The sequence below is a fragment of the Vanessa atalanta genome, chromosome 11, assembly GCF_905147765.1.
Source record: "Vanessa atalanta chromosome 11, ilVanAtal1.2, whole genome shotgun sequence".
Lineage (NCBI taxonomy): Eukaryota > Metazoa > Arthropoda > Insecta > Lepidoptera > Nymphalidae > Vanessa > Vanessa atalanta.
This window is the reverse complement of record NC_061881.1, coordinates 1,442,367-1,564,640: the sequence shown is the minus strand read 5'-3', so window position 1 is coordinate 1,564,640 and position 122,274 is coordinate 1,442,367. Positions and strand designations below refer to the sequence as shown.

At 32.7% G+C, this 122,274-nt stretch overlaps 14 protein-coding genes across 23 annotated transcripts; 7 read left to right on the top strand and 7 right to left on the bottom strand.

Moving 5' to 3' along the window:
• Positions 1–595: 595 nt before the first annotated feature.
• On the top strand, positions 596–7,391 carry LOC125067418 (xylulose kinase). Its single transcript, XM_047676019.1, has 10 exons — positions 596–774; positions 1,133–1,215; positions 1,468–1,615; positions 2,549–2,725; positions 3,219–3,452; positions 3,528–3,684; positions 3,771–4,028; positions 5,903–6,171; positions 6,257–6,341; positions 6,537–7,391. Exons 1-10 carry the CDS (start codon positions 718–720, stop codon positions 6,650–6,652), a joined length of 1,584 nt encoding a protein of 527 aa, XP_047531975.1. The 5' UTR covers positions 596–717; the 3' UTR covers positions 6,653–7,391.
• A 1,333-nt stretch (positions 7,392–8,724) lies between these two features.
• LOC125067350 (splicing factor 3A subunit 1) lies at positions 8,725–14,003 on the bottom strand. Its single transcript, XM_047675897.1, has 7 exons — positions 13,733–14,003; positions 12,548–12,712; positions 11,050–12,155; positions 10,766–10,957; positions 10,237–10,644; positions 9,487–9,642; positions 8,725–8,920 (listed from the first exon to the last, which is right to left on the bottom strand). The coding sequence occupies exons 1-7, from the start codon at positions 13,848–13,850 to the stop codon at positions 8,819–8,821; spliced, it is 2,247 nt and encodes a 748-aa protein (XP_047531853.1). The 5' UTR covers positions 13,851–14,003; the 3' UTR covers positions 8,725–8,818.
• A 1,174-nt stretch (positions 14,004–15,177) lies between these two features.
• On the bottom strand, positions 15,178–26,002 carry LOC125067171 (lipid storage droplets surface-binding protein 1). Of its 8 annotated transcripts, none has more exons than XM_047675589.1 (10): positions 25,872–26,002; positions 20,899–21,014; positions 20,427–20,639; positions 19,968–20,148; positions 19,554–19,616; positions 18,264–18,451; positions 17,901–18,082; positions 17,395–17,461; positions 16,980–17,078; positions 15,178–16,152 (listed from the first exon to the last, which is right to left on the bottom strand). In XM_047675589.1, coding segments are annotated over exons 1-10 (1,218 nt in total). In that variant the 5' UTR covers positions 25,873–26,002; the 3' UTR covers positions 15,178–16,044. The 8 variants fall into 8 exon arrangements, with proteins under 8 accessions (XP_047531545.1, XP_047531546.1, XP_047531547.1 ...); XM_047675590.1 differs by having other exon boundaries at positions 18,264–18,439; XM_047675591.1 differs by having other exon boundaries at positions 20,454–20,639.
• Positions 26,003–30,770: 4,768 nt separating this feature from the next.
• LOC125067249 (cadherin-23-like) lies at positions 30,771–56,662 on the top strand. Of its 2 annotated transcripts, XM_047675727.1 has the most exons (37): positions 30,771–30,878; positions 31,350–31,431; positions 33,641–33,712; positions 33,953–34,102; positions 34,406–34,514; positions 35,012–35,159; positions 35,381–35,617; positions 36,278–36,473; positions 36,626–36,921; positions 37,883–38,056; positions 38,267–38,460; positions 38,672–38,789; positions 39,059–39,160; positions 39,267–39,445; positions 39,538–39,716; positions 39,970–40,144; positions 40,346–40,547; positions 40,984–41,125; positions 41,456–41,647; positions 41,962–42,083; positions 42,337–42,573; positions 42,854–42,979; positions 43,186–43,306; positions 43,582–43,679; positions 44,013–44,145; positions 44,819–44,923; positions 45,654–45,823; positions 45,982–46,080; positions 46,609–46,801; positions 46,945–47,054; positions 47,283–47,440; positions 47,789–47,998; positions 48,203–48,367; positions 48,756–48,784; positions 53,293–53,643; positions 54,119–54,358; positions 54,588–56,662. In XM_047675727.1, exons 2-37 carry the CDS (start codon positions 31,365–31,367, stop codon positions 56,609–56,611), a joined length of 7,623 nt encoding a protein of 2,540 aa, XP_047531683.1. In that variant the 5' UTR covers positions 30,771–30,878; positions 31,350–31,364; the 3' UTR covers positions 56,612–56,662. The 2 variants fall into 2 exon arrangements, with proteins under 2 accessions (XP_047531683.1, XP_047531684.1); XM_047675728.1 differs by lacking the exons at positions 53,293–53,643; positions 54,119–54,358; positions 54,588–56,662 and adding an exon at positions 49,124–49,356 and having other exon boundaries at positions 48,756–48,867.
• Positions 51,634–52,155, bottom strand: LOC125067250 (transmembrane protein 258). Its single transcript, XM_047675729.1, has 2 exons — positions 52,045–52,155; positions 51,634–51,965 (listed from the first exon to the last, which is right to left on the bottom strand). Exons 1-2 carry the CDS (start codon positions 52,048–52,050, stop codon positions 51,726–51,728), a joined length of 246 nt encoding a protein of 81 aa, XP_047531685.1. The 5' UTR covers positions 52,051–52,155; the 3' UTR covers positions 51,634–51,725.
• Positions 56,663–58,024: 1,362 nt separating the features above from the next.
• LOC125067337 lies at positions 58,025–59,383 on the bottom strand. The gene is made up of 2 exons (XM_047675879.1): positions 58,992–59,383; positions 58,025–58,403 (listed from the first exon to the last, which is right to left on the bottom strand). The coding sequence occupies exons 1-2, from the start codon at positions 59,218–59,220 to the stop codon at positions 58,048–58,050; spliced, it is 585 nt and encodes a 194-aa protein (XP_047531835.1). The 5' UTR covers positions 59,221–59,383; the 3' UTR covers positions 58,025–58,047.
• Positions 59,384–60,545: 1,162 nt separating this feature from the next.
• Positions 60,546–68,817, bottom strand: LOC125067448 (zinc finger protein 81-like). 2 transcript variants are annotated; one of them, XM_047676065.1, is made up of 7 exons: positions 68,399–68,817; positions 67,757–67,881; positions 66,635–66,767; positions 66,123–66,287; positions 65,829–65,987; positions 64,703–65,396; positions 60,546–64,093 (listed from the first exon to the last, which is right to left on the bottom strand). In XM_047676065.1, coding segments are annotated over exons 1-7 (1,596 nt in total). In that variant the 5' UTR covers positions 68,718–68,817; the 3' UTR covers positions 60,546–64,092. The 2 variants fall into 2 exon arrangements, with proteins under 2 accessions (XP_047532021.1, XP_047532023.1); XM_047676067.1 differs by lacking the exon at positions 60,546–64,093 and having other exon boundaries at positions 64,702–65,396.
• Positions 68,818–69,380: 563 nt separating this feature from the next.
• Positions 69,381–76,863, top strand: LOC125067283 (elongin-B). Its single transcript, XM_047675782.1, has 5 exons — positions 69,381–69,496; positions 69,607–69,700; positions 71,099–71,243; positions 73,334–73,436; positions 74,114–76,863. The coding sequence occupies exons 1-5, from the start codon at positions 69,494–69,496 to the stop codon at positions 74,126–74,128; spliced, it is 360 nt and encodes a 119-aa protein (XP_047531738.1). The 5' UTR covers positions 69,381–69,493; the 3' UTR covers positions 74,129–76,863.
• A 1,018-nt stretch (positions 76,864–77,881) lies between these two features.
• On the top strand, positions 77,882–84,562 carry LOC125067228 (protein Peter pan). Its single transcript, XM_047675697.1, has 11 exons — positions 77,882–78,199; positions 79,182–79,334; positions 79,803–79,973; positions 80,288–80,410; positions 80,833–80,894; positions 81,327–81,375; positions 81,812–81,916; positions 82,290–82,390; positions 82,912–83,040; positions 83,328–83,437; positions 84,122–84,562. The coding sequence occupies exons 1-11, from the start codon at positions 78,014–78,016 to the stop codon at positions 84,499–84,501; spliced, it is 1,569 nt and encodes a 522-aa protein (XP_047531653.1). The 5' UTR covers positions 77,882–78,013; the 3' UTR covers positions 84,502–84,562.
• Positions 84,563–84,872: 310 nt separating this feature from the next.
• Positions 84,873–91,725, bottom strand: LOC125067475 (DNA replication licensing factor Mcm3). The gene is made up of 14 exons (XM_047676124.1): positions 91,550–91,725; positions 91,191–91,468; positions 90,946–91,120; positions 90,447–90,685; positions 89,819–90,058; positions 88,910–89,074; positions 88,528–88,726; positions 87,802–87,950; positions 87,355–87,445; positions 87,057–87,272; positions 86,619–86,759; positions 86,079–86,189; positions 85,759–85,898; positions 84,873–85,552 (listed from the first exon to the last, which is right to left on the bottom strand). The coding sequence occupies exons 1-14, from the start codon at positions 91,619–91,621 to the stop codon at positions 85,351–85,353; spliced, it is 2,418 nt and encodes an 805-aa protein (XP_047532080.1). The 5' UTR covers positions 91,622–91,725; the 3' UTR covers positions 84,873–85,350.
• A 407-nt stretch (positions 91,726–92,132) lies between these two features.
• On the top strand, positions 92,133–93,907 carry LOC125067479 (esterase CG5412). Its single transcript, XM_047676127.1, has 4 exons — positions 92,133–92,528; positions 92,863–93,060; positions 93,262–93,402; positions 93,689–93,907. The coding sequence occupies exons 1-4, from the start codon at positions 92,309–92,311 to the stop codon at positions 93,859–93,861; spliced, it is 732 nt and encodes a 243-aa protein (XP_047532083.1). The 5' UTR covers positions 92,133–92,308; the 3' UTR covers positions 93,862–93,907.
• Positions 93,908–94,224: 317 nt separating this feature from the next.
• Positions 94,225–98,656, top strand: LOC125067476 (tRNA (guanine(10)-N2)-methyltransferase homolog). Its single transcript, XM_047676125.1, has 9 exons — positions 94,225–94,452; positions 94,521–94,907; positions 95,009–95,143; positions 95,326–95,515; positions 95,630–95,703; positions 96,262–96,400; positions 97,001–97,199; positions 97,752–97,922; positions 98,524–98,656. Exons 1-9 carry the CDS (start codon positions 94,372–94,374, stop codon positions 98,639–98,641), a joined length of 1,494 nt encoding a protein of 497 aa, XP_047532081.1. The 5' UTR covers positions 94,225–94,371; the 3' UTR covers positions 98,642–98,656.
• A 1,456-nt stretch (positions 98,657–100,112) lies between these two features.
• LOC125067477 (ER membrane protein complex subunit 2-A-like) lies at positions 100,113–103,055 on the bottom strand. The gene is made up of 7 exons (XM_047676126.1): positions 102,887–103,055; positions 102,692–102,805; positions 102,205–102,355; positions 101,930–102,073; positions 101,208–101,364; positions 100,813–100,908; positions 100,113–100,719 (listed from the first exon to the last, which is right to left on the bottom strand). Exons 1-7 carry the CDS (start codon positions 102,921–102,923, stop codon positions 100,543–100,545), a joined length of 876 nt encoding a protein of 291 aa, XP_047532082.1. The 5' UTR covers positions 102,924–103,055; the 3' UTR covers positions 100,113–100,542.
• A 532-nt stretch (positions 103,056–103,587) lies between these two features.
• Positions 103,588–114,351, top strand: LOC125067474. The gene is made up of 8 exons (XM_047676123.1): positions 103,588–103,770; positions 103,968–107,008; positions 107,441–107,547; positions 107,737–107,942; positions 108,335–108,626; positions 109,641–109,778; positions 110,424–110,688; positions 111,038–114,351. The coding sequence occupies exons 2-8, from the start codon at positions 104,183–104,185 to the stop codon at positions 111,542–111,544; spliced, it is 4,341 nt and encodes a 1,446-aa protein (XP_047532079.1). The 5' UTR covers positions 103,588–103,770; positions 103,968–104,182; the 3' UTR covers positions 111,545–114,351.
• Positions 114,352–122,274: the final 7,923 nt, after the last annotated feature.

Sequence of the window (122,274 nt, the reverse complement as noted above, 5' to 3'; positions counted from 1 at the left end):
ATTTTTTTATTGCAAATTACTAAATGTTACATCATTGTATGCTTTTTTCTCGAAAAATTACTTAATCTATACTATTAAATTTGATTAAACATAATAAGTAGGTAGGTACTCATAAACACTTCAATAACACAGGTATCATTGTAGCGCGCACCGTGCGAAATAACGGCGCTTCAGAGCCACCTAATAAGAACGTGATGCCGTTATTTACTATCCATGCACTGGTTATATCCAAAATTGTTTTTGCTTGAAACAAAAACTAAACTCTATGTTTTCCTTTATGAAATTATTAGTCAATAATTGTAAGTACGTTATTATTTCATTTTAACAAGGACCATATTTTTAGAATGCCTTTGGTAATTATTGAAACAACTAAAAATTTAAATATAAATTCATCAAAGCATATGTTGCGTCAGTAGTTAGTACTAACTACTACCATATGCTACAACGTTATCAAATTATAAGAATGATATAACGATGACCTTGATATCCCTTATCAGACGCAATATAATAAACGAATTATATCTATAATGATGATTATATATATGTAAGAATCTTAATAAGTAATAAACTTAAAACACGAAGAGATATCATGAAATAACGCTATCGTTAATTTAATAAATGAGATTTAGTCACGATATACGCGAAGTTGGTCCGGCAGTTTCTGAACGAATTCGAAACCGTAACATTCTGTAAAACACACTGTCAAAATAAAGAAAAATGATTGAAGAAACGCGAAAAAAAACTTTTTTGGGTTTTGATTTTAGTACTCAAAGGGTGAGACGAAATTCGATACAGTCTTATAGAAATACTCATTTTCAAAGACAATTTTTCGCAAAAGTGTATAGTTTGATAGTGCATTGCTTTTAATTTAATATCAAAATATTGTTCCCGAACTTTCAAAATACAAACTATTTTATGAATAAATATTTTCTCTATATTATTAACAGTAGTAGTATTAGTAGCTTACTTTGATTAATCTTGAAAATTGTTAAAATACCATTAGATTAAAACTTTTGAATATGACTAATCTTTTACAAGTAATACTTAATTTATGCAGATGATAGGTGGACGATGACTGTAATTTTATTTTTTTCTTATCAAAAAAATTAAGTGACTTAATCGTTTTTTTTAGTTGAAAGCTCTCGTAATTGGTGAAGACTATGTTATACATCAGGAGGCTGATGTTGAATTCGATGTTGATCTTCCGGAGTTCAGGTATTAGTTTTTAAAGTACCTCTTAAGTTCTTTTATTGTAAATATTTATGTTTTAAATTATTCTTAATTATCTGATTTGCACACTTAAAATTCTTAGTCTACCCAATGGGCCATAGCATGATATTTATAGCCTATAACTTTCTGCAAGATTTGGACTATCAAATGTGAAAGAAAATGTACTAATCAGCTTTACCAAATGAGTTTAGATAAGTAAGTTTGAGTGTTTGAAAATAAAATTAATTCCTGTTCCAGAACTGCTGGAGGTGTTGTTCGGGGAGAGAGGGGTGAGGTGACAGCCCCTACGCTGCTTTGGGTGAAAGCATTGGATATGGTAATGGACCGCCTAGTTGTTGCTGGAGTTGACTTTTCTACAATTGAAGCATTATCTGGAGCTGCACAGGTTAATATAATTCAATATTTTTATTTTTTAGACAAATTTAATATGGTTATTAATGACTTTATGGCAGTCTCATCTAAATTAATATACTCTAAAAAAGGCATATTGTTTCAATTTTGTAATAGTCATTTCCTATATAAATGAGTTATTAATTTCTCCTAATTGGATTATAACAATCATCTATGTATTGTTTCAAAAATGTATTTAGCGAAACTGTGCAATAATCATATAAAAATATTAAGCGAGTGGTGTAGGGTTTTTTTTTTAGAACCAACAACTGACAATAAGTTTAAAACAAAACACATAATATAAAAAACACATAATGGTAATTGTATTCACAGATGCATATTCTGAAAAATTAATAAGTAAATAAAATGCTTATAAGTTTTATCATACAAAAAATTGTATTGGTGGGCCAAAGAGTTAATATAAAATATAATAATACAAACAAATAGTTTTTGTGCACACATAATTTATTTTATAGCTTTGTCTGTTTATAGGTTTTTTTTTTTAATTATTATAGTCTTTACTATAGACATGCTGGTCATGCGTATGTTATATCAAATCACCTATAATTTTAAATATATTATTTAATGTGCCTGCATTATATTGCTAGGCAACATCACAATCTGAATTTTTGGGTTGTATAGTAAAATATTATATTGGTATGGCTCTGCAAAAATATTGGTAGTGTTATTATATACTGAAAACAATAATAAAAATTATATGTATATATAAAATAAAAAAGCTACAGAAAAATTTTGTATTCATTGTTAATTAAGATACTAGCAACCAGCAACCTAATTAGTTCTAAAAACTTTCACAATAAATTAACTTTTGTTGAGTATCAAATGTATCGTCCCTGCCAATGATACGAAATTTACCAATTTTATCATTTAAAATCATAAAAAGTTCAGTATTTATTTATTGTTTCAGCAACATGGCTCAGTATGGTGGGCGAAAGGTTCCGAAGCCAAACTGGCAGCTTTATCAGGCGAGCAGTTTTTGCACACACAACTTGCCTCATGTTTTGTGGCAGATTCACCAGTCTGGATGGATTCCAGTACTACTGCTGACTGTCGCGCATTGGAAGAAGCTCTTGGAGGACCTGAGGTGATACTTTTTTTATTTAAAATTATGACAGAGGAAGACCAATAGAATTTAATTTGATTGGATTTCAAAAGTTAAAGTTGCATTATTTACTATTTTAAAACAGATAAGAAACAGTTGGTAATTTTTTTTTTTTAATTTATATTGAATTGACAGTGATGGAATTTCTACCACTGAACTATTATCTTAATTTATTTATTATAGTTTGTTTATTAACAGATTTGTTTAATAGCCTTTAGTTTATCTTAGAAAGCATCACAATCTAAGTTATAGGATTTAGAATTGATGGAAATATGGTATTAATTTGCAAAATAAATTTTAGTTTGCATTAGGTATTGTAGTGTCCAGTCCACCGGCCTATAAGCATAAGAGATATAAAAGAAGCATAAGAATAGAAGACTTCTCTGTAATATCTCTTTCTGTATCACACATTCACATTTATCGAAAGTCAACCAAAAAACTAATTTATATATTTTAGGGTGTTTTTTTTGTCCAGGAATTAGCTAAAATCACAGGATCCAGAGCGTACGAGCGGTTCACCGGTGTCCAAATACGGAAGATGTATCGCACTCGTCCCCGAGTGTACTACGCAACTGACCGAATCTCTCTAGTGTCTTCCTTCGCTTGTTCTCTATTTGTTGGGAGGATAGCACCGATTGACTTCTCTGATGGATCTGGAATGAATCTCCTTGACATTCATAGCAAGGAGTGGTGCGTGCTAGCCTTGAAGGTGATTTAATATTTTTTAGGTGACATTTATACTCGGATATATTCAAAACATATAACGAATTTTTGGTGATTACAGGCGTGCGGAGACGAGACTTTAGCTAGCAAGTTAGGTGACCCAGTGCCGACTGCCTCAGTAGTTGGTACAATATCACCATACTATGTGCAGCGGTATGGCTTTAAATCTGACTGCAAAGTGGTTGCTTTCACTGGAGATAACTGTTCAGCACTAGCAGGTATGGTTGGCTGAAAGATGAATTGCAAAGTTGATAATATATATTGTCTGGAGACAGAAATATAATTATATTGTTTTGTTTTACAGGATTACGTCTCGAATCTGGCTGGGTAGGGCTCAGCCTAGGGACCAGCGATACCTTGCTCCTGGGTCTGCAGTCTCCAGCAGCCCCGCTGGAAGGGCACGTGCTCGTTGGTCCCACGAGCGCTCCCTACATGGCACTGCTCTGCTTCTCCAATGGGTCGCTTACACGCCAGAACCACAGGGACAGGCTCGTGGGACCCAGCTGGGAGGCATTTAATGAATTGCTCCGAGCAACGGTTCGAGGAAATATGGGTTATATGGGTAAGTATCTCTTAACTGTAAAATTAAATAGAATTTAAACGAGTCTATTTCAATCAAAGAAGGAGTAAAGATAAACAAACCTTAGATTTACATATTCCAGCGAGCTCTGTTATGTCAAACACTTAATAAAGTTGGTGATTAATATGTAATTATTTATAATAATATTTCACTGAACGATGTACTTAATTCATACATTTTGTAAAGGCATAATTTACTATGTTTCAAATTGAGTATTATATTATTTGCCATTCACTATATGTACCTTCTATTCCAACCATAAGAAAAGCCAAATAAATAATATTTGATAGCAAATTAACGCAATATCATTGGTCGAGGGCTTGATTAACCTTATTCGTTTTGATTGTCGACGAAACTGTTATCAGAATTTTTGAAGTAAAATTAAAGTGGATATATGTAGTTCAGTGGAATAATGTAGTATTATAAATAAAGATATATCATCGAATTTGCTCCATATATAGCAGTATTTTTTATAGTTAGTTAGTTTGGTCCAATTCCTAACTTGTAGTAAAGTTTTAACACTTTTAAAAACTAGAAACAGAAGCGATTCCAGTACTGTGCGCATAATTAGATATAATATTCAAAAAACATATCTTAAGTTAACTTCGCGTCCATTTTGGTACGAATTCTATTTTTCATAGCGAGCAGTTCGGTTTTACGAGAGATCTCTCGACAACTGATGCGAGAATAGCACTTCTCAAACATATTTACGATACGCTTTTGGAGTAATCTGTGATTAGAACTTCTTTTTTATAAGCTCAAATACTACGATTTGATCTCATATCAAGAGCTTTACCTTTAATACCTTCATGCCTCATACTTAAGTCAAAGAGTCCATTAATGGAATAAAGTCTCCTGGATCTACGTTAAAAATGGGTGTTTCACAAGGTTCTATTTAGGGTTCTTTTCTATTTCTAGTATATATAAATGATCTTATTTTCTATGTTTAAGATATTTGTGATATAAACTGACGATACTTCACTAATTGTTGTCAGGAAAAAAAAGGACTATTATGACCTAGTGAACAGTGCATTATCACTGATACACTATTGGTTTACAGCAAATAATTTAGTTTTGAATGCTCAAAGAACAAAATGTGTAGTTTTGACCATTCCAAATGTTAGAAAGCAAAATTATACTATATCATTGAACGGTGTCGGTCTTGATGTAGCCGATACTACGGTGATTTGAGGAATAGCATTAGATTCCAGACTCCTGTGAAGACCACATTAATCGTCCCTTACAGGAAGATTCAGCTCCGCAGCATACGCGATTCGAAAAGTTAGACAACTAACTGATATTAATACCGCTCGTTTAGTATATTTTAGATATTTTCATAGTATTATGTCATGTGGCATATTACTTTGGGGTAACACTACAGATATTGAATATGTTTTTAATTTAATTTTACATAAGAGAGCAGTCCGCTCTATTTATTATCTTGGAGCTACAGACTCCCTTCGGATTGTTTTTAACAAAGTAGGAATACTCACTGTTGCGTCACAATATATTTACAACAATATTGTGTATATTTACAGTAACATTAATCACTTTGATAGAATCAGTGATAATAATTGTATGTGCACGGGACGATAAGTTTCAATGATCTCCGTAGAGTGTGTACTTCCAACTGGAAATCGGAAGTGTGTACTCTCCTGTGACTCCGGGCTGCTACTGATTTTTTTCTGTCGAAATAATAACTTTTTATCGGCCCGACCTAGGGCTCGAACTCGAGCCTCGGGGCCTGCGGCCTCATATCTAGCCACCGAAATCATAGACCAACGAGGCAGTCAATATACATCTATATATAGATGAATATAGTATCGATCGCCTCGTTCCACGATGTGCGTCGATAGGTATCTACTACGACACGGCGGAGATAGTGCCGCGGCGCGCGGCGGGGCGCTGGCTGGCGGAGGGCGCGCGGGCGGTGGCGCGCGCGGCGCCGCAGTTCGAGGCGCGCGCGCTGCTGGAGGGGCAGGCCGTGGCGCGCCGCGCGCACGCCGAGCTCATGGGCCTCCGCCTCGGCGCCTCCGCGCGTGTCGTGGCCACCGGCGGCGCCTCCGTCAACGCCGCGCTGCTGCAGATCTTCGCGGACGTCTTCGACATGCCCGTCTACGTGCAGGTGCGCGTATCTTGCTGTCGAGACTGAGTCTGATAATTGTCCCTTGTTTCCGAACTAAAGAGTTGTGATTCTGTCTCGTCCTCAGGACCAGCACTCCAACGCCGCTCTCCTGGGGGCGGCGATTCGAGCGGCGGAAGTTTGGAGCGCAGAAGCAGGGATCAAACTGACTGGTAATATATTGTGAAATTATAATTGCCGTATTGGCTATGTCCGTAAGGATGTAAGAGTTAATTATTTAATTGATTTTTTTATAACTTACAAATTTTTTTTAGTGCCCCATTCCATTTATGAATACTAAAAATGTACGAAAATTTGTCGATGATTACGTATTAGGATTAATGAATTGTTACTTTAATTTTGAGCAGGGTCAGAACTAACGATGTCTCCTGTAGCGACTCCCTACCCCGACGCGGAGAGGATCTACGCGCCGCTGATCGACAGATACAGGAAAATGATCGAGGACATTCCGAAATTATCCTAACAAGCTATTCACACAATAAGAAAATCACCATCACATTATCGTACTTTTTTAAAATAATTAATATTTTTTAAATATTTATTTTTGCAGGTGGCAATACTATGCTATTTAATTTATACACTTAATTTTTATATTATAAAATAACTCCTACACGCATTCCACAAGCGCTAAGGCATAATAAATGTTAACTTTTAACCAATAAGTAATCTCAGAAAAAAAAGTAACTGAAGGAACCGTAAGTGTTCACATTATATTATTATTATTGACACGAGTGATTGCGGGATAGTTAATAATAATCATATAATATATATTCCAAAGGCAGAAGTAATGATAAATTAATATATTTGACCTTGAGTTAATAAGACGAAGTTATTATCATAACTTTAGAAGTAAATTTATCTTCCTACAACTGACTCCCACTATTAATGGAAGCATGGATTCCAGGTATTGAAATAAAGTTGCATTGTAAGTAAAGATATATTAAACAAGAACTGTTTGTAGTTCATTAAAGCAGAGATTACCAAATATCATGGAATATGTTAATCTAAGGTTTCTTTATCTTAACTCCCGTCATTGGAATATAGTTTAGATAGTATCTAATATAATTTTTTGATACAGAACATTATACTCATTTTTTGAAGTTATTTATTTATATGTTAAGTAGAATTATAATTAAATCAAAGATCAATTACAAACTAAGCACACTATTTTTTTATAACTTTTTTTAATTGTATTTCACATTCCATTTTGTTTTATGTATTTGTTATTTTATTATTGTTTAATATTATATTTTTTTTATTAACTGACTTTAAACGTTTTAATTTGCACACTTTTATTATATTACAAAATAAGTAAAGTCATTATTTATCTAACATTAAAGTAAAACTGATGTAATGTACGTGAACCTATTGCTATGACTTTGATGAGTGTGACATTGACTTTGAGAAAGAATCTTGTAAATTATTAAACAAATAATATGTTATTTACAGTGTTCCACGATATATAAACAATTGTCGTAGGTCGGTAAGCAATATTTTAAATATAAATGTTTTATAACCTCTGACATTTGTTGGGATGTATCCAAAGTGAGACGACTAAGAGCAACGTCAGCTAAAATTAACATTATATTTATGAAGTTTATTTCATTAAAAACTAATTAATTTAACGCGGAGGAGCTCGCCTACGTGAGTGAATAGATCTATAACTCATGTATGGAATATGAATGACGCAATACATTGTGATATTTATTATTTTAATTCCTATCTCATTTGATTTATATGAAATAAAATATTTACGATTTGTTACATTAATATAAATATTTTGGATTTATTCATGTTGAAAAAAATAAAACCGTCCAATATAGGTTATCTTTAATGTTACAACTTTCTTGTAAAGAAAAAATATTCTAGGGTTGTTTAAACACAGCGCTGCTGCTATGGTCAACTATGTATCTTAAATGAAAATTTTAAATAAAATACAAATGTAAGAATTTTGGCACGGGTGTCACTGCTGGCGCCGCAGAATCACGACTTATAATACGTGTTGCATATAAATGCAACAATATAACAGTACCAACAATAAAATAGACAGTAACAGTGTGTGTAAGGACACACAGCGCTGTTTTATTGTTATTGTGTAAGCAGCCTAAGGTATACAGATTCAAATAAATTTGAAGGTTTTTAAATATTTACACATATCAATAACATGTAGTCAGTGCTGTCACAGCTTTTAACATTCCTAATAATCTGATCTTATTCGTTTGTATAGAATTATATTTATATTGGACAATCTAATAAGCTTTGTTATTCATTTACACGGTTTTAATAAAAGTTGCTTAAAATGTTTGTGTTATTATTTTAATCATTATTTAATTATTTAGTCTCGTCTAGTTGTAGGATGTGTCTGTGCTAATAACTCGTTTTCTATTATGTGGTCACACCCGTTAAGGAGATGATTTTTTAATCATTACAATTAGTGCTCATAATGAGTTACCCTTTGCAAAATTTCTTATTTTTAGACAGTTTAGGAGCTACATACATTTTTGATTTCTTTATTTCAAATCAAACAAAAATAAGTTCCAATTCAATGTTTATTTTCATTCTACAAAACAATGTGAACTCATTTTGAAATTGAAATATATATATGTATGTATGGTAATCATCCGAAGCATTACTTCTTCCTTCCACCGCGCTCCTTCACTTGCAGCTGTATCATCGCGCCGGGCGGCACGTTGTAGTATGCCAAAGTGTTCGTATCTTTGAAGAATAAGCCCTGTGAATGAGTACAAATTATTATAACTGTTCATTAATTGATTAAAAATAAATAATATTTTTTAATAAGCAAGAGGATATATAATACAGATTTATTTCATATATTAATTCGAAATACGACGAATGGGTCTTTAACCAAATTTTACATAAGACATTTACACCTCTCGTTATCGATAGATTTTAAGTGCTTTCTGGGGCATGTTGTTAGTGAGAATTAGTAAACAGAAAAGTAAATGACTTTTAATAGCCCAATCAAGGATTCTAACCCAGGACTTTCCGATCGAAGCCCAACCTTTTATTTATTTATATAATTTAATTAGCTTCATAAGAGTTTAAGATCTAAGATGACCTGAGGGTTTAATATTATTCAACGAGATCTTCAATACGAAATATTGTTGATTAAGTTTAAGGTACCTGTCAAAAAGGTTTAACTAGAAGGACCAGCGCTGATATGATAGTATGAAGTCTAAGATTATAAAAAAATATTAAACGGTACTGTTCGCAATTACTACAACAGTGTTGCAAGCAAGTAGCAATTGCTGGCAATACCAGTTTGTGATGTGTCACCTCGTAGTGCAGCTTCTGCTTGGCGGTGGGCATGTTGGTGGAGCGCTGCAGGATGTTCTTGAGCTCGGCGACAGTGGAGGACAGCGGCACCGACACCTGCAGCGTGCGCCCGTCCAGCCGCCACTCGCTGCGCTCCGGCGCCGACGGGAGTATCACCTGCGAGATACATTTCAAATATTAACATCCAATTACAAATTAAAGAGAAATTTCAAGACTTCAAATTTTCTACCGTGTTGTTCTAACGGTACAGTAAAAAGTGACATTAACCTGGAAAGTCCTGTGACATAATTTTCAAACACTAATATAAGATACAATACAATTAAACTAAATTAAGAATTAAATATATAATAAGTAAATTAAAACTGTAAGCAGGCCCATGTACAGGCTAGAAAAATAACATTTATATTGGTAATATATGACTGGGTTATATTTTTATTCGCATACCTAAAAGTTCCTATTCAAGACAAAATAAAAATCACATCCTATACTTTATCCTTATGATGCTATATACCAATGTTTTATACAATTGCGACAATTCATAAATAATATTATCAGATCAACATATTATTTTGTTGTAACTGAGGAGACGAAATTTTAAAATTAAGATTTTAATGAACAAATTTGCCCAAGAAATCTTTCTCGGTTTCTAAGCTATTTCTTTGCTAGATGTTGTATTCAGTTTGTTTGTTTAAAGATATTTTGTGATACTTGGGATGTGTGGTTATTGTTATAAATGATATGAAACTATACCTGCAAAGGAGCCGCACCAGGATGCGCTGCGAGCCAGGCCTGTTCAGATTCCAGGGCGTCTTCTGTCCTCGCCCGCTTAGCAGCCGGTTCGTCTTCTTCTGGCGGAGCACCCGGCACTGGTACCCCGGCCACACCTCCCGGTACTCCTGGTACTGGATAACCATAAGGTGCACCTACTGGAGTGGGGATAAGAGGTGGGCGGGGTGCTAAGGGCGGTATCACCATTAACGGTGGGATCGACTGAAGAAGTACAGGTGCAGGGGCGGGTGCTGGAGCTGGTGCAGGAGCAGAAACTCGCGGTGGTGCCGGCGGGGGCGGTGGCCGCGGAGCCGCGACTCCTCGGGCAGATGGAGGTACTGGTTTGGGTCCAATCTTCTCTTTCTCCTCATCAGGAAGTAAGCCCTTGACCTGAAAGTTTTATTATTGTATATAAAATATATGTAATATGTAAATATTTACATCATATGTTAACTTTTTTTTTAAACAATTAATTAAGAATTAAAAATTATTCTAAGCGTGCTAGAATTACCTTATGTATCTGCTGTATCTGGTCCTCTAGCGTGATGTGTGCGCGCGCAGCTCTTGTGGCAGCCTCCACACTAGAGGTGTGTCCGTCCCAAGTGACGCGCTCATCGCGACGCTTCTCTTCCTCACCTATCTTCTTACCGATAGCGGTTTCCTCGTCACCTACACCGAAGATATCGGTACGACGTTCTGCTAACTGAAATGATATTAAATTTTATTTTCACTTATTCCCAAAATTATTTAATAAAAGGCCAAAATTATAGAGATCACGTATAATGTATCACAGACCTGTTTGAGCGAAGCTTCTATAGCTGCGCCAGGAGCAAGAGCCTCGTCACGATCTGAGCGTTCAGCTGCAGCACGATCTCGCTGTTCCAGCCAGCGCGGATCTAGCAGTCCTATTCTTACGTGATCGGCCACCTTGTTAGCTGGAATCTTTTCTCCTGTAATTGGAGATACTAGCCATTCTTCGCTAGCTGGAGCCGGCTGAGGCCGGGCGCGTTTTGGATCATATTTCTTGACCACTACGCGATCAGGACGTGGAGGCAATGGAGCCTCCTCTCCGCCTCGACCAGACTCTAGAGGACCATCATCATCAGATGAAGAACTTTCTTCCTCCATATCTTGCACCCTATTATCATCAGGACGCTGCTGGTGTTGAGTTCTATCTTCCATTTCCGCGAGATCTTCATCCGACTCTGATTCCGATTCAGATTCCAATTGCATCTCCGTATCATCCTCATCATTGCCATGAGTGATATCTTCTCCACGCTCTTGGGCTAGTACTCGAGCACCAACTTCTAGTGGTGTTGTTGGTGGAGGAAAATCACCAGGTTCTCCTGCAGGATAATCAACTGTTTCTACAACAACAAAATCATGCCAATCAATTGAGGCATAAGCTAATCTTTCTTTCTCAATTCTCGCCTCATCTGCAGCTTTGCGCCTAGCTTGATGAGAGTGCCACGCAGCTCTACTGCGCACTTGTTCCAAGACTCCACTTCGTACCTCGGCACTCAGCTTCGAAACTAATTCTTTAGGAGGTAACAGAACTTTCGTATATTGTTCTAAAAGTCTTGTAAAGTATTGGAAAAGCGAATGTTGTGGACGCAGAAAATCAAACTGATGGTTTCTTTCTTCCTTCTTCATGAGGTCTGTCAAAAATTGACGACCATTTCTAGCTACAAACTGAGCTGTTAGTTTTACAATATCAAGTTCTAATGCTGAAATGGAAGGTGGATCTGCAATAAACTCAAAATCTGGTGGAGGATCACGTGGTGGTGCTGGTTCAGATGGTGCTGCAGCTTTAAGAAGTTCCTGTTGTCTAGCTGCAGTAGCTGGTGCAAGACCTGGGCGTTGCACTGGGGGCCCGATCGGGATAGGGGCTGTATCAGTACCTGATAAAATTTTACATATAAGAACGTTGTAACATTTCGTTTGTTTAAAAAAAAAAATCATGTAAAAGAACTATTTTAAATAGTTTTTTCAAATTTATTTTTTTTCAAGCTCAGAAATTCTATTAAACATTTCTGATGTTATGGCACTTTGTGACATTGTTAAATATCATCAATATCAAATAGCAGATAAATAATATGAACCCATTTCTTGCATTTTTTTAAATAGTGATGATATAAGAAATATTATATATATAATGTTGTTTTATAATTAAATTAATCTCTCAATATAAGCATTTTTTTAGGATACATCTTTGACAATTCTAATTAATATAAAGTCTAATCTTCATTAATATTATAACATTAAAAACTATTAGAAATATTTCGTAACTTACTTCTCCCTTCTCTTATTTCCTTCACCTTATGTTGGTAGTAAGCATGGTAAGGATCCCCAGAATTGAGAAAGTTAAATTTTGGATTCCCAAGTTCATTCTGTCTAATACGAGCCTCAAACTCTGGTCCATTACGAGCAACAAAGCTTGCAGTCTTGTCAACAATATCTTTATAATTTTGTTAAGGAAATAACTGATCATGAAATATTAATGATAAGTATTTGTCTTCCTGAAAAACGTTTAACAAAAAGCATTATAAGGTGACTGTATAATAATTTTTTACATTTACATATTACATTAGCAGCCCGTAAATGTCCCACTGCTGGGATAAAGGCCTCCTCTCCCTTTGAGGAGAACGTTTGAAGCATATTCCACCACGCTGCTCCAATGCGGGTTGGCGGAATACACATGTGGCAGAATTTCGTTGAAATTAGACACATGCAGGTTTCCTCACGATGTTTTCCTTCACTGCCGAGCACGAGATAAATTATAAACTCAAATTAAGCACATGAAATTTCAGTAGTGCCTGCCTGGACTTGAACCCGAAAGCATCGGTTAAGATGCACGCGTTCTAACCACTGGGCCATCTCGGCTCATATATCAGTATAATAATTATTAAAAAAAAACTTTTAAGATAAATTTTCAAAAAGACCAATCAAGCAACTTTTGCATACTGCTTGATGATATAAAAAATAGCATTCATTGCAACATTACTTAAGACCTGTATAATTAAACATAATATTTTTAAACCATATTGTTTATTTAATATATTTGAATCAATGTGATTAAATCATCCTCTTATCTCGGACAAATGGGCCACCTGATGGTAAGTGGTCACTGCTACCCATAGACATGGGTGCTGTAAGAAATATTAACCATTCCTTACATGACCAATGTACCCACCAACCTTGTACGCTAAGATGTTAAGGTATTTGTGCCTGTAGTTACACAATACTAAGCCTTTCTGTTTCGTGGAAGAATATCTAATTTGTAAGTAGTACCTACTCAGACAAGTTTGCACAAAGCTTTAGCACCAAGGAAAACATCACACTACTGTAACACTATAAACTACTAAAAATGTATATTCCTTTACAAATACCTGAAGCATTTGACAACAATAAGAGGTTATGATTGTACAAACTAATCATCATTGAATTAAACAGTATTTTTTATCTTTTAAAAGGATACTCCTGACTTCGGGTGGTGGATAAATAATTCCAATAACAGGAGCAGGAGGTGCCTGCGGTTCTTCTGGTGGTGTCTCGAGCGCCAGCCCCGGAGGGGCCATTACATCGATCGAAGGCATTCTTGCCTTACGCGTAAATTATTACACTGTTAACACTAATTGTAATACATCTATACCGCTTAACCAAAATCAAACACAAATTAAATTACCAAATCTGCATAATTATGATACAAATTATGAAGCCTATGGACTTAGACTAGGCAGTAAGCAAAGCAGTTGAAAACAAGTAAGATGTCAAAATTGTCATTGTCTATAGTATACAGATTAAAAATAAAGCCTATACATAAGAAATACAGATAATGTAAATGAAAATAGAAATCTTTTGTTGACATTTTTTATTAAGCATTTATTAATAAACACCGCAAACGACATTAAAAAACATAATATTCTTACTAATCATAAGTACGTAACGATATTATCTAATATTTCACCTTCATCTATTCGAAGTCGAGTAATTATAACAATATGCCATTTAAACGTAAAGACTTGAAAATATGCAATTGTACAGAAGAGTCTATGGAGTATGATCCGAAATTGATTTTGATATATCGATCCAATTTTAACTTTCAGTAAACTTTTGTTTAATTTATATTAGTCAGTAGTTTAGTCAAAATTAAATATGTAAGTATTGTGTCAAGAAAAAAAAAACCTTTCATTAAATTAGGCTTTTTTATTTTGTTTGTACTCTTTAATCTTATTAATATTATAAATACGAAATATTGAACTTAATTATTAATCCCAAGAATGGCTTAACGGATCTAAAGGAAATTTGACCCACAGATTATAGTCTGGAATAGCGTGCAGGAATTCTTTTATACTTAAAACTGCCTCTTTCTCCAAAAAAGTGGTCCTAGCCTCCGGTGGAAACTAGTACCGTCTAGTTTGCTATGCTCTAAAATTTACTATTACAATAAAATGTCAGAGTAATACATCATTAAATCTTATTGTTTTGTTTTATTGTGTAGTTTCGCTGCTTTTATGGATTAATTTATCTGTTACTCTATTTTTTGTGTTTTAACAATGAAAGTTTTATTTTAAACTCATGTTTTTTTTAATGAAAATATAAACAAGAAATTGGTATAATATATTTTTTTATTACACATCATACAATTAATATAAAAAAAATGAATATTGTTCCATAAATTCTTCTCCAGTGAAGGAATTATTAAGCCAATGCAGTTCAAAATTTGAAATGTATTTTAGGGTAGCTTCAAAGAGAAACATGAATATGATGACGAAGGCATAACTAATAATCCATAAGAAAAACGCTATTACCATCAACCAAAGAGCCGTCGGAATTCGCCATCCTTCTTCCGTTTTAATTTGATCGTTTTCCACGTCAATTATATTATTTTTGCCCTAGAATAATATTCAACTAACACCAATGTGTTTAAATTTTTTTCTTTATTTAATGTATCAGATATACAAAGTCTTACCTACATAATAAGCTCGATTGGAGGCTTCCTTTAGTAGTTGAGCAGGATTCGTCATTTTTTTTACCAAATGTAAATTTTAATAAAATAAACTCAAACTAAATGTACAATTATGTATTTTTTGGTAAATATTTTTACATTTTGACATGTGTCTGTTTTAAATGTAACAAAAAGGTTAACAATGCTCGCATAAGTTTTTTGCGAAAATAAATTGATTGCGAGTAAATTACTTAAAACACATTTGGTGTAGTAAAAAAAAATACATTTCGCTGATAACGACATACAACAATATTATTATCACATTAAAATATATATCCGGACTGTAAGAAAAAAATGTTAATAGTTTAAGCTATTGTTTCTACGTATAAAAAAGCTAAGACTATTTTTTATACATCCCGTAAAAAAATTACATCGTTATAGGCGGTTGCAATCTTAAATAACATTGCAATAATAATATGCATAACAAAACACTAAATATAATTTTCAGTCTCAGTATGTTCTAGTCATGTTTAGTGCTTTTTTCAAAGTAATAAAACTAATTGGATATAAAGCTACAAATAAGAAATTATACTTCCAAATCCGATGAGTATCGGATGTCGGAGGGTACAATTGAGATAAAAACTTCGCAACCGGCATCCCAAGATAAACATTTTTTTTTTAATTATAATAAAACACCCGAAAGTTTATATTCTTAGAAATATAATGTATAAATTAAACTTGTATAGATTTTTAATATACATTTCACAAGCATAAAGTATGAAAACTATTTTATAAAAAAAATCGAGTGGAGATTACTGAGAGATACTTTTTTTTAATATTGTTTAATTGACTCCATTGATTGTTGCCAAGTCGTCTCGATGTTCATACACAGAGCGTGGCGCTATCTTTTCACGCTCCTCATTTCCTGCTACAAACATGGCGAGCTGTTCCTGTAAAGCGAAAATATAATGTAAAAATTAATTCCTATGTCTCTTGGTCACGCCATAACTTGAGAACGAATTTACCGATTACAATTATCTTTTTTTCAAATTTTGTAATACTTTGTCGTATTAGCAGTTTAGTTTGGTTTTCTTTGTTATTATTTTTCCTTTTTTATTATTTAATCCAGTTCGAATTCCAGCTAAGACAGGACAAAATTTGTCAGGTCAGCTATTTAATAATGTATTACCAATTATATACCAATTTTTTATATTATTAACAATACAATCTTTAAAAAATGAAATAATAATATAAGACAAGTAATCAAGGTAAAGAATAAATATTATATATGATGACAGATTATAGCTGCGCCAGCTATTCTCCAGGGGACCAGCACTGAACTGCTGATCAAGACATAGCTATCCCCTCTATTTCCTAACCTCTGATTCCTTTACCTGATCAGAAAGAGTTCAAGCAGAGAAATCTTGTTTCCTACTTAGAATTTTTCGATAGAAAAACGTAACGATGCTAATTGTCCGACCTGCAACTTTATGAGCAAGCCAATAAACCAACGACGGTGTCATAAATAGTTGTATGTTGGTAGCTACGTACATATTTTAAAATCTATCAATGTCTACATATTTCTTTAATACCCGGTGTCTGTTATTTTGTGGGTCGTTATACGATACTAAACAAACTTCGGGCTGCGGCAGTTCAAAATCACTAATCATCAGCTGATTGGTAGTAAGGCTATTTTCCAAATAGAGCGAGTCCACTCCGGCTTATAAACATAAAAATGGTTACTGTGTCGATACATACTAAAGTTTTGGTTACTTACGAGATAGGTTTTAGATGTGGATTGCAGCTGTTGCAGCAGTTCGTGCAGTCTGCTACGTAGTCCCCGCACTTCGGTAATTGCTGTTTCCACCGGCAACATCTACCGAAAATATTTAATTTAATATTTATGTTTGCGTTTTGGTAAGAATATAATTTTTTATTAGGATATATACGTATGGGTTTACAATATTTATCTAGAAATATTAAGACTAAGAAGAGTGTACAATTTATCTAAAAGTTCACTACTGTACAACGGGTAAAATTCATACAAAGTTCCTTCCATATTCCCTCTTTGAAGTTGGTATTTTCAAAAATCCTTTCTTAGTGAGCTATAGAATATATTATCGATATAAGACATACTAATCAAAACTTCAAAAAAGTAAAAAAAATATATGTTCTTTTATTTTGGTACCTACCTTAAGAAGTGCATCTGTCACTACCGACATGTGGCTGGTGACGAGTGATAACCCCTGGCGAATGTTGCTGCAAACATTATTACGAGAGTTAATATTTTTCTATTATTTAATAAATGTACAAAAAATATAGCCTTCGTTTGAGCTCTGATGCTCCACTATAAGTTAAAAACTAACTAAATCTTTGTCAGATTGCAATAAGCTTAATAGCAAATTATTTTATTCCATTTATATAGTGTATAATTTTTGTATTAGAGTTTCTACAAGTATCTTGAATTTTAAAGTAAATGAAAATAATTAATGTGTTGTTGCTGGTATAATTATTTCCTGACAAGTTTATGGTCGAATTGACCATAAAAGAATGATGTTATTTTGAAGTGGCTAAGAATTTATTGCAACAATATTTTTTCAGAACTGACTGCAAAAATATTTTTAGTCCAAACTCGTCTAAAAACCGAAAGTGATTGTGTCAACTGAAACAACAAATTGCAAGACTTGGGTGAACTTACTTCGGTAGGTCAGAGTGAGTGTAGTTGATAAGATGCACAATCTTCCTGGCGGTTTCGCGGGACAGCAACACTAAAAGTTGTTCGAGTGTATCGGGTCGGGCCTGGTTCTCTGGCTCAGATTTACTTAGAGACGAGTACAACTCCTTGGCTTTGTGCCAAGCAAGTACTGGATCCGTGGCAACCTAAAAAGCAAGTATTTTAAATTATAATATGAGAGAAGATCATTAACATTTATAAGGAGGAATTAAAAACTACCGTGCAAAGATGCGTTCTACTTCATGATTTATATAAAGTTATGATACCGATGTTACATCTAATATCACGCAAATGCAATACGAGGATGTCAAATACAAACGCCCTTACCAGTTCAGCCACATAGACGAGCACGTGTATCTGTTCTTTGATAGCCTTGGCCTCAGCAAGAGCTTGCCTCGTGAGCCGCCTCTGCAGCTTGCGCTTGAGTCGCGCGCCGTGTTGCACGGCCTGCGCTGCGCGCGCACGTCCCGTGTCCGCGTTATCCGCCGCCTCCGCACTCGTCACTATGATCGCCACTACGTAAGCAAGGGAAGCCAGCCGTTAGCCCGCCCATCACCAATATAAGACAGCGGGCAAACGGTATAATGCAGCACTAATCTTTGCGATTTACAGATAGCATTACATTTCTGACCATACATTTAAATATAAATATTTTCAGTGTAAATCAAATAGGTAATTACACATACATTTATCATAGTGCATAACTATTTTAGTTTTGCACCACGATGAATGTAAGTATGTCTATGTGAGTGAACTAAACAAATTATTTTGACTGATTGTTACCGAAGAAATACACAAAAAGTGAGTTATGATACATGAGTTATGCCAATATTTCGTGTTATAATGTTGCAAAATAACGGAATAATAGTTGGGCTATTACGGTTAGAACATAGCCACCATTGCTATCAAAACGAAGTTTAATGGTCACATATATAAAACCTAATATGATCTCCATATATTATTTATTTCTAAACGATACTAATTCTAAACAATAAATCCTAAGGGTTTTCATAATAACCTTTGGTTACTCTTATCATACGCTACAGACCCGGCCCGGCTTCGCACGTTTGCAATATATTAATAAAGAAAATATTATAATATTAATATAATTCATACCGTATAGCACTAAGGAATAATGTATCTAACTACCAGCGAATTTATTTTGGAATATTATTATTAGTTCCGGAGATTACCCCTACATACAAACAAACAAATTACCTCTTGAAAACATTCGTATAGATTCGTAATTTACTTGTTGAATGTAGGTTTAAAGTCTAACTATTCACGTTATTTTGACATGTCAAGCCATAGATAACCTTAGTTTATCGGAATGCATTAATGTCTTAATTGTCGAAACATATTTCCTTACAATAATGTAAAGCAAAAAATCAAATGTTTATTGGTTTGTCTTAGACTTATATTAGTAACAATTATCAGTCTTCCGACGGCGAGACTGAGTCACGTTCATTAGTTATCACCAATTTGACTTATTACAATTGCTATTGCGAGATTTAATTATAATTAGTTTGTCTGTTGATGATTGTGGTTTATTTATCATGTTGATATTACACAATATTTGAATATGTTTAACATGTATGCAAGGGCAAAGCATCTAACCTAAATATTTACGCATGGAGCTAATTTTGTTTTGTGTGTAGACGGAGACACGATTTCCCATCCCTGGAAATAAGTGCAGGAAACGTATATTTACAAAACTTATTTGCATGGACTGGACGAACGAATGGTCCGGAAATTGGCTATAATAAAGAATTAAAATAAAATAAATAATCAATTACATTCGATATAAATAAACCTCAACCTTAATATCCATATCATTATTTAAATAAATGAGAATAAAGATAACATATTGATTGATGTCTAAAAGCAATGCTAACGTTTAATTTTTATAAAGAACATTTGGTAAATTAATTAGTTTTTCGAATAAAATGCCACTCTTATTAAGTACTTCCTAGAAATATTATTCTAGATGTCTGGATATCCTAAGGTTTTAATAATTTAAAATAATCATACCATCAGCGGCATCTTGATAGTCTGGTGGTAAATATTTATCCACGTATTTGTCAGCGGTGGTGAGAGCACGATCCAAGGCATTAGCGGTAACTGCCGTCATACGAGAATCCAATACAGCTGTTCCCAATTGCTTTACTGAATCAGCTCTACGTATAACATATTGGCGGGTTTCTGTGTACATCTAAAAATAAATAGAATATGACCAGTGCATAATTTTTAAAGTAAAATTCGATAACTAAACATGAGAGTTTACCAGAATTGTTAGTTTCGTAAAGTCAAGCAGAAACGATTATTTATAAGCAATTTTTAAATTTATTTCAAAAGAAAAATTGCAAATTAATATATATTCAATGAGAGCAAAACTTGGATGCTTTAGGTGGGTTGGTAATATTAAGAATTTTGATCAAATGAAAAGCAAAAACAATGATATTTAAGGAGAAAAGTGCTTTAAGTCTTTACATTCATCTTCAATAGTGGTTCACTCACTGCTTGAGGTGGTAAATGTATTGAAGGTACCCTCTTCTCAACGACGTCTAGCGACATGCACAGGAATCTGTCGAATTGGTGTATCGGCGTCTCCAGAAGTTGTACAGCGGGTAATGCCAATTGAACTCCAGTAGCTAGTGACTTCTCTCCAAGGGTTAAATACCAACGTATTAATGGATTTGATTCCTGAAAATAATGCTGATGTTATTGCTAGATGAATAATAATCTCTTAAATCTTATAATACTTAATTTGTTTTGTTGGCAAAGACTGGAAGACAACATAAATTTTAGACAAATAGTTATGTATATCGATGATGTTGAATATTGGTAAAGGTTGTAGTAATTATGTCGAGTAATTCTATTTGTGTAGGGACGGGGAGGCTTTTTGGTTTTAATAGAGTTAGAATTGCAATCGAATGTTACGATAAGTTATTTAATGTCTTACCCTAATCCTAGAGTAAATTTTTTCAGTGACTTCAATACCGGACTCCACGATGGGAATGTTTGCTACCCTCTGAAGCGCCTCCAGTCGCGGTAAAACAGGCCTCTGGACACTCGTCACTATTTTAATAAATTTTCATATTATCAATTATTGGATTATTAGTTGAAATAAATTTTATACAATGCAAACAATATAATATATCGTTTTCATTGAATCAAAAAGAGAAAGAAGAGATAAATTAAGCAAGGTGGTCAATTAGAACACGTCATAAACACGAATCTCTATCGAAGAATGCAATTTCAACCGGGCAAGAACCACGGAATTCATGTCCTCAATTTTTTTTTTTAAATATAGTAATCCATAGTGAAGGAAATCATCGTGAGCTTAGACTTGCTAGTGCCGAAAAAAAATCAACCATATTTGGATCCACAAAACCGCATTAGAGCAGCGTGATATTATAAGACCTAAATCTCCTCGAGAGAAGACGAAGCTTTAGCGTCGTTATTTTTTACTGTTATATATTAATATATTAGATCCTTAGATATGAAATTAGCGTTTTGTCGTACTGACCACTTTGAACTGAAATATCTCCTCTTTGGTTAAGAATTCCAAATTCAAATTTATAAATTCATTTAGCTAGTACATTTGAGTTTTGAAAACAGTCATTCATTTATTTTTTCCTCATAATTTTTTTCTTTGGCGTCGCTTATTACTGCACAATGGAAAACATGAAATATCGATATATTTACGAGTATGAGTTCTACCGTGGCACTGTTTTTTATGGAATAGATGGATTGGTTAATTGATCAAATAATGAAAGAACGACAAAAAATGGCATTTCACACCTGCAATATTATTTGGCTAAATGTATTATTATTATTAATTATTTATCAACCAAAACATATGCATTAAATTTACTCGACAATGATTCTATTTTATTATCTTCTAGGGAGAACTGACAATAATTATGTATTGGCTATGTGTAGATAATTTTGTAGTTTTACTCGTATTAACACAAAACGTAATTGACGATGGCCTGAACGATTTCAGACAGCACGGGACTTTACGCACTCCTAACTTCCAGACTCCGGCTATAGAGATTTCTCGAATGAAAAACCTGTTATCGGCCCGACATGGGGTTTAAATCCCAGACCACGGGATCTCGGGCCTTATATCTAGCCACTATACTAACGATAGAACCATAAATCAACATTAATCCGACTAACCTTTTGGTTGTTGACTTTTTTTAACAGCTTGTAAATACGCTTCAGCTTTTTCCGCAATAGATCCCTTCGCTCTTTTATTGACGCCAACTGAGTAACTGCCAAAATTTTCGTTTAATGTTCCGCCAATTGCCATTTTGATATTTATTAACACTCCGAATATTTTCTATTAAGTGCTCACGTTTGCTTTCCGTGGATATCGTGAACGAATGATATTGCATTTTGATCTTGTATACTTTTATTTATAAAACGCCAAAGGTTATCTCTTTTAAAAATAATATTTGTTAACGAATACCATTAAATAAATCGCTATTTACAAATAAGCTATACGCATTATCACAAATGTAGGTACTTTAAAAATTAAAATAATCCCACAGTGTTTTTTTTTTAGGACGGGAGATTAAATGACTTAGTAAACCACTTATTCTGCTAATAAAGATCACCACTTAGTATTGTTGAGTTGCCGCTTGAAGTGTGAATGATCCAGTGTAATTACTAGCCCAAGAGACTTACAGGTACCCAAGCTTTGTGGTGCATTGGTGATGTAAGAATTCCTAACTGATCTCCTCCCCCGTCAAACAATGTCTATAATTAATGTGCTTTTCACAAGGCGGCCCATATGCCAGTTTGACGAATTTTAATAAATAAAAAAGAAACAATTGCAAATAGGTATTGGCTAAAGTGGTATGGCCTTCTATTCTGCCAGCAGGTCACAGATTATGTCACTAATGTCGAAGGGAATGATTTACTTGTTACTGATTTATTACTTATTTATAATATAAATCAATAATATCAAAAGAAGTTCATTTTTAATTGCCGTTCGTAAGCTTTTGTTAAACATATAAATAAGATTGTGTTTTTATATTTTATTTACCTACTTATTTGTAATAAACATGTCAATACTTGGTTAGTATATTCAAGACAAGTTAATAGATTCGAGGCGGATATAAGAATATATAGTCTACGAAGCATAATTGAGAGGCTACCACTGGTTTGCAAAATATGAGGATCACAAGGCTATGAATACAGGGTATGAAAATGATAAATACTCGTGATTGAATTACAATGATTGATTATTATAGGAATGATTCAATAAGAAAAACCTATCGTTTATAAGTATAGCAACCTAGTTCCAATGAAGTTTATTTAAGGACTATGGTCTACTCCTTGGTCTAGTGGCTAGATATAAGATTGTGCATCTTGGGGTCATGGGTTCAAAAACCCACGTTGGACCGATAAATATTCATTGAGTATAATATCTTATCTGTCCAAAATTCTCAGTAACATCCCGGAGCTTGAAAGTTGGAAGTGTGTACACTCTATTGGTCCTGTACCCGAAGTCTATCCGTTCGTGACGGATTTACCGTTCCTCGAATTATGAGCGTAAGGTAATAAAGACTTCACTTGTGTTTGCACACACACTTCTGCAGTATAATACGTATTGCGTTTCATGCTGGTTTCCCCTGAAGATGTTCTCAGTGGCCGAAATCGGTCAGAATAACGACATCACCATGCCCAATTTATTAATAAACTTAATAACTATCTATGTGTACATTCCCAATAAATAAACTCTTTAAACTTTAGTGAATAGAATTACATTGATGTTCTGTATTTGATCCTTGACTTTATGACGTAGGATGTTTTCTACTTGCTACGTTATACGTCATCATATCGTAAGGTAAGTATTCATACGAAATAAGAGGCTTAGATCCACAATGGCTTGGCTCAGTAGATGTATCACGTGAATCTCAACCGCAGAAGTAGTTTTCTAGTTTATAATTTTTGTTAGTAATTATGGCCAAGTTGTATTACAGCAATGCAGTGTATCACGCTCCAAACCTTCTTAATAGGACTTTGCTCGGCGGTTGAATAAGAACATGTCAATTTGATTGGTGTCACGAAGACAAAAAGAAAAATTGAAAATAATAACTAACATGCAATGACGTATTTAAATTGGCTTTTGTTTATCATTTCACAGACAGTTATATAACAATATGACAAGATCGTGTAGTGCGGGTCCAAGTTTAACGGAACATACCGCAACCTATTTATAAACAAGGAGAACCCTCGACCCGGAACTATCGTATCGGACTTTTATCACAGGGCTGTTTGTTGTGTGTTATTCATTACAAAAATGCAAATAATTTAACACTGCGTGTCTAAAATTTTAAGCATTTCAGATGTTTAATGAACTAAAATAATATCAAGTCCATCAACGAAAAGTCAAAATGAAAAACAAAGCCAAGACCTCCACTCCTATCTTAAAGAAGGCTTATAGCTTATTGGACCATGCTTTGGAACACCAATACGTGTTGTGGTTGCATCGAATTTTGCAGCATATGCTGGATACATGCGTGTTTTTAATGAGGTTTGAACACGAGATTAATTATAACAAAAACAGAGGTGCTTGGATACATTCACGTGTTCTAAGCGCTGGGCTATGTTGGCTTAAAATTATGTAAATAAAAAATAAAAAATGTATCATAGGAAAATGTCATTTAATTGTACAGTGTGCTGCATTATACTAATTATACCCTCGATACAAGCCCTGAAGTCAGATGAAAAGCCTAGATCGATTTGAACTTAGGACTTAACTAAACTTTTGCTATACCTATATGAACAATTCTAGATTAAATCTTGTAAAAAGAGGACCGACAGATATCCCTATATACCTGTTAGTAAGGGTCGCCTAGAGTAATTCTCAGTTTAAGAAGTTCAAATGATTCCTTTTACTGTTAATGCGGTACCAGCAACAAAATGAGAAGTTATCTGTCTATTTTTACTCAGAGTCAGCACCTTTTAACCCAGAATATAGCAATACAAGGTATTTATGTTCGTCAGTATTATAAGTGAGGTACCTACTCAGACTCTATAAATCCCTTTTACCAGTAGCCTTTCATTCAATAAATACCGTACGTTATAGTGTTAGACAGGATCGTTGATGAACGATGAACGATGGAAATGTAAAGGTGAGCAAACTTGATAGTAGGCTTTGTGCTAGCCCGTCTGAGTAGACATGACCCTCTCATCATATACCCCCATGCAACAATACAAAGGACTATTGAGTCCGGTTTAATGGACGCATGAGCCAGTGTAATTCACATCTCAGTAGGAACTAAGATGTGATGCCCCTAGTGCCTGTAGGTTTGTGGCACATTGGCGATGTATGGAATCAATAAATTATCTCACGGCACCAATGTCTATAAGCAGTGGTGACCGCTTATCATTAGATAGCGCATTTGTTAGTCTAACTAAGGCTAACAAATAAAAATGTTATATAAATTTTATGTTATAAAACAATGCTGCTACTAAAAACAAACCACAAAATCTATGAAGGTGCCCAGTCAAAGCTAACGGTGTCTAAGGGAACTCGACGAAAAGTCGAATGAGTAACCATCCTTACAAAATATACCGGTGATTTTTAGTGAGAAAATAAAAAATAAATAAAAAGAGCTGACTACATGTAAGCCACAGTTAGTTCAAAAACTTAGAAAAATTAATAAAACAGTATTAATGAAACGACAACTTCCAATGACTTTGACCAAATATATATTTTGTTGAAAATTTTATTTTATTAGTAATAAAAATAATGGAAAAGTGTACAATAATTGCCATGTTATTTAATACAAAATCTCATAAAAAAAACCTGTACATTCTTGAACCATTCACAATGCACTATAAAATATTTATTGTTCTCATTAGAATGTAATTTATAATATGTTTAATTATTAAAATAATTAAAGGTTAACTTACTTTTAATTATTGGCGCAGAGATTTATTTCTAACGTTCACCCGATACACGCGGTGTTTTGGACTGCAAAGAATATATAACCACTATGTAGGACTAAGTGATAGTAGTCACGATCGTCACAAAGTCGTTGAGCGAACGCAAGCTGAAAGTGACTATATGATATATACTTAGGAATAAAACGGACTTCAAACCAATATTATTATGTTTTTCGTTTTCACACGTTAAAGAATGCATTCTACGTGAATGCATTCTTTAACTTTGTTTATACCAATTAGTTAAAACTTTTTCAGTGGTTGGCACTTGAGTACCTAGTTGCTTCTGACGTTTTTAATTCACTCCTAAAAGTTTTTAAGTTTGGGAACGTCTCTTTACAAATTTTATTTTATCTGCTATTTAATATTTTGTTACTGTAGGATTTGTGAAACTTATAAAGACTTTCAACATCAGATTCAGTTTTTTCTAAAAATGTACTAGAAAGGAATATAATCGAATAAGAAAAATTCATAATAATAATCATATTTCCGACAAAGATCGTTGCTTACAATTTCGACTAGCAGCAATTCCAAATATTTCGGTTTATTTCAATACTACAGAACCTGTTTGGATGAACCTGTTTGGATGAACCTGTTTGGTTGACAGACGTACCTGATTAACGTATCTTATCAAACTTCAGGCTGCTTTTCATACTATTGAAGTGATAACTTTTTATGGAAGGGTAAACCGCTTCGTTACGTAACGCATAACGGCGCCAGTCTGTCTGGCTTCCGTTTCTCTTAGACATATGGCTGCGATAGGCACGCTCCTCCTCTCCCACTCTAACCTACAGCGCTAGCCATATTTCAGACAGACTTTTTTTTATTTTATTTTTTATATTCATAATTAATATGTAGAAACGAAGCGTTCTCATGAGTGAGCGAAAGGATTGAGTAATTGGAAGGCAAAAGATGGTGAAAAGACGAGTAAAAAGATTAAAAATAAAAAGTGTTTCTAGAATAGTCTATTTTATATGTATTCGCCATCATAGAATATTATGGTTAATTCCTTAGTTAATTGTTACAATACGAGATAAATTGAAAATAAAAATACTTTATTTAGTACTGTCGAAAAATAATAAGCAACAGAACATAATCATAAATGTCTACAGTCTATAAATAAATAAAATAAGTCCTGATCATGCTTGTGTCAGTGGACTGCAAATGTCGTAAACCCTCGGCAAAGTCCGGTCGGGGGAAAGAATTGAGTGATAACTGTTGATAACGCATTTGTTTATACAATATGTTTTGATGAATAGAAATTTATCGAGAACAATCTTATTACGCTCAAACTATTATATAAAATAAACTTACAAAATGAGAGTAATTTCACTAGAAATACATATTTATTAAATATATTATTATAATTATGATAGTTAGCACCTTATATATAAAGAGTATTTATAATACAATATATATGTATAAATACGTAAAATGAAAACAGTTTAGTACCTTTTATTCCGGTGTTTGTCAACCAACTGTTTTTGTTTATTAGCTTTTGGTATTGCAAATAAAATAAAACGACTTGGAAACATAAGAGATACAAAGAAAATGGATATTCATATATCATACATTTGTCATTTTAGCATTAGCAGCCCGTAAATGTCCCACTGCTGGCATAAAGGCCTCCTCTCCCTTTTGAGGAGAAGGTTTGGAGCATATTCCACCACGCTGCTCCAATGCGGGTTGGCGGAATACACATGTGGCAGAATTTCGTTGAAATTAGACACATGCAAGTTTCCTCACGATGTTTTCCTTCACCGCCGAGCACGAGATGAATTATTAACACAAATTAAGCACATGAAATTTCAGTGGTGCCTGCCTAGATTTGAACCCAAAATCATCGGTTAAGATGCACGCGTTCTAACCACTGGGCAAAAAAAAAAAAAACTAGAAAAACCATTTGTAGTTTTTTTACTATAATTCTATCTCTATATAATATTAGAAATAGCCTTATGTCATATTGTGGTGTGAATTCTAAGTGAAACATCATAAAAAATACGACAAAAACCTTGTATTATGCACAATGTAACAACCTGTAAATTACTCAATGCAAGACTAAGGGATAAGGTCCATAGGGAAAGCCTATTTGAGGAGATTTTCGTCCGAAATATGCAGGCTTCATCACGACTTTTTCCTTCGCCGCCGAGATCAAATTAATTTAAACTAAAAATGAACCGAAATTGCCCAGAGTGGATTTTTTTTTGTTTACGCAGTGTGTACCTTCAGCCTAGGTACCTGAAACCGGGTTATGTGAGAGATCCTATGGGCAAAAAAATGTTTACATATGAGGGCGCACAGTATTATAATAAATTGCCGTCTACTTTAAAATCTGTAAACTCATTTAATGTATTCAAAACTCGGAATATATTATACACAACTACCCACTTAAAAATTGAATACATTAAACGAGTAAAACAACTCGTTATTGTAATAATTTCTTAAGAACGACATTTAATATTACTTGAATTTGTTGTTTCCATGTAAGTGACTTTGTGTCTTTTTTGGAAATAAAGATCTCTCTAAACTTATCCTACCCAATAAAACCACTGCGATGGCCATCCTCGTCACGAATCGGAGAGGCTACGGGATCGTGTCGTTATAACGCTTTCGCGGCCCCTCCCCTGCTGTGCTCCGCTTGTGGCTTACCGGAGCTCTCCTTAGGGGGAGTGTTTAGAACCGAATCTAACCAAACCGTAGATTTTAGCTTCAAACCTGGTCTCTCTAAATTGTTATGTAAATAATTTATGGTTTTTTTTTAAATAGATACGACGAAGAACACTGTGATCGTAAAAGGTTGGTGAGCATATAAATTCAATAAAACATTTGTTTCAACTCAATAAAATAGTTCTTTTAATATAACAATGGTATATAAAAATGTCAATTTAACAGCTAATTCGTACCATCGCACCTATTGAGTTATGTTTATTTATAAATAACTTATCAGATACTATACAAATACTACGAATTACGGTTAAAACCAATAGTACTGTCACGACTATTTTTGTTATTTGCGATAGGAAAGCAATACAAAGGTCACAGACACATTAGGGCTGCTGGACACATAAGTCAATCATAACACTGATAATTCAAATTAAATAATGAGCAATAGATGTTACTCGACCTTTGTACCGAACTACAGCAATGTAAAGAATGCAGAATATTTTAAAGCTGTTTGAATGAATACAAAACGGTTGCTTAGGAAATGATAATAGTTTAATAGTACATTTGTTAAAGAAAACCTAAATTGTTCAGTTGATTGAACAAATGGATGATATTTGAGATCATAGGTTCATATCAGACAGATACCAATAACACTACGTTTGATTAATGTGTGTTTGGAAAAACATCGTGAGGAAATCAATTCGAAACCCTGTCACACGTTATTCCACTAACCCACAATGGGCGATCATTGACTTTGGTGCTGCTAGAAATATTCACCATTCCTTACATCACCAATTAGCCTAGCCTTAAGTTTGTTATTGTTGTTCACTTGTTCAAACACGCTTCAAGCCGCGACACAACAATTCCAAGTATTGTTGTTTGGCGGTAGAATATATGATAAGTGGGTATAGCCAGTGGTGACTACTTACCATTGGATGGCTCATTTGTCAGTCCGGCTACTTATCTTATAAAAAATAAACTTTACGGACAATACACCGTATTATGTTATCAGGACTGATTAAATTTTTCCAATATTTTGATTAGATATGTCCAGTTTATTAGGAAGTGTATAAATGATTAAATGTATAATACCCAGCTTTCAACCACTGTCCATATGCGCAGGAGTAGAGACTGCGATCCCGGCACCTTGGGATTTGGAAACTTTACTGGACAAAGAAGACGATTATGTTCTCCTGACTGTTTTAATTGCCGGTTTCCGCATAAACTGTATATGAGGAATATCCCTATAATATCGAATTTTTGAATTTATAAATTAAAAAAAAAAATAATATACTCCAAGCCAACTAGAACTCCAAACCTTCTGAAAAGGAAAAAGAAGAGGAGGCATTTGCCCAAAAGTAGAACTTTGTATTACTTTACTTTTTACTTATAATTATTATATATAATTCTGTAAGGTTTTACAGCATTTCACAAAAAGACAAGATGAAAATTACAATTAATAAATGACAATCATTAGAGTTAAACCAACTGCTTCTATTATAAAATAGTGTAAATATAAAGTTTACACTATTTTATAATTCCTTTATGTATATTTTTTAATTTTACAAATTAATGTAAGTGTAAGTACTTATTATATATTTATATTATATATATTTATTGTTATCTGTGTATTGTGTAATATTATATTATTTATGTATTATATTATGACTTAAATTACTGTACCCTTCCCATATATGTAAATATTATGATCCTCTGCCCAAAGGTTGCCTGGAAGAGATCGCTGCTGAGCGATAAGGCCGCCTGTTGCACCTCATGCAACTTTGTGTAGCAATAATGTAATTTTTAGTTTTAAGTTTGGGTGCAATAAAGGATAAATAAATAAATAAATAAATAAGTGTATTCTGTAATAATTATACGTATTTTTGATTTTACATATATTTTTTAATAATAATTTGCGATTTTTGCAGCTCAATAGTAATTACCTAAACCATTCAAGATTAACGGGAAGTCCAGCGGCATTCCGATAAATCTTTGAATATTATCATACCATACATAACAATAAACTTCGAAACAATAAGCCATAATTATGGGGAGGGCAAGATAAACTCGGACATAGCGCTTGTATATGATACGTATTTGTGATTATTTTGCGACTCGATTTAATCAATATTGTAATGAGTTATTATCAATGATTATCTTATCATTGTGTTGGTCACGATTCATACCAGAAAAGAAATACCACAATCAATTTAGCTGTGTTACGAAATTATTTACTAAAATCGAGAGTGAATTGTAAAAACTGTTAAGTGCCATTTTGTTGCATACAATTATAATTCAAAGGACTATTTCGAGGTAATTTCAGTATAATTATCTAAATGTCATATATAATTACTATATATATCACAAGATATTTATTTGAAATGAAGGTTACCCTAGCATTAATTTTGAATACCATCAAGTGTCTATAATATTTTCAGTGTAAAATCAAGATATTTTATTTTCTAGAGTATTCTTTTCTGTTTTAGAGTCAAGAGAAGTGCTTTACAATACCTATGATATTATTTTATACTCTACAGTTTCACGTTTCGAGTCACTCTTAAAACCACGACAAATGCAACTCTCTTAAAACGCATCGCGAAAGTAACGTAAATTTAAAACGAAATACCTCACAATCTTAAATATCTTTATCGACAGATATATGAATACATATATTTGTTTTGCAAATTTAATAATTAATTTAATCTACAGAAATAATTGGAATGAAAATGGACTGTTACCTTTTTTATTTTTGAAATACTCTGTAATGATTTTTTTCATTTTAAGGAAATGTCATGAGAGATGGGGGAATTACTGTCACACTTTATTATCTTACTTCTCTTTGGACTACCATTAGTTAAAACAGCAGGTAAGTTTTGATGCAAAATTATTGCTAATTACATATAAAATTAATATATTTATTTAAATATAAATAACAAATCAACCTCGAGCGACACTGATAAATTAATTTAAAATATATTGATAAAAATAGAAACGATAACTGATAATCTGTATTTCACAATAATAAATAAAATTTATAAATAATTTATTTTACAATAATAAATAAAAAGCCATAAGAATATTAATAATAACATTGAAAACTCAAATGTGCAAAGACTGTTGCTTCTAGTAACCCGTGAAGGTCAAGTAATTAGTTTCATTATAATTTTTTGATATGTGGTTTCGGATGTTAAAATAATAACAAATTAAAATTTTCAACCCTCCGGGGTGAACGCTAGGGGGTTGAGAGGGTCGTCACGGTAGCATGCGCAAGCGATACCGTGGTGCCCGCCGAAAGACGGAGAGGGTACCGCTGGTTTTTTAATGGGTAAGCCCGGCGTACCTGGGCGCACTCGGCGTCCAGGGCTCCGGGGAGTCCCCCCCCCCCACTTTCCATCACGTGGGGAAAGCGCGTAACACGTTTTTCCAGCAAGAAAAAAAAAAGAAAAAGAGGGGGTTGAGAGGGTGAAAAGCGTTTTTGCTTATAACTTTGTGAAAAAAATTGTTAGATTGTTGAAAATTGGACATAAGGTGTAAATAATATTTAATTATAACTTACCTTGTATTAAAATTTCAACTTTTTTTGTTTAGTGCAAAAAAAGTTATTAACAAAAAAGAATGCTTTGAACAGTGGTAAAAACTTGTTTAAACGGGTTGAAATGTTTATAGAAAGTTGTTAATTAGTAATTAATTGAAGTGTCACCCTAAATGTTACTTGTTTTATTGTTTTTTCATTAACAAATTCAAATTTAACAATAATAAATGTGAAAAAAAGGGGAGAGTAGGGCAAAATGATAGATAACTTAGAAAAATTGTCTTTAACATTCGTATTACAGGTACGATTCATACACACGCACATTCTCATTACACACATTCTAATAATCCTAAGGTAATTTTACAAGTAGAAATGAGGTACAAAATAAAAAAGGTACAAAAATCATTTTTGTTACAATACACACGGTATTAAAAAATAATTCACCCTTAATTTATCATATTATTTTGTATAATGATATATAAACAAATATAATACAATCAGTATCAAGCCAAGCGACCTATCCACCCGTATTCCACTAATACGTACAGCTATTCATTAAATTATTGTTCGATTTGTAAAAAATACATACATATATACTTATCATACTTATATAGATTTTCAGTCACGGGATAATTTAATTTGGACATAATTATCCTCATGAGTTTCGAGATTTTTCAAGAAATGCATTAAATTTTGTAATATACTTTAAAAAATGTAGCAGAGTTTAAAAAGACGTATGTAGATTAACATATTTTCAACATTAAAAAGAACCATAAAATTATAACAAAATTGAATGATAAAGTTTTATCATCTGGTACGTTTACATTTAGAAAACTCACATCACATCTTGTATGAAGCAGTACCTACAGCTAAAAAAAACGATTCACAAGGTGGGTCTCATTTTCTGTTACGAATTATTAAAAACATTGGAATCGTTAAAAGGGTGATACGACTGATTTTAAGAAATGCATATTAACATAAATCTAATTAAACTTAACCTATTTATAACGTAAACATTCGTTTTCATAATATTGGTAAGACATAAATTACAACTAAGTATATAAAGAAAGGCGAAGATGATAAAGAAAATTATCTTTAAAAAAATAATATATTGCTTTATTAAATTAACACAATAATCATTAATTTTATGGATAGCATAATATTACAATTGAAGCTAACGTAATCTTATATATGTACCCGTGCTCTGTTTATTATTTAAATTAGTCCTTAGACTAGTAGTTAAGTAATACGGCTGCAGATGCTGCTGGTTCTAAATCCAGGTTTCAGGTTCAGGTTAAAATACATTTGTTTAATTTTTCTTTTAATTATATCAAGATAGTCAGTGGCTCGAAAAACACGTAAGTAAGCTATGGTTAGGCTGGTTATGCGTCTGAGCGGTTTCTCGGGCGTGTCGGATTGGTTGTTCGAATTATGACAGCGACAGAATACAGAGACATCGTGACCGAAATTCGTAATAACATGTAAAAAAAAAATGCTCTTTGACACTTTGCTTGCAATATAAACATATATTTCATTGTTTCAGATCGATGTGCATATATGACAAATATTCCAAGAGAACCAAAGCCGGACAATTTGCCTGATATTGATTTTGAAGGTAGGTAACTAAAGTATGACATCTACATTTAGCTGGGATAATTTAGGAGGGCATGGTTAATTTTATTTTAATATTAGTTATATAAAGCTGGTAATTATAATCGAATATTTTTTAATTAATCTTTATAAAGATTTCTTCTTGTTACTTAAGTAAATTGATAAAAAATCAACATTAACTAATTTGCAGTATTATTCTATACATTATAATTGAGTACATTATATTTTGTGATAACAATACCAGGTCAGCCATGGAGCGAACGACCATTTATTCCGGCACCAGAGAGAGACGACGTCTGCATGAGTGAATACTTTCCGGAGAGCAGCACTCAGATTATTTACATGGACGAGGAAATCATAGGAGACGTTGCTATCGCAAAACTTAACTATTACGGTAAATTTAATTATAGTTAAAGTATACGAAGAAACAAGTTTTTAGCAATATACTTACACAACCTTAAAATCCGAAGGTTATAAACAATCTAACTATAGCTTTCTTTGCTAGGTCTTTCACCAGTTTTTAACCATAATAAATAATAAAAATTACGAAAGTTACAGTATAGTCATTACGACTGTTCGGGGCTCCAAAACTCGTCCTATTTTTCTCCTTTCATAGTTTTGTGCGAATTATCATCCCTCCCGCGCTGGTAAGCTTAACTTGAAACCACACTAACGATGAACTAACTTTTATTTTAAGGAACCGCAATTCCTGTCATCAATCGTCCTCTTTTGGCTGGGTCATTCAATATGCTGGGCCCGATACTTCGGAGAGAAAATAATGAGTGGTTACTTTACATTACTGAAAGGTAAATTAGATTATACAACCTAGGTTTAATACGCGCGTGAATGGAACGCGACTTTTTGGAACTGAGACACTACTTGGTAGCGGTAGCATCAACAAAGTCGCATAGATTTACGATATTAAGATTATTTTAGCCATTTAATTTGTAACGAGTGGAAAGACAAAGGTAATATTTAAAAAAAAAAGATCTTACTATATACTTCTGGCAATGGAATAAAAAAGTATACAAACACTCTAACACACATTACTTCATAGACATTATCCGCTAAAACCATCCCTTATGACTTCCAGAATTGACAGAATTCCATTCCATTCTCGAAGCGCGTGGATTACTACATTTTCATTTTCATTTAATTTATCAATAGGCTCTCTTTTAATTGAGAAGAAAAATAACAAAGTAAAACTGATTTCCTAATATTTTAGCTGTATAACCATCTGTGATTGCTCCATCAAAGCCAACTGCGATTATTATAAATATAATTGCACTTAATACTATTTCAGACAGGACTATGAAACACCGGATATGCAAGTTTATATGTTTCGCATTCAGATCGAAGGAGAAACCGTGGTTGGAACTATATCTTTACAGATTGTAAACATCGACGACAACCCACCAATTATTCACATATTGGATTCCTGTGTAATACCAGTGAGTATAAAATCCCTACCTTCTAAATGCTGCTCAAGAAACCTGCCTGATTTATTTCTGTTCCATATTCGATTATTTTTTATTTTTATGATATCACACTAAAAAAATGATTATTAGAATATATATAGTCTTGTCGAAAGTATTTTAGGATTCCAATATTAATCATTGATTTAGAATGCTACAATTATAAAATGACTTCTTAATTAACTTTTCTTTTATAGGAACTCGGAGAGCCACGCTTAACTGACTGTATTTACGAGGTCACGGATGAAGATGGTGAGATCAGCACCAGTGCCATGACATTTAAAATAGATAGCGATAGAAATGACGACCAGATCTTCTACATCCGCGGTGAAACAATACCGAACCAATTTAAACGGATGACTATGACCCTGGGTCTCAATCAGCCTCTTGATTTTGAAACCAATGCACTACATATATTTAGGGTTACGGCTTTTGTAAGTTGGAATCATAAAACATTTTGAGCAATGAAATTATATCATCATCATTATCGGCCCGTATCAACCCACTGCTGTTCATAAGCCTCTCGCTATGGCACGTCACTGAGCTCGATTTTCAGCTCTCCTCCTCCAATCCCTCTCCACTGACTTACGAATACGAATATAAAATTATATTTATATTCGTTATAATAATTATATTATTGTTATGGAGGTTTTGAATCATAAATTTGGCTTTGGTTCGTAAGTAATAATAAAATGTAATAAATCACATCAAAAATTAGTCAGCTGAAACCGAAAGGGTTATAAATACTCTGTGAAATTCTCCAGGCATAAGAGGTCACTTTCATAGAGAGGTCTATCATCGTGCTGTCAAGGTGGTGTGTGTATACGAAACCGTAGTCACCCGCTACACCAGATACCGCTGATTGTTTTCAAGTTTATTATGACAGTAAGGAGTGAGGGAAGATATAATGCATTTTCTTAAAAGTATAATATAAGTAAAACATGTGTTTGCATCATGTTAAACATAACATACTCTATGAAACCCAGATATTTTCAAATTTAGCTTATCGTTGTTTTATGCTCCAACAAAACTTTTATTCAGCGTGTCCTTAACAGGAAGGCATACAGCGGAATTCTTATTAAAAATTTTTCTAGGACTCTTTACCTAACAACCACACAGTCACGGTCATGATAAGAGTTGAAAATGTCGAGCATCGGCCACCACGCTGGCTGGAGATTTTTGCTGTGCAGCAGTTGAACGAGAAGACAGCTGAAAACTTCACAGTGAGAGCCATTGATGGAGACACCGGGATAGACAAGCCAATATACTATCGACTTGAAGCTGATAAGGGTAAGCAAAATATTTCAACCTCATATTGATAAGCGTCTTAATTGTCATAATTCTCAGACTCATAATTCACAAAATATACTCATAGATGAATATAATTTTAATTAGGATACGCATCTTAACAGCGTTATTAAAATTAAACCCTATTTTTGTAGATGATGAAAAGTACTTTGACATTAAAACTATAGAAGGTGGCAGAGATGGTGGTATATTCCAAGTGTTTCCAATTGACAGAGACACTTTAGAACGAGAACTGTTCAGGCTTTCATTGGTTGCTTATAAATATGACAACGAATCATTTGCGACTGTAAATAATGTTGTCATAATTATTGATGATGTTAACGACCAATATCCTGAGCCTTTATATAAAAATTACACTGTCAACATTGATGAAGAAACCCCTCAGACACTGTACTTCGATCAAGAGTTTGGATTCCATGATAGAGATTTGGTAAGATTTATCAATATCAATAATACTGGTAATCAATATCAATAATACTATAGGTACTGATCGCATTTAGCATAGATATATGTTTAATATTATTAAAAGAAAAGAAAATAATAATAATTAATAGCAGAATACTTTAATGAATTTCTGGTTTGCTAATATTATTACAAAAACATAACATATGATACCAGGGCCGGATGGCTACTGTATGGCTTTTTGGGCTTCGGCCCAGGGCCTCGTGGATTTAAGGCCCCCCCAGCTAAGTCAAGTCAAAGTCAAAAATAGTCGATAATGCCAAATAATTCATCATTTTATTAAATTAATCAGATCGTATGGTTTGCAGCCCTGCAAATCCTGCAATTAATCAAACCCATTCAATTAATTTAATTCAAGTCTACGTCCAGGTATGTCTTAAGTGGGGACCCTAAGTAGTAATAGGCCCCAGGGCCTCCTAAACTCACGGTCCGGCCCTGAATGATACATCTGAACGTATTTCGCGCTGCCCTCCGCCAAAAAGTGAATAAATCAAAAAGACATCTAACAGCTTGACGTATGACGTTCGACAGTCACAATAATTCTCCTTATATATTATGATATTAGTAAGCGGACGGGCAAATGGGCCAACCGATGGTAAGTGGTCACCACCGCCTATAGATGTTGGCGACGTAAGAAATGTTTATCGCAATTATATTACAGTCGCCAACCTTGGAAAATAAGATTTTATATCTTATGTCCCTTGTAATAACATAAGCTCATTTACCCTTCAAACCGGAATACAACAATACAAAGTATAGAGCTATTCACTCATAAAGACGCCTCTACGTTAAATTATTATAAGTGTAGATTAGTACGAGTGACACTCATGCATACAAGATGTGCGTGAGTGAGTACATCTATATCACTGAATTGTTGTTTGAAGTTTAACCGGGGCAAAAAAATTATCAATACTATATTTTTCTATCAGGGTCAAAATGCACAGTATAAAGTACATCTTGAAAGCGTATATCCCCCGGGAGCAGCCGCAGCGTTCTTTATTCAGCCTGAAGTTGGTTATCAGCGGCAGACCTTTATTATGGGCACATCTAACCACAGTATGCTTGACTACGAGGTCCCGGAGTTTCAACATATCCAAATAAAGGTTAACTGATTATTCTTCAATCACAACTACGTATATTTTATGTGATAGATATATATTAGTTTATAACTGATCATTAGCTCCGCACATACCTTAATTGTAAATTATTGTTTTCTGAGGTCATATTTATGTGATTAGATATAAATACTTTATTTATTATTATATATCATCATCAATGATAATATTGTTGACTATTTATATTTTATTTTATAGGTGGTTGCTACGGATATGGATAAGCCAGAATTCGTTGGTGTCGCTACCGTTTTTATAAACTTAGTCAATTGGAATGATGAATTGCCTATATTTGAAAATAGTATCCAAACTGTGAAATTTAAAGAGACTGAAGGTGAAGGGTTCTTTGTTGCTGGCGTGCAAGCGCATGACAGAGATATAGGGGACAAAGTGGTGTAAGTAGAAGACTGGTCACCATTCAATGTGACCAATAATTTCATAAGTAAATATATTTTTTAACAATAAAATAAAGTCGATGTAAGTATGTCGTACGAGTAAACTTAATATATCATATTCAAGTTACTTGCTTTACTACGCTGACTTAAGTTAAATTATATAATTGTAATTAAAAGCAAAATAAATCTAATCCTATAACGACATTTTCAGGCACAGTATAATGGGAACAGCGCAAAACATTTTAAGGATAAACGAAGACACTGGAGACATTTATGTAGCTACTGACGAAGCATTTGATTATCACAGACAGAATGAACTGCTTGTTCAGGTGTTTTAAAAATATCGTTTGTAAACAAACGTTTAAACACATTATAACTCGATTACTAAATAAAAAACACTTTTTCTAACTCATAAATCGCTCTTACAAAGGAACCGCTAGCAATAAATATTAAAAAAAAAAACACTGACAATCATGCAATAGCGATTTATTTCAAAATAGCGGTAATTTAATGTAATGCTATTAAAGCTGCTACAAGTTGTTTAGATCAAACAAACATAATATAACAATATATATATATAACACTAGTAAATATTTAGGTACGCGCTGAAGACACATTGGGCGAACCTTTCAATATTGCCACATCACAACTCGTGATTCAGCTTGAAGACGTTAACAACACTCCGCCCACCCTACGTCTCGTTAGTATTCACTTATAATATTTCCAATTTATATATATTAATATGAAAAAGAAACTGCTTAAAATTATTTGTCATTTTTGTTTATCATAATTATGTATAACCGTAGCCTAGAGGTACCCCACAAGTGGAAGAAAATGTTCCGCAAGGTTTCCCAATAACTCAGGAGTCGCAGAACATTACAGCCACGGATCCTGATACCACAGCTGACTTGCGCTTTGAAATAATTTGGGATACCTCATATGCAACAAAGCAAGGCCGAGAAACAGATAGTTCTCACTTCTATGGGTAAGACTTATTTACTTCTTTACTTTTCCGGAAATTTACAGCTACATGCACATAAGTAAATAATTTTAACCTGAAATAATCAAAATTTTTAGCTGTGTCGAAATCGAAACAGTATATCCGAACCCAGACGAACGTGGTGTTGCTGTGGGGAGATTGTATGTGAAAGAGATCCGTCCTAACGTTACCATCGACTACGAGGAGTTTGAAGTGCTGTACCTTAGTGTTCGGGTCGTGGACAATAAAACAGAAATCGGACAAAACTACGACGAGTGTATGTATCACACAATCAAAGTCAAAGTCAAAAATCTTTATTCAATATGGATGTGTTACACTTACTTATTGAGAGTCAAAAATAAATGGAACACTTGATAAAATCAGTATTCAAAACATACACAAAGTAATATACAGAGTAAATACTATTATATTTTTGTTACTTTATTGCTTAGTAAAATTGTTGGCCTATGCTAATAATTATAAAAAATGCTCAATGTATCATCATCCGCTGACTACTCTCTTGCCTGCAGTAACGTACACGATCACAATAGTGGATATGAACGACAACGCCCCCCAGTGGGTAAGCGGCTCCCTGACCCAAGAACTGAGAGTGCGAGAGAACTCCGCGACTAACACCATTATCGGTACCGTGCAAGCCACTGATATTGATGGTCCGCTTTATAACCAAGTTCGGTACACTATACGGTGAGTTTTAAACACAATATACTAACCGACAAAAAACTTGCTTTATGTCAACTGTTATTTGCCAACTCAATTATTTTATAAACTAAATCTAGATCAAAAACCTTAATCGAATAAGGCGATTGTGATAAGCGAATTTATCAAAAATACTAAATTATTATCTCACAAATAATCTTTTATTCTTTTCTTTAATAATCTCTTCAGTCCTAAAGAAGGTACACCAGATAAACTTGTGAAGATTGACTTCCGCTCGGGTCAGATAGAAGTAGACTTGGATGGAGCTATCGATGCTGATACTCCACCTCGATACAATCTTTATTATACTGTGATTGCAAGTGACAAGTGCTCTGAGGAAGATGAAAAAGACTGTCCACCAGACTTAGCATACTGGGAAACTGAAGGAGATGTGAGTATGTTTCCTAAATTCTTGAAATTCATTGTTTTGATTTTGTTATTTCTTTATCAATAGTAAAAAATGAGCCAAATGATAATATCGATCATCCCCACTTACAATGGTTTTAATCATATACTATACGTATATATTATACACGTATATTGCCAATGCATTGTCAAATATGCGCTTAGTTATTCCCATATCTGTGATTACTGGACTTGTTATTAATCTGAGACTTACATGTTCTATAAATACTACATGTATCGTAATAACACGTACAAAATACATCATTAAAATGATTTGGTCCGGCATATGGAGTCGTGTCTTAGTGATTTTATGACGCTTAATCTATATTTTTAATGAAAGTTTTAAAAGTACTTACAAACAAAACAAGTATAGACTAGTTAATGTTTTGGATATATAATAAATACATCATTACAAATTGCAGATAACAATTCAAATAATTGACACAAATAATAAAAATCCTATGGCAAGAACTGACAGGTTCAATACGACTGTGTACTTGTACGAGAACGCGAAGTCTGGCGACGAAGTAGTCGTTATAAAGTCTGAAGACCTTGACAGAGATGGTAATAAATTTTATTTGTAGGATCAATTCGTTTCGAAATCACAATTATTTACATTTATTTTTTAACTAGAAGTAGGGTATTAGTAAGAAACAAATTTAATACTATTCGATAACAGATAAACCATCGTGTTATCCTTAATTATATTTACACAATTAAATGTAAAAACTAAAAACATCTTATGTAATAATTGTATTTATTCGATATTGATTTCCTTTTCAATATCATTTTCCTACATTTCGCAATCGTTTGTTGTAGGAGATTTTAAGGAGAAGTATCAGATGCTATAATTTCAACCCAACATTAAAAAATCTATTGTTAAATCTGCAACAGAAATGTACAACACGGTGAGCTACCAGATCAACTATGCGGTGAACCAACGCCTGCGCGACTTTTTCGCCGTCGATTTAGATTCGGGACGCGTGTATGTGGACCTCACGACGGACGAGAACCTCGATCGCGATGGTGACGAGCCCACGCACAGGATCTTCCTTACGCTAATCGATAACTTTTATTCGAAAGGAGGTTTGTTTGATAATCTTAATTTATCTTTAATCATATATTAATCCAGTGACCACATTCGCGTGGATGTTCAACATATTTCTTAGGTTAATAAAATATTTATTAGCTACTTTTTCGAGTTATAATCAAACATAAGCATTTTTAATTTTACTCATAACGCTATAATTTAATTGAAAAACTTACTATTTCTCTTGAGTTAATACAGCTAATTATATTTCTCTTATATAGTAGAAAAAATAAGATTCAATAATTCATCTAGCGGACAGAAAGAAAACTTTCAGCCCAGATTAAAACATTAATATAAGTTACAACTACAGATGGCAACCGAAATCAGAACACCACGGAAATTGAGGTGGTATTGCTGGACATAAACGATAACGCACCAGAGCTGCCATCAAGAGAACAACTGTTCTGGTCTATCTCAGAGAACTTTAAAAAGGTAGGCAGTGATCAAAGGTGGTTTTTTGTAAGATTCTGGTAAATGGTTATTATCAAAATAAGTAAAAGCCAAACAAAACAATAATTTTTAATGTATTTAGTTCTAATTCATTGTAAAAGGTTAAATTATTTCTTTTGTTAATGACACATCTTTTGCTAGCATTTTATGAATTATTGACTTCGGCAAGAAATTAAAAAACAATATTATTTATTACAAAATGATGGCTTAATAGATTGTCTTATTACTTTAACAGGGTGAAAAACTATCTCCATATATTCATGCACGAGATCACGACGAACCGAATACTAATAACTCTCGCGTCGGCTACCAGATCAGAGACCTTGAGATCACCAATAGGGACATCATCATTCCAGACCTCTTCGAAATTGTTCACATCTTTCAGTCCGGAAATTTTTATAATGTTTCTGCAGAATTGGAGGCTACCATGGACTTAAGAGGATACTGGGGAACCTATGATATTGAAATTCGAGTGAGTGTATTAATTTAGTGTTTCATTTTTTTTTAATATATCTTTCGCGATGTATAAACTTCATTCTAGGTTTAAACGCGATCATAACTTTTTTTTATTTTGCCAGTCATCAAACAGCAGATGAAAAATAGTCTACTTATTTGTTAAAAAATGATGTTATGAAACTAGTCTAATTCAGACCTTATGCTAGTTAATTAAAAGGATCATAATCGAAAAACGATATCCACAAAAAAAACTTTACATCTGTATAAGTACTACAATAACTGATAATGCTTAATAGGCTTTTGACCACGGAGACCCGCCGCTACATTCAGAAGAAAAGTACGAATTGATCGTCCGACCCTACAACTTCCATTCACCCGTGTTCGTGTTTCCAAAGGATGGTACCAGCGTTCGGCTAGCAAGGGTGGGTAGGTTTTGTTTTATACAGTGTGAATTATTAACCTTAAACTTGAATTATATAAAGGATATCAAACATAGACAAATTATTTTAAGAGACGGTGTAACAATTGTTGAAGCCGATTTTTAATTGCTAAAGTACAAACTCTAACATTTAATCAGCCATTCTAGTATTATTTGTACTTACAAAACCTTTGTGATTGATGCTAATAGGAACGTGCAGTGAGCAATGGCTTATTAGTGCTGGTGACTGGAGAGTTCCTGGACCGTATTCAAGCTACGGATGAGGATGGTCTTCATGCTGGCAGACTTAGCTTCGAGATCACTGGAGATGGTGAGGCTACAGGCTATTCAAAACAAACTTTTCCCGGTATAAAAGTCCTTAAAAAAATCTAATGATATTTTGACAAAATGCACAAACATTATTTATCTTAACGAAAAGTTAAATTATGATGAGTTTTATATTCCTTACTTAAGATTGTCCTTCCCCAGACATAAAACTGTCTCCGTACCAAATTTTATCACAATCCAACAGACTTACATTCGCATTTATAATATTAGTTAGGTTTAAAAATAAAAATAGGTAACTAAACGGTTTAATCTTATCAGACGCAGCTTCACAGTACTTTCAAATTGTAAGCGACGGTGAGAACCAAGGCACGCTTATTTTAAGAGAACTCTTCACCGAAAGCGTCAGAGAGTTTCAGGTAATTAATCAATTATATTGTTCCAATCTTTTCATTAAGTTTAAGGATTTGTTTTATTATTTAACAAAGATGAACTATGAGACAGAGATAAGATTTTAAGGTGGGTCGCTCCATAAAACTTTTTTTTCTCTTTTTGCACAAAAAGAGAAAACAAATAATCATGTAAGGCGTTTTATGATTAGAAAACGTGAACATAACCTAATATTTTCTTCTTTTTGCGGCGAAGAAGTGACCAGTACATGCTGCTAGATTTAATAGTAAAGTAATACGAATAAGCTCAATAATGCGTATCTGAGTTTCCTCATTTTATATAAGTGAACTACAAACCTGCAGATTCGTATCCGTGCGACGGATGGTGGTACAGAGCCAGGCCCGCTGTTCACTGAGGCGGTGTTGTCTGTGGTATTCGTGCCCACTCAAGGCGAACCAACTTTCCAAACCAACTCCGTCACCGTCGCCTTTGTTGGTAAGGAAAATCTCAAGTTCGAGTTCAATTTGAATATAAAAGTACAAAAAATATATTTTAAATAAAACAGTGTTATATTCATATTATTTCAGTAACTGGGTTAGGTTAGGCCGAGATGGCCCAGAGGTTAGAACGCGTGCATCTTAACCGATGATTTCGGGTTCAAACCCCGGCAAGCACCACTGAATTTTCATGTGCTTAATTTGTGTTTATAATTCATCTTGTGCTCGGCGGTGAAGGAAAACATCGTGAGCAAACCTGCAAGTGCCTAATTTGAACGACATTCTGCCACATGTGTATTGCACCAACCCGCATTAGAGCAGCGTGGTTTAATATGCTCCAAAGCCTTCTCCTCAAAGGAAGAGGAGGCCTTAGCCCAGCTGTGGGAAATTTACAGACTGTTAATGTAACTGGGTTAGACTACTTACTATTTCCTTATTATACCATTATTTTTAAATAATTTCATATTATTTTGCAAAATTTGCAAATAAATCTCAATTTAATCAACCCGCACTGAAGCAACATGGTGAGATAAGCTCCAAACCCAAACCCACTTCGAGAAGAAAACTTTCTGCAGCACGCAACCATAAATATCTCATGAAAAGCAAATATTTAACAGGATAAACTCGTTTTTTTTGTAAAGAATAATAAACAACAGCAATTTTTCTTTCAGAGAAGGAAGTTGGTTTAACTGAGGAAAACGAGCTTCCTCTCGCTGATGATCCGAAAAATTATCTCTGCAACGATGATTGCCATGACATATTTTATCGCATAATTAGTAAGTATTCTTCAACTGAGTTTATGTATCATCTGTACATTATTTAGACGATATACTATAACTTATTTCTAAGAGAAAAGCATAAGCTTTCAGCTTTATTTTACACACAAATGTTTTTTACATACAACCAATTGATTTTAATGGTCAAGTACTGTTGCTTGTGAGGAGACGTGGTGTAAAGTGATGCTACCATCTAATTACGAATTATTGTAAAAAGAGGGATTTATAAATTGTCTTTTTACTTTAATTCAATAATAATAATATTAATGTCGAGAAAAAAAAACAAACGAAAACATTCCATGAAAATCAAATATTTAGCGGGAGAATCGTTTTGGAATAACAAGCAAGCAACAAGCAAGCAACAAGGTTGATAGTCTAAGGACAGATTGGAGAAACCCACACATATTATACTGCCAAGCAGCAATACTTAGTATTATTCTGTTCCGGTTTGAAAGATGAGCGAGCCAGTGTAACTGCAAGCACAAGAGACATAACATCTCGGTTCTCAAGGTTAGAGGCGCATTGACGATTTAAGTAATGATTAAAATGTATTGTGCCCATGTCTATGGACAGAAGTGACCGCTTACCATCAAATGGCCCATTTGGCCGTCCTCTAGCCTATGCTATAAAAATAAAAACTAAAAAGTGTCATATGCCTTACCTACTTATTTCGTAATAATTTTAGTTTTTTTTTTTATATATTTAATTAAACAAGTGTTATCTTTGACAGGTGGCAACGACGAAGGTTACTTCGCATTAGATTCGGTCAAAAATATTCTGTCACTAAATAAGGAGCTGGACCGCAGTGAGAGTGAGACTCACGTTCTACAAGTCGCGGCTGCGAACTCAAAAGAGGGTACTACCCCCATTGGAAGTTCTATCCTTACCGTGACTGTCACTGTAAGTGTTATTACATAAATTTCCTACTTATTCTTGTGGTGATCGTCTATATTCTCAAACATATCAGAAAACTTAGTTTGAAATTGACCCAAATATAATGATTGACATATTAAGGACATAATCATCACCATTATAATGAAAGAGAATCTTTTTTTCAGGTCAGAGAAGCAAACCCACGACCATATTTCGTCCGAAAACTCTACACAGCTGGCATATCAACGCTGGACACAATCAATAGAGAACTACTGACAGTACAGGTAATACTATTCATCTAAATTAATTGCAATGGTCAATTATTATAAAAGCTTAAGCTATATATATGTATAAATATTACTACTTTATGCTACATGGATGCTACATGGATGGATGATGGTGATTACGCTACCCCAGTACGTCAAAATAGAGTCAGCTATGACTAGAAAAGGCGAATTTGGATTGGGATGGAAGTGCTTTTAGGTACAGCTGGGAAGAGCAAACTAAATAGCTACCCAAGTAACAGTACCGCATCTACGTCGGACATCATTCGAGAGTATTATTAAGAAATAAAGATAATAAAAAACAGACTGGAGATTAAATAATAAAAATAAAAAAAATCCCAAATAGCTACATGAAGCATTGCTATTATTTGAGTGGGTTAATGTCGTCACATAACGGATACGACATCTTAAATCATGTGGTTAATTTGCAATGTCGATGGAGTCCCCACTTGTTATATCAGTGGCCTTTTTGTATATGCTTTGCTATTAGAAATTAAAAATTAATATATATGTTTTCTGTTTTACTAGGCGACACATTCAGACGGCTTGCCCATCGTGTACACTTTAAACCTTACGTCCATGGTGACAGACCCGAGCTTATCCAATGTGCGCGAATCTGCTTTCACACTGCACAATACGACGGGCGTTTTGACGCTTAGCATACAACCTACAGCCAGCATGCACGGCATGTTCGAATTCGACGTAGTGGCCACAGACCCGCGTGAGTTAGAAGCCAATTGTAATCGCTTTTTTTATTAATTGCGTCGATATGAATAGTATCCTTATAGTCTTGTTTGATTAATAGTAAATGATCATCATTTTAATTTACTCGATCATGTCTTTAAGTATGTTTTACTATTTCAGTGGAAGCTCAAGATACGGCAGCAGTTAAGATCTACCTCATATCATCTTTAAACAGAGTATTCTTCACCTTCGTGAATACTTTGCAGCTAGTGGAGACTCATCGGGATTTTGTGAGTAAACTTATTCAAAGTGTAGTCCTGTAAACCTGCTATGTAAGAACAAACTCGAAATACTAATTTTCAGGATCAGACAACACGTATAAAAAAGGCGTATTCCGGAAGTCAATTTTAAACTTTTCACGAACTACAGACGACAAAATTTAACAAAATAAAAGCGAAGCTTTATAAAATGTATTTGTAAAAATTTTTTAATATAACAAAGATCTCCATCTCACACAGATAGGACAGACCTTCAGCACTGGTTTCAACATGACGTGCAACATCGATCAGGTGCTCCCTGCCACCGACAACGCAGGAGTGGTGCGCGATGACCTTGTTGAGGTGCGCGCGCACTTTATACGAGACGACGTGCCCGTGCCCACTGACGTCATCGAGGAGTGAGTCTTTCTGCAATATCCCCACAGCTTATAGATCAGAGTATGACAAATTTATAATCAATATTTTATAGCCTTTAAAAAAGAGAAAAGCCAATTTGCTTTTCGCAGCTTATTCCACCACGTTACTTTAATATGAGTTGAAAATATTTATTCAGTACTAGTTTCCGATCGCGGCTTCGCCTATGCGTCGAGGTGGCGGCACATGTTTGCCTTTTCTGTACCCTTGACAAACTTGTATGAGAAATTTTAATCCGTGGTCTTCGGTTAAGGTTCACGTTGCCTAATCACTGGGTCATCTCTGCTCGACAAGTGTAAAGTAATATAAAGTCTGACACATTATGTGCGCAGTATTCGCAGCGACACGCAACTCCTGCGCGCCATTCAAACGACGCTCAACACGGAGCTTCTTGTGTTGCGAGACTTCGTGACGGGTGCCAGTCCCGATGTGTTGGAGACGAGCACAGCGCTTTATGCGGCGTACGCGCTGGCCGCTCTCTCCGCACTGCTAGGCCTTCTGTGCCTCGTGCTACTCGCCGCATACATCATCAGAACCAGAGCGTTAGTTTGCATATCTCAATCATCTCTATTGATACTGTTATCGTCATAGCCGTTGTTTTCATCCTCTCTAACAACAACAAAACAAATATTTAAGTACAAAGAATTTAAATTAAGATTTGAGCTACATTTTATATAATAAATTTTATAATTGGTAGTTGGTGGTATAATTTTTTTCTCATCTATCGTTATACTGAATTGATTCAGATTAAACCGTCGCCTTCAAGCACTTTCGATGACGAAGTACGGTTCGCAAGAGTCGGGTCTCAATAGGCTCGCGCTGGCGGCCCCCGGTACTAACAAGCACGCCACCGAGGGATCCAATCCAATCTGGAATGAAGCTATCAAAGCACCAGACTTTGATGCTATCAGGTACTTATCAATCTTGATTTTCTTTTTACTTCATTCAAGTGTTTGACTGGACAGAGAATTGAAAAAAGTAAAAATTGCTAATGACCAATCTCGGCTACGGTGACCATTCTCAACGAAGGTAAAAAAATACAGGAGATTACAGAGCACAAGTGTGTCTTCTCCCAGTCTCATCAATTCGACGGAACTGCAATCTATACGTTCGAAAAGATTTGAGTCACAACGGTTTCACATATTTTCCATGGCACTCTCAACAACAGGAGTGTGACTTTTCATTTGTGGCAGTAAAACCCAATAATTTTTTGTTGGCTCGCCAGGGATTTTAATTAATATTCATTGATAATATATATATATCTTGCTAAAAATTAAACTATGTTAACACTCTCCACAGCGAACAATCGGATGACTCAGACCTCATAGGTATTGAAAATTTGCCGCAGTTCCGTAGCGACTATTTCCCTCCTGCTGACAGCAACTCCATTCAGGAGATGTCCAATGATAATGTAAGTAGAAACTTTAAAATGACATAGGTCATCGATATTGCTTCCTGGAATGCCCAAAGCTAAAATATTGCACAAAAATACATTAATGTTTAATTTTGACATTCATAGCCAAAAGTCATGGACAAAAATAACGATGCCATATTTATTTAAATAAGTGAAAAATCAGTCACTACATTATTTGATTGATTGATGTTATCTGTTTCATAAAAGTTATTTTATTATATAAATAAATATTGATTTTATAATTCATTTGCAGTTGGATCCTCCATTAGCGGCACATAATAACAACTTCGGCTTCAATCCAACGCCATTCACTCCTGAGTTCGCCAATTCACCTTTTAGACACAAATAAGTTGTATTGTTTTGGCATAGTAAATTATTGTACATACAATAATACATGTATATATTATGTTATATATAATAAGCCTTTTAAAGATAAAAATGTATATAGAAGTGCAGTTTTATGATATTATATTATTTTAAGATTTAGTTTTTTTTTTCTTTAAAGAACCTTCAAAATCCGTCTATCTTCAAAATACTTTTTCAGTATTCTCTTTATTCTTCTGACAGGAAGTAAAATGAAGTGAGTACTGTTTTGTGATATTTCCTGATAAAATTTCGAAGCATTTGTGAAATAATTGCTACAAAAGCAGCCTAACGGGGCAACGTAAATTAATAAATAAAGCATATAATTCAACACGAGATTATATATGCTTTTAACAAAGTAGGAATACTTACTGTTGCGTCACAATATATTTACAAGAATATTATGTATATTCACAGTAACATTGATAACTTCAATAGAATCAGTGATATTCATTGTATTGTACAATAAGTACAATACAATGAATATCACTGATACACAAGACGTAAAGATATGCTTATAACAACAAGTTTCCGAATCCGCAAAGTCAATAAATCCTTCTTCCGTTTAGTCTATCCGTTTCTTTAATAACATTAATTTATGATAATGACATGACTTTGTATTTTTAAATGTTGAAAAAGAGTAACTACTGAATTTCTTGCCGGTTCTTGTCGGTAGAATCTGTATTCCGAAGCGGTGGTAGCTTTACTTAATATAGTTCTGTAAAATAACGATTCAAGCGTGCAAATAACAAAAGTAAAATTTAATTTAAAAAGTAAAAAGTATATTTTATTTTGATTTGTTTTTTTTCATGCGTGTCCATAAACTCAAAAATCTCCTGTTGTGACAAATCAGGCAATCAATGAAAATTAATTCCAAAATAGAGCCTTGATAACATAACATTCCGAGACCGAAACTATAAAATATAAGAGCAACATCAACATACAACATTAACAGCCTCTAAATTTCCCTCTGCTGATCTCCCTTTGAGGAGAAGGTTTGAAGCATATTCCACCACGCTACTCCAATGCGGGTTGTTATACATATGTGGCAGAGTTTCGTTGAAATTAGACACACGCAGATTTCCTCACAATGTTTTCCTTCACCGCCGAGCACGAGATTAATTATAAACACATGAAAATTCAGTGGTGCTTGCCTGGGTTTGAACCTGCAATCATCGGTTAAGATGCACGCGTTCTAACCACTCTCAGCTCTTAAGATAAAATAAGAGCGAAATTGAATATTTTATAATAAATTTAGTAAATAAAGTAATATCCTGTAAATTTCGGACTAGAAGAGTTCCTTAGTGAAATCTTTAAAGCTTACTCTATTTCTGGTTGGCAGACACACATGTAAAAGATTTTCCTTCTACTTGTGTAGGTTTGATCACGATGTTTTCATTTACTATCGAGTCGGTATGATATGATTCATAAAAATAAATAATTCATTTGAAAATGGAAATACTTTAAATCAAAAGAGTTGATGCAAATACTTTGTTTAGTCAGTAATTATATCAGGGTGAAATCTCTACTCTGATGAGCCTGCACCTGATGTCACAGAGGATCACTAACTTTCAAAGCTTCGGTGAAACCTTATTTGCAATCTTGAACAGATAGGTTCAGCTCTGGACTTTATGATCTATGGAAAGTTATAAAGTGACTGATATTAAAACATACCAGTGATTCTAATAAAACATATTGATTCTAATAAAACAACTCTCACTAAAATGTTATTCTAATAAAACAACTCTCACTAAATGTCTTATCAATATAAATTAGGATATCAAATAGGGTGGACACAGTGCTTTCTACCATTATTTTAAACCTATTTGTAACCATGTTCTAGTAGACAATATATGCCCAGTATCAAATATCTGGGCTATTTAGAAATATGTATAATTTAATTAGTTTTGAATGACTAACTAGCTGGCATGGATATGATTAGTTTTAATAAAAAAGTAAGTATTAAGTAAAATAAATAAAAATAAGCTAATCTTATTTTTGTTCTATAATCGTTTTTAATAAACATTTTTAATTAAATGTATATACACTTAATAATAAATATATACTTCAACTGCCACTAAACTAACTTACACTTTTTATATATGCAGATGACATTGATGTGATTTGTTTAAATGTTACATAGTGTTATATAATTTCCTACATAAAGTTCAATTTAAGAAAAAAAATGTTTCATGCCCATGTTTCATCTTAGTTGAATACACAACTAAAATTTTTGGTAGCGATTGACAATTTAAAAAACTTAGAAACATTATATAATTTTTGTGTAAATCATTATTAACAGATATTAAATTTTTAAATTGTTTTAATAAAACAAAAGTCCTTAAACTCTAACCCTATTAAAATAGACTAAATAATAGTTTTACAAATTAAAATAGAACATTTTTTTTTATAATTTCATTTATTCTTATAGCATACAAAATTTGTTTATCATTAATTAAAAGGAATGGTACATTAAATACTTAATTACTTTGTCACACGTATATGCCTACCCATAACAACAAAAAGAGAATACCAAAGCCTGAGAACAAGGCGGCTACTAATGACAACAGGAGTTCCTTGAACAAGTCTCTTGACGACTTCGTGCTTGTGACTTCGTAGACAAAGAACCACGCCGTAAAGAATATTCCGATACCAAGAAGTAGCATAGTTAGATGTGGGAACACCGCCGGATTGATAGGCGAGGCGTATCGCACCATTGATTCAATTTCCAACTAGAAAATTAAGATATAATTACTAATTTGGTTATTCAATTGTTTAAGAACATTTTAAAAACAACTTAAATACACTTACACTCATTTTATAACAATTAAATTAAGAATTATCACAAAAGGAATATTAGGTACACCGGCCAATAACCAAGTAAAAATTTGGTAAACGTCACAACAGATATGTCACTTGTCAATTGGTCGATGCTTAGCCCATGTGTTTTTTAATAAGATACGTATAGTTTATGCTCCAAAACAAGCCATATTTATGAAAAATTTATTTATTATTTCATAAAAATTAGATCAATTTTTGTTTTATTTTTTCAATTGTATTGTAAAATGCATAGCTGCGAACCATGAACAATATAAACAATAAACAACATTTTGACAAGTTAATAGTTAATAGCACTCAATGTCAAATGCATAGTTAAATTGTTGATGCATGTACAGCTGTTTATTTTTTATAAAAGAAATCATGTAGAGATAATTTTATTATCCATTGCAATCAAAGCCATGTCTTCCCAATGTTACATAATGAATGTAAACAGGATAATGACCCAAAATGTATCAGGAAACGATGAAATAAAACCATCTTTATCAAAGGAAAAGGTAATGTCTTACGAGGAGAAATCAGTTGGGTCAACAGCTTTTTTTAAATGCGAAGCTTGTCCATATATGGCTCTCGCTGAGGACGATATAAAGTTTCATTTATTTACTGTTCACCCAGACTTGGCTAAACGAAATGGGCTTGCAGACAATATTCAAATACCTTGTCCAGGCTGTACTAGTGTATTTGACGCGGAAGAAACTCTCCGAAACCATTTACGGAATCACCATAAAATGGGAATCAAAGACGTTAAAAAGATGGTTAAAAGTCTGGTACAAATAGCTCTTAAAAATGCTAAACTAAAGAAAGAAATTAACAAAAATGAAACAACTAACCAACCTCAACCGGAAATAGCTGAAGTAAAAATACCTCAAGTTATAGAAATAGTGCCAGACATAGTAAATGCTAACAATGAACAATTACCAAAAGGGGTTGCATTTATATCTGTAGATGAGTTAAATAAGATGAGCACACCCAACTTTGAGAAGGTAGACCCTAAAGAAGTAATACAGGAAGCTAGCATCAACATTGTGTATACAAATGATGTATCGACACAATACGTAAATGTGACAAATACTGGGCCACCAGATAACACCCGCAACTTAATACAAATGTCCAGTGTTACACCGGATCTTATATCATCAATACAGCCGAGGATTCCGTCCTCTATAGAAAATAATTTATTGTCACCACAGACACAAAGCGACTCATCAACCCAGCAACAAGAGAACGGAAGAGGCTTAATATCTTACCCACACTCATATAAAAAGTCAAAAACATTAGAAGTAGACTCTGAAAAGAATGGCACTCGATGTTCAGTCTCAAACTGCCATGTTCGTCTTAAAGATGCTAGCAATCTTTCATATCATAGAAAATGCCATCAAAATAATCAATTACAGTGCCCTGAGTGCTCAAAACTGTTTCTTACTGTCCAACAACTTCATACACATCTGTGGAAGATACACACTGTTGACCTGGAGCTGCCTACTTGCAATATATGTGGTTATAAAACATACAAGAGATACAGGCTAGTAAACATACATATGAGATGCCATGACAAATTTAAGGAATATACATGTAAGAAATGCATTTCAAAGGCACTAATTTTTACACTTTTTACTTACAAAGGCATGCTCTTCACATTCAATTATTATTTTATCATTTATCTCTACAGCTAGGGTTGCCAGGTTTTAAAACCGAATAGCCGGACAGACCAATAAGTTAAGCTAGAAATTTTGATATAAAGGCAGATACCCCTATTTATTAAGATTTTTTTGTCATTTAAACATGTAAACTTCTTATTTATAACTAGATCTTTGATATTGAGATTAAAAAAATCAAAATCAAATGTAAGAAAACCCAACAAAAGCCAGGACATCATGGACAATTATTTTACCCTGACATGCACCGAAAAGCCTAACTATTTTTAGCTTTTTCCAGTGAACTGGCAACCCTGCATATGGCTAAAACTATTAATATGTGCTAGTTATATTCTATTTTCGTGTTAATATAATCTCCATATTATGACTGTTTAATACAATTTCTTCTCCAGGTTTAATATGTACTAAAAAGTTTAAGAATTCAAACCAGCTATCGAAACACCGCATGACTCACAAACGGGATGAGACCCGGGCTCAATGCCATATTTGTCAACGTGAGTTCTCGAATGAACGACAACTCCGAAATCACGTGGCCGCTGTTCATGAAAGACTAAAACCCTTTAAATGCTGTAACTGTGATTATACAGCGGCTCGGAAAGAAGAATTAAAATTACACTTACGGTCGCATACTGGTGGGTATCAATTTATGACATGTTCAAATGACGTATATATATTGAGTATGTATGTACTATTCATAAAATATAATAAAATATCAAGTCGAAAATTATCAAATCTTAGGCGTAGATGATGCTTTCGATAGTGGTTTCGCAATTGTCGACAAACAAATTAACAATTAGATAATAATCATATGTCCTACACAAACTTAGCTGGATTATTCTATACTTATTTTGTTATTTTCAGGTGATAAACCATATGCTTGCGATCAATGTAGTTATTGCACAGGTGACCATAACGCATTGCGTCGTCACAAAAAGCAACACTCGAAAGAGAGTACTTACAAATGCAAATACTGTCCCTACACCGCCATACAATCCACAATGTTCGCTTCCCATATGATTTCGAAGCATCCAAATGTAAACTCGGATGATGTTCACTGCTGTCCCTATTGTCCATTTAAATCTGTCAACAAAGACAAATATCTCGTTCATTTAACGACGCATAGAGAAAAGGAAGAGATAAAACTACTAGTCGAAATGACTAAAGGTGTCAAAACCAACAAGCCAAGTTGGACTATTCCAAGTGATAATTCAAATAAATCGAATGATATACAAACTGTATCCAATGAGCAATCTAAAGATGCAAGCATGAAAACTGTCAATACAATTCCTATCGAAGTATACGATTGTGACAGCCTGCCTGAAACCATGCTTCAAGAGTATCCGAAGAATTACTGCACGACGACGTCGAATGACGTTGAACAAACCACATTTAGTGCAGAGGATTTAAGAGACTTGAGTAAGAATGATAATAATTCCGATTGCCTTATTTCTGAAAGCTTTAATATACAGGAGAGACATCAGTACAGCTCCCAACATGCTCTACAAATGCCCTATGATTCGTCACAGCCTAATTTGCATTTCTTAAATTCAACTGTTTCGATCGATCAAAACTTATTACAGAACAGTAGTGTGAGTTCTCTAACATCCAGTCATTCACCTATAAGCAATAGCTTAGGGGGTAATATCATGAGTAATTTCCCCATAAGATTGCCCCCCGTACCTATATCTGTACGTAATAATATCACTTTAAAACCAGTCGATAAAATTTCTATACCTATAACCAAAGTGTCCGGGCCAATTATTAATCAGATGCATATTCTTCCTATTCCCTCGTCGAGCCATTCGCCAATCAACATATCTACGGAACTTGACGGAGCGCCAAGAAAGAAGCCTAAAATATCAGTAAAAAGCAATTTAATACTAAAAGGACCAGATCAAGTAAACATGTTTCATTCGCAACAAAAAATGGCGTTTAAACGTTTAGAAGATAACGAGAGGTACGGACTCGGAGGTTCAGTAACTTTTAACAATTTAATAACGACTAATTTCATGCAACTGCAACCGGAACCAGCACTGAGCGAATCTCCGAACAATATAATGACGTATCCTCAAAACAACATGATGGGAGACGCCGCAACTACGCCCGTTGACAATGAAATGAACGACAACCCGCAGATATTTTCATTCAATCCACAAATGAATGTGAACTCTATGACAATGCTCCCCCCAGCGCAAAAGATTCAAACGAATGACCCGAGTTACATAAAATTAGAAGCGACGATAAAACAAAACACCCAATCGCCTAGTTTAGAAAGAATGTGCAACGCAAATCTCCTAAACAACCAAGGTATTAGCCGAGAATACAAAGCCTCACCTCCTTTAGAAGATATTCACAAAAATATGAACGAAATTAAAAACGAAGTAAAATCTGATGCTTTTTATAACTTAAGCCTTAACAGCACTGCTTCAAATCCACCAATCATCGATCAGTATATGATAGACAATATAATTCCAGAGCAATATCCAGCTCATTTAGACCTATCAACGGTCGTTTTACCAGAAGTATCTGACCAGCAGAACGACGTGATCGAAATAGATGACAATTCTGACGATAATAAACTATTACCTAGATTCGATATGAACTTCTCCCTGGAGTCTCTCTATTTAATGCATAATGATTTTCACTTCGAAAATGAAGTTCCCACAAATAATATGCCTTCTGATGTACCTGTTAATGAAATAAATAGGATGGTCGCAGAGATGCCCCTAGCCAATACGAAAGATAACTTAGATGTTGTGTCTGTAGAAATTGAGAATGATGCTCAAAGTTACATTCAAGGGAAGAAGGACCCCATGATGAACACCTCTGTCCGACCGTCGACTAATAAAATAAACGTTAAAAATATTGAACTTATGAAAAATTGAATTTGTTATTTATTTATAAGTATACTCTAGTAATTCATATAAAAGACTGTTTATTATTTGTTACAATTATTTGTCTTATTCATATCAATCCCAGATACGATATTTTAGGACTAGTTTATAATTCAAGAGCCAAGATGGCCCAGTGGTTAGAACGCGTGCATCGTAACCGATGATTTCGGGTTCAAACCCAGGCAAGCACCGCTGAATTTTCATGTGCTTAATTTGTGTTTATAATACATTTCCTGCTCGGCGGTGAATGAAAACATCGTGAGAAAACCTGTATGTATCTAATTTCAATTCGGCCACATGTGTATTCCACCAACCCTTTTTTTTTCTCGCTGGAAAAACGCTTTACGCGCTTCCCCCAAGTGATGGTAAGTGGAGGGGGTGTGGGACTCCCCAGAGCCCTGGACGCCGAGTGCGCCCACTAAAAAACCAGCGGTACCCTCTCCATCTTTCGGCGGGCGCCACGGGATCGCTTACGCATACTACCGTGAATATTCCACCAACCCGCATTGTAGCAGCGTGGTGAAATATGCTCCAAACCTTCTCCCCAAAGGAAGAGGAGGCGTTAGTCCAGCAGTGGAAAAATTTACAGGCTGTTAATTTACATTAATGTTTAATGTTACAATTCAAGAAGTAAGCAATATTTTAATATTACTCATAATTATCTAATTAGTAAACAACAAACTTCAACAATCCTATAAAAGTTCTCTTTATGTTTGAGTTTATTTAAGTTTTTGTAGGGCATAACAAGTTGTTGAAAACATTTATCCATGAATGACAAAATTGGTCGCCAATTTTGGTTGAACAATAAACTTATGGAATTTACGACTGTTTATCAGCTGTTGCTATCATTGACTTCATATTATGAAGAGTAAGTAAGAAAAAAGTAACTAGTTTACAGCAAAATATTATCTAAAGGTAAAAAAAAACGATTGAAAATGAACATCTTTATTGCTTGCATAATTAATGATCGTCAAATTGTCAAAATCAATCATAGGTTCAGAAAGAAATACTGTTTCTTCTCGAAAGAAACTCGTCTGGATTATATTTTTTTCAACAATTGTTTTTTACAATCAATATAATATTACTTCATTTCCAAGATCAAGATTTTTTTTGGGATATTAAAATTCTTTAACAACTTTCTTGAATTTTATATAATAAGGACATTCAAGAAAATGTGTTATGATACGACTTACTTACGAAAATGTGTTAAGGTACATTATAATATGTATAAATTGAGAAGCAACATTTAATGATACAGATGGTTTACCCCACAGTAAAATATCAAATAACCCTAGCACTCTCTGCGGTTAAAATTGTGATTTTTTACCGTGAATTCTGCAAAGCTGAGCTTAGTCGCTATTCCGTAACGTGAAAGCCTCCACGGCCACGTAAAAAATAAGAATATTGAGAGCACAACTTCTTTAATGTCACTTTCTGTAATATACTGCAATGTAATCTTTACTGGTTTCGACTTCTTGCGAATCATGTAGGATCCATTCCTCGGAGACATCTCCGAACGGCCTGGGATCCGTGTGAACACCTTTACCGTCCGCGGGTCCGATTATTATAAGTACTTTCCCAACAAATTTATCTAAATATTCTTTAAACGCTGGTCCGTTATTAAAATAACAAAAGAGTAGGGCAATTTGACTACTACTTCCCAATAAAGTAATTATAGCTTCATCTAATTTTTGTGCCGTAAAAATGATAGGTATAAAAGTAGGAGGTGCATATTTACACCGCCACCAAGCGCCGTCAACTTCTATCCCGGATACATGGTAACCTAGAAAAATATAAAATATTAAAAATACATATTATTATTATTTATAAATGCAATTACACTTGCTTTGTAAGCAAAAAAAATTATACATCGGCCTGTCTGTTACGCTTTCAGGGCTAAGACACTGAACTGAATTTGTTGAAATTTGCTATGAATCGAAAATTAACATAGGCTAGTTTTTTATACCTTACACCCACGGCCATCCCCAACATGCGGGCCAAAACGAGTAAGCCTATAAATGTGTTTTCGTGAAGATAAACACTTGACAGCTATAGCCAGTTAGTAGATAATAACACTGTACTATTTTGCCTAACTGAATTTTGACCACGAGAAGTGCACCCTTCATTTCCCACTCTTATAGCTCTATGGGATATCCACTCAATAGAAACATGGTTTAAGTTCCGATGGTTTTACGTGCTTCCTTAAAATAGGGTGAAACAAAACTCTAACACAATTGTAAATGGCACCACTAGACCGACTCGTTTTCAATCATTACAGATCGTTTATATTTGTGCTATAATCTTAAATAATGTACTAACTATCAAAAATCACTACATATACTCAAATTCGTAACAGTGAATTGAAACATACCTGTAGCTTCTGTGATCATCCATTCAAGAAGGCCACTACCGCATCCAATACTGAGGATCGATTCGCAGTTTAATTGTACCATACAATTCGCGATAAATTCGAAATTTTCTTCTGTTGGAAAGACCCATAGCACTTTATTCCTTTGTGGGTGACTCCTGTAGTTGGCAACGATTGTTTTCCAGTCACCCTGCTTATACAAACTGGTAACAGATTCGACTATATCTTCCATATTTCATAAAATGTTAGACTTATGGATAAACTCTTTTATAAGTTTTTTTAAGATTTGAAAACGCTATGCCACGAAATGTATTTTTTAACTTTTAACACAAATCAGATAGTAATATAGTTGCCAAATATACTGGCACTCGTTGCTGAGTAACATTGACAATGAACGTTCGTGTAACGTGTAACCCTTTACGTAACTTCAAGACAAGTGATTGATTCTTCATACATATGTTTGCAGAGTCGTAGTAGGCGTGTTTTTTAAAATTAATAGCATTAACTTCGTGGCCAACCAATCAACTTTCCATACCTACTTATTACATATAAATTTATAGTTTTATGTAATATAAGAACTTATTAGCCGTTCAGAAGCCATCTGCTTCTAAATGTGTAATTGTAGAAAAAGTATGTCTTGTATTTTTATCTTCTATAACACACAATAAAATTGGAGTGTCTCTTTGTAAAATTAAAATTACCGCTTTTTACTATTTGCATATGTATATACGGCACATATACCAAAATAACATTTTTTTCAATATTTGTCCGTCGGTCTGTCAGTCTGTCTGTTTGTTCCGGCTAATCTCTGGAACGGCTGGACCCATTTTGACGGGACTTTCACTGGCTGAAAGCTGATGTAATAAGGAGTAACTTAGGCTACAACAATAACTTTTTTGTTAAAATCAAACGCGCATGAAATCGCGGGCACAGCTAGTCATAAATATAATTTCAAGCTTTCAAAAAAATGCAATCCGTCATACCCTTTACAGAAAATGTATCATGTAAAAAAACTTCAGGAAATTATTAATAAGTGAAATAGTAAATCTATAACCAAAATTCGTCCCTGTGCACATCGTATGGAATGATTAGAAAAACTGGCGAACGCCCAATTGTTACGTTCACTATGACGATTGGTTATACCTCTTAAATTATTACAAGATATTGACATCACAGGTGCCGTTTGGTCCGGCTAACATACAGCCAAACTATTTAACCGGCACCCAAACTGTCTGGTGGCGGCCACCTATGAACGAATCCACCAAAAAACCTCTTCTAAGGAATTAGGTAGACTAGAAAATTTGTCATTACTGTTTTCTTGCAGTTTAAAAAACTGCAGCGATCTATCTAAAAGGGATAAGGTCAGAATAATAATATTATGACGTCATTCCTCGTTATTATTGATATTTCTAATACTTAATCTTAAAAATAAACTTATTAATTTTCTCAAAAATTATTTATTTGTATAAAATTCTTGCGTACAGTTTCTTTACAAATATTTTCTGTATAAATTGAATACTACACAAAAACAATAATAACAAAATAAAAGTTACTGGTTAGTTTATAATTAGTTTTATCTTTTGACTGATTGTAAATGCAATGTCAAATACATTTTATTAAGAAAACTTGTGTGATGTAAAAATAGAATAACACTTCCGTATATGATCATCGCTTAGTAAGTAGGTCTTATATAAAAACTATTGTTTGAGATCATTGTATAGTAGAGATCGAGATCAGTCGACGATATGCACTAGGAGCTATTGCACATTACAGATTCCTTAAAAAACGGATAATCAGAACACCAAAGGTCGTAAAGGCGTAAAAATCAAAAGTGAAGCTAGTCAGTCACAGTGTCAAGAATAACAACGCTAAGGAAACCTCTCTCACTCGCGTCTGGCACTCTCTTTAAAAATACTGGTACTTCTACACTGCCTACCTGCTTAAAACTGATGTATGTGTCAAACATATATTTTAAAATAAAAATAAATAATAATATTGGGATGTTTTGTTTGATAAACTCTGAAAGAGGGAACTTAGTAATGACACATTAAGATACCACTTATTGCTTATTTAAATGATGGATGCACAACTAATTAGACACACAATATCTAGACGTGTATGACTGCCATTAACATTACTCGTTAAATATGTTATCACAATCATAACCAGCAACTATTTTTAATCATGATTAAACTTCAAGCGAAAAAATTACATGCAATGTGCTATAGCTGCATGTGTTTGTAAGATAACTCATTTTAAAATTTATCACAATTTTTTGGCAGACCGAAGCCATTTTTATCAAAAAATCACATTATTTAATAATACAATATTATTTCAATTGCAGTCTTAAAATCATTGCCAATATATAAAAAAAATACTAATACACTATGGTAACATCGTATTGGTAAAGTTTTTCAACATCAGAGATATTTTGAAGTCACAATATTGAACCCAATATACTTTAAAATTTTCAACTAAAGATTTATCCAGAATTTCGTATCTATTTATAAACATTTTATAATAATAATAATAATGGAAACAAAGCTTTCAATATTGTAACAACTTTATACCTCTGAAATAATAGCCAATTTAAATTCACAGTAAATAATATCCAAGGTATTTAAAAACATTATTAAAGTAGTGTATTTCAATTGATTTCTTATAATTTCATTGATATAGTTGTCTTTTGAGATCAATTTAAATTCGGTCCTTCGAGCCGGATGAAAAAAAACTTAATAACGTTTCTAAATATCACTCAAATGATAGTAAAGGAATATTTTTACATTATCACTAGTGTGAGCGTCTTGGACGCACTTAATAACTAAGTAAACTTACTGACTTAATCAAGTATCAAAACTTTTTATACCATAATCTAGCTTCAATTCAATGACTTAGAGGCACGTATCGCAATCACCCTTAGATATTTTTTAACAATTTTAACCAAGAATAAGATAATTATGACCAAAATTTAATATATCTTAATATTATCATTCACAACATTCATTATCCATTCCTTGTTTGTAACAGCAAAAAGGATATGCTTACTTATCTAACACGTCATGTAAAAATATTTCATATATTTCCAAAAAAAGCAAACATTTCTTTAGGATAATATTGTTATTTGTAGAAATTCGATATTTTTATCAAGGGAATAGAACACACCTATGCAATTGAGTCAAGCGGAGACTATAGCGACGTGATCAATGGACATTCTTATGATGAAGTCATTATGAAAACTCTATTTCAATTATTTTAATACAGTTTTTAAGGCAAATTCCCATAGACATTGACGATGCCAAGAAAACCACTTCAAACATTGTCAACATGCCGTCAATCATATTTTATGGACCAAGACCATCCCTAGGATGGATGCAAGCTACAAGCAGAACCTGTCATTACACTGACTAAATGAACCTTCAAACTGGATCACAATAATAAATGTGTCAATGTTTAGCTGTAGATTTAATTATGAATGGAATATAGCCACTCAGGAGCGGCTGCACAGTCATCAACAGAAACGATACAGTATGTATCGGACTTATTAATTCTTGTTTCAAGTGTGTTCAATCCCTTATCTCGATACCTTAAAAAGATACTACGGGTAATTTACTCTATTACATACACATAGAATAAGCATTGCAGTCGTTTTATATTGGATAAAATACATATTGATGCCAATTTTGCTGTACACAATCCCTTATTTACCATATTATAAATATAGCTATCTCTTTCTCATTAAAGTACCGACCGATGAAAGAATGCGTTCCTGATGTCTGTCAGTCGGTCATGAGTAGTGATGCACTACATTAAGCTCAACATTATATATATTATTATTATTATATAATATTATTGTAAATTCTTCATCATTTCAAAGTTAAATCTAAGTTCGATCCATAGTGTCAGAGATGCATTCTCTCACAGGCCGGACATTAGCAATTTCTTTACCACGACAAATTAGTTTTAAGATCGTGTAAAACAAAATCAGCCCCAGGATAATAATTATTGCTTAGTGTTTTAAAGACTGAACATGCACTTACGAATTGGATAAATTATATATATTTTATATAATTAGATATATTTCACAAAATCAACACGTCAGCAGTCCCTATAAATACAGTTTACACATCATATCCAGAGGCATTTCCATGAATATTGCTTATTATTCGATGTTTCGTAACAACACAAGTATTTGCATGCTCACATATCACATACGGAACCCAATAAACTCGACAAGTAAAGGAAAATTAACAACTTTGACATAAAATCGATTTTGTATAATCTATGGTCATTATGCATTCGTGAAGAAAAGGCATCGATTGTCGGCGAAGTTGTTGCCAGAATTTCAATATAACTTTGAGAGTTAAAATAAAGAAAATATAAGTAGTTATGAGGAATTTTGTCGAATTATAAATAAATATTATACAAAAACTGTTTGTAGTGTATAATATAACAGAGCTATTAGCAAAACGAATATGTAAATGTAAGGTTAGTTTATCTTTACTTCTTCCATTAGAAGTGTTAGGTATGGGGTGGTACCGGATTGATAAAATAATATAATAATTAATACTTATTTCACAATTCCAAGACATTGGGATCGGGTTACGCATAGACTATACGTACTCGACGTAGAGCTCTATGCGCATTCTTCGCTGAGTTGCTATCGTGTTAAGTCGCTCTAATTAAGTCACTCAAATGAGCCAACCTTTAAAATTTACATTCGGTTACTGAAACGTTGAACAGAGTAACTAAATGCCAAACGCTCATTGGTCGTTTATAACACCATTCGCTTCTATCGACCAATAAATCTATCAAATTTCTTAATGTTTGATAAGTATCTAAAATTTCTATGTTTGTATTTTCGATGTTATTTCAAACATTTTAAAGATTGCTATTATTATAATATATAATGAATTACATGTATTATATCTTATCCCTGTTTATAATTTATCTTTTCTACGACAAACGACAAAGAAAATGAATGCTTCATTTTCCGGTATAACTTTGATAAAAATATTTATAAATTTTATGTTTCTAAGTTTTAAGATTACAAAACAATACCAGTCCGGATCGCTTCGCCATCCAGTATCAGCCTTTACATTTCATATCTGTAATTAAACATTAATATTATCGATACGACACGAAATAGTAGATGATGAAATGGACAGTAAACACAATGATAGAAACAAGAACAACGGGTCTGATGGTAGGAAGATGATCTTAAAGCAACCTGCACAATTCTGCGTATATCAACAGTTTATACATGTCCCACTGTTGGGCTAAAACCCTTTAAGATTATATTTTTTAGAGATGCACCATATGTAGCTTTACCTAAGTTTTCCTTCACCAATTGAACACATGAAAATTAAATAGTATTGCCTGGTTCGAAACACATTCGGATCAGATTCAGACGTTCCAACCACTATTTAGTTTATATTTGGTTTTATGGTTTGAGTAAATCCTCAAAGTTGCATTGAAACATTTTAGTCTATGTCTGCTTTTGTATGTTTTTGTGATAGAGTGTGGACAGTTGACTAATTTTTGTGTCCTAAATGTTAGAATTTTTTATTCCATGATAACTATGTATGTATTTTTCAACACTAATCAACTATGTTGTTGTCATGACTGTTCTACATATCAAATAATAAATAATAAAATAATTAATATCTGTATATGGCCTAGATATATTGTAATGAATAAATGAGGGTCATACATACTAATTAATATCCTGCTCCATCTTCCTCCTCCAATGCATTTTTGGGTTCTGTATAACCTCAGTAGTGTCCTTCTCTATTTTCTCATACAATATCTTCTTATAAATTTCCATATTTTTTATAGACGGGGCAGTCGTCACGCTGGGCGGTATCAATCCTCTTTGAACGCTGCGGAACTTCTCTTGGTCTATTGGAGGTAGAGGAATTATTGCCTTACGGATCTTGTGTACATACTCGTTCTCCGGACTCAACTTTTCGACTTTCTTATCACCATCCGTGTTCCGCTTCTCCACGATGACGCTCTCGCGCGCGTTATTCGCCTCGATGATGGACTTCTTGTCGACCACACTCTCGGAATTATTCATCACCTTCGCGTCCGGCGCGACGGCCACGTCTATGTGCTGGCGAATGACCTCCTGCGGGAGCGGCGGCAGGGGATTGAGGATTTCGAGTCTGATCTTCTCCGTCCGGTCGTAGCAGTGGTCGGGCGACGCGAGGGCGAGGCGGGCGGCGGGCGGCTCGGCGTCGTCGGCGGCGAGCGCGTGGCGGGCGACGCTCTGCAGCGCGCCCAGGTCGCACTCGGCCGCCGCGGACGGCGCGCAGTCGGGGTGCGCGTTGCGGATGTGTCGCTCCAGGTTGTCTTTTCGTCTGAAGCGACGTTCTTCTGGGCAAGCTTTACATCTGAAGGGCTTTGAATCTGAAAAAACGAATTTTCATATTAAGCTAATAATTAATGAATACTAATTTTCTTAACAAAAAATCAAATTCAATTAATCACCCTACAGAAAGGCTATTCACCCAGTTTATAATTTGGACCGAAGTGAAATTAAATTATTTAAAGTCCCAGAAAAATCATAATAATTTTAAATTGAAAATAATATTGTTCAAATATCCGTTCTAAGCAACATTCGAAGTTGTTAGTTAAGATAATCTAATATGTTGTTACTTATTCAAATAAAAAATATGTAACCTTTTTCATTTTACAAGGAAGTCCTAAAAAACAATTATGTATGTACTTATAATGTTCTTCGATCGAGTTTCGTCCCTTCTTCTTTTCAGGACCGTATAATTGCTTTCCGAACAGGTGTAATACTCATACATATAAGACTTCGACGTCGGCCGGACTCACCGGAGTGTATGGCGGCGTGCCTGCGCATGTCCTTGCGCGAGTGGAAGGCTTTCCGGCAGCGCGGACAGGCGTGCGCGCGCAGGCCGGCGCCGCCCGCGCGGCAGCGGTGCTCCCCCGCATCCTCGCGCAGCTCCTCGCCGCACGTGGTGCACCGTTTCTCTGCGAACGATCTTGCATTATTAAATGTGTTATTCTTTATAATAATGTGCGATTTCAAAATTTACATTGAAAAAATATTTAAAAGTTACATGATATTTATTACCATATCAATAAATGTTTACTGAGTACACTCACTGTGCTTATCGACGTGTTTCTTATAATTGGAGCCGTCTCGGAAGCGCCGGCCGCACGTGGCGCAGACGTAGGGCCGTTCCTGCGTGTGCGTCAACATGTGCTTGCGGAGCGACGAGTGATTGTTGAACGCTTTACTGCATTCATTGCACGGATAGTTCTTTTCTTCTGAAAAAATATAAAAATGCGACATAGCTAGTGTAAGTCTGTGTAGAGTTTGAAAGTGTCTTTGAGTTTAAAAACTAAAAATTATACTTCAAAATATATTAAATTTAGATGGTCCTGCTGGGTGATGAAATTTAAAGAAATGTACTTAATACTCGATAAAGTAAAACGAAATTAACGAACTTAATTAATAAACTTATAAATGTTAATTTCAGGTAATATAATAAATGCTTAAGTCCCGAAATGTGAAACTTAAAACATGCGCTCCGCATGTAAGTCATAATGTTCTTTCTTACTTGAATTGTACACAGTGAGTAGTAAGAACTAATAACAATAATAATATCACTTACTGGTGTGTTTAAGTCTATGTCTTTTGAGCTTGGACATCTGATAGAATGCGGCTCCGCAAACCTCGCACGTGTAAGAGCGCTCCTGGTTGTGTACACGCATGTGATACTTGTAGTGGGAAAGTGATGCAAAACTCTGAAATTTATACATTATTTACTGCTAGTAGTCTGGTCCAGTTATACACAAAAATAGGGGTGACACATAAGTGACGTGGACACGAGTGAAAAGTATTATGAAGTTAATTTTAGAATCGCTTTTTCTGAGAAATTCTAAATCTTATAGAAAAAAGTATGATATTTTTTTTTGTAAGATAAATGCATGATCTACAATTCTGTTCTAATCAATTTTTATCATAAATCATCTGTGCAATGAAGCATCCAAATTCAAATCCTTCTTCCTTTCCGAATAGATTTGAAGGTTGAAAGTGCCAACCAAAAAAAAAATTTGCCTTATTATGTTAAAACTTTAAATATTTTCTATTATGAAACCAACTGTATAGTCCAAATGGACCAGAATCCTTTACAAGGCGTTTTATTCCTTACTAAGATTTGTGATGAAGATGACCCTTGTATAACTAATTATAAAATCATTTAATATTTAAAAATCACAGGTGCATCAAATTCCATTGGTTCTTATAGCAGATAATTCAGAAGTAATAGGATAAGAATGATATGTATGTAATATCAAAAAGACACCATTTGCTTGTTCTGCACCTGTGATTATGATTGTTATAATATAACAATAGCTCTGCAGTTTTGCATTTGTTGAAAATTAATACTATATATATATAATATAATAGTTTAACCTTTAACAATAATTTGGTTACTTATATTTATACTTTCTTTAATTCAGTAAATATTTAACCGCTGTCTTGTAGTACTTACCTCTGATTGTATAAGGGAAGAGCGGGGCCTCCTACTACAGGTATTGATATACTTAAAAGGGGGTACCCAACTATGTATAAACAAGTGTACTACTTTGAATGAAATAAATTATTTTCATTTTTTTTATTTAAGTATACGAACAAAATGCTCCAATTCAGCTTTTTAATATTATTAAATTATTAAATACAAATAATTTTTTCTTGTACTTGTTACCTAGTAGCTTGTGTCGTTTTTTGTTACCTGTTTACACTGCTGACAGTGGTGAGGCTTCTTCTGTCCATTACAAAAGGCATGATAGCAAACTTGACTTCGAGCATAGAACTTTTTTTTACAAATTGTACATGTGTAGCACCTTTTACCCCCATCTTTAACAATAAAAAGCATTAAATTATTCTTTATTATAGAATGATTGATAAATAATTTACAAAATATACAAAAAAATAATAATTGATTTGTGGAAGAGAAAAATTTTGCCATATCAATTTAAAATTGAGATTTCTTAATATTACATTCAGTCAACTTCATTAATCAAGGAAATTTTATAGACTAATAAAAAGTATATTATTACACACAATTGTTTTATTTTTTTTAAATCAATAGAGTAGCTACCATGAATCTTATATGTACAAATAAAATGCTTATACAAGTTTACTTAAATAAATGATTTTCGCTTTGATTGAGACTTTTGAAAGTTTAAAAGATAGGATACATATTAAAGTATTGAAAAAATATATACAGTACCATATAAAGTAACTCGGCAAAGCACTTTTTCCCTTTTCTTAATATTTTTCTACCACAAAACATGTTATTCATACTTATGATATTCGATTACAGCTACCTAGTAGATAATCGGATTCTGTATACACTATATGATATACTTACCCATTTCTATTTTTATGTGTGCATATTCCAACTTTTTCATACTTAAATTTTCTAAATCAATCTGGTCTTCTTTATGAATTATTTCAGTTTCTATGGGAACTTCATAAGTCGTAGCCAGTTCAGCATCTTTATTTTCATTCTCCAATACTACAGTTTTTGTTTCTTCACTCTCATTTCTCAAACAAGCAAGACAACCCGATTTTTCATGAAGTAAACAGTCCATACACTTAATATGACCACAACTTTCGGTCACTAGCCGATTGTCCGTCTGATTAACAGCCTTTTTATTAAAACAATTAACACAGACTTGAGAATTCATTGTGAAAATACTTATTAATAGGTTAGCGAGGTCTTTTTAATGTTGTATTTTTCACATTACTTACAGTTCAAAAAATTAGGTTTTATCAAAAGAAATAATTTATAAACCATTTTGATTTTAAATCATAATTTAGTTATCAAATGTTTTAGGCAAAATACGATCCAGTTCGAAACTTCAAATATTTAAGGAGTTATGTTATTTTATTATTATGAAAGAGAAATATGTACATACTCCAATTATATGCATAAAAAAAATAATACAATTGAACAATATCTAAAAAGTTGATATCTTAGAAAAAAATTACATTAGAAATTATAGGATTTTTTATTTTCGATATCTGAATTCTGAACAGAAAATATTGGTGGTATGTATTTGAACGCACCTACGACGCCGACTGACATTTGACAATAAATGCGTTCAATTCTAAGCACTCTAGCTTAAATCTTTGTTTCAGACGCATTCAATATTATATTTATTTTTAATTTCTACTTTCTTTTATTACTATTGAAAACGCAGCTATTATTTTTAAACATTGAACTTTAAAAATATATTTACTGTATTATTAGAAGTTGTTTACTTAAACCTTATCATCAACGTTTTGAGACATTTACGATTTCATGCTATTACGATTAGTCATCATCGTTAAAAAAAAATCTATTTTTGTAGTCTGTGTAGTTTCATAGTTGTCAATTCAATATTTAATTGCGCTTCGTACGCCTTGAAGCGTTTTATATAAATAAAATAAATAGTTTATAGTTTTTAATAATTTTATCATTATGGTAAGAAGTTAATATAAGTTAAATATATGTTAAAAGTTTTATAATGCATTCAATTTTGTAGATATTCATAAGCGTTATAATGTGTAACCTCAAATAAAATTTGTTTTTAGGATGTCTTTTTAATGATTAGGCGAAAAAAATTGACCATCTTCACAGATGCGAAGGATACTACGACTGTTTTAGAATTGAAGAAAATGATAGAAGGTGAGTGTGATTTTCATTATATTCAGAAAGTCTATTAATAGTCGCGGGACAATGTCTGACGGATCAGTGCACATATAACAGTGTTTTTCAAATCCTGACTGGAAAAAAAAACATTGTTGATTAAATTTTTTAGCTACAAATTTACCTTTTTTAAATTTCGAAAACTAAAGTTTTAAAGTGCACTTTCGGAGGTCAATAACCAAATATGTATACAATTAACATTATTGTCGTGTTTATGTTTGAATACTTCGAGTTTGATAATACCTATAAAGTTCTTATACCTAATCTAATCCAAGCAGACAAAAAAAACTTACAATACATAAAATTTATAATAAAACAATTTTCTTGAATTTTTTTTTATTGCTAGAGGACCTAAGGCTTATAATTGTAAGTCAATAACAGAAATAAGGTCAATTTCCATTAATGACTTTAATTATACCATATGTAACTGAGTATCAGTAAATATTTTCAAAGTAAGAATGATAGTCCAATATGGTTATTGTTAATTAATTTGTTTGTTTTGATAAAACTAATTATATTTAAATAGAATTAGTAACCTCTCTTTAAGCAATAGTATATATGATAAAATTTATAATACCTATAATTATAACTTTGGTATTTCAATATGTTATGTTAGTATGTTCTATTTTTTTTTTAAATTATGTATTTGTAATTTTGTAATTAACTGGTGTATAGAGTATAGTTTAACAAACTATAAGTTAATTATGTAGATAAGTTAGTTAAATAGAAAACATAATGAAAATATGAATTTTCGTAATATGAACCAATTACATTATCTTTTGATTAAAATGGCCTTATAATAAGTACAATCAATATCACAATAAGAATATAAAATATATGTATGGACACTTTTATATGTGTGTGTGTTGTGTTACACACAAATGTAACAACAGTGTTGTAATTTTTTTCTTAAGTACAATGCTTGTGAAAATGACCCTAAACCAAATACAGCATACAGATTTTGCTTGTTTAGGATCTTTTTAATAAATTGTTTTAGTGTTTGCATTAATTATAATGTTATTTTTAAAATTACTTGATCATAAATTTTTATGTCTCAACACTTTAGTATAATATAATATTTTGCTTACTGTGATATATTTTTGATTGACTGAAAGATTGAAGACTGCCATAGTACAAAGTAAAAAAAACAGACCCCTAATATACCATTTAAATCATAATACAGCAATACAAAGTATTAATTTATAACATTTTATGGTAGAACAAGTTTCTCACTACCATTTAGTTTTACTGATACCATAAAACATAGAACAAAGCAATGTTAAAAAATAATTTAATAAATAATAAATTATTAACATACAAAATCTATTGTAATAATATTAAATTAATTTATAATCTGTATAATTGTTATGTGTTCAGGTATCCTGAAAGTACCACCCCCAAGTCAGATGCTATTCAACAAGGACAGTCAGCTAATGGAAGATGAAAAGACCCTCGCAGAGTATGGACTAACTTCGGCCACGGCTAAGGCTCAGTGCCCTGCTCCGATTGGATTGGCTTTACGGTATAACTTAAAACATTATTTACAAATCACATTTTATTTGCTGCTGTAGTGATAGTGAGTCAACTCTACAGTATCTTATTTAAATTTTAATATTGACAAAATACACTTATGCCTAAATAAGAATTTAGGCATAAGTGAACTTATGTATAAATAAGAATTGTAGCTTTGAAAATCACTAATGCTTTTCAACATAGCTGTATATAAATACAAAATTCAAATAAAAATATGATTAAACTAAAACACCAAAAAAGATGTCATAAAAGAAATATATTAAGAAAGTGTTGAACGCTTGATATTATTATGAACACATTTAATTTGTTTTATCAAAAAAGATCAACCTAATGCATTCTGGGTTCAATTAAAAGTGTACATAATTTTGTCTTGCACATAGCAACATTATTTAAAAGAAATAATTGAATTCCGGTTCTAAGTACAGAGTTGATATTTTCAAAGATAAGATAAAATAATCAATGCATAAGTAAGTATTAAAATTGAAATAATATTATTGATATATAAAATTGTTACTAATGAATGAGAGCAATATACTCTTATCAGTTAATGATAAAATCAGTGTAATAACATTTAGTTTTTCTGTAAAGATAAATAAAAATGTTATTAGAATTATGAAAAATAATCTAGTAACAAATATCTGTTGCTAGTTATTATGAATCTTAGTAAATTCAAGAACAATTCAAGAAGTGAATCCACAGACATTGGATATGGAAATGCAATTTTTTATTTATTTGCACTTACAATTAAGAAAACAATGTGATTCAACCAAATTAACTCAATTGTTATGTTTTTCAATTAATTTTAAGTATGTTTTTAGTGTTGTTTAATGATTTTTAAGATATTTCATGAATAGACATCATCTTGCTAGGCATATATATAGCAATATAGCATTTATTGGTTAACTGGCTGTTTGGGCTTGTGTAATGATTGGCTTGTGGTCAGGCGCAGGGTCAGAGTCGCGAAGCCTTAGTCCAGGGGCCGCGAGTTAATGATTTTTGTAATATAATTCTATACTATGTTTTAATCACCTCTTCAAGTATGATATTTATATCAAACGGCAAAAACTTTTCCGCCAGTACTTGTCGATTATGAATACAGGTCTCAACAGAAAGAAAATTAAATATGTGGTCTTTAAACGTGCATTATAATATAGCCTAACATCGGCGGCAAACAAAACTCTGTAAGAATTCTAATCTAAGATCAAGTTTAATTTTGTCCATCACATAACTTTAATGATTGTGACAGATTTTCACACGGAACATGCAGGTTTCATCCCGATGTCTTCACCGCCGAGCACGAGTTGAATTATTATTATATACATGATAATTTAGTTGTGTTTGCCGGGATTATTTGCCCTCAATTCCTACATTATTGGTTAAGATTTAGTTGTTCTAACGGGCTATCTGACCTTAAAATAATAATAACATTAATAGCCTGTAAATTTCCCACTGCTGGGCTAAGGCCTCCTCTCCCTTTAAAGAGAAGGTTCGGAACATATTCCACCACGCTGCTCCAATGGTGAAATACACATGTGGCTGAATTTCGTTGAAATTAGACACATGCATGTTTCCTCACGATGTTTTCCTTCACCGCCGAGAACGAGATGAATTATAAACACAAATTAAGCACATGAAAATTCAGTGGTGCTTGCCTGGCTTTGAACCCGAAATTATCTGTTAAGATGCACGCGTTCTAATCACTGGGCCATCTCGGCCCTATATTAGTAAGCTAATGCTTAAGGTATTAAATATCATTGACATTTTCCAAAAAAAACCATAGCTAAAGGAATACCTATAGCTATAGTCTCCAGCCAATCGAAGATGAAGTATTTATTTTCTCTGATATTCATAGATAATCTTTTGTAATCAATGAATTATGTAGTACATAGTAGTAGTATAAATTAATGGTAATTATTACTGTTAATTGGATTCACTTGAATATAATAGTTATTAACTGACTACAAAAAGAGTTGAGGGTTAATAATTCTAACTATTTTTTATCTGTACATTCCTTGATAGTTCACAGATCAGTTAAATATGAATTATAATAAATATAATATTATTTTTTTTTGATTTCAGAAAAGAAAATGGTGAATTTGAGACTTTGGAACTGACACAGTACTCTACACCACCTGATCTACCTGACGTGATGAAATCTCAGGAGACTAATGGACAGGAACAGGTACTGAAACATTTCTATTATGTTACAAGTTAAAGACTTGGTGATGTATTTTTAAGTAGAATTAAGTATTGAAGAAAACATATTACATTTTGACAAGGGGGTCAATTCTGTAATTTAATTTACAATCAGTTTTACATAACTAATTACAAAAAATTGTCAAGAACTGATGGTATCGATGACAGAAGCATTTATTTTCGATAGACAGACGTGCAAATGGGCCACCTGATAGTGGTCCCCACTGCATATGGACACTGAAACTGTAAGAAATGTTAACCATTCCTTACATCATCAATAATGGTAGAATAAGTTATGATTGGGTGGTATCTACCTTGTGCAACCAAGAAGTAGATACTACAACATTAAGTCATACTAAATAATGGAAATTTTGAGCCAACAATGATGAACAATGACAAGCTCTATGTAAATTTATTTCTTTTCCTTGATTTGGAAATAAAAGGAATATTTTTAGATTTAGAATCTTGATTAAACAATAACATGTTTTTAAATGTTGTTGTTTTTTTTCTACTTAAATTTATAAACAACATATATGTAGCTACTGTAATAAGAATATTGAACATTATAATCTGTATCACTAGCTTATATTTAAACTTTGTTTGTCATTAATTCAATACAATAAATAATAGATTCAAATAATTTCGGTGTAAATTACTTTTCAGATGGATCAGCACTAAGCGACTCGGCGAATACTCAAACAATAGATACGAATACCAACCGAGTATCGAATCGATTTCTTAGTTCATAATTTTGAACTAGTCCGCCCACACCGCCGGGCGATATTTACTGATTTTTGCATACGAAAATATTTTGTTAACAGTTTATCCATAATTTGTTCTGAATTTAACAAGTTAATCCGGGTCTCAGCTGGTTTTAAATAGTGAAAATTTATTTAGAAGGGAGCTACAACTCGCTACTAACACTCGTTTGTATTTAATGTCCCACGATGATATACGGACGTTAGTTTTTTTTTTTATAATTTGTTAGTATTTTGTGACGCTTCATTCATATAGTTTGTAATATTCAATGAAACAGGTAATTTTAATTCATAAGTCCCGGTACGCTAAGACAGAGAGCGGCTTCATTGTGGTATATCTTTATAATAGAGGGTGAGAATTTAATGCGTAAAAAAGGGTCAGACAAGGACAGAATACCTACTAGCGTAAATAAAAAGTGCTATTATTGAAAGTAAAAAACGTGCAATCGTTTCGAAGGTGCAATAATTTCCACCTTAGTGCCGCTGATGTCTTTCCGTTACTGGGCGATTATCGTGATAATTGTATTTATTGCAACGTTGTGTTGCGTCGTCTGTATATTGTAGGAATACTGTCACTGTTCGATCTTATATATCAATTGACTGTCCTAGCGGGAATTACTTGGATTGTTTTTCAATTAATAGAATATTAATACATTCAGAACACTTCAAGTTCTGATCTTCTCGATCTGTATATTATGTTGATTATTTTTTTTAAGCTTAAATTTTGGGTTTTTTTTTCGTACTTTTTAAACTAATTCTTTCAACTAATATGTAATTTTTAATCGAAACCAATTGTTGTCACAGCTTGATGCTTAACTACAACCATTTTAAATCCTAATAAGGCATCTTAAATTAAGGCGTATTATAATATAAATATCTGTCATGTTATCATTAAAATACACATAACCTTATAATCTATTTGTCACATACATTCCATATAACAAATGATAGACATTGGAACCAACCTTTGTCACCAATATCTTATTTAATTTAGGGACTGGCAATGTTATAATAGGGATATAATGTAAAAACAAAACCTTTTTTGTTATTAATAGTATAATGTCATGTGATAAAACAATTTATAAATGGACTTTAAATTGTCTCGTTTTGAACGTTGGTCACAGTTGGCAATTATAACTTTGAAATGTTTTCTTAAAATTAATTGTATGATGACAGATAGATTATATATAACGCAAAATACATAGTAAAATATTAGTCTAGTAACTTAAAAATAACAGCTGTTGAAATATAGAACACGAAGACACGCTTTTATCTATTTATAAAACAAGACTGTCGTGAATGCGTCGTGTCCTCTGAGTATTGACTATTGCTATTATTTTTATTCGAATCGTAGTTGTTTTGTATTTTAAATGTTTTTTTTTTAACATTGCAACACTGGGTACTGAGTCAAAGAAGATGCGACGGGTTAATGAAGGATCACGCAAACATCGTATGGATTAAAAAAAAAATGCGGTATTTATCTGATGATAGATTAGTATTGACTATAGATAATAGCTAATTTAATAGGGTAATATAGGGGCTTTTTATATACTAGAATCGAGGATGTTCTCAGATCTATGTAAACATTCTTTGTTGTTGTGATTCGTTTAAATGAAATTTTAATGTCGATGGTTCCTGAATTTTTTTATGTTGAACGTTCTCTTTTTGCTTCTACTTGAATTTAATTAGTTTTTTTTTTCTTCGCAACTTTTTAAAGCTTTGTATATTTTGTAGCACACATACAATATGTCTAGATGTATTGGTCAGTGCTCAACCCACCAAGAGATGGCGCTTAAGAGATATTATCACTCAGAAATATAAGTTTTAATGTATTTTTTTTTCATGCAATTTACATTAAATATGTTTCACCGTCTATTCATTCTGAACATTTCGAATTGTAATTAATATCATTTTAGGAACACTCCTTTTGTAGACACGTCAATTTTCATATGTAGCTAGCTAATGATTAGCTTAAACATTTTGAAAAAATATTCGTTACCAAATAAATTCTTCATTCAAATTTAAAATTTAAATAAGTTGAGATTCAAATGCACTCCTTTGCACTATAATATGGCTTCATTAAAAGAAATGTAAAGTTAGATGGAGTTTCGTAACATTCTATAAAAAAGCTGTCCTAAATCTTTGATATATGATAAGTCTAAAAGTATAACCACATTTACATAATAACTTAGTTGAAGTTCCAAGTACATTGATATCATCACTGAAACTATACAATGTTGTAAAATTAAGTATTAATTAATATTTCGAACTGATACTAGTATAAAATAAAGTGAATATGCTTCTACAGCATATTTTACAACAACTAATTATATATTAAAATTATAAAACTTTTGTACTTATCATATTTCGAAGTAAATAATTATTTGTATTGAAATTTATTTGAAACATTTTTTTTTTATTTGCTGAATTTATTAAATCTACTGTGATGGTAGTATACAGCAATAAACAATTTATGTCTCGGAATAATACAATTTGTCTTGAAATTTCCATTTTATATACGATATAGAACAAATTGTAAAGCAGTTACAATATACTTAATAGTGTAACTAGCGATGAGACTTCATATAACTAATGTAGTGTGCAAGTATGGGAATCGAAAACGAACCAGCAGAAAATAAAGCTGTTTTGATTTGTTGTGTCGTGTTTTTTTTCCTAATCTCGTGAAATAAACCAACCTCTTTTTCCAATAACTTGTTAATAATAATTATAATAGCTAAAGATTACTTTGACTCCCTACTCGATTAAGAAATTTCTTACCAAATATGTACTAAATAGATTTTCCGATTGAAACAAAAACGTCTATGATTAGATGCAAAAATGTAAAGTACACTAATCGGTATCTTTTTTCTGTTATCATAATATATACATGGCATGTACATACAAAAATATTTATGCTTTCATTTAATTAATCTGTGATGAAACTAAGTATTTTTACGCCTATATAAGTATATTATCGTCAAATAAACAATATTTTTTTCTGTATTAACATATAAAGAAAAAAATCAATATTAGCCTACTATAGTGTTGCTCGACCCTGAATATGTGGAAAGCCAGTCTGGTAACTCGTCATTATACAATAATGAAACTATAATTCTACTTTGTTTTATGGTTTACAGATATAATATTTTACAGGTACTTCTTTTAACTTTAATTTGTTGTATAAGATATTATTTTTAATTTCTTAAAGTATCCCGTGAGTCTTAATATAACATAATGTATGCAATCTTTGATATTAAATATGCTACCTATATGAAACAAGTAATAACTATTACAAGCAATTATGGAGGTAAGAAAAAATATATCATGAGGAAATAAGGTTTCAATAAAGACCCAATTACTATAGCTATAGGGTATTACCTCCCTGAAACGTACATTTTATACATTGCTTAATTGGATGGATTGGACGTTGTTAAATTTGAATAACAGAATGATTTGAAAATGGCGGCAATTAGATCTTTTACTTTTTCTCTATTATTCGGTTTAACTCTATCGACTATTAGCGCATCCCTTTCAATGTTTAAATTTAATACCCTTTAAGGTGTACTATTTATACACAAGCACAATCCTCCTGCCTCTACACTGCTAGTAGATAAAAATTATATAGTGCTCTTTGGTACCTGGTAGTGAGTACAATAGTGACGTTGACATTGACAGGTCCACAGCGTGCGCCTGTCTAAGCTCTAACCTCGAAATTATTTTATAAACATGTCAATCACGCTGTAAATGTGATACTGATTTGTATTTGTGATTACCAAATATATAATATAAAAAATAAGTGCACACAATGGGAAAACGTAAAGGAAAGTGTGTTAAAAAGAATACGCTAACAAAACAATCTATAGAGCCAGAGAATTTAGTGAAAGCGCCGCATTCATTTGTTATACATCGTGGAAAATGTTCGAAAGATCTTATGGATTTGACGAAAGATTTCAGGAAGATAATGGAACCATTTACAGCATCACAGCTCAAAGTATGTCTTGGTTATTTCTCGAAGCTATTTTTAGGTTTCTTTATTCACGATTTTATATAAGTCTAGCTTGTCCTGTAAACATTAAACATTTTATTAATTTCTTTTTTTGTTTTGCATATGCCAGGCACAAAAACAAAATTATGTACAAGTTTAATTTGTGTAAAAAATATTACTTGCTTTATTATAACCACCAGATTATTTAGAGTCTAATCTAAACGTATAAAAGCCTGACTTAACGATTTATTCACTTACGAATTGCATTTATAAACTTTCTTTATCTTCACATTTAGATGTGGAGATAAAGAAAGTTGAACTAACACAATAAACAAATTGTGGAACTTTAATGCTTGCTAAGACCAAAAAACTATTTCAATGAAAATACCAAACCAAGCGTCTGAAAATACTTAATATCTGTTATTTACTTTCTGAGAATAGACTGTTTCTATTCTTACAGGATGAATTAGTATAACATGAATTTCAAACTTTAATTTCTAAATTCCATTTAATATTATTTTGTTAGTACTGTATAAGTCAGCATAAAGGATAATGAAATACTTTTTTATCATATTATAAGCCCTTAGAAGTGTTTTATAATATTATAAGTATATACGCACATATCTATTGTTTGCACCTTTTTGGCAAAATTGATAAATTAATGGCCTCATAAGTTTTAGTTGCCATTACTTTCATTTTATCCAATTTATTTTTCAAATCAAATCAAAATCAATTTATTCAAGTAAACATCACAATGAAGCATTTTTGAATTTTATCAATAATCTGGTCTTACACAGGTAGGTATTAAAGGGAATGAGGACTTCCATTTCATTTCATTATACATAAACAGACAAACCAAGGCAAGGATAGGCAAGACCCACCCACTTCACTTATAACAAAACATTAGGCAACCATACTTTGGAAAATGCTGGTATAGCTTAATAAATAATGAAAAAAGATATTAAATTTTTATAAACACTCTTTTCAGGAAAGGAAAAAGAACACAATAAAAGATTTCTTATCTATATCAGGATATCTACACGTGTCTCACATGATGGTGTTCACAGAGACTGAGTTGGGATCCTATATGAGATTAGCAAGGCTGCCCAGAGGACCAACTCTTACTTTCCGCATACATAATGTAAGTTTTTAATTCATAACTGGAGTATAAAATATATGTAGGACATACTTAGTTCTTCAAGAGAGTTTAAATATTTAACTTTTATTACTTGTTTCTAAGATATATTGTGTAATAATGAAGGCAAATAGAATTATTTAACATTTTATGCTGGTTTTTGTAATTAATTCTCTTTGCAGTCATTTTCAATTTGCCACTATATTTCCATGTAACAAAGCTGAAGCTTTGTTACATGTACATGAATGTAATGACCGCAATTTTAATTTTTGTATTATTTTGATAGGTTTATTAACAGAAAACTTTTATATATTAACTATGCTTATTATGATTAGTGAAGATTTATCATATAACATGTGAGCTTTTATCATATATATAATCGAGCTATCCGTAATGTAAATTTATTAAAAGCCTTTCTAGGTATATATTAAATTGAGCCTTGAGATCAGTCTTAAACAATACATTTTATTTCAGTATACTCTTTCGCGTGATGTCATATCAGCTCTCCGGAAGCAGTATGTTATATCGCGCGCATTTCAAAACGCTCCACTAATAGTACTCAACAGTTTCTCAGGAGAAGGGATGCACATGAAATTGATGGCTACAATGTTCCAGAACATGTTTCCTACGATAAATATTACAACGGTAAGGGTTCCATTTAGCTGCAATATTTGTATGATTAAAATTAGAAATATTAAACTATGTACTTATTTTGTATTTGCTTTATTAAAAATATAGTTTATATAAATATATATATAAATATAGTATAGAATTAATAAAAATAAGAAATGATTTAGTTTTGTGTTAAATAGAATAGAATGGTTAAATCATATTCAATAATTATCATCTTCAAATAAAATTTATTTTATGGATAAGGAAAAAAAACTCAGTAGCTGACTAGCTGAATCTCTATGGATTGTGATATTATAACATTATGTATGAATATGTTTTTTTTTAAGGTTAAACTTAAAAACATTAGACGCTGTGTGCTGATGAACTACAATCCATCTACTAAATTGATAGATTTTCGGCACTATGTTATCAGAGCGACGCCTGTCGGTCTTAATAAGGGTACGAAAAAGGTATGTGTTTATGCTAGACATATATTTCCATCACAAATAAATATACAACGAAAACTAGACAATAATAACCAAAGTATGCAATAATGGATCGACGTTAGACTTAATAAGAAAAAAATAAAGCACTAATTGCTTGATAAATATAGATAAAGCAAATACAGCTGGAATACAACTATATACTGGAAAACATTGTTAGTTTGCCGTAGTATAATAGGAGAAGATGCATAAAGAACCCAGACGACCTTGACGAGCTTTGAGCTCTCGCCCTCACCGGTAAACCTCCTTGCTTACCGGTGAGTGTGTCAATTAGTTAAATGTAATGATATCTTAAAGTCCAGAGAGTAAATGTAACTAGAAGAATCGACGAGAAACTCAGATTGTAAATGATTTAAAATATACATGAAACAAGGTAATTTTTTTTGCAGATGGTACAAGGCAAGATACCTAATCTCAATCGCTGTAAAGACATGTCGGAGTTTTTCGATAAGTAAGTTGTTTTTCATAATCTGAGTTAACGTTTTTTTAAATATTTATTGCAAAGGTAGCAATGTAACATAATTTGAATTCGTTTGTTTTTGAAAAAGAACATTCAATGATGGTTATTCTTATATGTAACTTTATTGGTACCCTTTCATAGACAAATTAATATTCGGAAACATTTTGTTGTATAGGGGAAAATTAATGTAACTAACATTTGTGTCATAGATTTTATATATTGCCGAATACTTTTATGATATTCTTTTTTTTTAGTAGGTATACCTTAAGTAGAACATAAGGGCCATATTGGAGTATGATTACATGTTTTATGTAAGGGTCTTTTGTCAGTTTATTTATACATGTTTTTGTTTTTAGATTCGGAGTAAAATAACTTTAAATTCCATGTTTACATATTTTTAATATCCCGTTTTTTATAATATAGAGCGGCGTTACTGTCGGAGAGCGAGTTTGAAGATGACGGCACTAACCAGGTAAGTTATTAGGGATGTGATTTTTGAAGACGTAATTATTTCATGAATTGAATCCTAAACGTAAAGCCACTTTATATTAAGAAGTGTCACACAGATGCAAATTGTGCTTAGGAAAGTAGAAGTAAATTAAAAATTTAATTTTATTACATTTCTACATGTCTGATTTTTATGGTTAATGAGATATGTAAAAAAATAACATATAATTCAATTTTCGTAATATTTTTGTAAGCCTTAGCTAAGTTTTAAAATATTGCATACCAATTTAAATATTTTTATGTCAATGTCCTACAAATAACTCCGTGACCTTTGACTCGGATCACATTGTCCGCCATATCCGCAGATATTTTTGATTTTTCCGATTCAAGCAAATTATTCAACACAAGATTATATAGATGATAAAAAATTTTTGATTGAATGCCATGTCATGTACGCCCAGGTGGAGCTCCCGCAGCGGCTGTGCGCGCGCGGGGCGGCGGCGCGCTCGCGCTCGGCGCTGCGCCTCGTGGAGCTCGGCCCGCGCATCGCGCTGCAGCTCATCAAGGTGCGCCCTGCCCGCCCTAGGCGCTCAGGCGGTCACTTCTTGATTAAAGAAGATGTTTAACGAAAATCCCTTAAGTAAACAGATGACATGGCTACGAGATGGGGTGCCCTCCATGCGGAACGAAAACGACTTCACTTTATCCATAGTGTTAAAATTGAAATGTACGCACAGCGCCAAACCGGCAGCTCCGAATATACCGAAGAAACCTGATCCCCAGTCGATCGCTATCACGCTAATAAATATTGTTCGCAGTTAAACCCTGAGTCGCTAGTCCCCACTATACAAAGACGGCTGCTATAATGTTTTAATTAAGTACAAAGTATTACATTTTAGAAGTTAAACAGGTCCTCATATATATTTCTCTAATTGATAGGTGGAAGACGGTCTAATGGACGGTGAAGTTCTATTCCACGAGCTTGTAGAGAAAACAGACGAAGAAAAAGCATTAATAAAGAAGAAGCGTGAAGAGAAAAGGTAAGGGATTATATTAATGTAATGCAAGTCCTTCGTATGTGTAGAAACAGTCATGTCAATCGATGTAAGAGTTGACAGTCTGGGTAGCACCGATTACTGTGTTTTATTTTAGTGTATGGAGTGTGAGCTAGCCAGTGTACTTAATTACAATGGCTAACTCGCTAACTCCTTGTGTCCCTTAGGACACAATATCTAGATCCCTAGGTTGTTGTCGAATTGGCGATAGTTATTTATTTCTTACGGTGCTAATGTCCACTTATGATCAGGCGGCCCATTTCCCTTATTTGTAGAAAAAGAGAAAGTTCATATATGAACCACGGACGTTAACTGATGAATCTCGTGACTCAACAAGTACGTAAGTGGACGTTGCTCCTGCGCTTGATATCTTCGGTTGTATTTCTGTCATAATATTACAGATAGAGGGGATAGCGAGTATCTGTTTGATAGTGTCGGTCAGGAGGTCTTCATATACTGTACATTATAACATTATACTTTAACTAAAAGATCTCTTATAATTTTAGACGACTTAAAGAGAAGCGCAAGTCACAACAAGCTGAGAACGTGAAACGGAAGGAGAAAGAGAAGGAAGATTTGAAGCAAAAGGCATTAGAGGGAATTAAAAAGAAGAAAGAGATGACAGAGAATCAAAGGTACTAATATAGCTACAGCTAAATTAACAGTATAACAATGTAAGAAACACTTTTATACTTTTAATTAAGCTATTTCCCAAATAACTAATTGCAAAAAATAACCAAAATACTTAAAAAAGAAGTGTATTCAATTTATCAGGTCAATAATTATTTTGTTCATTTATTCCTATCTTATTATGTCTGAACATTTGAAATATTCATTTAATGTGTATTGAATACAAATATTCGGCTCGACGTAACTTCTGAACACTTCTAGATCTATATTAATAATACCCATATTCGATCAGGCTAATGGAGCTGGCGTCCGCGGAGAGCCAGGGGGCCGCCGGCGCCGAGCCGGACGAGGACGACGACGCCGACTACTACCGGCAGGAGGTCGGCGCCGAACCCGAGCAAGGTACCCGACTTGGATTTTATATAACAGGCTTTTGAAGTTAATTAATTAAATTCTTTGGTCGCTTCGAGGTAAAATATTACCCTGAAATTGAATGCCATATAGACACTACGAAGTGACTTGCGAAATAGAACATATATTTACATTTATTATACACGTATTTTAACTCGACGAGACTTATTGTTCTCAAAATCAAGGTCGTTGGTACAACGAACTAGTATAATCTTTGACGCAGGTACTCGAACACCTTTATTTTAATTCTATCCATCTTTGTACAAGTCTGAAGTGCCACCCCTCCCACTCATCAGCTACTAAGTACAAAAAATTATGGTGGTTCCTGCATTAGTATAAAGCCGATGTGAAGGGTGAGTGAGCCAGTGTACATTTCGGCAAACGGTATTTACCAGATCTCCTTTCTGGCAATATAGTGTGAGGTGGTTATTGCAGTTCCAACTTTTAATAGGAAAGGTATTTTCTGTAAGGAAAGAAGGGGGGATGGCATATTTGCTTGTATGTCTTCAGAAAAGTAATTGAAAAAGCAAAAATTTATGGTGACTATAAGGGATGACAAAATGTTAATGACATGTGTTAACTAATTAGTGCTTTATGCTTATATATGGTAACCCAAAATGTGAACATAAGTTCTGTCAAATACATTAAATCCCTAATAATTATTTTTTTTTACAGATCTGTTCAGTCAAAATCCGTCAAGAAAACGAAAATCAGATAACAGCGAAGGTGAACCGCGAGGCTTTAAAAAGATGAGATTAGACAAGAAGTTAAAAAAGAAGTACCAAAAGAACCAAGAAACTGGACAGTATCAAGATAATAAGAATAAGAGAAGGTTCCAGAATAAAGATGGTGGAAACTCCTATAATAATAAAGACGATAATAGGAAAAAATTCAACGACAAAGATGGAAAATTTAAAAACCAAAGAAGGAACAATCAGGGCGGTAACCCCAAGAAAGTCTTTGGCGGCAAATTTAATAAAAATAACAGAACAGGTGGTAAAAGCAGGCCAAACAAAGGGCATGCAGGAAAAGGCAAAGGAAAATCTAGAAAATAGTATTTATACTAAACATTGTTATTGTAAGCTGTGTAATATACTTTTTAAAATTATATGACAATCTTCTTTTTTTAAATATTTTTATTACCTGTGGATTTTTTTTCTAAAGAACATATTTAAAATCACAATCTGCGTTCAGATATATAAGAAAGGTTATTGAAGAACTTATGGTAGTTTTATATTTCTATTAACGGACGGAATTGGTGGTGTTGGAGTTTATGTTGTATTTATAATTCGGCCATACACGATAAAAAAATTTCGTATGTTTTTAATAAAATTATATTATATCAAAATCGTTGTAACGTGCTTTAGCAAGTTAGAAATCAAAATTATAAATATGTTTTGAATGGGTTCACAATTGAAAAACAAAATCTATTTAATCATAGTTTTATTTAAGATTATCTTATAATGTAACTGTAAAAAATGAACGCGATTCATATTGATTAACAATTAATAATGGAAAAATCTTAATACCTATAATAAATCGACATAAATCAGATCACATTAAGACATCATGTGAACAAATCATCTGCATCGCGCATCTGCTCAATGGTAATTTCACCCCTAATGCATATGGTATCAATTTTCCCTGGTCAGTATACCAATTTTCTTATTAATTCTTATCAGTATTCACTTCTCTGTTCTATGTTACTTATAATCTACTGGTGGGGTTTTAATAAGTTTATCATTTCAATATGAAAATTTACGTATTAGATATATATTCTTAATGATTTACTTTTGTTACGTAGGCGGTTAGGTGGTGATGGTCAATGTTAAATATACAGAAGCTAAATATTCCTTAAGTTAAAATCAAAGATCAGTGGCATGATTTGCATATAAAAGTGAGTCTTAAATAAGGAAAACGATATCGTCCGCCATCATGACGTGGTTGTCCTGCGTCATGCGGTCCAGCGCCGCTTGGATCTCTCCCGAGTCGAAGGTCTCGTGCGAGTACTTCTCGTTGACGTAGGACGTGATGCGGTCGAGGGGGAGCGAGTTGGCGCGCTCCTCGCGGAATACTTGCTGGAGCGCTGATTTGAATTGCGTTAATCTGAAAACGAAATTACTCAAATTCAATATTAGAATGTACATTAGTCTCGAAAACTGTACAATGCTTTACTGTCATCCTACATTTAAAGCTGATGTAAATAAATTGCATTAAACTTATAAATGGTGCAGATGTACCAAAAATAAAATAAGATTTTTAAGTACAAAATAAACAAATACAAATTATTTGTATAGTATAATGTCACTTACCTAGTAGTGTCAATGGTCTTCTTGGCGGAGCTGGCGGGCGTCTGCGCGGGCTCGGGCTGCGCAGAGTGCGCGGCGCGCAACACGGGCTCCGCCTCCTCGTCCGACGAGAACTCGTAGGGGTCCTGACTTTGTGAACCCGGCTGAAAAACAAATATTTATTTTGCTTATTTAATTTCCACCTCTGCTATTATGTAGGATAACATTTTACAAAGTATATAATATAGAATCAAAAGAATACTGTTTGTATTCTCAATTACTACTTTTGTGTTTTTTGCTTTTTAAAGTAATAGAATAGAAGATAATGTTGAATATGTAATTACCGTTTTCCTCGACTTCTTAGCACGCGGCTGCGAAGGCAGCTCGGTGTCCGACGCGTTCTCCTCGTCTCCCGACGACGCTCTACGTTTACGACGCTTTTCTTTTGTTAGCACCTGAATAAATAAGGTTTTATTAGTTCAATATTTTAAATAAATAATCATATTTATGCATTTGTTTTATATAATGTATATATTAAAATCTTATTTAATTCGATAAAAATATGTTATATTAGTAACATAATATCTTACTTCTGAATTGACATATATCCTGCAATCGCATTTTCTTTTGTGATCCGTAGTCCCATTGTAAGCGTTCGAGTTAAATTTGATTATATAAATTAATTATCCACGATACTTGTATATCACTAAACTTTGCAAACGAAAAGAAAGCTTTTAATATATTATAATCGCTACATTGAACAGATTCAATAAGCACCAGACTGCTTGTCATTAACACCTTAATAAATAGTATTCAATAAGGAGGCCAATAAATACCTAGGCTTTAAACACACGTAGGAGCAATTACGTGGCCAGTGGGGTTACCTTTTTGAAATAGGCGTAGTGCACGAGCTCGATGGCGGCCTGCGCGTCGCGCCGCGTGACCTGGAAGCTGAGGCGGCTCTTGGCGTGCGCCGTGGACAGGCGGATCAGCGTCTCCAGTGTGCGGGCCGTCACCGGCTGCGTCTGAGGAATTATTATTTCAAATTAATATGGGTCTATGATAAACTCAAACTTGATTATTTTATTTCAATATAGAAGCATTCTCTTCACTTATTGATTGTCAAGTTAAAAACTACCACATAGATTTTCCTAATTGAGTGGCGAAGGATGGTCGCAGTGAGCGAAGAAGGTCAGGACGACATCATCATAAAATTCCAAACTAATATATTACATCTTTCTTGCATGAGTACAACTTTTTTTTTTTATAAATATACAATTTGAGCGCAAGTAATTTACGAGTTAAATAAAAAAATATCTTACTCTTGCTACATCACTGTCCATCATATCTTGGTTTCGTAGTCGAGCGTATTCATCAGCGATAGAATCTGAAGCTTCTTGAGTCAGTTTAGGTTTCATTAGTCGGGCAATGTGAATGAACTTCCTCATGAATTTTGTGCTCAGAATCTGATCTTTCTTATTACGGGTGTTCCCGTGGAGGAGTGGATCATACTTCTCATATATGGACTCATTGGAATCCTAGTATAACAAAAAAATTTAATTAGTATATTTAAGACTTTTTAAAAATATGTATGTATCAATTAAAAATAAGAATATGAACCTCTGCATCTTCATTGTCAGGATTTTCTGTAGAGAGCATTTCCACCAAGGAGCCCATGGGTAGAACTTCACCATCTTGTTCTTTGGGATTTCTTAAAAAAAAATATTTATATAGAGATTTAATAACAATAATATTCTTGATTGATAAATTTACACTCCTGCACCAAGACATAAAAATATTATTTGTAGTTATAGAATATAATTACCTGTTCCACAACAATTGGAGCATTGTCATTATTGGAAGTTGTCCAGTAACAGTCAAAGCACACAACTAAGTTAATAACATTGTTAATTATAGTATTCTATTACTATAGTAACGACCTAAGAAAGTCCCAGTTCCCAATTGAGATTGTAGCTTTTGGTAATTGTTATTTTATAAATATAAGTAATATATAAGTTAATTTACTTTGTATAAAGTTATTTTATAATAATAATATTTGTACCATACCTGTATCGGTGCATCCTCAACACGTGTTCGGAGATCATATTGTCGTGGTCCGCGTCCGCGATGTCCAGCATCACGAACAGCAAGTCAAAACGCGACAGCAGCGAGTCTTGCAGCCCGATGTTCTCCATCGGCGTCTTGTATTGATCGTACTATCAGAAGAATAACATAGTAATTACTTAGTTTACATTTGGTATGTTACTCTGCGTAATCGGTTTCTATTCAATTTGAAATATTTGTAAATATTGCTGTCCTTCAAGACGTATAAATACGTTATTTGCTTTTTGATGAGTTGCATGCGCATGATTTTTTGAACATTAAGAAAATATATTTATATATACTTTTCTTTGGTATTTTTGGGTATTAGAGAAACCATTTATAAATGTGGCATTTAACGAAAGTTCAGCTATACAAACACTCATATGATAATCTGATTCTGTTAAGACTCAGTTAAGTTAAGTCTATCGGTTATTCCTACTATGTTTAAGAAATACAGCATGCCTATATTTTATTAAGCAAGACAGGGTGCTGTAACTATGACGTTGAAGGCCACAGAGCTTCTAATGATAAACAAACACATTTTAAAGTATAAATTATTATGTTTTTTTTACAAAAAATGACATTCGACGCGCAATTATAACAGAGTAGTAAAATAATAAAGAACCAATAGAAAAGGAAAACAGGCTCAATATAAGCGTCGGGGCGGTAGTAAGAGGCCGCAGTGCTCACCCGGCCGTACACGGGGTTGGCGGCGGCCAGCACGGCGCAGCGCGCGTTGAGCGACGCGTGCACGCCCGCCTTGGCGATGGTGACGCGGCCCTGCTCCATCACCTCGTGGATGGCCGTGCGGTCGATGTCCGACATCTTGTCGAACTCGTCGATGCACACCACGCCGCGGTCTGCCAGCACCATGGCGCCCGCCTCCAGTCTGGTGGAGTTGGATTATTGTACACACTTGGCGCAGGAGACTGGACAGAGATGACTACTCATGGTCAATATGTGACATCTGACTCCATATTTTTTTTGTATTTTTATACAACGTGTATAGCAATAAAATGATAATTGATGTATCTCAATCTCTTTATATTATGTTAAAATTAGCTCGACTCGCCTCCGGTCTCCGGTCTCTGGGTCTGTAGTGACGGCGGCGGTCAACCCGACGCCCGAGGAACCTCGTCCTGTGGTCGTGATCGCTCGCGGCGCTGTCATTAGGACGTAGCGTAACAATTGGGACTTTGCCACGGATGGATCACCAATGAGAAGTATATTAATGTCACTGAAAATAGAAGAAAACCACTTTAGACTCCTTTTACTAAGCACCTAAAATAAGACATACATTTTCTTGACTTCGTTTTAGTAAGGCCATTTAAAGTAAAACTTTTTGTTTACTTAGCATTGGTTATAAATACAATGTCCATAAATCTGGTTTTGAAAGGACAGTTTAACTTTCAAGGATTGATTGTTCTCCAAAACACTATAAAATGTGATCCAATCAAAATAAAAATAATACCTCTCATACCCAATATTGCAGCAAAATTGCTTCCAAAAAATATACTTTCACTTATCTATTTACTAGTTCATATTGGAATAATGTAGTAAATTATGTATAGTAAATACATCTTTACCCATAAATACTGGCACTATAATTAAAATAGTCTCTTGTGTTTGTAATTGTTAATGTAAAATTACACACACTTTCATACTGTTGGTACATCATGCTATTTAAATCTATAATAACTGATATATTGTCGTTGTGCCTGCAAAAGTCGCTTTGTGTTTTTTTCTTCATTTTAGAGTGGTATGCTGTTTTAATTATTATTTCAATTTATATAGCTTTCGATGTATGAATGTTACATAGCTACATTTTAAAACTTTCAAATTATTGAAGCTATCACAAAACTTTATTTTACAGTATGTGCATAATGAAATAACAATTAAAACGGCTTAACAATCTAAAAATAAGAAAAAAACACATAATGATGTTTGCAGGCACAACAACGATATAATAAATTAAACCTACCCTCTAAGTCTCGTGCCATTAGGCAGAATCTTCTCCATGCCACCCAGCAATAGACAAAGTATAGCCTTTTTTATATAATCATGACCATGGATAGATGGTGCTAGAGACTTGCTCAGCAGTTCAAACATGTTGCTCGTGGATTTCTTGGCCAATCGCTTGCACAGCTTAATGTCCTCAATTGTGATGGTGAGGTTCATGTCTTTGTTTATTTGAGTTACATTGTTTGCTATGAGGATAGTTCTGGAAAATAATATGAATAACTTCAGTACAAGTTTTATGATAGTAATGGCTTTAGATAATCCAGTTGAAAGCCCAATCAAATATCATTGAGGTTTTATTTAAATTACAAACTCACTGTAAGGAAATCTAAATATGTTGATAGTTCTGTCATGTAAAAATTGGAAAATTTTTTGTCTTTTTGAAATTTTGAAAAAAAAAAATGTTTTCTCCTAATAGTTGAATATAAGGGGTCTGTTTCTTTTACATAAATTAATCAGTATCAAATTTAAAATATGAAACAGTCAGATACTCTATACAAAAAATTAAACTAGCTAACTAGCTAATATAATACATACTAAATAAAAGAATTAATTTTTAATAAGTATTTTTTTTATCGTTTACTGCATACCTAAAAGTACCAGCCGTGAAGCTTCCCTGTTTTGATGGAAGACATCTGTAATTACCGACAACCTGTACTCTGTCCCCTGGCTTACACTTATCAACGAGATCATCATCACAAATCACATCAACACTCCTTGGCAATTGTCCAGCTGGAGCTCTCTCAGGCATTTCTTGTACTGTTAATGTTTGATGGTCTTTGTATCGGGATAAACCATATTCAGTTTCTAATGGATTGCCTTCATCATCCTAAAAAAAGTTAAATAAAAATAAATAATCAATCATTGAAATAATATAAGTACTACTAAGTAATTTAACAACTGACAAATAATGTTTACAGGCACAATATAAGCTATAGATTTAAAAAAAAACTTCATTAACAATATTAATATACTTCAACGAAACAAAAGAACTGTTCTTTGAACACAAATATTTAATATTAGTATTTAGTTATATTGATAATAATCTATTGCTGAATTCATAGTAATGTTAGTAAGATAAAATTTTACCTTAGTAGGATAAACAGCTGAAGTAGGGAATGCCTCAAATGAGGTTAAATCAGTGTACTTGCGTTCCATTACTTTTTTAGTGGCCGGGCAGTAATGTACACTCCGCACAACTTTGGGTCGCACTAGTGACACTCTTGTGACTATACCTTCCACGCATATTAGGTTTCCTAAATACCTGCATCATGATTTTTTTCCATTTAATTAAATATCACATTTATTAACAAAATCTTTTAAATTAAACATACCTTGATGTTAAACTTCGCGGAGTAACGTGTTTTGTCCCAAAACTACCGGAAAATGCTACAAAAAATTCTTCCTGTTCTTTAGCATATGTAGGATCTATAGAGGAGACGTATTCTTTTAAGGCTCTTTGAAAAGCTATCTGCTCCTCAAAGGCATTATCTAGCAAATTCTTAGCTCTGTCAGGGCTTTTCCTTCTAAGGTCATTTATATTTACAATCAATCGTTTGCTCTTTTCACCTATCATTTGTTTTACTCTTTCCATATAAACGCTTTGGTCTTCCTAAAAAGTTTCAGTCACAATTAAAGTAATATATTTAAGTTACCCAAACGTACATACTAGGTTACAAGAAAAAGTAATTACTTCATCGTCTAAAAACTCAAGGTACTCCCTCTGTAGATCTCTTAAACGTTGATCAAAATCACCGTCTTCCATATTTTTATTTATTTAAACTTATAACAACTAGAAATATTTAACAAAAATCTGTATAAGAATTGAGTACTTGTTTGACAACAGCTTCCTTTACAAAATTATTTTGGCGCGAGATTCATTCGCAAAGACAGTACTGACAACTGACAGTTTTCATTTATAACAAACCGAAAGTTATTTATCTGTTTTATTATAACGGTATAAAATATTATACCTGAAACAAAAAATATGCAGTATTTTAAATTCCACAAACTCAGTTACTAACAAAACATTTCCATCATTTTATGGTAAAATTATAAGCGAAGTGACCTAATATTTAATTTTGAATATACTAAATAATGATAATATGTAATAATAATATCATATAAGTATCTTAAAAGTTAAAACAAACATTTTATCTTACCTTACTTACTTATTATAAAAATACTTTGATAATTATTGCTTGTAACATGGTTAGATTTGTCAATGTTAATTGTCAACAATCAACACCAACACAATGTCAAGGGCCAACTGTCATTGTAGTATTATCAACAACGCGGCGACCGTTGCTCATATATAATTAAATTAACTTTTATTAAATTATATGCAGAATTGAGGGTTTAATTAATATCCACAATTCTAAGAGTTAGGTTTTCTTGTTTTAGAAATATTCAATGGATAAATTTTAACTTTACCATTCAACGTTTTTCTATAATGTCCGAACACAACTCGAACTCTAACCAATCATCGGTCACTAATAATAAAGAAGATAGACCCAAATTAAAAATTTTAGCCTTTCATGGATATCGACAAAATGGCACAGTGTTCAGAGCTAAAATAGGATCCTTTAGAAAAGCGGTTTCAAAGTATGCTCAGTTATTTTTTATATCTGCTCCTCATAAAGTTTTCTGCGAAGAAGGTGGAGGCGATGAAGGTATCATATTTTAATCTTTTGTGTGTCATATATGGATAATTAATTTATTATAATTAATTATACCAGACACTGACTGGTAATGATGAATAGGTACATGGTATTTATACATTATCTGATTTTACAAATACAAAGAATAACTAGACATTTAGATTATCAAATAGAAGCTGTACCAAAACTACTACTAACTACTAATAATAATAACTAACATATTAATTCACATTATTCAAGTAAATTCTTACTTGCATTTTCAAAGACACCACTGTTATGAAATGTTTATTTTATCAAAAATTTTAGTTAAGACACTCAGTAACTACTGTTATCCTTTCTTATTTAGATTCGCGTTCATGGTGGTTCAACGCAGAAGATAACACATTCAGTGGTAAATGTTTAGGCGGACCAGCTATTGGCTTTGAGGATACCTTGAACCTGATAGAGGAAGTTGTTAAAGAGCATGGCCCGTTTGATGGGTTCATGGGTTTTTCACAGGGTGCCTGTCTTGTTGGTCTTCTAGCTGCTATGCAACAAAAAGGATGTTAGTAATCTTGAAAAATCTTCCCAATTCAAATATATTCAAAATGAACACTCATATATTATTATTTAAGTGTCATATATAGTTAGATACACTCATAGTTCTAAAATTTTTCGAGTTTGGCCATACCCTAAATTAATTCTTTTGAAAATGGTAAAATTATTAAATATCTACTGAATGTAACCTTGTCAATATTTATTTCAGATCTGCCATATACATTTAAATTTGCAATTTTTGCATCTGGATTTCGATCAGGAAGCTTAGTTCATAAGGGATTTTATGATGAAGATATCAATCTACACTCTCTGCATGTTTATGGAGAAAGTGACTCCATTATACCAAAAGGTTAGGTTAGATATAAAACCAGTGTATAAGTGAATTTTAATAATGGGTAAACACATTTAATAATCATATTTAATTACCCACCCAAACATTTTTGAATACCCACTCTGTAACAAACATACTTTATAAACTGCTTTGACAATATTGGAGAGACTTGAAAACTATTGAAGTTCAAAACTCTTGCTTGTCAATTAAAGTTAAACATATTTTTTACAGTTATGCACATAATCTTGATGAGTTTATATAATCTTATAGAATACCATACTAAAATTAATGTTTCTGTTTCCAGAAATGAGTGAATCACTCATTAATCTATTTGTAAAATCAGTTGTGATTGAACATGCTGGAGGTCATTATGTAGCTTGCTCTGGATCTATCAAAGATGCCTACCTGGACTTCTTGCATGATAGGTATCAAGATATATTCGAAAATCCCGAGAAAAATAATAGAAGAAATTCATAGAGATTTGTTTATGAAAATATGTAAATATATATTAATTAAAGATTTGAATGTAATATAAATTGTGTTTTTAATATTATAGACTATTAAAAACCATATACTACTAACTATTTAGCCTATTTAGGTAAAATTCTCTCGGGGTTAACGCCATAATTATGCCTCCCTATATATAGAGAATAAACTCTATTATCTATAAAGATGAACTATCAAATTTCATTTCGTTTTGTTGTGATTCAAAATGAAAAGTATAGTAGTAATATAGTCAATACTTCGATTTTTTTCTCGTTTCTAATATTTGGAAAGAAATATTTCTACTACATTTTTTATTTATTTATTTTAATAAGAAGGCTGAATGCATCGTGTTTTGTACAAACATGCTGTAAATTTTTTGACATGACACTTCACATGTAAACAAATAAGTGAGGTTAGTTTAATATAACTTAACATAAATTTGAAATTTTTACCAAAAAATTTAACACAAACTATATAAGGAATGATTGTCAACAATTTTTTATGAGTGAATACAGATTTTTCAAAATGTGGCGTCGATATTTGATGTGGTTCGCACATGAACACGTAGACTTTCGTTATGCTGTAAGGATCGTTTAATAGTATATTATTTAAACAATGAAATATGGAATCTAATTAATTTTTAATTTTAGGAAATGCAAAGCATACTTTCCATGTTGAATATACCGATAAAATTTGTTGAGAAACCATGCGTAAATAAGCCTTATTGGATAGTCGAGTTTCCTACAGAAGATTGTATCAAAAAAGTCGCTTCCCGTTCAGTTTTACTCAAAAACTGTATAGAACTATGGTCCAGAGCTACAACAGCTGAACGTTTACATAGTAACTTGAAAAATGCACTTAAAAACTCAAGTGGAAAGTGGATAATACCTGAAAATTCCAAAGAGAATATAAGTGATACACATATTTGCCCGAGGGAGCTCTTACATGCATGTAGTGATGATCGGAAGTCTTTCAAAGTTGAAGTAGAAACATTTTGTAAACATTTTACCATGAAAGAAAAGGTTGACAAAATTGAGGTAAAACAAAAACATTTCCACATATCCTTTTTTTAAATACACCATTTACTTTGAAATGACTTCTTAAAAATGTCTTAACAAGTTTATTTATTTACTTTTAGAATTTTAGCTATTTGCCTTTACATGGTCCGGTAAAATTAAAGAATCCTGATATAACATTAGCCTACCTTGAATTCTACGGTGTTGATCCGAACAATGTTCCTGATCAGCCACATGATCTATTTTTCGGTAAATGGGTATGTCTTAAGCATTAATAACACACTATTCCACTTTTTTCGTATTTACAATATAAACAATAATGCAGATTCATATGCCACTTAACATAAGCTGTTTTTCAAATTCAAATGGAATGATTAGTATAGAAATAATCTGTGATTAATTACTCAATATTTTATTTGCATTTAATTACAAATTATAGGTGGCTGATGGTCAACGAGAGCTCATTCAAACTCATTCATTAAAGAAACGACAGTTCATCGGCAATACAAGTATGGATGCTCAATTGTCACTAATAATGGCAAATCAAGCTCAAGTAAATACTGGACTAATTATATTAGACCCATTTGTAGGATCTGGTTCCCTGTTTATAGCTGCTGCACATTTTGGAGGTAGTATTTGATCCATCAATTCTAAATACTTATTTTATTATTAAATCAAAATCAAAATATTCTTTATTGAAGTAGGCTTATGAGCCTTTATATTGACTTATTTATTGTTTGTAGCATATGTTTGGGGGTCTGACATTGACTTTATGATGCTGCATGCACGATCCAGGCCTACACGAGTCGGACAAAAGGTAACAATGTATGTATTTATTGGTCTAAGGTTTTATATCAATGAATACTTTAATGCTAAAATGATTTAGTTATAAGCTTTAAATTAACTACAAGATGATTTGAGTTCATAATTTTGTTTCTTAGATTTTTTTTGTGCATTGTTCTTCAATGTCCAGGGCACAACAACAAAAGGACTAGCACTTCCTCTATTTAAAATGTTAGAAAGTAGAGATTACAATCATAAAAAAATGTTTATTTAGAGTTTTAAATTATTTTAATCTGTTAAAAAATATCATGTAAACAAAAATAAAGTAATAATTTGTGAGGTTTCATAATGATATAAATAATAGGTCACATGGTGTTTTGAAGTGATAACTTCTTATGGGAGGGTAAACCTCTTCGTTACGTAACGCGTTATGTTTCTCTTACGCATGTTCAACTTAGATTAGTTTAAGTTATCACTTTTGTCAGGCATCCCAAGACGTATATACACGTGTTTTTATTAATTAAGTATTTAGGGAGTCGTGAAATTAAAATGTTTGACAAACGATATTATAAAGAATATCTTTTTATTCTAGGTTCGAACAGAAGAAGAAAGTATTAAGAGTAACATGAAGCACTATGGTACCGAATCGAGGTATTTAGACGTCGTTGTAAGTGACTTCTCATTGACTAATTGGAGGGGAGACTTGAAGTTTGATGCTATTATAACTGATCGTGAGTCTATATTTATCATCTTTAAGCTTAATATTTTAATAATACGGTGTCTTTTTTTTTTTTAAAGAAATATCAAATGTTTGAACCAATTTGCGACCTATGAATTGTGCTTATGTATAATCAATATTTTAAATACGAAAGTATCTGTATGTTACGGATTCACCGGCAAACGAATTTGATGAAATACGATGTGAAACAAGCCATAGGCTTACTTTATATACCTAACAACTGACAAACAAACACTAAATTGAGCAAAATTACATAAATTTACATATCATAAATGCAGATGTGACTTTGTTTGACTCAACAAATCATCATGATATATCACACACGTTGTGAGAAGTAATGAAAGGACATACCTACGCGACGACTTGTAACATACACTGATATGTATCTACAACAGTATTCAGCGGATAGAGTTTCAGGCGATACGAGAACCAACGCTTCTTTCTCCTTCCAGTAGTAAAAAAGAGATGCAATTATTTTTTTACTTCGGATTTATCAACTTGAAATATTGAATTCATCGCCATCCATCCATCTACTAATAAGAAAACACTTACAATAATAATCTTTAGTTCATGTTAATTCAAATATTTCCAGCTCCTTACGGCGTTCGAGAGCCAACAGAGAGAATTGGTATAGACAGGGAAAACTATGAACTTTCCGATGAACACCTTGTTAACCACGTACCGTCTAAGGTGGATTACGGTCTGCCACACTTGTACAGCGACTTGTTGAACTTTGCCGCGAAGCATCTCGAGATCGGGAGACGATTGGTGTGCTGGTATCCTTTAGTAAGGTGAGATTATTTATATTCTACTTAAATCAAAATAAACTTTATTAAAGTAGGCTTTACCAAGCTGTCACCGTAGATTTTATCGAAATGAACTGTCAGGAAAATTAGTAGTACTCTTTCCCACAAAAAATTTTACTACTAAATTTCCGATAGCAACTTCGCCGATATCTTGAAAAATAATATCGCGTCAATTAAAAAATCTTTATTTACCTTCACTTCTCTTGTGGTTGAACTATATGTATATAGAAATGTGAATAGTTTTATTGAAACAGAAGTTTCTTCGCTGCATGACAGTCGCTTGTTGATGGTATTTACTATTAAAGTCCGTCCGTCCGTAAGTGGTTAGTATAAAATTAGGAGTGTGGCTTAACGCTCAGTCACACTTAGGGATGCAAAATTACGTAATTATTCAACATCGTTTTTTATCGTTGTACATGTGACTGTAACTTCAGACCGGCCAACTAAGATTGCTATCATAATAAACGAAAGTATGTAGTATAACCAATATTGAACCATCAGAACATTAAATACAATACTTGACTTGCACATTTCCAGAGAAGAATACAAAGAAGAACAATTACCATCGCACCCATGTCTGAAGTTAATCGCTAACTCCGAGCAGGTTCTGTCAAAACTAACCGCTCGCAGATTGCTTACGTATGAGAAAGTTAGCGACGAAGTTCCCAATATGCCCGTAGATCCTAATGCTGGAACGCATAGTTTCAGGTAAGTTTAGTAAAATGTCTAGTTCATTTTATTATGGTTATCAAAATTCATATACATATCCTCTCAGGTTATAAAATTGTGTTCGTATCACTACTACTGATCAAAGACAATGAGATTTAGTCATAGACAATTTTACTACTTTTTACTAATAGTCATCTTTCTAACAATAACAAAAGGCAGATGGAGCACGCGGAGCATTATCGTGAAGCAACTGAAGGGATTTTATTAATATTTTAGAACTTAAATTAAATTAGCTTTGTTGAATTTATATTACTTGGTGCTAGGGCATTGTGCAAGCCCGTCTGGATACGTACCACCCACTCACTCTAACGCTTAACAGCAGTACTCAGTGTTGTTGTATTGCGGTGTGAAGCGTGAGCAAGACCGTGTAATTACAGGCACAAGGAAAATGTTAGGAATTACTAAGATTTCTTGCAGCGCCAATGTCTATGGATGGTGGTGACCACTTACCATCAGGTGGCTCATTAATCCGTCCGTTTACCCATATCATAAAAATAAATGAAATGACAATTATATATTATAATTATGGTCATAGAATCTTTTATGTAAACTTAATAAATTATATAATAATTTGTTTCAGGGAAAAATACTTCTCAATGGGGGAAACAACGAGGAGAGAGAGAAAAGAAAAAAAAGCTGAAGATATGGCGGCGTACGGGCTGAGGCAATTTCAAAATATTATCAATGATGTATCATAAATGTTATCAATTAAATAGCAATACGATTTAAATTTCTTCTTTATAATCTACTAGGTACATACATGTCCCAGCTTCGCACGGATAGGAGGATTTTAATATATACAGTTCAAACCGTTTATGGCGACATCGTTTAGAACAACATATCGGTTATAATGACCAAAATGCTGAATGCTATATAACTGTCTTATAAAAATATTGCTTTTTACGACATTGCTTACTACGACATACCGCATTATACGACCACATTTGGCTAATGTTTTCGAAAAATTATATCTGTAGAACAACCAGCTGATCCGTATTGTAAGCAATTTGAATAGGCACAGTGTTATTAATGGTCAATGGCTATTATCGTAAAGGTAAACACGTGTCGAGTTTAGGCACAAATTAAAGGTTTAGGGTCTTTTGTAATTCTTAGAAACAAAACACAAGCATTTGTACACAATACAGTGTTGAGTTAATTGTGAAACTGTCAACATGTCGGGAGCAAAAAGAAAGCAGATTAATATCGAAGAAAGGTCGCGTATTATTTCAAAGTTAGAGAGCGATATTAATTTTAATAAGCGTTTTGATTGAAATAAACGAAATATAATTTAATTTCATACATAAATATATTTAGTCTATTAATACCTATGACCTACACATTAAATAATACCACTTCATTAAAAAATAAGCATCAGCGGTTGTTACGACTATCGGTTTTTACGACTCAATATGAGTAGTTCCTTCAATGTCGTTATAACAGATTTTGGCTGTAGTTTATATCATAATATACATCTCTATTGGTAGGAATTATTATTTATGACAGCTTCATCATATTATACACCTAATCTATTATCTCACGAATCTCCGTCCATTACTAAAAACTCGTACAGACACGGGAGGACTTTATTTTATATATATACTTTGACATCACGTAAAGATTACACTTAACGTATCAATCGACGCGGAGTCGTCCGTAGATACGGAAAAAAAAATTGAGTGAATGACCAAATTATAAGTTTCATGTAGTTATTATGGAACAATAAGATAAGAAAAGTAGGCGTGGCCTATTCCATGTAAAGAAAGTTTATATTTAGAATAACAAATATTCCAGCTTTACATATAATATTTATATTGAACGATTTAGCCAACAGCTCTGGTATAATATACACTAAAATTAGTTTTTGATTAATATATATTTATTTATAATATAACACTATTCCACTTAACTACTTCCAAATTTCCGACACCAACTCACATACAAATCCACAATAATTAACACCAGATTATTTAAAATTATGACCAATGATGTCATGTCAAATCAATGTCAAAGTACTTTATTTGTGTTCACTCCTGTGATTGGATTAAATAATTATGTCTTTTATCAATTATTTTTGGTATTAGGTATATTCGTATTTTTATTCATTATTTTTTCCATTAGGACTCAAAATAGTTTATTATAGTGAATAAATTGTTAAAATAATGACTTACTATTTAAATTTATTTAGTTGACTTGATGACATTACAATATATGAAAACAAAAATGTAAATTTAATTACACATTCATATTTATGCCTAAATTAAATTTAACATTTCTTTCGTATAATAAATAAACTCTTGAATATTACAGATAATTGAATTCTTCAATTTGTACCAACCCACCAAGCATGAATTTGGGTATTGTTATTTATTAAATATACCATCATATTGGATGCTGAAAATCCCCATATCTGTCTTAAAAGAACCACAATACAATACATATACTTATGACCTTACTAATAAATAAACATTCTCTATCTCTTTTTGCCAGTAACATAACATGTGAAAGAAAAATTAAAACCATTAACTATACAAATGCTACAAGTATATAAACACTAAATACCTTAATTATTTTTATATAAATATATATTTTCTAATACATTTTAATCAGTCACAGCTAGCGACAGCATCATATTGGTCAAGGCTGGTATAGTGGGCGGCGGCTGTGCTTTGCGTTGTATCTTTGTAGCTTCCGATTGAGCCCACTGGGAGAGCTTGAACGCTTCCTTGCGTTTCGCGCTGCCCGATGACTTGTAGTGGCTCAGAAGGGTATTGGTCACCTGAGGATATTAAAGTATTATTGTCAGGTCCAAGTCATTACACTTTACTTATATACAATAAACAGCAGATGACAATAGATCTCTTTCACTCACCAAGAATAATCCAAGCAGTGCTCTCATGTTATCAGGGTTCAGTTTAAGTGCTTGACAGTAATATGACTTGGCCAGTTCCAGGTTGTCTACACCACCCTGGAATTAAATGAAGTGCATTTGATGTATACCAACTTTGAACAGATTTAGACTAATATCATAAATATAAAAAAGTAACATAACTATGGAATAGTGTTATATGTATTTATAATGCAGGAAAATATAGTTGCAACAAAGACACTCAACCAATAGCCTAATGTGTTCTGTGTGTTTGATTCAAATGGTGCACTTATTTATCAATGACACTGTACGTGTTTATAGTGATCTCATCTTAACACACATTGAAATGAGCTAGTAAATTTTCTTTTTAGTAAATATAGGAACATTGCCATACATACCATAGTGTAACGTATATCAGCAAGGCGTTGGTGCATCAAGTGATTATGTGGTTGATGCAGTATCAATTCTTCAGCACAAAAGGCTGCTTTGGAGTACTCTTGAACTTGCAAGTACAACTCTGAGAGCTCTTGCCACGCCTCCATATCTGACATAAACCTTAAATAAAATTTCAATGCTAAGTAAAATTACTTTCAAGCTAAACTTGTTATGGTATCTGATTTGACAGATATAATTGTTAATTTAAATACAAATTATAAAATGATAGCATACCTTGGGAATAAAACAATCTCATATTTTATCATATTAAAAATGGTAAAAAATAATGAAATTAAAGTAATCTATATTAAATAAAGGAATTTGAATTTAAGACATGTGAAATCTGGTACTAATAATATTTTTCAAGGTTAGTTATTAAAGTGTCAATAGAGCAATGGTTTATGGGCTGCCTAGTGATGTAATAAGTCAAAGGTTTAATCCTGACCCCTTAGGCTATTATTGTCCCCACTTGTAGCACAAGCTTTTAGCTTAATTGAATAGGTAAATAAAAATATCAGTATTTTTTTTAAAATGTGACATTTTTACTATTGTTTGCCAGTTATTACTTTATGTATAATAAGTGTGCACACATATGAGTAAACCCAAGATGTATTTAATTAATTCAAAATAGCAGAAATACTGATATATTTAGAACTAAATGTTTTAAAAGATAAATATTACTAACTTTTTTAAATAATCAACCAGTTCCTTAATAGCCTCCTGGATGAGACCTTGAGCTTTCAATATAGCCACACGTCGTTTGCGAGCTGCAGAATTTGTTTCATCTGCCTTTATAATACTATCTAAAACTTCCATTGCTTCTTCATACCTGAAATGTAGTTTTATTAGCAATTTAACTAAAAACAACATATTATTATGTGAGCAAAAATAGTTTCATCTGTTTCAATTATTTGAAATTTTAAATGCAATTATCTCAAAGATATATTGAAAGAAACTTACTTCTCTTCAGCTTCCAAGCATGCTGCTTTATATCTTAAAACTCGCAAGCTGCCTGGAAACTCCTCCGACAGCATCATTATCCATAATTTAGCTATAGTGTAGTAGTGGCAGTCCAAAGCTGCATAGATGACTTGCTCCATTACAACATATTCTGTGAAATAAACATTATTGTCTATTTATAAAGAATTGCAAAGTAAGAACTTACCAAATAGAAATTAATTCTTATTATGATACTTGTACTCATAGGTAATTATTATTATTATTATACAACAATACTTCATATGTTCTGCTTTGATGTGTGTGTAACTACAAGCAAAAGGGACAAAATATCTCAGTTCCCAAAGTTAGTGGGGCATTGGTTATGTATGGCTATTTACAGTGCTAGTATCTATGGGAAGTGGTGACCACTTACCGTCAAGTGGTTCATTTGCCAGACCACCTACCTACTTTTTATAAAATATAAGCAATTACATGTATTATTACTTACTCTCACTACCCAACTTGTGAAGTGGATCCTCAACAATAACTTCGGAAAAATATAATACGTCTTCGCTTCGTCTTTCGTTGTTTTCACGCCATTGTCTAAGCAAATCGAATATTTCTAAAATAATGAAAATAAAATACAATTTAATAATACACAAAAAGGTAATCAAATTTTATTTTATTTAATTGAACTGCATACCAGTGTGACTGAGTTCGTCATAATTATTAAAAGACATTTTTTAAATTTAAATTATAACTTCTAAGAATGGTAATATTAAAGTTTATTTAGATAACTCTAATTACAGTAACACTGAACACGATTTTATAGTGATTTTAACTTTGATAGTTTCCTGTCATTAATTTGACAAATAATGAAATGCCAATTGCCAACGTCTGATACAGAAGCTACATGAATCTGATATAGATTAAACATATAACGTGTACAAATGTGAACTACATAAATCACCTGAATATTTTTATTTTTATTCCAAAATAAAATAATGCTCTTCATAATTTATAGTGTAAAGTCTCATGTATTCGCTTATTCAAAAATTATTGTAATTTATATTCACCGACTCAATTTACAAAATATATGTAGAATTTTGGAATAGGGCATTAACAAGACGTAATTTTTTTTTCCATATTTTATAATATCCCAAATAATTTAATAATACAATTGAATGATAAACTTCAAGGTATGGATTTTTTATGATATAGACCATGCTTTATAGTTTATTGACACTTATAAATAGCTTCGTTTCACGCATATGACATTGATCGTTTACATATCAATTGTTCTTCAAGTAGGTTCGAATGGTCTACTTGTGAGTGGGACTATATAAATTAAATAAAAAGATAATCTGTAGGCTTTAGTTTTACGTAGACCGGAATGTACAAGTTTGTGTGTGAGCCATGAGCATTCTGTGGTGATGTGATGTGAACCTGTGATCGAGACGTCTGCAATATCACAATATGTCTGACTATTTGGAAATATTTTTAGAATTAGCGTAGTCGTAACTAATAAAATAATCAATTTGAGAGACGTCCATGCTATGGACGATATATGACATACTTTATAAAAAGGTAAGGTCGGTTATTATGTTAACATTACAAATATATTCAATTCTTTCTTCTCGCATTCGACTTTTTTATGTATCAATGGCCTTTATCTCGGATTTTTGTTTTCTTTTGTTCCGTGGCTGTGCGTTGAACGAGTTTTTGATATTTGGTTATGCGAATTGGTTAATTTTACATTGACGTAGCTTTATTTTTTCCTACAGATCGATAAGGAGACGAGTTATAGTGAAGATATGTGTTGTGGGCCATTTGCCTTACGTGTGTATAGTAGATATGCGCGTGACGGGACTGAAGGGCGCCGTGCAGAGTGGTGCTTCGGTCTGAGTGCGCATTGGACGATATAACGTTTCACGCCTCGCCAGGGTCAACCTGCGCGACGCGTTTTTTTGTATATATTTTTATTATATAGAAAATAAACATGGATCAAAGAGTGCAATGCCCTGTGTGTACACTGTACCTACACAGTGGAATGACCTTAGAGTCACATTTGGACACACATCCAAAAGATCAAGTAATTAAAGCATTGTGTACTTTATCAGCTAAAAGTACTAATTTTGGAAGCAGGACACCTACTCCATTAAACTCAGAGAGGTCATTTAGAAGCAGGTCACGGACACCAGCAACTGACGATAGTGGACGATGGGCCAATTCTCATCGAAATAGTGATAATGAAAGGTACTGGAGAAGGACTCCAAGTAGAACTAAGTCGACTCCACTCTCGACAATCTCAAGAAATCCCACACCAGATCTCAGGATTGGGAATATTTCATTTGACAACCATATATCTAACAATGTTTCAAGTCAGTGCTCTGACTCTTATACAGTGAAATCAGATAAAACACAGCAAACTTTTACTTCAAATTGTCAGTCCTTAGTATCAGATTTCGATCAACAGTATCCTTACTATCCAGAACAACAGGAAGACCCAGAAATTAAATTTTCTCGTAGCTCAGAGTACAATGCACAGTTAGATAATTCAAATGTGTTTGCATACAATATGCCTGTAATGGGATCAGGTGTCAAGCTGCCTACGACTATGATGCCAACAGTACCTAGAAGGGGGAATGACTATGTTAAAATCTTACCTAAACAAGGAAACCTGCTTGTTAAAACGAATGTGGCTGGAATGCAATACATACCTTCAGGAGTTAAGCCAATGCATGTGATGATGCCGGCTGCAACTCCATTTGTTCAGAAGAATCTACAAAATAACATGATTATGACTGGAAATTTACCTACTAGCCAATTATTAGATCCAAAATTAATGGCACCACCATTAAACAACCAATTCAATCAAATGAATCACCCGGGAGCTTTTACCCCAGGAACAACAGTAGTCACTCAAAACTCACAAATAATTTATAGGGAGATGGTTCATAATATAGATGGTAAACCATTCATCTCGAGCATGCCGGCAGTACTTGGTGGTCCTGAGAATGTTACAAATGTTGCTCAGAGCAGTTCAATGTACCAAAATGTTATGGTTGTTGATCAGTTTGGTAATACTTCCTGTATGTATACAACACCACAACATATATTATCAAAGCCATGTGCTCCTATGTTCAATGAAAATGTACCATTTATGCAAAATGTGCCAGATAAAACTGGGTCAAACGTAATAACTGATGGTAATAAAACTCTAATTATTGAAGTAAGCCCAATGTTATCGGGCGAACCAATAAATGATACAAGTCAGAACCCACTGCCTCAACAGAATGATAATCCAGTAAATAAAATGATTGAGCAAGAAAAGTCAGAATCTGCTATTGAATCCCCTGGGCCTAGTAAAGGTCTGAAAATTCTTAGTAATATTAAGGTAGAGGTTCCTGTACAGCATCACAAAAATATGCTAAATACTGTTATGGACTTGACAGGTTCAACTGATTCGGACTATCTGGAACGTTCTATTACTCCAGAGAAAATTCTACCAGATTTAGACGATAATAATCCTAGATTATCTGATAAATGTACTCAACCATCTAATGCTGGTGAAAGTTTAATTTCAAGTGCATTTTCTGTGCTAAAACATTCTAACAATGCACACAAGGAAAGTACTTTAAAATCAACAGTTGTAGAGAATAAACTTGATACAGAGTTTTCAGACAGTTGTCCAGTTCCTGATCTCATTTGTAATGAAAAGCCGTCTATATCTCCATGTAGTGAATTATCTGACCATGGGGATAATTCCAATGATAGACTTGTCATACTATCCCCTAAACCAGAAAGTAGTAAAAAATACCAAAGCTTGGCAAAGAATATTAGTATTGAAAAGAAATTACCAACTAAATCACCAAAACATAACCCTCTAAAACTTAATAATATTTTCGTGAAAAAGCAAAAAAAACATTTGCAAATAAAGAACTCAAAAGTATCTTCACAGATCAATATTAAACCTGGTGATCGGGAACCTAGAGCCTCGTCGTCTACGTGTAAGCTATTAGAAAACTTTGCAGTGACTAAAACGCACCAACCTGAAAAATGTGAAAACAAGGGTAAATTGCAAACTGTCTCAATAGAGAAAATTGAAAATAGTAATGACGATCGCAGTGAGTTTGATGCCAACACTGAGGTGCAGTCGATGGACATTGAGCCAGTCACTCCATCAAATGTAAATCCCTCTCAATATACTACTACAGTTGTGAAAGAAGAAATAAATTCGAACGAATTTAGCAATGGAGGTGATAGATCCACAGATCTTGCACCGATGGAAACCCTCAGGCCAATAAATGTGGTCAATTATGGCAATATGGCGGGCGAATTTGATGACGATTCGAATCACAGAGAGTTACTAGATTTAGAAGCTGCATCGAAAAATAAGCAATTTGTATCGATGATGAATGAAAACTACTTTGGAGATAATATTTACGCAGACTACTTTACCCCAGATCGCGTTGAAGCGTTCGATGCTGAAAAAGAATCGAATTACGCCAAGGACAACGCAAAAGAGGGAATGTATATTTGGGGTGAATCATCGCAGAAGGAAAGTGAATTTGTTTTACCAAATTTCATACACGAGAGTTATAAAATAGCTGAAAGCAACGGGATGGACTATTCAGATATGGGAGCGTCGGGGGAGCATATAGACGGTGACAGGTGCGAAGGGGACAGCAAGGCCGACGTGTTGAGTGAGAGTAGAAGTGACGGCGAACCGACTTTGAATATCTGTGCCGATGAGAGGATGCCGCCTCGTGGAGAACTCAGCGGGCAAGAAAGCAACGGAGACATGGAATCACCTTGGAGTGGGGTAAATTATTTTCTATTATTATTATTATTATTGTGGCATTTTCAATGAAATTACTCATAATTTATATGCAGTTGTAAGAGGTTAATAATAATTATACAATTAGCTACGAAATCGCGGTTTGTGTGTCAAGGTCTTGTTCTCGATTGTGTAAATAAGTGAATTCCACTTCATACAAAGATAGTCAATTTGCTGAGGTAGAAAAAAATATTAAGTATCACATTTGTGTTTTTGTAGTTTTGTTTTTTTTTAAACTTTTTTATAAAAAAATAATAATAGCGTTTCAAATAATAAAGAACATAAATAGGACACGTTGAACAGAACTTAAAATTGAATGTATCTATTTAGTATATTAAATTTTTGTTGCTTTCTACTATAGTATATTATACAGTATATTATAAGATCATGTCATGTTAATTTTCCAATTTATTTTAGATGTATTCGGGAGTACCTCCGGCAGAGCCCTACGATCTAATGGCGCGAGAGAGTTGGGTTTCAGATGGGTCCGACATAGATGCTAACGAAAAAACAGAAAATGTTATGTATGTTAACAACACATTTCATATAAAATTCAATTCATATATAAAATACTTCCATTTTGTTATTATAATTAATACATATAATTAAATTACTTTAACGTAGTATATTTGTACCATATGCAAAAATCATCGAAATGATTCTAATCGGTTAATTAAAAATTTTAATTACATTATTATTTTTACATATTCCAGTGAAGAAGAACTGCACTTTTCAAAGGCAAGAACGTACAATTGCGCTCAGTGCGGCGTGAAGTTCCCGTCGCTGAAGGAGCTGCGCGCGCACAAGGCGCTGGCGCACGCGCTGCCCACGTGCTCCAGCGTCAAGACCTCCTACAGCCGCCTCATGACCGCCCGCGCCATCAAGAAGGAGGAGAAACCGGACGAACATGTGCTGGCAGGTACAGAGTTATACTTTTGTTATAATGTGATCATGTAAATTTTAATCATTTTTATTATAATGATCTTGGTATTTAGTTTGAAAAATACATTTATAATATTTATTTTGGTTTGTTTAAAATAAAACAGCTTAGAGGTTCAGAGGCAGATGTTATAAGATGTCGGTTGTGTTAAAACTTTTTTGTTAAATAATGTAAGAAGATTGCATAAATTAGTCTTATCTCTTAAAACTCGTTTTTAACTCGTGTATTTAGTTTTACCTTTTGTATAGAATACCCACGAGAACAACGAAATCAAAAGTTTTATTATTATTAAAAATTTTAATATTTATTCGAAATATAAAAAATGTTTATATTGTGAATTAAATAAATAACAAAAAAAAAATCAATTTCAGGCAATCTATTGTCATTGGATACAAAGGAGACGATGGCTTCGACAATGTTACAAGTTTACAACGCGATGAGTGAAGCTAAGCCTCAAATCGAAGGTTTCATAAAGCAGGAAACGAAAAAGAGACGAAAAGATTACGTGTGTCCGACGTGCAAGGTCGACCAGGTCACCGACGCGGCCTTCCACGCCCATCTCAAGATACACCCGCTGGAGTGTCTCACGTGCGGGAAGTGTTTCTTCAAAAGAGCAAACCTAGCGTTGCACGTGAAAACGCACTTAGGAATAAAGAACTATAAGTGAGTTGCGCATGTACGTCGATTTCAAGGCTCTTTGGTGTATGTTTAGATGTCATTGTCCCAGTGCATTGACCGTTTCATTGCCCTAGGTCGTTAATCGAGGAAAATAAACAATATTGTACATTCGATGCTAAAACTTCGCAATGTCATATTAATTATTCGAAGCGTTTCTGTTTTATTTTATAATTGTTCGTGGTTAATTCGAAATTTTGCCGGAATCTTTTAAGCGTTGAAATATTAAAACATGAATACTGGGGTGATATTTCAGTATATTTAATAATTTGCGGTAATGTCATTCAAAATGTATAGTTGCCACTGTATAAGTAAAAACACAATTAATTTTTATTTTGTTTTTTGTTTACTGTAATAAAAAGGATTGTAGAGAATTCGAATAACGACTACATACTTCTGCTCGTGACTACACAACTAACTATTAATTTTACTAAACATTTCAAAGCTTTTTTTTATTTTCTGACCGACTAATACCTTACATTGTAAGAATTTATAGTAAATAACAACTTAAGATGATTCTGGTGAAATGTTATACAATACCGTCAGATGTCCAAAAATCTCACATTTATTGGAATAGAGTGTTTATGTACGATCTATTGCTAGATCTATATTATTTTAGTGATCATTATGCGTTTTGGTGGTGGTTATACTGTAATGATGTTCATCTCTGCATAATATAAATTAAAGTTGCTTTCCCCCCTCTCGTCTGTACGTTTAGATCTTTTGAACTACGCAACGGATTTTAATACAGATTTCATCATCAATAAACAGGATGATTCTAGAGGAAAGAAAATATTATGATAATAATGTAATATGAGAGAAAAGTCGAGAATTATAACATTCCTAGGTGGAAAAAACATTTAAAGTTTGATCTTTAATCGAAAAGTTTTGTGTAGACACTTATTTTACCCGTGCGAAACCGGGTAGCTAGTATAATATAGTACAGATTAAATTTATCTAGGAATTAACACTTATTCACATTATTTTTTGGTTGATTTGCAGATGTGAGATATGCGAGAAACGTTTCATAACACGTCAGAAGCTGTCGGAGCACCACAACGTGCACACCGGCCGGACGCCCGTCAAGTGCACCATCTGCGACGACACCTTCCGACGGTACTCCAACATGGTGCAGCACAGGTAACACGACTAATGGCTCTTAAGAATAATAAAACAAAACTAATAATAGAAGTGATACTCTCGCACGAGACATTCAAGGCAGCTATATATATAATCTTGTGCTTTTTTAACTGAAGTTTGCGATGAAAATCTACATTATGTCACTTTAAGTTAATATAATGACACAATTTCAGCGTACATTATTGGTTATTATAAATATAAAACTCAAAGATGTCGGTTTTAGGAATCTTGCCTTTTAATAGTATTTTACTTTTGGTGAGTATACCCGACCCTGCATTTCATTTTCATATACAAAAAGAGCTGTTGCCACTCAGCATGACAAAGTTGAAATATCAGTAAAATTCTTGTTAAAACATTTACATGGAAACATTAAACATTTAATTTGAACTTTTAATCTCATTGTGCCCCTTTAAGTTTTACTTTAATTATGTCACTTTGTAATACATATGTGAAGCTGTAATATACTATACTGAGAAAAAAAAATTGAGTGTTTATTAATAATAATATGATCATACTACTTATTCCTTGTTACATTACTGATTTATTTTATATTAATAGCACCAACAAATATTATAGCCATTTATTTATTAGGGTTATCCAAAAAAATGTAATCGAGTGAGTATAATTATGGATTGTTTTCCCCAGGGACCGACACCATTTCAAGAAGAAGACAAAGATACGCGACTTTGTGTGCCACTGCGGGGCCGTGTTCCACTCGCGCGCCAAGCTGCTGTGGCACAAGGAGACGCACGACGAGAAGCCCAAGGCGTGCCTGTACTGCAGCGACAAGTTCGTGCACGCCGCCTCGCTCACGCGCCACGTGCGCCGCACGCACAACGAGTACTTCCTCGCCGACAAGGCCACGGAGAAGGGCCGGATGGAGAATGTGCCTTGCCCTGTTTGTAAACAGGTTCGTCTCGATTTCACTTATCGACGGCGTAGTAAGATTTGTTTTATGCTTGACCGGACAGAGTTAAACTGAATGACATACATATGACGTATTTTCGTCAACAATTATTATTTTCGAATATTGAAGCCAGCATAGTTTGTTGAAAATATTTTTTATGTGAGTGGAACTTATGGAAGTTATGGCTTAGCTTTTTATAATTCTCTATAAGTGAGATATTTCGTACTAGTCTTTTATTTTTTTTAATTCGAAATTATATTTTGAATGCTGATGTATAAAGCAATAATAATTATTAAAAAAAATATTGATTTTATTATTTTTATACTAACAACATTACTATCTTCGTTTTCAGATGTACCTTAGATCAAATTTACGTGCTCACTTGCTGACCCACAGTGGGAAGAAACCATACCACTGCATCATCTGCAACAAAGCATTCACAACCAAGTGGAACTTGAAACTTCATCGTTGGACGCACCTGAGTCGGTCGGCTAAACCCTTCAAATGCACGCTATGTAAAGGTGCATTCATCAGGCAATCCGATTACGTGTCACACATGAACGCGCACAAGTCTGTTCGTCCATACACCTGCAACTACTGCGGCTGCCAGTTCATTAGGAAGTACAACTGCCAACGACATGTTCGAGAACACGAAATGGCTAAGAAGTATGTGTGTAAAGTGCCCGAGTGTGGTAAATCGTTCCATAGGAGTTATTATTTATCTGAACATATGAAAGTGCATAGTGGGGCGAGGCCTTTCGCATGTAATATTTGTGGGAAAACGTCAAGTAATAAGTCCAATCATAATAAACATGTGAAGATACACCACGCGAGGGAGCCAGTTGCGACTGAAGCGTAAGTATGAAATTTATAAATACGCTGGCTAGGCGACTCTTGAGAGATTTTTTTAATGGTACTCAAGATTTTGTAATATAGAATTATCTGTCCAGCAAATGGGTCCATTTGCTCAAAATTTCTGCTACTCCTTGGATTGTGTGCAATGAATATTCACTATTAATTTAAACTCAAGTCTAAACAACAATATATAAAAACAGCATCATTAACAAAGGTTTTGATACAGAGTCGCCGCATTGTAAATATTTAGTTAAATTTAAATATATTGTGTAAATACAGGACCAAGTTTGTGTAAAATGATGAGGAGAATATAGAGAGCATTTTACAGTTAAAATCAATACTTAAATAAATATTGTTGTGTGACAGACTTTATTGTGTTACTATTTGCACATTGCATTTTATTTTTAAAACTATTTATAATATTTAAATACTTGTGTTGATTTTTTTTCCAAATCGGCACAATGTGACTCTGGATACCTGTTACACTATTTACTGTAGGAAAAAAATACATAAAAAAGTGATTGTCCTAATATTTAACTAATACCATACATGTTTTAATAAGATATGGTTTCAAGTAGTGAAAAAGTTCCTAATATTTGAGATAATAACGGGTTAGTTACTTGATGTTTTTGTCTCTGAGAAAAAAAAAAATATATAAAATAAGAGGTGGATATTAAAGGAAGCTGAGATTTAGCTTTCAACATTCAAATCTAAATAGGTTGTGAACTAATACTAATGAATTTTTGTAAATAGATGTAAAAATTGTTTTTAATATAATAAGGTCAGTCACACTACGATATTCTTAATAAGTATTTTAGTCAATTTACTAAAAAGGGCATTTTGGTAAAGGTACCCCGCTTAATAATTTAATTTCGTATATAATAGAACAATAATCTGCTATTATACGACGGTAGTTTTAAGTGGCGAGTAATGTTATTTGAAGGAAATTCTGTGAGAAAATTTTAATAAACTAGATACATATCAATGTTTAAAATATTATTCACGCGATGGTTTGCCATGCGAAAGGTATTCAAAATAAGTATAAGGTTAATTGACTTTAAAAAAACTTGTTATTCATTAATAGTTAACATCAAAAGCAACATAGTATAATATAATGTGTATTAAATTAATATTATATCATTTCTCTACAGGATTTTTTTCTGTGTACATACTCGATTTAACAGATAAATTGCTCAAAGACAATTCTAATTAATCATAGACCATGTCTATGAATCACACTATTGACAGTCACATTAAAACTTCTTTTCTATTTTAGTATTTGTATTAATAATCTAGTTATAGTTTTATTTATTTTTTACTTTAACAGTTCAACTTTATTTTTTTATTAGGTAATTGATGAATTTAATAACATAAAATGCATGTCTTCCACATCGCATAAGTTGAAATTTTTATTAAAATATTATACTTTTTTTCAACCATTTTTCTGACCATGTACATAGCATACTTGCAGCAGGAACAGCGCAAATTATCAATTAAACTTGACATTAAAGATACGGTTAATAATTTTTACAAAGTAATAAAAACCTAATTAGTTTAATTATAATAATTTTGTGACAGGAAAAAATATCTATACATTGTTGGTACAAACTTTTATATATTACAAGTGATTTTGTTTAATGATTTTTTTTTTCCTAATGAATTATCTAATGATTAAGATGTGCCTGTGCTAAGCGAAATTTGGAATAAGATTTTGAACGATAAAAATGCAACTCTTAATAGTCATTCTCAAATATATGTATTCGTTTTGAAACCATGGATATGTGCTATGTATGTAACGAACATTCAAAAAAAATTAAAATCAATGTTTTGTGCAATACACATAATCTTAGGATATCCCACCGGTAATACATCACTCAGCGCAGACATTGCGAGCACATCTTAAAATTTATATAACTGTTTTATTTTATTTATTATAAAAACATAATTAATTAAAAAACTCTTTCATAAATTACAATATTAGTAAGATTTGTTGCCATAAAATATTTAAGGCGACTTTCATGATATTTGTTACAATAATAAAATATGAGCTTTATTGTAAGCGCATAAGGTCCGTCATAAATTCTACTGTGATTACAATGATTATCGATGAAGTGTATTTTTTTGTATTAGTTTAATTTCCATATTGTGCTTGTATTTATTTACACACTGAAAAATATAAGAAAAATGTGCAATCACCGACCGATAGTTGTTGTTGTTGTTTCTGAACCAAGCCTCCACCGTTATTATAAGATGTTCTCAAGTTTTTTTTTTTTATATTTTAGTTTCTTTGATTTTTTTTTATATACATGGATAAACAATAATTATAAAATTGATCTGTTGTTTGGTAATATTTACAAATACGTGGGGCTGCGTTCCTTCAAATATTTTTATATACATTGAAATTGTTGTGTGTCTTGTAAATGAATCACACCAGCTGTGTTCATGCGATATCGTATTTTAATTTTCTGTATTTTTAACGTAAATGAATGATCTCGTAACTTAACACAACAAAAGTTTGATTTTTTGTTATTATAGTAAAATTTAGTCTTTAATCAACGTCTTTATTCGAAAGCATTTGATAAAAGTCACGTCGGTTGCTTTTCGTTTATCGTATACTTACATAATGCGAGCGTTTATTGATATATTTTATCAAATGATTTCAAATTAAAGCGAACTCTTTGCGGTTATTAGAATAAATTGGTTATTTATTTTTAAAATAATTTGTAAATACGAAGTAAGGTACTTTTATTTTGTAACACGTGGGTCGTACACCAAAACTCAGTTCAGCGGGGTTACTGGACTGGATTAGTGTCTGCAATAAATTAAAAGTAAGCTAATTTGTGGTTATTTTAATTTTATTCCCAAAAAATCCAAAATATCTAACACAAATTCTTTGGAAAGAGGCTATCATGGCAGCACTTTATATATAAAACCCAATGAAGAATCAGAGTTATAAATGTACAAACTACAATGTCTGTTTGCAGTTACAACAATAGGTACATGTTTTCGGTAGGTACTCTCCATAAATGGATGCATTTATTGCACGAAGTGACTGGCGATTCTTTATTGAATAACTTATCTCGCTTGACGGCACGTGTTTTTGCTTCGCCTTTGTTTTTTTTTCAGAATGACGGGCCGATATCAGTTGCCGTCGCTAGTGAGTGATGTGACGTCATTGGTTAACTTTCATAATACCTACATGTATAGCATATTCCAATCGAAGTAGGAATAAAGATAAAGAAACGTTAGATTTACGTATTTCATGCGATTTGTTAATAACTCGGTAATAGTGTGCACTACTATTTTTATTTAAAATATAACATTATTTCACTTAACTACTTATAAACACTTAATTTTACTTCCAAAATCCGGATAACAGTTTCGTCGAAGTATAAGATGCCATTTTTTCGCAAATCCATAGTGAGTAATATCGTAGACTAATCAAGCTCTCGACCAATGATATCGCGTCAATTTGCTGTCAAATGTTGTTTATTTAGCTTTTCTCCTATTATGGTTGCAATAGAGGACATATAGGTAAGTATTGTTAATGTATAATTATTATAAGTCAATGTGAAAGCTAAACAATGACAGTTTTAAGGTAATACCCAACCTTAGGAACTAAGATGTTTTGTTCCGTGTGCCAGTGTTTACACTAGCTCACACACCCTTCAATCCAGAACAATACCGAGTATGAAACAACAATGTAAAATAATGACTATCTGTGGGTGGGTATTTACAACGTTTTTCTTCTTGTACGAGTGAAATCTAATGATCATTAAGAAAACATTATAATATAAACGTATTTCGACTTTTTACCATCTGATTGTTTTTTTTTAATTGTCAAAAACAATCGTAAAAGCCTCATTTTATTTATCGTCGCTGTATTTATCACTTATCACCTCATCAGGTTACTGACCTCTATGCGAATGTTTTAAAATTGACATGTACATAACATCTATTTAAAGTGTCTATCTGTTTAAGATAACCTTCCGCTGATTTTTTCAACCAATTGTGATTTTTAATTCATTATATACATTAAGTATTCATGGGATACTTTAAAACGGGTTATCGAGTTTTATGACTTATCTTTGAAGTAGTACGAACTAGAATTGCGAATTCATTGCGTACCAACATAGTTGATAAATAAAATTAATAGACATAGCATACTGAACTATAATTTTTATACTTTTGTATTTTATCAGCGTTCGATTGTTTAAAAATATTTGAAGTGACGTCATACTAATATTTATAATTATATTTTATCTGCAATCTAGTTAAAAGAACAATTTTGTTGATGTTTTAGGAAGTTGTAGGTATTTAATTTTCTCGTTACCCTAATGGAACCCGAGTAGATTACTAGAGCCAAAGAGATAAATATCTAAATCTTAGACTTTAATTTTTTGGATTAGAGCTAATTTAACTTGAGTCCTCTAGAAATTTCTGGTATGGGCTTTTTGACTTACTTACATAGTGTATTTATTTTTAGGTACATTTATTTATTTTATTTATTTATTTATTATTAGGTACATCAAAATTAGTGGTTTATATTTTTCTAGTTTAATGTTTCTGTATTATGTATAATTATTTTTTATCTATATTAATTATTAATGTTATAAAGAAAGAACGCGAATTTTGTATTTGTGACCTTCCGGAAAGAAAACAACGGAACCACACCGCACGGAACGAAGCGAACGGAACCGCACCTATTTGAAAAATTCTTTTACCATTTGATAAGAACATTGTTTTAGATGCTCATAGGTTATATAAAGTTTATATAGATTATATTATAAACATCTAAAATAACTTTGGATTAAGATGTATTTTGGAGATCGTACAACGCCACACTGAACGACTTACTTTCATGGGCATTCTGCTTTGTAAATTTTATTTACTTAGTTTGACGTAACTGTACAAAAATAGATTGTTATAACTTCATTTAAATGACGCTCCATACTGTTGTTGTTCATAGTTAGTATCTATATACATGTCATTTTGTATTATTTTGTATCAGTAGTTAAAATTATTTGATTAATTAAATTATAAATAAAAATTGTTGACGGCATTTTAAAGTTACCCAAATGTTAAATATTTATTGATGTATACATTACTTATTGTTACATAAGTTTGGTTTATTTATAGCGGTTTTATTTAAAAATTTTAAATTCTATTGTAATGCAACGATCATATATACTTATAGTATCAAGATAGACATAAGCTATAAACTAGGTTAATATGTGGCATATTTTAGGAATATCTAGATATATTTTAGGTTTGTTGGTGAATATTTATAACTACTTGATTAAAAAAATAGTAAGAGATTAAATCCTTATTTTACTAGACGGAAGTCGGGACGGGCAGCTAGGTTTTTAAGTAACCTTATAACTTTTGTTTTTATATGAATGGAAGTACATTGATGTAATAAATCACGTTAAGTGTGTTCCATAAAAGTCCAGATGTTTATAAATTGGAAACATCGCAATAATAAATATAAACATTATGGAGATAATGTTTGTTGTTTTACGTAAGCTTCATTCACTTTACCAAAGAATATATCTATAACGATTTCTTGGATATAAAAATGATTAATGTCATTAAAAGCTACAATGTAGATACACGTGTACATGTGTCCAGTATGAGTTTAAGATGTAAACAACTTATGGGTATGAATGTTGAATTTCAAAAATTTGATCAAAATATAACATTTTAAATGAACAAAGAGTTCACTGGTAACGTAATTATTATAATGTATACTTATCAAATGCGAAATAGCGTGCTATATAGTGCTCTATAATTTCCAGAAACTACACATCATTTTCTTAGTTTCCTCATCAGTTTTGATGGAGCTGTATTCTGACAGACTAGAGAGATTTCACCAGGACGTGCTTGCGAAGGCTCGGAAGTGTAACACTCCCTAACTTCGAGCAGCTACCGAGACATGACAGAACAACCTAAACAATTTTTTAGTATAACTGAAGCCCAATAAGCTATACTAGGCAGACGACGATGCATTCTAATAGTTCCTAGTTGTATGAACAAAACTAAAAATGTTTATCAAAATCATAGTTTGTTTAACAATGCTCAAACGATCTATTAATTAACAATTATTTCTAATAATAATAATATAATAAAATGAATCTACTTATAAGCTTTTTCTATAGTTAGTTACTTTTAATAAAGATATATTTAAGTCGGCAAGTGAAAGGTTCAAAAGTGTCTAAACATTTTAGTTTTAACTATAACCAAATATATTTTGAAATAATTTCATAACTACATTTTTTTTTACATTTTTTATTTACATAATAATGACCATTAGATCGGATGATAGATAGTGATGTACGGACCAATGTCCGTTTCCATTTGCAAGAGATGATCTGAGTAGTTGTCAATATTCATCTACGCTGGTGGCAAATAGGCTTCTTCGGAAATCACAGTCACTGTTAAATTTTATGCAAATATGTTAGCAGTTAGCAGTTGATTAATAACACGAAGAAGTTTCTGAACTAACAATTTCCTTCCTCCAGCGTTTGCATACCTGTCAATAAACGTGGAATATACAAATAAAAGGTTTAAAAGAAAAATATTCTCAAGAAAAATAATGCAAGAAAGGCGCCATTTCTCTAAAGACCCGATGCACAATCAAAGCAAACTTTAAAGCTTAAACCATATTCCATCAATGATTTTTTTTTTTTGGTATTTTGATTTTGTTGGCATCTATCTAATAACTTACTAAGATAGATTAATAATACCACCAGTGTGTAAAATTTAAGATACACGCACACAATTGATATTTAACTCAAATATTTCATGTGAACACCGTAGCCACAATTTTATTCAAGTACCTATATCATATTTTTTTAATCAGAGAGGTTTTATTACCTTCATTTGCAAACATGATTTAAAAATAATTCTGACTATTGATGTCACGATGATTATTTGAATATAAGTATAGTCTTTTCCAACAACAATAGGAGAAAAGCCAAACAAACGACGCTATATAATCGGTCGAGAGAATAACTTATGATATCCATTACGGTAATAATTATTTGAAAAAAAAATGGCGTTTTGAACGTCGACGAATCTGTTATTGAAACTGGAAGTAAAATTAAAGTAGATAACTAGTGGAAAGTGCCAGTGGACAAGTGTTGTATTGTAAATAAAGACATATTAATCAAGAACTGTTCGCAGAGTACTATATAACAGAGAGATTAGCAATTATTATTATTTATTAATTTTTATTACTTCTTCAATTGGAATATATTATAGATTATATATAGATCTATATTTTGTACTTCAAGCCGTCCAATATATTTCAATTAATTTGGTTTCAAAATAAATTTTGCTATCATGATTTTCTCAGGCTCATTACAAATGTTCGTTAAGACTAACTAAGACTAGGACTTTTATTTTGTCTATTATTAAAAAAATGTTGTAGAAAAGATATAACATGGTATTTATTTTAAGGCTTAGTTCTTTTTTTAAAAATCTCGCAAATACTTTTACTATTTGTAATTTTCATAGGAGATCAGAACAGACACATCAAGTTTGTCAATTTCCCTAATGTCTATGACCGAGTCCATAAAGAATTTAATTTATTCAATAGTTGTATGATATGTATGTCAGTATTAAAAGTATATAGCGACCTTACCTTTTTTTAAATTCAGTTACTACAAACGCTTTCATTATGGATAATTTTAATCATTTTCCCGTTAGTAATAAGTACCGTTAACACGTTGCAATTTAGATCACTCGTTTAAGAGATATTTAAGGTCAGATATTATAGGCCGTCCGATAAATACAATGTACAGACCGAAAGATCGCTTTGCGTGATTGTGATTGAATTATTTGGTTAAGTTTCTAACATAAATCGGCGCCAAAACGAGCCGAGCGTATTTAATTTGGCAAACATGTGAATATAAAAAGTTAATTTAACCTAGTGAAAAATTAATTTAATATGTTCGCATTAATATACAAAAATACAATTGACAGTTTTTTTTAAGTTCACTTAATTTTTGGCTATATTTGAAAAATTGGCAGATATTATAAAATATTAATATATTTTATAATTATATGTAAGTACTTAAAAAACGTTGCGTGTCAAACCTAGTTACAAGTGAAGGGTTTTAAAACCGATGTTTCCGATGTTAGGTTATCTGTGCTCGCGCGCAAAACAATAAAGTAAAACGTCAAGGCGGTATCACAGGCTATCGCTAAACAATAATAGATACCTATGTTATTGATTATTTACTATTGAAGTTATATCAATGCAAACCCCTTACGTCAAGTAATATATTTTATTATTTGCACGCTCTTGTTGTAAAATTGCCATTGACACGCCCATCCACGTGCGTGCATATTTGTTATCAATTGAAGCAAAAAAAAAACTTTGTTTTAAAATTATGTCTTCAATTAACTTTTTTTTATGTCTTTAAGTTAAACACGAATACGTTGTATCGATTGGTCTTATAATTTTAGTGGATATTTAAAAAAATAACATCAATTATATTCCTATTCTCGAATGTTTGTACAGTCAGCTTCATATATAATGAATTTTAATCCAAATTATATTTTTGTCCCATTTGCTGTTGAAACACTTATGCCTACATGCAGGCTACGTCCAGGGCATATACTATAAATATATTAAAATGAACCTTTACATTCCATTCATATCCCTGTGTAATATGCATTATGTATTAAAGTAGAGGATATAGAACAGCGGACATGATGGGCGTAGGCAATATTTATTAATATAAATATACCCGCGTAGTTTTGTTTTTAGGCGATAATATTATCACAGCTTTAACGATATGACAGATGCTTTTAATAACTATTAAAGTATAAAATAAACATACTTACCGCTACATTAAAAAAAAAACAAACTCTAGTTGACTTTTATCAGGCAACATTTGATTAAACTTATAAATTAGTGGAATTCGTTTTCTGGGTTCACTTTCATTTCAGAGTTCGATCGAAGTATAAAATGATATATGTTGAAAATTTTCAATTTATATTATAAATGAAGTATTTGTATCGTATGTTTTTGTTTATTTACTTTATGGATTTTTTCGTTATTTTTCGTCATACCTAGTTCAAGTTTCATTTTTATTTTAGTATTAGAATATCTCAGAATGAAAACTATTATCTCTTGCTCTACATTTCATAATTTGCGTGAACATTGCTGAAATGAGGACTTGATCCAACTATAGGAAAAATATTTTAGTATAATTATATTATATGATCACAAATATTTCTACTTGTCGTGTTGTAGATAAAGTGCAGCGTTTAAGTTGAAGTTTCATTGACGTAAGCATTGTTTTCTGTGATACATATAAGTCAATGGACGTTATACATTATACTTTACATTTTCATCGCATAATCATAAAAATAAAGAATTATATAAGGCATAACAATAACATGGATGAAATACGTCTTAAAAGATTATTAGCGAGATTATCCATCTGTGGACAGAACCACACGCCTATCAAGCGGAAAACATAGATAGTAGGATTAAGGTATTATATTTTTACCAATAGGATTAAAAGGATAAAGTTGCAGGTGTATTTGTTTATGTAATAAATTGCGTAAAGTTTTAATAAATAATATTTCATGTTTGTCAGCCTAAAACGTTATAAAGACAAGTCATAAAATAATTTTCCATTAAAAAAAATTTTAATAACAATATATTACAATAACAATAATATTGCCGAAATATTTTTGATATACTAACAATAACAATTCATATTTTTAATAAATTAACGAAAATACTTAATTCTAATTCTATCTACAATATTGCTGAATTAAACCTGTTTGACAATACTCATTTATTTATTATTTTAATCCTATCTCGTAATAAATAGATAAGCAATCAAGTATGAATATAATATTAAATTGAAAATACATACTGTTTATTGAATATTAGTTATAGTATTTCACAATTTCACCCTTGTATTAAATAAAAAAAAAACCCTAATTAGAATAAATATAAAAAAATATATAAAGGGTAATATATTTATAGTATCATGGGCGATTTGTGATAGGGAGTGTCACGCCACTTTTATAGCATGACGCAAGACTTGCGGCGATCGAAAGAAAAGACTTCAACGTACGCGGTTGAGTATAACTGCATGAGTCACGTGTTTATAACATTTAGGATTCCTTACTTAATGAAACCTTAAAAGTTTTGCTTAATGTTTTAGAGAAAATATTTAACAGTACACCGTTTAAAGGCGTTATGTAGTAAAAGTTAGGTTATAATGCATGCATCTCGAAAAATAACGTAGAAATGTACACTAACTATATTAAAATGCTTAATAAGAAAATACCATAGCAATATACCATACCATACCAAATACCATATGAATATGTATCTATCTTTATTTATACATACATGCATATGTATGTATAAATAAAGATAGATATATATGTATATATGTTCTTTATTGCATTAATTAGGATATAAATTTCAAATACTGTTTCCAATAAAAAAAAAAATTCCTTGCTCGAGAATAACGTGGAACAGTTATTTCAATTAAAAAAATTAACTCTAAGAATTGTATTGGTACTTATTGATTTGTATTTCAACGAAGAAACTTCTTCGCAGATGCTTCCAAGTTATGTATTAATTGATGCTTGCGCAAGAATAATAGTGTTCATGATATTACTTTACTTATCAGAGATTTCAGATTAGCTTCTCATCGCTCATTTGCTACGAACCACGGAGCTGGCATTACTTTAATC

What these genes read in the sequence shown, in the direction of transcription:
- LOC125067418 (XM_047676019.1), top strand. Translation starts at nt 718, where the DNA reads ATGATTGAAGAAACGCGAAAAAAAACTTTTTTGGGTTTTGATTTTAGT. An exon ending in GTTGATCTTCCGGAGTTCAG is followed by an intron (nt 1,216 to 1,467) that starts GTATTAGTTTTT and finishes TTCCTGTTCCAG; the next exon opens with AACTGCTGGAGGTGTTGTTC. An exon ending in ACATGCCCGTCTACGTGCAG is followed by an intron (nt 6,172 to 6,256) that starts GTGCGCGTATCT and finishes TCTCGTCCTCAG; the next exon opens with GACCAGCACTCCAACGCCGC.
- LOC125067350 (XM_047675897.1), bottom strand. Translation starts at nt 13,850, where the DNA reads ATGCCTTCGATCGATGTAATGGCCCCTCCGGGGCTGGCGCTCGAGACA. An exon ending in TCCACCACCCGAAGTCAGGA is followed by an intron (nt 12,713 to 13,732) that starts GTATCCTTTTAA and finishes AAAATTATAAAG; the next exon opens with ATATTGTTGACAAGACTGCA. An exon ending in CTGGTGCGGCTCCTTTGCAG is followed by an intron (nt 9,643 to 10,236) that starts GTATAGTTTCAT and finishes TGTATCTCGCAG; the next exon opens with GTGATACTCCCGTCGGCGCC.
- LOC125067171 (XM_047675589.1), bottom strand. An exon ending in TCGTCTATGTGGCTGAACTG is followed by an intron (nt 18,083 to 18,263) that starts GTAAGGGCGTTT and finishes CTTGCTTTTTAG; the next exon opens with GTTGCCACGGATCCAGTACT. An exon ending in TGACAGATGCACTTCTTAAG is followed by an intron (nt 17,079 to 17,394) that starts GTAGGTACCAAA and finishes TATTTTCGGTAG; the next exon opens with ATGTTGCCGGTGGAAACAGC.
- LOC125067249 (XM_047675727.1), top strand. Translation starts at nt 31,365, where the DNA reads ATGGGGGAATTACTGTCACACTTTATTATCTTACTTCTCTTTGGACTA. An exon ending in GATAGTTCTCACTTCTATGG is followed by an intron (nt 39,446 to 39,537) that starts GTAAGACTTATT and finishes CAAAATTTTTAG; the next exon opens with CTGTGTCGAAATCGAAACAG. An exon ending in GAGAACTACTGACAGTACAG is followed by an intron (nt 46,081 to 46,608) that starts GTAATACTATTC and finishes CTGTTTTACTAG; the next exon opens with GCGACACATTCAGACGGCTT.
- LOC125067337 (XM_047675879.1), bottom strand. Translation starts at nt 59,220, where the DNA reads ATGGAAGATATAGTCGAATCTGTTACCAGTTTGTATAAGCAGGGTGAC. An exon ending in GATGATCACAGAAGCTACAG is followed by an intron (nt 58,404 to 58,991) that starts GTATGTTTCAAT and finishes ATATTTTTCTAG; the next exon opens with GTTACCATGTATCCGGGATA.
- LOC125067448 (XM_047676065.1), bottom strand. Translation starts at nt 68,717, where the DNA reads ATGAATTCTCAAGTCTGTGTTAATTGTTTTAATAAAAAGGCTGTTAAT. An exon ending in ACACATAAAAATAGAAATGG is followed by an intron (nt 67,882 to 68,398) that starts GTAAGTATATCA and finishes TTATTGTTAAAG; the next exon opens with ATGGGGGTAAAAGGTGCTAC. An exon ending in ACTGTCAGCAGTGTAAACAG is followed by an intron (nt 66,768 to 67,756) that starts GTAACAAAAAAC and finishes TATAAATTTCAG; the next exon opens with AGTTTTGCATCACTTTCCCA.
- LOC125067283 (XM_047675782.1), top strand. An exon ending in ATTGAAGAAAATGATAGAAG is followed by an intron (nt 69,701 to 71,098) that starts GTGAGTGTGATT and finishes TTATGTGTTCAG; the next exon opens with GTATCCTGAAAGTACCACCC. An exon ending in CCGATTGGATTGGCTTTACG is followed by an intron (nt 71,244 to 73,333) that starts GTATAACTTAAA and finishes TTTTGATTTCAG; the next exon opens with AAAAGAAAATGGTGAATTTG.
- LOC125067228 (XM_047675697.1), top strand. Translation starts at nt 78,014, where the DNA reads ATGGGAAAACGTAAAGGAAAGTGTGTTAAAAAGAATACGCTAACAAAA. An exon ending in ATGTCGGAGTTTTTCGATAA is followed by an intron (nt 80,895 to 81,326) that starts GTAAGTTGTTTT and finishes TTTATAATATAG; the next exon opens with AGCGGCGTTACTGTCGGAGA. An exon ending in TCGCGCTGCAGCTCATCAAG is followed by an intron (nt 81,917 to 82,289) that starts GTGCGCCCTGCC and finishes TCTAATTGATAG; the next exon opens with GTGGAAGACGGTCTAATGGA.
- LOC125067475 (XM_047676124.1), bottom strand. Translation starts at nt 91,621, where the DNA reads ATGGAAGACGGTGATTTTGATCAACGTTTAAGAGATCTACAGAGGGAG. An exon ending in CCAGAGACCGGAGACCGGAG is followed by an intron (nt 88,727 to 88,909) that starts GCGAGTCGAGCT and finishes CAACTCCACCAG; the next exon opens with ACTGGAGGCGGGCGCCATGG. An exon ending in CCAACCCCGTGTACGGCCGG is followed by an intron (nt 87,951 to 88,527) that starts GTGAGCACTGCG and finishes TTCTTCTGATAG; the next exon opens with TACGATCAATACAAGACGCC.
- LOC125067479 (XM_047676127.1), top strand. Translation starts at nt 92,309, where the DNA reads ATGTCCGAACACAACTCGAACTCTAACCAATCATCGGTCACTAATAAT. An exon ending in AGAAGGTGGAGGCGATGAAG is followed by an intron (nt 92,529 to 92,862) that starts GTATCATATTTT and finishes TTTCTTATTTAG; the next exon opens with ATTCGCGTTCATGGTGGTTC. An exon ending in TGACTCCATTATACCAAAAG is followed by an intron (nt 93,403 to 93,688) that starts GTTAGGTTAGAT and finishes TTCTGTTTCCAG; the next exon opens with AAATGAGTGAATCACTCATT.
- LOC125067476 (XM_047676125.1), top strand. Translation starts at nt 94,372, where the DNA reads ATGAGTGAATACAGATTTTTCAAAATGTGGCGTCGATATTTGATGTGG. An exon ending in TGATGCTATTATAACTGATC is followed by an intron (nt 96,401 to 97,000) that starts GTGAGTCTATAT and finishes AAATATTTCCAG; the next exon opens with CTCCTTACGGCGTTCGAGAG. An exon ending in TGCTGGTATCCTTTAGTAAG is followed by an intron (nt 97,200 to 97,751) that starts GTGAGATTATTT and finishes GCACATTTCCAG; the next exon opens with AGAAGAATACAAAGAAGAAC.
- LOC125067477 (XM_047676126.1), bottom strand. Translation starts at nt 102,923, where the DNA reads ATGTCTTTTAATAATTATGACGAACTCAGTCACACTG. An exon ending in CTGGTTGATTATTTAAAAAA is followed by an intron (nt 101,365 to 101,929) that starts GTTAGTAATATT and finishes ATTTTATTTAAG; the next exon opens with GTTTATGTCAGATATGGAGG. An exon ending in CTGATATACGTTACACTATG is followed by an intron (nt 100,909 to 101,207) that starts GTATGTATGGCA and finishes ATTTAATTCCAG; the next exon opens with GGTGGTGTAGACAACCTGGA.
- LOC125067474 (XM_047676123.1), top strand. Translation starts at nt 104,183, where the DNA reads ATGGATCAAAGAGTGCAATGCCCTGTGTGTACACTGTACCTACACAGT. An exon ending in TGGAATCACCTTGGAGTGGG is followed by an intron (nt 107,009 to 107,440) that starts GTAAATTATTTT and finishes AATTTATTTTAG; the next exon opens with ATGTATTCGGGAGTACCTCC. An exon ending in GGACGAACATGTGCTGGCAG is followed by an intron (nt 107,943 to 108,334) that starts GTACAGAGTTAT and finishes AATCAATTTCAG; the next exon opens with GCAATCTATTGTCATTGGAT.